The sequence below is a fragment of the Xiphophorus hellerii genome, chromosome 4 (genome assembly GCF_003331165.1).
Source record: "Xiphophorus hellerii strain 12219 chromosome 4, Xiphophorus_hellerii-4.1, whole genome shotgun sequence".
NCBI classification, from domain to species: domain Eukaryota; kingdom Metazoa; phylum Chordata; class Actinopteri; order Cyprinodontiformes; family Poeciliidae; genus Xiphophorus; species Xiphophorus hellerii.
The window spans coordinates 15275897-15384795 of NC_045675.1; the positions used below are offsets into that span (position 1 = coordinate 15275897).

At 38.1% G+C, this 108899-nt stretch overlaps 8 protein-coding genes across 15 annotated transcripts; all 8 read right to left on the bottom strand.

Moving 5' to 3' along the window:
* Positions 1 to 3973: 3973 nt before the first annotated feature.
* On the bottom strand, positions 3974 to 21963 carry tcf25 (TCF25 ribosome quality control complex subunit). Its single transcript, XM_032560436.1, has 18 exons — positions 21603 to 21963; positions 20908 to 21045; positions 20736 to 20807; positions 20378 to 20499; positions 19107 to 19172; positions 18944 to 19026; positions 17610 to 17740; positions 15377 to 15476; positions 14224 to 14317; positions 13994 to 14086; positions 12739 to 12844; positions 12486 to 12645; positions 12302 to 12389; positions 11982 to 12140; positions 11670 to 11760; positions 10242 to 10321; positions 10042 to 10117; positions 3974 to 4839 (listed from the first exon to the last, which is right to left on the bottom strand). The coding sequence occupies exons 1-18, from the start codon at positions 21846 to 21848 to the stop codon at positions 4672 to 4674; spliced, it is 2073 nt and encodes a 690-aa protein (XP_032416327.1). The 5' UTR covers positions 21849 to 21963; the 3' UTR covers positions 3974 to 4671.
* A 1707-nt stretch (positions 21964 to 23670) lies between these two features.
* Positions 23671 to 26415, bottom strand: cyba (cytochrome b-245, alpha polypeptide). The gene is made up of 6 exons (XM_032560438.1): positions 26270 to 26415; positions 25964 to 26033; positions 25362 to 25436; positions 25182 to 25265; positions 24915 to 24996; positions 23671 to 24536 (listed from the first exon to the last, which is right to left on the bottom strand). Exons 1-6 carry the CDS (start codon positions 26325 to 26327, stop codon positions 24345 to 24347), a joined length of 561 nt encoding a protein of 186 aa, XP_032416329.1. The 5' UTR covers positions 26328 to 26415; the 3' UTR covers positions 23671 to 24344.
* Positions 26416 to 26585: 170 nt separating this feature from the next.
* mvda (mevalonate (diphospho) decarboxylase a) lies at positions 26586 to 31576 on the bottom strand. Its single transcript, XM_032560437.1, has 10 exons — positions 31378 to 31576; positions 31113 to 31183; positions 30326 to 30440; positions 30070 to 30219; positions 29737 to 29936; positions 29214 to 29288; positions 28916 to 29134; positions 28374 to 28489; positions 27642 to 27750; positions 26586 to 27552 (listed from the first exon to the last, which is right to left on the bottom strand). The coding sequence occupies exons 1-10, from the start codon at positions 31451 to 31453 to the stop codon at positions 27472 to 27474; spliced, it is 1212 nt and encodes a 403-aa protein (XP_032416328.1). The 5' UTR covers positions 31454 to 31576; the 3' UTR covers positions 26586 to 27471.
* A 1234-nt stretch (positions 31577 to 32810) lies between these two features.
* On the bottom strand, positions 32811 to 36516 carry pdcd5 (programmed cell death 5). Its single transcript, XM_032561109.1, has 7 exons — positions 36393 to 36516; positions 36232 to 36319; positions 34753 to 34793; positions 33970 to 34031; positions 33794 to 33885; positions 33643 to 33714; positions 32811 to 33558 (listed from the first exon to the last, which is right to left on the bottom strand). Exons 2-7 carry the CDS (start codon positions 36295 to 36297, stop codon positions 33511 to 33513), a joined length of 381 nt encoding a protein of 126 aa, XP_032417000.1. The 5' UTR covers positions 36298 to 36319; positions 36393 to 36516; the 3' UTR covers positions 32811 to 33510.
* Positions 36517 to 37621: 1105 nt separating this feature from the next.
* On the bottom strand, positions 37622 to 39365 carry LOC116718855 (5-hydroxyisourate hydrolase-like). Of its 2 annotated transcripts, none has more exons than XM_032561108.1 (4): positions 38937 to 39365; positions 38077 to 38216; positions 37868 to 38003; positions 37622 to 37756 (listed from the first exon to the last, which is right to left on the bottom strand). In XM_032561108.1, exons 2-4 carry the CDS (start codon positions 38205 to 38207, stop codon positions 37667 to 37669), a joined length of 357 nt encoding a protein of 118 aa, XP_032416999.1. In that variant the 5' UTR covers positions 38208 to 38216; positions 38937 to 39365; the 3' UTR covers positions 37622 to 37666. The 2 variants fall into 2 exon arrangements, with proteins under 2 accessions (XP_032416999.1, XP_032416998.1); XM_032561107.1 differs by lacking the exon at positions 38937 to 39365 and adding an exon at positions 38787 to 38930.
* Positions 39366 to 39993: 628 nt separating this feature from the next.
* On the bottom strand, positions 39994 to 43727 carry LOC116718853 (uncharacterized). Of its 3 annotated transcripts, none has more exons than XM_032561103.1 (5): positions 43291 to 43727; positions 43042 to 43082; positions 41791 to 42140; positions 41521 to 41690; positions 39994 to 41387 (listed from the first exon to the last, which is right to left on the bottom strand). In XM_032561103.1, the coding sequence occupies exons 1-5, from the start codon at positions 43345 to 43347 to the stop codon at positions 41295 to 41297; spliced, it is 711 nt and encodes a 236-aa protein (XP_032416994.1). In that variant the 5' UTR covers positions 43348 to 43727; the 3' UTR covers positions 39994 to 41294. The 3 variants fall into 3 exon arrangements, with proteins under 3 accessions (XP_032416994.1, XP_032416993.1, XP_032416992.1); XM_032561102.1 differs by having other exon boundaries at positions 41521 to 41687; positions 41791 to 42173; XM_032561101.1 differs by having other exon boundaries at positions 41791 to 42173.
* Positions 43728 to 43845: 118 nt separating this feature from the next.
* On the bottom strand, positions 43846 to 46610 carry LOC116718854 (5-hydroxyisourate hydrolase-like). 2 transcript variants are annotated; one of them, XM_032561104.1, is made up of 4 exons: positions 46481 to 46610; positions 45713 to 45852; positions 45406 to 45541; positions 43846 to 44837 (listed from the first exon to the last, which is right to left on the bottom strand). In XM_032561104.1, the coding sequence occupies exons 1-4, from the start codon at positions 46532 to 46534 to the stop codon at positions 44748 to 44750; spliced, it is 420 nt and encodes a 139-aa protein (XP_032416995.1). In that variant the 5' UTR covers positions 46535 to 46610; the 3' UTR covers positions 43846 to 44747. The 2 variants fall into 2 exon arrangements, with proteins under 2 accessions (XP_032416995.1, XP_032416997.1); XM_032561106.1 differs by having other exon boundaries at positions 46486 to 46544.
* A 1129-nt stretch (positions 46611 to 47739) lies between these two features.
* LOC116719030 (heterogeneous nuclear ribonucleoprotein C-like) lies at positions 47740 to 89802 on the bottom strand. Of its 4 annotated transcripts, none has more exons than XM_032561382.1 (8): positions 89687 to 89802; positions 82902 to 82977; positions 58344 to 58418; positions 57519 to 57569; positions 53009 to 53184; positions 52146 to 52259; positions 49550 to 49683; positions 47740 to 49259 (listed from the first exon to the last, which is right to left on the bottom strand). In XM_032561382.1, the coding sequence occupies exons 1-8, from the start codon at positions 89781 to 89783 to the stop codon at positions 49221 to 49223; spliced, it is 762 nt and encodes a 253-aa protein (XP_032417273.1). In that variant the 5' UTR covers positions 89784 to 89802; the 3' UTR covers positions 47740 to 49220. The 4 variants fall into 4 exon arrangements, with proteins under 4 accessions (XP_032417273.1, XP_032417275.1, XP_032417274.1 ...); XM_032561384.1 differs by lacking the exon at positions 89687 to 89802 and adding an exon at positions 88188 to 88385; XM_032561383.1 differs by lacking the exon at positions 58344 to 58418 and having other exon boundaries at positions 89687 to 89799.
* Positions 89803 to 108899: the final 19097 nt, after the last annotated feature.

A 108899-nucleotide genomic window follows, 5' to 3' on the forward strand; every position in this document is an offset into this window, starting at 1 on the left:
ATTTTATGGTACCTTGACTCTTATTTTTTTTAAAAACAATTATTGTCAGTTTCCTCTGGTTCCCTCTTATTTCTGCTGATTAGTTTGCACTGCTAAACACCAGTACCAGAAATGTTGATTTCTACTGGGATGTACTTTTAAAGAACTCTGCTACTGGAAACCTTTTCCTCCTGAGACATATTTTCCCTTATATTCACTCTAATTTGGCCAATCAGAATTTGATATTCAAGGAACTTCTTGTTTTTAAAATGGCTTAACTAATTTCTAATAAACTATAATTTTAAGTATATGTGTACTTAAAACACATAACAAGGTTTCTAAAATCATCTCAGGGGTGGAGCTAATGAGATAGAAATCTTCTATGCAGATTTCTATTAGACCTTTTTAACAAGACAGCAACCAGAATGACTTAAATTCACCTCTATAAACGTATATATGTGTTAGAGGAGTTGAGCTGTGAAAAATCCCTTTGTCTTGTTTGTGAAGCTTTGTTAGATGTTCTGTTGTTTACAGCTGCATCCCTAAAATGACATAAACAGATCTGAGGTCATTAGGTCAAATTCCTCTAGACAGTGGTTATGTAAAAGAAAAAAGGCTAAAAATAAATGTACTTACTTAAAATCAGTAGACATTTTATGGATAAATGGAATAGATTCATAAGATTTCTGTGCACTAAAGTGTATTTTAGCCAATTTAAAAGTTGTATTTTTTCAAATTACATCAATGTGAAAAGATGTTCAGTATTATTTCTTTCACGAACACAGTAATTTATGAGTATTTTTTAATAGTTTGCTAACGGCTTTTATCAATACATTCTGTTGCAACAAACGTTCATGATCTCGACAAAGCCCAAAATGAAAATGAGTTTGAAACCCCTGAATAAAAACCGTGGTGTTCTCACTACTAATACATTCATCACATACAAGCTCCTGAATTCCAAACATTTATTCCCATTTGATGGATTTTGGGATATCTGTCATGAAGTGGGGTGTAGATGGTGAGGAGAAAAGTGGTAGACCCCGGTGGAAATGAAGGCAGTGATGATTTAATGACAAAAATCTCAACAATCCAGACAGCACAGGTGAGCAGAGGCAACGACTCACATGTAACTGGACTCGACTAGAAGACAACAGACAGAACAGACAAGGACCTGACAGCGAATAAGAAACACAGGTGGGTATAAATACACAGGGGGTGATCAAGGGAACTAGACACAGCTGGGATCAGTCAAGGGGGAGACGAGACAACTGACACAGAATCCTAAATAAACACAGAAAAACTCAAATCCTTACAATAACACCTAGTAAAAATACAAAGTTCAGTTTCTCTAAAAACACTTGAGCGTCACATCATACCAATTAAAAAAGGGTTGTTGTTTTTTTTTACCCCTCCAGGGGGTCTTTTTGTGGGCTCTAGTGTCCCTTATAAGATAGTGGGCTGACAGGAAACGGGGAAGGAGAGGAAGACATGCGGCAAATGTCGTCGGGTCCGGGAGTCGAACCCGCGACGGCCGCGTCGAGGACTCAAGGCCTCCAAATGCGGGTCGCGCTAACCGCTACGCCACCACGGCACGCCCCAAAAAAAGGGGGTGTTTGATACAGAAATGCTGAGTCATGTTATTGCCAACACAATGCAGGGAAATGCTGCTAACTCAACAGTCATCCAGCAGACAGCCATCAATATTCTCCAAAGAGTTCATACCTAGAAAAGCTGGCTGTTCTCACACTGTTCTACTTACCGTATTAATGGAAAATTTAGCGGAGGGAAAAAGTGTGTACATGCCCACACATATAAAACTGCAAATATCACTAGCAATAATTATGGTGTCACTGCGCTTTACTCCCCAACATTGTCGTGAGTGTGTATTTAATCAAAACGGGAATCTCACTTTTTAACTGAGGTGAATCTCAAATTGGGACTCTCAAAAATGACATGAACTTTATTTCACCTTTCACACACTTCCAAGTGTGTGTGTAAGCCTTTAAATAGAAGAATCACATAAAAAGGTCTCCCAACCTCAGCCGTAGCTCCAGGTGGACTTCAACAATGACATCCATCCGCACCATGTGGCCTATTGAGCCACAAAGTCAAAGTAGCTGCAGTCGCAGCTCATGCTGCTGACATGCACTGCAGCAGTATGCGTGTATCCACACTCTGTTAAAATGTTAACATGTAAAATACAGGAGGAAAAAAGAAAAAAAGTACGCAGAAGCTCAAAACTAATGAGCTAGACGTGATCACGTTTCTGCACTAGGGTATTTTCTTGTGCAGGAGGTTTGACAGGAACACCATGATAAGCACAGCATGAGGCAAAGTCATGATTCAGTCAAATTAAGTTATATTTAGGCTCTCTGCTCCCTATCAGAAATGACAACATTTTCCTCCAGAGATAAACATCTGAATAAACAGCCTGACCGGACTGAAACAAATAGCGAACAAAACCAGAGATAAATAAGCATAATTTACTGTTGTGGTGCTGGGAGGAGCAGCGTTCTGCTCCCAGAGTTTAGTTGCTGCAGCGAAAGCCTTCCATGGGAAAACACTGAGCATCTCGGCAGAGAGGAGAGGAAAATATTCAGTTCAGTAATCAGTTTAACAAATACAGAAATATCTGCACTTTCACAGACTTGTGTTTAACCTAATAACAGGCTGAGGGAATAAGTCGGAAAAAATCAAATGCTTGTAAATTGACCCAGATATAAATGTTACTCTGACAAACTGACATTGTGGGTGGATTTCAAGGCAGAAGCAGAGCTTAAATACGATGTAAATAAGTGGGGAAAAAAATCAACCACAAGAAGGTTTCAGCAGAATTTCTCTTCTTTTCGGACATTTCTCCAAGTTATTTCTTAAAACTTTCGCTTTGGTGCATGATAATCTCCAGTTGAAATTTCTACTAGTTCAGCTTATGTATTGATCAGTGTCTTTTCACTGGGTGAAAACCACAGCAAGAAGCTTAAGTGCCTCCCAAATGTATTCACACCACCCCTTTTTTCACATTACCATCACAAATTTCAATGCATTTTATTGGGTTTTATGCAATAAGTAAATATGTTATAAAACAGTCAAAGACTGTAAGGCAGTTCATTTGGGATTAGCAGTCCCTCAGTCTCTCCGTCCATCTGCATGCTTCACTGTGGAGATGGTGTGCTCAGGATGAGTTTCCCACCTCACACAGCAATTTGCATGTCATGCCAGAGAGTTCAAGTTTGTGCTTATCTGACCAGAAAACAATTTTTATTTAAACATTTGCTGTAAACTGCAACCAGGACTTCCAACAACTTCTAGACTTCTACAACGAACCTGCACATAGCTGTTAAAATGCTGAGGAGTCAAAAATGTGCTTTTATTATATGCAACTGATTTTATTCATCAATTTGTGTTCATATTCACCTAAATTCAAGTGAAACAATGTTGTTTTTATTGTATTAGCTTAACATCCTAATCATAACTGACCGATCTGATTAAATAAACAAGCATTTTATTGAATAGAAAATTCCATGTTTGGAAAGTGAAGAATGTCATTTGCAACCTGATGGCAATAATAGTTGAACAGAAAAAAAAGAAGTGTTTTTTCCCATTAGTTTTATTCTGTTGTAGAGTTTTAATGCAGATTTTGAACCAAACTACTTAGAAAAACTGGTATAGGTCTGGTTTTATTAAAATGTATTTTTAAAAAACATCATTCGACAAAATTTTTGACTAAAATTATTAATAGCCTATACATGGACCCGAAGGGACAAAGATTGGAAGACCACTGTTCCCTGATAACAGGTCGTAGTTCCTTTCACCACATGCTTGATCTATATGATGGATTGAACGTCTTGATTTGAACTGAATTTGGAAAAAAGTAGATTCTGTATTTGGATGTGAATTGGGCCCAGTAGTTTTAGAAAACACTTGAGGTTCACTTATAAGTGGATTTGTTTTTAAACCAAAAAAACAATTATTCAGTAAATTCAAACAAAAACAATTCTACCAAAAATGAATTTATTGATACATTTATGTCCTCATACATATGCAGTGTCAGCTCTCCCTCACAGCACAATCTTTTATTACACTTTAATAAATTCTCTGTGCATATGTTTCTATAAATGTTTCTTCATTAAAAGTGTTTTTTTCTTATTATTAATCTGTGTATTTAATGAGAAATAAAACTGTAATGAGTGACATGTGGACTTGATCATTTAAAGAAAACAGATTAAATATTTAAAGTCTGGAAATTAATTAATGTTCCACAACCAATATAAAAATTTTCTCTGCTTCATATATTACCAATAATATTTTTTCCACTTTAAGAATGAATTGCTTTTAAATTAAATTTTGAAGCTGTTATGTATAACCGTAGTTAAACATAATTGTTCTCACAATAATAAACGGACTTCATTTTATCTGCAAACCAGAATGATCTGAGGAGGAGAAAAGATGCCTGTTATTTGTCATTGGTAGATTAGTGAAACTCAAGACATAATAATTTACTTCCAGTTTTTTTTTTCTGGGGTTTCAGGAAAGTTCCCCTCGTTCAAACAAATTTAAATTTTCTTTTCTAGACAAATTAAAAAAAAAAAACACAATTAAGATGTCCAAGTCCAAATGCTCATAGCCGTAAGAACATGTCTTCTGTTTTTATTTCAACTCTTTGCATCCAACGCTGGTTTAAGCGCTGCTCTCTCAGTCCCATTCGTCCTCGTCCCTGTAGGGGTTGTCCTCTCTGGGCGGCTCCTGGAATCGGATGTTTGCCAGCATGTCCCTCATGGCCACCATCAGACGATTCACCTCCTGGTTCAGCTCCTGGCCGACTCGCGCTACTTCCATGTCATCCTCCTGTCTCAGTCCGCCCTGAAAATGAGGGGGGGAAAAAACTTCATAATTTAACTAGGAACCAGCTCGATTATTCTCTACTGTTGGCAGCGGAAACACCTCCTGAGCTGGCACGGTAGTCCTGGTGGCGACAAGGAAATGTGACATGCTCGGTAAGTTGTGAGACGTCGAAAGGTGCTCGACGTCTCACAACGTAAAAAACATCATTCGACAAAAACATCACCAGGTTTTCTCTACTCAACAGTAGAGAATAATCGAGCTGGTTCCTAGTTAAATTATGAAGTTTTTTCTGCATCAGGTGGTTTTTGTTGCAAACAAGATGATGCATTTCCATGTAAAGAACATCCAGACTCTCTCTCTCTCTCTCTCTCTCTATATATATATATACAGTATATATCCCCCTTTACTTTATTACTTTTATCCATATTATATCTCTTCCTCTCTTTAAGTAGATAATAATATCAGGAAGGATGCAGATGGAAAAATGTAGAGGGCACGTCTGTTTACTCATGTACAGCTGACCCCAGGATGTTCATCTGTACATCCTGGGGTGTACAGATGAACACCCCAGATGAAACTATTAATCTGTATGAATAGTTTAGTAAAACTATTCATACACCTTTAACATTTTTAGCAGAAAACGAACACTGCTCATCGTCCTGAACACACCTGCTATTGTAAAACATGGCGGTGGCAACATCCTGCAGTGGCATAAGATATTTTTCTTCAAAAAGGCAAAAGTAAGGCTCTACAAAGTTGTTGACTAAGGCTGTTTAAATAAATTTGCACAACACAATTTTTTAATTTGTAAAAAATAGAAGAAAAGGCAAACAAAGTACAGCTAAAACACTGAGTTTTGTAATTGTAACATGTCAATGTTTAGTGGATACTTTTGCAAAGCAGTATATTCATGTTTATGTATGGTTGGGTTTTTTATGTTACAAAAATGCATTGGATTACAAGAACATTGACGAGAGAAAGTGAGTAATACTTATGAACCTCTGAGTACACACATGTCTCGGCTTAACCTCGTTTAAGGTCGTTCTGCTGCTCGTGAATCACAAGCAGCATCCTGTAGCAGCACTCTGCAGCCTTTAGGTCCCAACCAGTGCACATATTATAAGAACATTACTGTCCAGGGGATCCATCCATCCACTGGTAAATGCTAAATGTTCTGTCCTTGTGTAGCATTAGTCATTCAGCCATTCGGTCACACGCTGGGCCAGTCTGACAGCAGTGAGGCTGCCACTCACCGCAGACTCCTGCTGCTGCTGACTTTATTCTGCATCAAATCACTTCGTTCCACAATCTTCTATTAGCCCTTACAGTTTTCAGTGGTTATGGGTTTGTGAGATGGACCACAGGCACAATGCTAAAGGTGTGACTTCAACCCGTCTTTCCGTGTTGGGACCGTTCAGTTGGTCTCAAGGATGGATAAACACATGTAGATCAATGAACAACATGATCGGAAAGGGGCTTTTCATTTGGAGATGACCTCATCCCCGTTCTAATTTTGACAGAAGAACAAAAGGAGAAATGGCCTCATAGCAAACAAAAAGGCTCTTAATGTTCTTTAGGGATTAAGTTAGGGATCTGTTTCTGCCTCACAAGATCAAGATCCCAAGTGTTATGTATTTTTGTTAATGATAGCTGGCAGGAGCCTTTCTGGCCTGAGAACACTTTGGGATCCTTCAGGAATAAGCTGGAGACAGTCGTTGGCCAGAGAAATGTATGGATTATCCTTTTGGACTCGTCACATCTGCGACCCGACTTCATGCGAGCCAAAGAGGGGTTGATGTACGGAAAGATGGCAGGTCGGTGCATGACCTTCATGTTTCAGATCTGCCTGCAGTCAACAAAAAGCCGACGCTTCGACACAAAAACTAAAGCTCACTTTGAACAAGTCAAGCAGTTTATGCACTGCTGTTGACCCAAAACAACTTTTCACTTCTTTGAAAACCTGATTCATTCCAAAAAAAATTCTATTCAGCAGATGTAATAAAATTCACATTTAAATTAAGTTTTGTACAAAATCCGACAGTATGTATTTTGTTTTTTTGCTCTTTTTTTTTTTTAAGGAGCGTTCTCTTCCTGTTAAGAAACAAAGACTTTCAGTTCTCAAAGATGGGATGCCAAAAGCCTGAAACACTGTAAAAAAAACACAACAGATAAAAGCTTTGGACAAAATGAAATGATCAACTTTAGTTCAGTAAAACCAAATTCTTAATGTACCACAATCACAACAGCTTTAATCAATTTACTTAAAAGACAATCAAATCAAAATTCAACGAAATGAGCAACTGTAAACTTTATTACACACAATTCAAAGTTTGAACCAAACAACGTGTCTAAGAAGGTTTGACTTATTTAATCAAAAATGATTTAACACTAAGAAAGTATGTGTTACCAAAATGCCACAAACTTTCTCCTGGCACTTTTCTAAAAGCCTTAGAAGATAGTAAAATATGAAAATAAAACTGGAAGATCAACTAGGGGAAGTCACCTATTTATTTTCCACACATCAAAGATTCTATATATAAAAAAGAGGTTGAATAATAACTAAGGAACTCAGTGACATTTCCACACAGCAGTCCTTCATCATCCCAATGAATAAGTCTCATTAATAGCAACCATGCTGCAAAGACAAACAACTTTGTGAATGTTTTCATTGTTGTTCACCAACACGCTGGCAAATGGGAGACAAAATTAACTGCAAAAAGGTCATATGCCTTAATAGATGCTCTATAGTTGTTGTCCCTTTAGGCTAACCATGAGCTTTGGGAGGAAATGTTTCATCAGTCAAGGGCATGTGCTAAAATACAGTATTTCCTCCTAGCTGTTAGCAGCACAAATGTTTCCACAAGGCCTGCAGTGTGCTGCGGCCTAATAGCTGTATCTATGTAACTGCTAACCAGAAAACTAGAGATGAAGCGCCACAACAATGTTTATGAGGGCTCAGGCAACATCATAAAAATTAGTGAAACTATGAGGAAAAGAACAAAAAGTCTCAGAAAATACTTGGAGGATTCGTGCGCAAGATTCACGAGTACGATTGGCTAAGGGGTTTGCATTTAATTCAGCATTTATAAAAGACCAAATAGTGGTTTTTCAAGCACTTGAGGGTTAATGTGGAAAGACAGATTCAACCTCCATGCAAGCAGATTAAATTGATAAAGAGGTCATGACGATGATTGTCTTCAGAGAAATTACATGGGATTCAACAGCAGTAAACACATGCTGACCTAAAAACATCCTTCCATATATCATATTTAAATGGCAATCCCTTAAACACTAGAAAAACTTGAATCAGGTGATGAACAAGATCATTGGTTCAAATCAGCTCTCTGTGAATAAATTATGATTCATTCATGCATAAGGTCATATGCCTTAGTAGAAGTAGAATCATTGCTGCTTACATCTACAATGATTCTTTCTATTCTCCTAAATCAGCAGTTTGAGCTCAACCAGCACAGAAAAACTGCTACAGGAATCCATTATTTATTTATTTAGTTTGTTAAAATAATATTACTATCTTCGCTGCACACAGATGTATTTTTTTTTTTGTTATTTTTTCCCCATTAGTAGATTTGTTTGTTTATGGATGTGCTGCTAAACAACCCAAGTTGGCTTTGTCTCAAAGTCATGAACTGACAGCTGGAAATTGTTCTTTGGGATTTTCTGGTGGGAGCAAAGTTTATGGTCCAATTTTCCAGATCCTGACGTAGCAATAGCGCTACCAAATGTGTCACTTATTATGTAGTCAATGAAATGGCTCTGATGAGATGAAACACTCAGGAGTATTAAAAAAAAATCTGCATAGGAACAAAAGCTTTTTCAAATCGCTGTTTGTAAATGTTTTGATAGGTAGATTTATTGATTTTTATTCACTAAGATCTTTGTAGAGGACATTTCTATTTCATGTAAATTCAATGAACAACAAAGGGTTTATTTTAGATCCACTGTTGTCAAACTGATAGAATTACCACTGGTGGTGCATTGACTGTCAAAGCATGAAAGGTTTTCTTTGGATTCTGTTTCGTTCTTTGCTTGTTTGCAGTACAAACCTGAATAAAACAGCATGTAGTGAACAAACACATCACAAAATATGGGTCACACTAAATAAAATGTAAGCAGCAGAGGGCCAGTATTTGAAAGTAATCTCTTTGTTGGTTGTAAGCAATTATTATTATAATTATTATTATAATTATGTTGAAATAGTGCACATTTTAACATAATAAAACCTAGGAAACTGGATTAAATTGTCTTCCATGTCTCGGTCTGTTAAAGTGCTCAAGTTATGCTCACTTGAGCATAATTTTTCTACTTGAATGAATTTTACGTCAAAATTAATAGGCTTAAACTCAAAGATTTCCCTGAAATTGGTCAGGTACTCAACATGCCTGAAAAAGCAGTCAAGGTCTAAAGAAAAACTCTGAAAAATCTCCAGAAACCTAAAGAGCACACTGCAAAAAAATAGCAAAGTACGACTCGTTGGTAGTAATGTGGGATGATTAACTTTACAGAGTTGTGAATGCATTAAGAATTATTCACCGATGCATTAATCTCATAAAATCAGAGAAGCATCCATAACAAAATAGCACATGTCCAGGTCAGTCATTTACAGACACTAGTTTCATCACATAAAACCAAGATCTAAAACCAGGACAGAACTTTGCAGCGTTTAGATTTCTAGTACAGCATTTATGATTTCTTTTTTTCCCCAAACACAACATCAACTTTCTCTTATTTTTGCTGTAAGAGAAGCTTGGCTCTGTCCAAATGTGACAGGAAGTTCTGCATAAACCCTTAAGGCTACAGGAAGTAGAATATTAAGGACTGCTTTACTTCCCGCCTGTTGAAGAAGCAAGTTTATATCGACTGTAATGACCAAACTCTGGACACAGAGTAACAGAATTTAAGAGACAAATAACTTGTGTCTGTGGGGTTTACAGCTGTGATCACATGTCGTCTCCACATGCACAGCATGGGTTCTTAATTAGTGCTTTCAGCTCATATTCAGTGCCAATGTCTTTGGATGTATTAGCAGTTTCCTCTTTAGAGCGTAGAGAGAGAAATTCACAAACTACTCCTGGAACCCACCGAGTTGACATCAGGGTAATAATGTGGGTCTTTATTGTGATTTTGTTCTGCCATTTATATCCCATAATTTTAATGATTTAATCTTTCCAAGAATCCAGCAGCAGAACTTGTGTAGCTCACCTGAAGGTTGAAGTTTGGGAGCAAAGAACGGAAAAACAGCGACAGCGTGCTCTCATTGGATGCACCAGCATGCTGCCTGAATGTGAAGACACAAAAATCACTAAATCGTGACAACGCTTTAAATTTATAATGAACTAAAGTTAGATGAATGCTTGTTCTATGAAGATCAGAAATGCATGCACATGAATGCATCACATCACCTTTCTGGTCTGGTGTATGAAATCACGGAGTCCAGTGGAGGCAGAGGGTCAAAACCCATCACAGGCTGAATGGTCACCTCCTACAAGAGTCGAAAATATACCGTACATTTTTTTAATTATCACCTTCAAAGAAACTATTGGCTTTTTAAACTTTCTGCTGCATTGCTGATGGCTACAGCCTGGAAAGAACACAGAGTTCATCACAGCCAAGAAAACGTCTGGACTTTAAATAGAAGAAACACGAGTGTGTTCTCAAGGTTTGGATCATGAGTTGGTAAACTTTGTTGTGGAGTGGAGCCGGGCTTTTTTGCATGTCGGTTTGAAGAAGAAAAAAAAAAAAACAAGAGCATGAGGATATGTTGAAATTTGTAATCTGTGTGCTGGAGCTGTGGAAATGTTGCTTCCATCAGCCTATTGGTGTTACGGCAATAATAATAGATAGGAAACTATAAAGCAGGGATGAGCCGATCAAGACTTGAGACCAATCAAAACTGGTCATTACATATTATAGTTAGAATAAAGTTATTGAAATCAGTGCTCCATCTATGACTGACAGATCAGTAGTGCTAGAGAAGAGTGAACTGGGATGCTGCACTTCACCAGGTGCATAAGCCACTGAGCGCTTCGTAAGAGTGTTTATAGTCCTTGAACCTTTTCACATCTGTAGTTGTGCCATACTCTTTCCATTTCCATATGAAAGCTTAAGAAGTGCTTTGCAAGCTGCTTTATACTTCTTTACAACTGTCACTGCTGTGCTTCTTAAATCTTCATTCTGCTGTTTATTCACTCATTTTCTCCAACAGACCCATATGAAGTAGCACAACATGTGAAAATTAAGGCCGATTCCACCACAATGTTTTACTGCAGCTTTAATTCAGTGAAAGCCACAAACTGCAGGGTGATGACAGCGATCAGGAGTCTTAACATGAAAAACTTTGACATGCCTCAATCAAGAGCCAGATTTAAAACTTGGGGTCGGAGTATCGACATGCCTGCTAAAAATAGAGTAAGTTTTGCCATATTAGAAAACAGCTGTGCAGGAGATTTTAAAGATATCTGCAGAGAGAACAATAAATACGCTCAGATATGGATTTGTTTTTTTATTTAATAAACCCATCAAAACTACAAACTCCTAACATTTTCAGTTTAGTGCATCAATTCACACCATGTGTTTTAGTGCAACTTTTATGATATTAATAAATAAAAAAAGTGTTAAAGGAAATGGAAATATGCAGGATAATTCATTCCTTCATTTGTTGTATTAAAACTACTGTGACTATCAAATAAGAACATTATGTTTTATTCTCCTTTGAAATCAAATTTAATCCAATTTAAAGAAAATCTGATATTGACATCAGCACATAAAGCCTGATCCATTCAATTTTCTGAGAGGCAATGTCATTGGAAACTCAGTTGGTTACTTCTTACAAGAGGCAGAGTCGAGGTGGCTTCTTTAATCTCAGAGAGGAGAACATGGCGATGGATGTTTCTTGGTGCACTCTGGTATCTCTGCTTTCTCCTAGAACAGAGCGATAAATGACAACACTTACCAAAATTAATGAACTATTAATATAGAGTCCAAGTTCATCAGAGAATAAATACGTTGAACCCACTTAGCTCTTTAAGCAACATATGGTTGATCTAAGTATTGGCATTTTTACTTAACATGGCTCATCTTCGTTTGACGCATGCCGGCAGAAATATGGGTGAGGGCAAGCAAGCAGGAAGTGTACAGCTTACTTGTTCTCACAGTCCTCTACGAGAGGATCTTTGGCATCAACCCGGCGAAGCACCTCCTTCACTGACTCCTCTAGCCAGAGCATTACCACCGCCTCCTTCCACAGGCTGTACGTTCTCCCCACATACAGAGCCGTGAGCTCAGCCAAAGCTGGTGGCTGCCTGGAGACACATGGCGTTTGGTGGATTTGAAACAATGATCTTTATCTGCAGCATATGTTACATAAAGTTTTTTTTTCTTGGTTATACAGTGTGTACAGATCCATTTTAGCATGCAGCATTTGTGTGTTATGCGCTACATTAGGAAGAAAATGGAGACCTACCCTATCTGACTCTTTGGACCAAAGAAGCTATGGGAAGAGACTGTGCTGTCAGGCTGAACAGTGCATAGATCCAGCAAAGGCATCAGAACTGCAAAACAACACAATTACAGCCGGACATAAATTATGAAAACCTCTCTATAAGTTGTGCTCTTAAACAGAGGGTGTGTGAAGGATTTCATCTAACCTCCAGGGAACATTATGAGAGCGCTCTGCAGCATCTGGTCAGCTTGTTGCCTCTGTTTGTCACTTTCTTCAGGATCCACATCATCTCGCTGACTCAGGTGGAAATGACAGAGTGCGCAGGAGAATGCAAAGTTTGGCAGCTGAGACAGATTTCTATGCTCCTGGAAAAAAAAAAAAAAAAAAGAGTTATAAAAAACAATTTCAGTATCAGATTTCTAATGAATTAAGTGTTGCAGACAAAGGCCCAATTTTACCTCCCAGTCCTGATACAGCTGAAGGAGAGGCTTGTACTCTCTGGAACGAAGCATGAGGAAATCGATGAGCAGCAGCATGCAAAGCGGGTCGGAGTCTGGGTCTAAACTATGAGACACAAAACCACGAGTAAAGCAGTCACTTAAAGCACTTAGAAACATGTAGACATAATATAATGAGAAGTCTAATATTATTTTATAATGACTTACAGAAAACCGTGGAAAATGTTTCATTTAATGGTTTATTTATGTGTAATAAAGGATCAGAACCTATATTAATATTTTATCTACGAAAATTTTCATCAATTTTAAATCTGAGGTACAGATCAAACACAACAAACATTGTTAACATATCTGACTAAAGCACTTTCTTCCTTGATCCAGCCTGTTATTGTAGACAGACAGTAGCAATCCGCTGTGATCTTCAAAGTCTTACTTTGGATCCAGTTTTCTATCCTAACCCCGATTTAAACTTCTACACAAGTTCATCCCTGATTTGTCTGCTGTGTTACTTTGTTTTCATGATGTTGTTTGTTCGCGAATGTTGTCTGACTAATTCTGTGCTCTAATTGAGAGGCTTCTCTGGGCAATTGGATGTTTTCAGAGTGAACTGAATACAAATGTCTGACTCACTTTTCAGATTTGAAAAAGTGTTGAAAACATCCTTAACTTTTGCATCAGAATTATGCAATATTTTGTGTTGGTCTTTCAATGAAATTCCCAAAAAGGCAAAATAAAAATCACTGAAGTTTGTGGAAAACATTAAAAAGATTAAGAGGAATGAACACTGTTGCTAAGAACAGTAATGTCGGCATGCAGAGCAGCAGCTCATGGGACTTTACATAAACTACTCTTCTAAATATTGCATCCAGTGCAACTGTAACATCAAGTACTGAGATTCTGCAGCAATTTTGATCCAGTGAGTAGATCTACTTTGGATAATCACTTTTAAGAGAACTACAACATTTTCAGGAAGTGCAGCAAAACCAAAATATCAATACTTGCACACAATACACAAAAAACTAGGGCAAATGTCCATCTAAATTTCAGACAATGAGCAGCAGACCAGTTTATGAATGCAAAATTCATATTCATGGCTTCCTTATTTAAATAATACCTTGCATGTATCATAATAGTCGCAGCTTGAATTTTCTTTTTAATAAACAAAATGCTAGTCAGAAATGAATTTAAATAAACCCATAATAATTCAAAGTGAAATTCTGTTAGGTTTGACTTTCAAAAGACTTTCTTCTGTTACCAAAGGATCAGTTTGCAGTACTCCAAAGCGGTCCGTGGGCATCCTCTCTTCTCCAGGAACATCATGTGCTTATAAAGAGCCAGAAAAAATGCTCTGCAAACAAGGATTATTAAATTACTGGATTGCTGAGCCATAAAACATAATGAATTAAGTTCAAATCATTAATCTGGGGTCAAACTGACGCCTTCCAACACCAGGAGATTAAAAAAAACAACAAGGACACAGCCAACCTGTTTTCTGGTCGCAAATAGTCCAGCTGGCTGGTTCCTGATGTTAGGCTGAATAAAGGGTGAAAAGCACACTCAAAGCTGTACAAAGCCCGTTCTGCACAAAGAATAAAAAGAAAAGACATTTTTCTAAAGGACTTCATAAGATATATTGTTGCTGCCCAATGAGGAAAAGCAGGGAACAACAATGAAACAAACATGCTCTGGCAGTCATAATCTTATTTACAATCTTGCCAGTACGTCTTTACAACCTAAAATGATCAAAACTGAGAACCTCTGTCTTATGGTAAAGTTGGGCTGATGGCATGTAAATCAATTATCCAGGGTGGAAGAGTCACAAATTACATTTGTGACTCTTCCACATAGACTAAAAAATGTTAAAGTACAGAGTCTGTGATAATAAACATAGCATTGTGCTTTAAATGAAGCCTGAACCCTGATTGCCTAACAGAGGCTGGTTTGTTGAGTCACATTTTGCAAAAGCGCACAGCTCTGAAATGATTCAATTTGATAAACTCATAAACAAAAATAGGATACATCAGTTTATTTGTCATCATTTTTGGCCAAAGTCACTGACAAACATCATTGTAAATGTGAAGCAAAAAAAATGCACTGATCTCTGCAGGATTTTAAAAAGTAGCTTTTTAATTTAGTTTCGCCTTTACTTTAAGGATTCTCACAAGACCAAGAATAGTGAAATGTAATGATCTAGACACAATATTCCGCTTGTCCTCTTAGGATACGATGATGAAAACCAGACTTATAATTGACAGCATTTTGTAAAGGGAGGCTGCATCGTTTCATGCTTGTGCCAAAATCAGTTGTCTATAAAAAAAGGACAAACTTGGAACAAATCGACTTTGTTTTCTAAAATAGATCAGCCTGCGAGGCTTTATGGACGAACCGACAAATGAGTTAGAATTGCAATATGAAAAACCTCCATGTTCAAATCAACTGAGGAATGTTTTACAGGGTCATTCGTGGGTAATACTTGATACTAACCAAAGTAAATAAACTTAAATCTTCACATCAGGCTTTCAGAGTGCATGCAAAACACAAATCATTTGTTCCTAAAAAAAAAACTGACAGTGGGTGCAAAGAGTTCCTCTAAAAACTTCAGCTCATAAAACTCAATGCATTCCAGTTTTCTCCTCACCGATGAGGTCGCGGGCCATCTCTTGATCCTCCTGTATCCTGCAAACGTCAGAAAGCTGCAGCAGGGAATCGATGTGATACGGGTTTAGCTGAAGCAGAGCCTGCAGAAAATAAAGCGGAAAACAGAAATATATCGCTGGACTTTAGTAAATAAAGATAAATTAAAAATACGGAGTTTCTGCAGGCAGTCCCTTCTCTGATGTTAAACAGTCGCCATCAGAAGGAGGAAACACTAAAACGGGACCGATCCGAAGGATCCGATAATCTCCATATATAAAGGTGGAAACATCTCAATGTTTTCTATCTAAATGTTTAGTAAAGAGCCATAACCAAATTAAATACATACAATATAAACTTCAAATACAAAAATAGAACAATTTAAAACAAGCAAAAATAAATAACTACAAGAAAGTAAAAAATTAAAACAAAACTCAAACATAAAATACAGGAGGGACATTAGACATTAATTTCTTTACAGCAAAGTAAAGACAGATATTTATGATGATATTTGCTGCCTTGAGATGACCACAAACAGAGCAGCAATGGAAAACTAAAGATACTTTTTTGTATCTTTATGTAGATTTTGAACACCTTCTCCTGTCCATGAGACTCTTGATTCTTGATTTAGGATTTTTGTTCATAAAATACACAATATTTTATCGCATGTTGAAAATTTGGACCATTATTATCAAAGTTATATAAGTTGGCAGTGAGCTTTCCATGTCACTACCTTTTTTTCTAATCCTTGGTGATTGCTGCAAAGGAAACAAATAGATGCAGAACATCTTAATTTTTACATATGCAAATGTTTAAACTTTAAAAACTTTGTGCTTTTAACTTTGCTTGAAGAATTTACAAACCTTTTCTAAGAATTTTAAAAGTTCTTAGAAAACTTTTTGAGTTCTCTGGCACACATGAGGGGTTTCCAATATGCTTCCCTCAAAACCTAATTACAGTGAACCCTCGTTTTTAGCAGGGGTTACGTTCCAAAAAGAACCCATGATAGGCAAAATCCGTGAAGTAGGAACCTTTAATTTTTTTACAATTATTATACAATGAAATATTCTATAATACATTGAAACCAAAGAACAAAACCTTTTTACAGGCCCAAGCATTTGTTTAACAAATAAAAGTACTGTATAAACGTTTTTTTTGTTTGTTTGTTTTTTTACAAATAACTACTGTACTGTAAAATAATAATTGTAATTATCAATACGAACTGAAGGCTTCAAATTGCGGAGATCAGCACCGCCCCACCGCGACCCGAGTCATTGGATTAGAACGGGAGAAAATGAAAAATGATTATAAAAAAAATACAAAGTACAGTAGGACAAATAGTGACACGCGTATATTTCACTGCTCTTCTGACTGAGCCGCTGCATCCCGACTCCGCTCTGTAGCGTTTTTTTTTCTTCTAAAGCCCGCGGTGCAGGTGTGTTTTTTCGAGAGAAGAACATAGTTATCGGTAGTTGTTGTCGCTCTTTTTTCTTCTGGGCAAAAAGATTCTTGAAATTGGCAAGCTGTTTTACGTACGTGAACATATTAAACCGCAACGTTACTGACACACAGGTAGAGAAGAAGCGGAGAGACTGTTTAGCCAATCAGAATGCAAAACACAATGCACAATGCAAATCCGTGAAGCAGCGAGACCGGGAAAGGTGAACCGCGATATAGCGAGGGTTCACTGTACACTGAATCGTCCCTGAATAGTTTGATGTCTGTGTTTTAACTGCTGGAGCTGTTTAGGCAAACTATGTCCTACTGGAGCTGCTCCTCTGACTACAGCCTGGTAAAAGAAAATGTGGGTTGTTAATAAAAGTGCATTTCCACTGCAGGAACCATTTCAGAAAGTAGGAAAGTTTTTGTCCCACCTTATTCAAATCAGGAAAAAACAGACCTGTGAGGAAGGCAAGACCCTGAACTAAAGACGGAGTGGTGGGAAGGTGGTAAATATTTCTCAGTTTCTACTCGTATATAGTTCACATTTTCTGTTAACTTTAAATTACATGGAACATTCAAATACACTGATAAAATTTATCAGACCTGTATTAAGAGAACATTTGTAAAGGTTCCAAAATGTTAAAATATTAACATTATAGTTACTTGGCAAAACAAATTGCAGGAGTTTAAATTGCTGGAACAAAATATTTAGCAACGACTCCACTAGATTCACAAAGCTTCACCTTGTAGATTAAAGATAAAACAGGTTTAAGCTCCATGAGAGGAAAACTCACCACAATGTTGTTGGGATCCATGGACTCAACAGCATCTAAGAACTTGAACTGCGCTTGTTGGTAGTCCCGGTTGTGCTCAAAGGTGAAATAATGAACGCCATTCTTGGACTCCAGCAAGGTCATCGAGATTCCTGAGGAGGCAGAAATTAGGGTTACAAACTAAAAAGAATTTAAATGAGCTAATTTATGTTAAACTTGTATTAATATAACAATAAAAAAGGGGGGAAAAAATTATGAATTCATTTTGACTAAAAGGGAAAACTATCAAATAAACTGGATTTATTTAGTAAAGCAAGATTTCATGTAACACTCTTTATTCTAAGGAATAAGATTTATACAAGCAAACAAAAAAAAAAGATTATGAAACTACTTTACTTTCAATTCAATACAATAATTAAAATCTACAACAAGCCAAACTGTCAACTTTAAACCCAAAGATTATAATGCAAATTTGTGGTACCCTGCAGTTTAACATGAGTAGTAATGTGGCTATTCCAGTGATTGTAGATTTTAATCACCGCTAAATTACTATAAAATAGATAAAGTAGTATACAAGATATTGTGGGTCAGTACGCATAACAGAATAACCTATTAGGAATTGCTCAGATGACCTGTTTAAAGCATAAACAAAAACAGGAACTGTGTGAGCAAGTTACTAAACACCTAAAACACAAGGCTCTGTGTGCAGATGAGGCTTGGCTTCAAAACTTTCATAACCTAAATTGCTATTTGTGGGGGGGGGGAAATGCCATCAGGCCATGGCATGAATATCCATCAGACAGATAAGGTAATGAATCAATAAGGTTTTTCAGTTTGCGGACAATAAGCCAGTCTTTGTGATGACGTCATGGTCCCAAAAATGCTTTTAGCCAGTTTTATGTTGCCTGACTGCAAATCTGGGAAACTGAGAAAAGTTTTGCTAAGCTACTTTCAAGCTCTTGTAAACGTTGCTATTCAAGCTCTCGTAATGAGAGCCTGAATAGCAACGTTTACAACATTCTCGTAAACGTTGCCATTCAGGTTTCCTAAAGAACAGCTGGATGTTGTAAATATTATTTAAATTAAGGAGAGTTGAACAGATATACAGAACAACTGAACTATGAAATCATGTGGCTCCTTATCATCTTGTGTTTTTGCTAAAATATTCATAAAACTTAAACTTTTTATTCAAAATATAACACTTTACAACCTCACACTTTGGTATATTTAATTGGGATGTTGTGTCGCAGACTGACACCAAGTAAAGCGTTTAACTTTACAATAATGTAGAAGGTTGTGTTGGGCAATCACATAAAAATTAAATATTTTATTAATATTTAATACTAAAGACCCACCGGGTCGGCTAAAGCGAGGCCAGCTCTCCTTTGGGCTGGTAATCCAAGTGCTGCGGTGAAAGTGCCTGTTTCTTTGCCGAGGTCTGTTCAGAAAAAAAAATAACAACTTTATGAATCTTACACATCAAAATGACAAATACTTTTCATTTTTAAAACCTCTTACCTTTGATCACCCAGAACAGCCCGAGCTCCAAAGTATCTCTTCAGTTCAGTCTCTGGGTTGAGATTCCTGATGACAAACCAGAAACAGTCACTTTGTCAACATTGATGAGCTGTGAAGATTCACTTCATGTGACGTTTTTCATCATTTTCAGTTTAAAACAAAATGTTACAAAAATAGCATAGACAACGATGAGAAAATTTTGTGGCAGGCAGGATCACCACCTTCTGGCAGCTAACGTTTCCCTAAAAATTAATCACAATCTAACAACCTACAACAATATTAGGAAAACATGTGATTTGCAGTATCACTGGTAAATGTTGCAATAGCAATATGACTCTAACAATGAATGTTGATGAGTGCTACAGTCTTTCTGCTTTTGGTAATAGCAAATATTGATGCCAGATCAAGAAGATTCAAAATGTCCACCTCAACAATGATTTATGGAAGAAGTTGCTCTGGTTGCCGTCTGCTCTTTCAGCATTGGGACACCTTTACTCTAACTTCTTAATGCCTGGTCCACCTTACTACCACTTATCATCCAAACCTGTCCATGCTGCATTAAACTACTGGTCAGTACATATAATACTGGGACAGAGAGCTTGAATGCATGGCACTTAAAATTACTGGCCAACATTTATGATAGTCCAGTCAGTTCTTTTTGATAATCTTGTTGCGAACAGTAATACTGAGATAATGATCAATTTGCGATATATTGTGCAGCCCTGGTCACAATGACCTAAAGATTAAAGTTGTGACATGTAAGGATTGACCACAACCAAATTTTTTACAAACAACAATTAAATGAAAAGGAAAACATTATGTTTCATTAAATCTGAAAACATAAAACTCAATGCATTTATTTTTCATTCTAATTTAATTAAAGCATGATTTTCATCCTCTTTAGCTGCAATCTAAAAGCACCCGACAAATCCGGCAGCAACTTCATGCTTTCACGCTCTGGTTTGAATCTATAAAGCTATATTTCTCTGCTTCTCCTATCTTCAGATGATAAGAAATAGTCCAGCCTCGTCGATAATTTTACTCCATTGGAATCACTAATTTTCTTACGACCTTTATTTTAAGTCTGCGATAGAATGGCCGCAGTGCTAACTCTGCTGAATTGGCTCCTGTTGTGTAACAATTGAAACATGTAATCTTGCTAAATATATCCAATGCGTTATCATGACAGAGCACATTAAAATCAGAGTTGTGTTCATGTTTTTTGTCAGGTTTCTATGCATCTTCAGCATCAAACAGGTTGGTGTTCACACCTGTGTTCCACATGAAGCACAGATCTTCTGACTGAGCCGCCGCAGTCCTCACTTTGCAGACTCACACCGTTGGACAGCTCCAGGTTATCCAGCAGTAAGTCAATATTTTCAGTTGCGGCTCCCTAAAAGTAATAAAAATGCATGTTGAGTGAGTTGTGACGTCATATTAACTGTTATGTTGTTCCCAAGATTAGTAAAGATTCTGTAAACCGAGGCAGCACTGACTGCATAAACTCTATAACTGAATAATTAGCCGTAAAACGTTCTGCCTTATAAATTGTTCTATTATTCTATGGATGTAAATTAGGCTCAGACTGAATTATGGAATTGTGCTGTCAGAATTGGATATATTCCATACATTTAATTGTCCATCCTCTGATGTCGTTTTAGTTTTCTTCTTTTTTTTCTTCTTTTTAACTCTGTCTCCCGACTGTAAAAGAAAAAATAACACAGATGACAGATACAAAATGTATCTTTAGATAAAACAGTTCATTAGGAAGATAACTTCTTTCTAATTGTTTTAACTTTACCTTTGTGGACTCTTCCTCATGCTCTTGATCTTGATTCTCAACATCTTTGTTATTATTCTTTTTGGTTCCACTTGCTTTATTTTTCTCTGGATCTTCATCGGGTGAAACTCTATCTGACTCATTTTCTGCATCACATATCTGATAAAAAGAAGTCAAAAAGGTGTATTGGTGGGAGTAAACCATAAAGTGTCAACATATTGCATGATAAAAACTGGTCTTCACCAGATTCTAAAATTATTTCAGTAACTTCAAATGTACAAAAGCACACAACAAATCCTGAATTGACAAATGTTAAAGATAAAGCAGTCAGTCAGTGTCAGTACTCTGACAATCAGCATATGCCAATATATTCTCTATAACATTTATATTTTTGAGTAAGAGGCAACTTTACAAAGCAGAAATTTGTCCTAGATACATAATTTTTACACCAGTCAATAATGTAGGAATGAAACTAATTTACCCTCCACTCTGTTATTTTGGTTTCTCGCTAGACAAGCTTTAAATGTGTTTAACTTACCAGTACCTACTGAGTTGTTTAGTCTAACAAAACTACAGCATGTTAATATTTAACTGAGATTAACTGTTAGCATGTTTTAGCCATGTAAGCTACCAGGAGCTGATGTAAACAACTGGAGACAAAAAAGTACCGTTGCTGTACAAGAAACGCGTCACTCCATTTTTAATCGTCACCTTACCAGTTCATAAATGTTACTGAAGTTTTCCTGAGCCTTATTTTTCTTTGTCTTTCGGCTGCTGCCTTTGCTATTGGAGGGAGGAGAAACATTATCAGCGTTAGCAGCATTAGCCGTGTCCAGCTGCTCCTCCCCAACCTCAGCTTCAGCCTGCTCCTCCGGGCTGTCTCCCAAACTTAGGTCCCCGAGGTCCAAGGCCTCCTGACCCCTCTGTTTCCCTTTGAGTCTTCTCAAGGCCCGTGTAGACATTGTAGACTATGTGTGGCTTGACTAAATACAAACTGTATAGTGTTAAAATGTTGTTTTCATAGCTGTCAATACCACACCAGTCAGATGAGGGTAAAATTCACAGACTCTTTCTTCTTCTAAGTGTTTACGGACAGTTAGGGTGAGGTCTCCCTCTAGAGGTTAGAGTGAACATAGCATCACTTCTTTTTCTTCTTTTTCAAATAAGATCAATTGAAATGTACTCAAGTTAGACAAATTGCTATTATTAAATAATGCATTTATTATATTAAAACAAACTAATCAGTGGAAACAACACTTTTCTTAGCATCACCAAGGGATGGACAGTCCTTCCTGGCCATCCAGTATTATAGTGATGGCCAAGCATAGCTACTTTTTCTTCCTCATGGAGGCTTTATTATGCAAAATTAAGTTTCTAAACTGTTGCAAACTGTGGCAGTCAGAGTCTGGTTGAGTCTGAAATAGCAAAGGATTTCCGTAATTTAGCACTATACTATGTGTCTTTTTTCCATATTTACTGTCATTTAGAAAGAACAGTGTGGTGTGTGACTGGTAGGTGTCTTCAAAATGCCAGTGTGAGAATGATTCAGGCAAAAAAAGACTCTGCAGACACAACTTCAGTTGAGCAGTGAAGGATTTTATTTCAAACTGCAGCTTGTATCAGAACAACCCAATTATGAGGATATTTGGGCCAGTTATAGAGGCCTCTAGACAGCACATACACAGTACCAATGTATAGGTCTTACTTTCGACAGTTTTTTCTACACCTTACATATCAGGTCTTCTTTAGATATTGGTTTATTTTGTCTCCACATTGTGCTGGGATCCATACTTGTCATTATGGATCCCATATGGGTGTGTTTGGAGCTTAGAGGTATGCACCAAACACACCTGTAGGCCTCTTTGGTTTGTTTAGTTTTACTGTTTACTTTTAGTTTGTTTTTTAGTCATCAGCATTCTGGCTATTGGGTTAGCTCTATCTAAAACCTACAGATGATATTTCTACAGACACTAGCTGGACATTCATATTTTTTTATTGTGCTCATGCACAAAAATTAACAAATCTGGGGATATTTCTCTTTTTATTTACGTAAGCAAAAAATACTCTTTGAATTTTTAAATCATGTTCCAAAAAACAATTCATAAAATAGAAGTTAGAAGAAATAATACCTCAAATACTATGACTATTAATTTTTTTTCCGGTTGTTTTTGTATGTAGAGTAAAATGAATTATTTCATTTTTGAATACATTAAAGCAGCTATTTTTCTTGCACACACACTCTTTGAACTTGAGTCAACACTGTGGAGAAGAGTTTCAGTCTGAAACCTTTCAAGAACTCTGCAGAAATTTGACTGCAGAGTTCAATTTATCTCTTCAAACTTTGAGTATAACTAAAATCCAGTGAAAAATACGCTCCAACTTCCTGCTATTTCAAACCTAGATATTTTAAAATTCTTGAATTGGAAAAATGGCAACCAAACTGAGACATGCTTTCAGATGTAACATGAACTAGACTGTCAGCCTTACTGAAAGAAGGAACCATTTTTTTCATGGTGGAGGTTTCCAAACAGCCTGCAACCCATTAAAGATAAGCTGTGACCAGTAACAGGATAAAAATAACAAAGTAGAAAACCCTGTTTCATGAGCAATAAAATGACTCCAACATGCAAAACGTGTTTCACAAGCAAATCTATAAACACACTGCTTCCCTCTTAAAAAGAATAATGGATCATATTTAGCATGATTGTAGACAAAAAGAAAAAATACTTTGGAGGACAAAGGGAATTTCTGTAATACTGAAATCCAGTTGTTGCGAAAAGAGGAACTTGCAAATGTCATTTCTTTAATTATTTTTTAAAGGAAACAGAAAAAACAGAAGTCTACAACCAACGATTCAAAGGAAGCAAAAGATTTATTTACAAGATAATAAAACTATGACTAACACCAAAAAACAAATAATAAAAAGGACAATATCAGCTAGAAACAGCTAATGTTATCTAAAGGTATAAATAGTACCATAAAACTGTAAACAACTGTAACCCAAGGCTTTTAAACACAAACACACAGAAATTACAGTTACGATACACAATTCTTCCACAAGGCGTTTGCATGCTAATAAGAATTTACAAACTCAAACATAAAGCAGCATCAGGCTGTGACCTTGGCTTCATCGGACCGGTAAGCGCTAACATCTAGCATACAGTACTCTAAAGTGACAATAGTTGCCCTTGGTTGCAGTCTAGCAGCTACAGAATTAAATTTGCCTGCAGCATATTTTGTTCATCAAAAGTAAAAAAAAAACCTAAATTTCGTCATTTATTTTTCTCTGAACTATAGTTCCAGTAATCCGTAACGTAGGAAGGTTCTGCCCGCTCAGAGGCATCAACAAACTTCTGAAAACTTTTTTCATCTACAGTCACTGAATCCAGGGAGCTTCCACAATGACTGTCATTTTTTCACAGAGGAGGGTGAATAATAAGGGCATAGTTCTGGACCTGTTACTCATCTGCAGTAACTGGGATGGGGTTATCATAGGCAGCTGATTCAAGGTCCTTTGCTTGTTTCCTGCGCATCTCTGGAGGAGGTCTTGGTGGTGGGTTCTGTGGAGGATTCTTGATGCTCTCTGCGACTGGCTTTCGCACTTCTTTCCGTGGAAGAATGGGCTCCCAGTGCTCACCTCGAATAGCTGCCTGGAAAACAAGACAAAGTCAGTTAGAGTCTTTTGAGCATCTATCTAGCTACTAAAACTTATAAATAATAGTAAGCTGGTTATTTTCTAAACATTCTTGTTTGTAAAGCTATAAAAACTGTGCTTTTAACTGTATCAACTGTGTACACTTTATCTTTAGCTTGACCATTTTGAGCTATTGAATAGTTCAGCAACATCTTTGACCGGTCAAGTTTCAAAACTCTGAGGTCATGTCACAACTGTGGAAGGACTGAGCAACAATCTCTTCCTTATTACAATTTCCTTGTTTCTGTACGTCCTTTCTTAGAATTCACAGTTATTAACCTGCTCAAGTGGAGCCAAAATCTGATAAAAACGTTTTTTTAAAAAGTCAATTTACTGCAAGGTAGATGAGGCTGGCAATGCCGAGGCAGACACATCCAAGGACAGTTGCTAGCATAAAACCTCCGGGAACACAGATGCTGAAAAGGAAAAACAAAAGACAGAAGGCGATGGAATGTTAAGCCTTTTGTTTAGGAAGATTAAATGAAGAGGAGGAATGCTGTTTTACAACCCGAGTAGGCCAATCCCACCAATCCATATTTAAGGTCTCCAACAAACTCATCAAGAGAGATTCCAAATGTGCATAAAACCCAAATAAACTCACGCTGCATGTAAAAATGCTCTGACGTAGTAGTTCCTCGTCAGCGGTCCAAAGGCTTTTACGCACACTGTGAAACAATACTGGCCCCTAACAGACAGTAAATAAGCATCATTTTATGATCATCACATAACATGAGTGCAAGGCAGATGAAGAAAATAGAGAGAAAACTGCAGGACTGCTTACGTTCTTTCCACACTTGTTCCTTTGGCCCTCTTGCCTCTTGGATATTCAAGCAGACACACAAACACGCCAGCGGCACTGGTTTTCTGTCAAGGCTGACACTTCATTAATTCCTCACAACCAACAAAAGAAAGTGTGCCAGTATGACCAAAACAGTCAACAAGACAGTCATTTAAAAAATACTTATGGCAGGACATCAACTATACATCTAACGCACAACATTTTGCAGATATTGTGCCTAGCACAGATTTACAGACAGTACTGTCTATAAAAATTTACACTTTTTAAACATACTTGTATTTACTCCTAGTTGTTATTCCCCAAAAACTATTTTATACATGCCTTTAATATAGTATTTTAAACCTTGTCAATTTATTTTATGTGATAGATAGATAGATAGATAGATAGATAGATAGATAGATAGATAGATAGATAGATAGATAGATAGATAGATAGATAGATAGATAGATAGAGTGACTATAGTTCCACATTTCCTCCATACAAGGACTACATGAAACTCCTTAAAAAAGAAAAGAAAGCTATATTTTCCCCGTCATCTGAATTTTTTGAAGTGCGTTTTATTCCTTGTCAGGTGTAAAGGATACACTGCATAAGCAGCAAACTCCCAGCCTCTGAACTGGCCAGCCACACCTACTATTCCTCCAGCAAGAAGAACTGAAAGAAGGAAACAGGAAGGTGAGATTAAAACAAAGCACCTTCTGTGACTCCACGCCAAAAAGCCAGACTCTGTTAACGTGTATTCTAATTTATCGTGATGTTGCAGTAAATTGTTTTTGCAGAAACGCTGAGAGAGAAAAAGTTCCAACTTATACATTATGAAGTCAATTAGTTCTCTCAAACCAAAATTTTAAAATGAGCTCAATTTATTTGAATTGAGTTTTCATACTCACTGAGCCCCGAAGTTAGAGCCTGTTCATTGGCCCACATCGCCCACTCTATCTTCCCCATCGCGACCACCTGGACAGCTGCTGAACGTCTCTGAAGCGCTGCGGGAGGGAACGGAGCTCCACAAGGAAGAGACTGTATTTACGTGATTAAAAGCACGCCGATTTAAGGGCTGGTAGGCGGGGCTTGCGTTAACCTGTCCCTATTTCGCTCGTCATTTCCGAAAAGTTGCCTAGACAGCAGAGAGGAGGGGTTAACAGCTCCGAACTTACCGGACGGCAACGACAAATGACGGGAAGAATGAGGGCTGGACAAAGAAAACATTTTTTTTATGTATAACTTTTATTTACCAGTAGAATGTTTTACTGGTGTTCTCTTCAATAAGGAAGATGTTTTTCTAACTTGCAGAATCTTTATTGAAGGAAGAGAGGATTATTAGTAGCTATTGGGACAAACCAGATATGGTTCTCACTATACAAAACTAGTAATGAATATTGAAACCCTTAAATGTACGTTTCAACAATTCCATTTTATCTTTAAAAACAAAAACCTGACATGGAATAATATCCAAACTGCTATATTTGCATGAAATGTGAACAAATCTTCACCATATGGACAATAAAACATGACATTTAAAGGTATTTCAACACCCCGAAATGGAAAATCATACAGAAAGTATCAAAATCAAATTTAAACAAAAAATGCCAAAAAGTGCAGAGATAGCTCAATTTAGTTTAAATGGCATTTAAATGACATTTTTAACAAAAAAAATAAGTAAACACAGAACTTGGAAAAATTTTATTATTTGCATCAACATCGCTGAAGTTAATTAAAATAAAAATATTTATGAAAAATACATAAAATTTCAAGGAATCCAGAAGAATTAAACCTTGACTAGATTTACACTTTAAAATAAAAACAAAGTATGAACTTGGTGCCAGAGTACACATTTATTCACAATGTGACTTTGTAGCTAACAACACATTTAAAAAAAATGTAGAGAGCTACACAGGAATTTGAGAAATGAGTGTTTTCAGATTGATGAGGAACTTTTTAAAGGGACTTACTGTGTGGTAAAATCTTATAAAAAACAGATTCTTTTTTTTATACAAAATAGAAATAAAATGCTTCATCTTGTAAATTTCAGATCTCCTGAGTAAGCTTTATTGCCGCTGAGCAGAATTAGCTTCTTGGGGTAAGAGGCTTCTCAGACTGTCTTCTTTGGTAAACCTTCTGCTGAGAGGAGGTGCTCAGACGGATCGTCAACAACACGAGGGCCTGGTCCAGCCTAAAAGGTATCACACATCATTAAAAAAAAGACAAATCTTGTGTGCGCACATTTGTTGAAAATTATTTTTTAATTGTGCTTCTTCAAACCTTTGTGCTAATTATGTAGTTGATTCCCTTTGGAACGGGCTCTAGGCCAATATTCTGCTTCAGCTCCATGGGAAGAGCAGCACACTTGACGGGAAGACCTCTAATAAAACTAAAGATAAGTAGCAAACACTTAGTGACATCATCCAGGGAGCTAAAAGCAAACACACCCTACTAGGTAAACATGAGCTTCAACAGGTCATATGTAGGTGGCACCAGCTTATTTTGTCATTGTTTTTGCCTGTAGAGGACCGAGAAAGTTATCAGGCAGCTTTCCTTTTTGTGTTCTTTAATTTGAAAGAAAGAACCAGCAGAAATCTGACAAATTAAGCTATTATCTGAATGGGTGTCTATATTGAGAAACTGTTTCAGATTGATAGCTGGTAACATGGGCAACATCAGAACGTATTTATAAAGGTTGCCAAATGTGGGTCATTGTGACTTATTGTAGCTTGACTTCTGATTTGCTAAATTCATATAAACTACAGTACAGACCAAAAGTTTGGGCACACTTTCTCATTGAATTCAATGAGAAGGTGTGTCCAAACTTTTGGTCTGTACTGTATGTAAGATCATTTTTGGCACCACTGCAAAATAAATGCGAAAATGTCTTCTATGGAAAGCTTAAAGTGATTGTTCTGAAAATGTTCAAAACTAATTTAAAAAAGCTGATAAAATGACTGATAAATTAATAAATCTAAAAAGTACATTTATCTGTGTTATCTGTTAACGTACTCTTCTCCATTTCTGTCTGGGGGGAAGAAGTGCTGAACCAGCTGCACAAACTCTGGAACAAACTGCTGCAGAGTGAAGATCACAGCGTTGGGACCTGCATCAAAACTGTAGGCCACCTACAAGAGAGCAGACAGGGTGTGAAGAGCAGCTTGAGAGATGCTCTTTCCTGTTCCTCATTTCAAAAACAACCTGCAAGTTTCACATCTTCATTACACAACCGGACAAGTTCAGCTGCAACAAATTAGGCAAATTTGTGTTTAGAAAAAAATAGACGAAGATAATGAAAAGTATGCCAATGTAAAAAGGACTAGTGAGGTTAGTTTGAAAGTTTAAACTTTCACAGTTTTTAAAACTAAATATCCAGTCATATTGGTATAAGATCTTAATCCATCAAAAAATATAATTCCTTTAGCTTTCTGTTGTCAAAAGAAATAATAATAAATCATAAAGTAATAAATCAATATTTGTATTCAAACTGAATTTTAACAGGTATTTTACACAATGACTTTCTCTGCTTAGGAACAGATTTTCCAGTTGCTCACCCTGGTCTCCCCACAGTATTTGTTATACCGATGCACCAAGTGAATGATCTGCTGGGAGACACTGTTGAGGTAGAAGATAGGTGGGTGGGTGTCAAGACAGGTGGCATGAAACTGGTTGCTGTCCTTCATGGTCAGCTCTGCAAATGCAGGAAAATCCTTTTTTCGCACTGCTTCGATCATATCTACCATCCGACGTGGGACGATGGCGTCTGCTCGGTGCTACGCACAAACACACAAATCATGCTCAGTGTTTCAACCACTCCGATTAAAAACACAGTGTCGGACTCAAATAAAGTACCTGTAACAGTAAACTTGTTTGTACACTGGTTTGCATCCCAGAGGTGCTCCCTATTGGTTTCCGTTCAGAACTAGCCTGAAAAGAAAAAAGAAAGTGTGAGGTTACTCAGAGAGGAAGAAGCCATTACTCCACAAGAAACACAAAAAATCAGATTACACTTTGCAAATGTACGCAGGGACAAAGTGAAATTTTTGGGTTCATGTTTTCTGGTCTGATGAAACTAAAGTGTTTGACCAGAATAACCACACAAGCACTGAAGTAACATCTCAAGGTATCAGCCAGGAAGTTGAGGCTTGGGTACACACAGGTCACAGAAAAATTAAAGCCCGTTTCAGCAGAAATAAAGGATTATGTGTCTTTTTATACAGAATAAGTATAAAAATACCTATTTCAATATTTTTAAACTACTGTGAAAAGCTAAACTAATAACCACTTTATTTGTAGATATACAAATGGCAACAACAATTCACAAGAACATTTTTATTCCCTTTTGTGACAGCTTAATTCTCAGAGTCAGACCTACCACTAGAACAAGAATCCTGAGCTCAGGCCAGTGACTCTCTGGCTCCACCTGCTGGGCTACACTGTCTTTCCCATCCTCTTTGCTTCCCATGATCCACTGGACAAACCCGCCATACATGCTTCTGCAGGCACTGCCTGAGCCCTGACGAGCAATCCCAGACAGCTCTCCTTCCACACCGAATGCCTGAGCCAGAGTATAAACTGCAACACAAAATGCATAGAACAAAAAACACTGGTAGAAAAAAAGAAAATCTACCCAATAATAGTAACATAATAAAATAGTCACTTTTGTCAAGCACTATAACAGCGGACACAAAGAAATACACAAGCTCACCAAGACAAGCAAATCCAGCTGCGGAAGAGGCGAGTCCAGCAGCAGTGGGGAAGTTGTTAACAGAGCAAATGTGGACTTTATGAGACAATCCCACTGAATCAGTCGCACGAGCGTCTCCATCATTACGTCTCTTCCTCGCTAATCGTCTGACTAAATAGAAGAATAAAAATAAACGGATAGTAGCCTATGCTTTACTAGAATAACATTTCTGTACTCTACAGATTTCAAGAGGAAAACCTAAGCAGACATGACTTACTTTCCCTCAGACAGGACTGCAGTCTTTGATGGGTAATGTCCTCCTCTTTGCCATTGAGCCACAGTCTGTCCTCCTGAAAGGATCGGCTGATTGCAACTGTTGTTGTCGTTTTCAACTGAGCATAGGAAATAATGCAAGACAGGTTTATACCACATAGCATTTAATTACTGATGTCATAAATTATCATCATGTACTCCAATTTACACAACTCAATGTCCAAAAGAAAAGCAAGGTTAATTTTTTTTTTCTAATTTAAAAGCTTGATATGACCTTCTAAAATGTACAAAGAAAGGTTTACAGATCAAGTCTTTAAACACATTTTAACACTGAAGGGTTATGGTTCAAAAGCACGAAATACAACAGGCATCCAAACGGGAAATGGGATGGTTAGATAATCTTACATCATGATCATTTTGAATAAAGCTGGCATGGTCCGGTTGTTTTTCACGCAACGTAAAACTAAAAGAATAATACAAATGCTTTTGTAATCAGTTGTAACTACTCTTGTTTGTTCTAAAATATATTGCTTATTCTGTATTACTAATATTGCTGCTAAATTTTCATTGTATACATAATTCGTATACAAAAATCTTAATATAAAAAACACTCCTGCTGAGTTTTTTAGCAATACACAAAATTTTTACTCCATGTCTTCTTGTGTTACTAACAAGCCAATATGCTGCTTATTAATACTTACTAAAGTATGTATTAATAAGCAGTGCTAAAAATTGCAAGCAGGCCTAACTTTTGTTATTCATTAGCTGCGATCAGAAACAGTTTCCCCAACCTGGTCTTGATGCAAAGTGACGCTCATAGATGAATTGATGGGTAAAATTAAATCTTCATCCCTCTTCCCCCCTGCAATATAAAGTAGTCACTTTAGTAACAGATGAGTTAAAGACTATAAAGGATGATTTTCACTCAAATGGTCACAAATATGGAGTTTTTAAACCACCATATAAAGATAATGTAATGTAATGGATGTTTTAGCTGTTTCACGACTATTACTAAAACAATTGAGGTTAAATCAAACAAGTCCAGGCGGTACTTACAGTATTTAATGACAGCTATATTCACAGGAGCGGTGCACGTAACTATACTCGGTTTGTCCATGCTGTCTTCGGGCATAGTTCTGTCTGTGAGCCGATTTTTGGGCTACCTTCAAACTTAACCTCCTCTGTACGAAGGGTTTCGTGTGTTTAGCATGATCTATACTGCTAATCCAAGCACACCGTAGCTTTTGCCTAGCAAGCTCTTCTGATTGGCTGGTCATAAACATGTGGCTTTACCCTCCACCAATCAAATGGAACTTAATTGACGTAAAAGTCCAACTGGCCAATGAGCAGCCATCTGACCACGGTCATGCAGAAGTGGAGCAAGGACACACGCCTACTCAGAGACTGGGACATGTTTTACTGTAGCAAACTAATAAGTTTTCAAAAAGCAACATACAGGTTACAGCCTGATAAACTTAAATATCACCAAAAAGTTCATATATTTTAGTAATTCAATTCAAAAGGCCATGATCTAAAGTATTTTTATTGGCTTTATTTTTCTTTTCTAAAAACAGAATTTGAGTTTTTAAGTACATGTTATCCCTAATCGGCAAAATTAACAAACAAAATGCCTTTGTTTGCTTTTAACTACTTAAAAAAAAAAGAACTTTTTGCTATATTATTTTACATAATTTACAAATCTTTCATTTATGTTAACTTTGTATTAACTGCATCTGTGATAACTTGTAATTCAGCGTCTTGTAGCCATTTAGTAATGACTATTTTTGTTTAATATTGTACAATATTAGTGAGGAAAATAGAAATGCAACTTCTACGATAAACGTACATTAGCACGTGTCCAACGAAAGCCAGTGCTTTTCTGCTATTTCCGGCGTCCACCGGAAGTAGGACCCATAATGGTTTCATTCTGCCAGGAATAAGGTGAATAAATGTGATACAGATTACAGTACCCCGAATCCTATTTGCTGCACTCATGGGTTCACGTTTCACTGCTGAAACAGGTTCTAGAAACTTTTTTTTTTTTTTTTTTAAATGACCAGAAACACAACTGATCCCAAGAAGTATCAAAAAACAGACTGGGAGGAATCCAACTCATTGAAAGATGCAGATTTAACCACAGAAGAAGAAATGCCTCAAGCTGAAAAGGAGTCTTTTCTGTCAAAAAATTAAAAAATAACATGGCAGCAGCATTCAAATACTGTATGACACAATGACAAAGCAAAATGTCATGAAGATGTAACACTACTCTTCCGCATTAAAGGCCAGTAAAATATGGGATCAAGTCATGTGTGACCTGCGATGCCAAAACCAACTATGCTTAGAAGATGCTAATCAACCATAAGGACAGGAAGCCAGGCATCATCCAAAACAACTGCAATAAAGGAGGTGTGGACAACCTAGATGAGACAATTGCAACATAAAGGAGCAAAAGACTTCAAAATCTAATAAATTACAAGGAGATAAAGACAGACATTTGTACACGTTTTTTATTTTCAACAGTTTTTGGATACATTGGCAATCTGTTAACTCTGGCTTTGGAAATTAAACCGAAACTTGAAAATATCATGGTTCCAACTTCCTGTGCAATTAAATGAAACAGATTAATTTGCATAAATTCTTAAATGAACCATGGTTATACTTGAAGATGGAAAAAAAAAAAATTTAAAGTATAAGGCTTTTTGTATTATTATTTTTAATGAAAACTTTAGAAACACAAGTCAGCAACGAGAAAACAACGCAAGAGAAATGTTCAAACCTAACAGGACATTAGCTCTGAATAAAAAAAAAAAAAGATTTATTGCAAAACAGTTCAGATAAAATGAATGTCTTGCATCCCATGTCTGCAAAACAGAGTTTAACCATAAGGAGGGAAATAAAAAGAACAGAACTGTTGTGAGGAGGAGTCAGACAGTGTCATCAGCTATCATGGGCCTGCAAAAACCTTTGTGAACACTGTGTGCTTCCTTTAAATCCCCCTCCACGCAGGAGAATATTAACCTAACATCTTTGTTCTTCTGTTTTGTTGTCTCCGTTCCAAGGACACAGAAGGTAGTGTGGCATCCCAGGAATTTGATGAGAACACACGAGTCAGAGATCCTCGCAGAATCCCAGCAATGCATTTCACCTCCTGGAATTTTTTTTGCCTCATTCCAGCGCTTTTGTCTAAACTCAGTAATCATCCTCGTCGTCTGAGTCCATCACCCTCCGTCTGTTGAACTGCCAGTCAGGCACAAAGCGCAGTGTGAGGCGAGATGGACAGAAACTGAATTGATGGTTTTAAGACATTTCAGGGTGACTTACTGTAACTGTGGTCTTTTTCTCCGTTTGCTGACTGACTTTTTCTAGAATCTCTATTAAGCCGGACTCAGAAATCTGAAAAGAGAAAAGTTTGCTCGTAATTCTGCCATGGAGATGATAAAAAGCACACAGTGTTTTGTTCCTTCTGTCTTACCTTTCCTCCTAGCTTTCCAAATCGAGCCATCTGAATCAGATAGTTCTCGACCGCATTTGCCTTCTCTGGCTTCACCAATGCAAGATTGCTTACTGGAAACAAATATGTAATAAAAATGTGTGTAATGGCATGCAAAATATGCATTTAGTAAAATCTAAATTTGAGTGTGCCCTTACATCTTGCTCGAGCAGACTGGTCCAGGACTTGAGCCAATATCGAGTTCCTCATTTCAGTTTCTCTGTAAATAAACAAAAATAACATTTCCACATTGGTTCAGCTGAACCCAGTTAAAAACAAAAACTGAAATGAAAATTATTTTAAGCAAAAATACACCAGAACACCTGCACAGACACACAGGTGCAATGACAAATATTACATTCATGGCTGAATATTTACAGGATTTATACAACTCAAGAAACCTGACGTTTAAGCTGATGGTTGACAAAGATCTGCACCGCGCATAACCAAAGTACAATAAAGTTATTATAAACAACGATTAGCATATGCCTGTCACTTCAAATAAAACGAGTGTTGTTTATTCTGAAGTGCAATAAATAACACTCATGTTCTTGAAGTTGTTTTATTTAATTATCAGCCAGGGGAAAGAAAGGTTCAGTAAACTAAGCGGGTTGTCCAACTTTTAAAGGACAAGTAATAATGATGGTATAAAAATAAGATATTGCTTTGAGAAATATCTAACATTGCTTAAGTGCCAAGTGTTTCCTGAACCGCTCCAATCTTCTGTCTTAAAGCAATTCTAAACTGTGGACAAGTTAGAATGATCAACTGTTTTAGTTTTTAATGTATTGATCAGGAGTCCAATACAATACTTGATTGAGATCAGCTCAGAAAATCCCAAACAATAACTGTCTTGTATGAGAGGAGGGATCAGTACAACAAAAGGAAAAAAATACTAAATCACTTTAGCTCCATGATTTTAAATATCCCAGGAACCTTACCTTTGTTTAGCTTCTTCACCATGCTGATTATTTGAAGCATCCTGAAAACAGACAGCACAGCTTTACTCTATTAATTCTGCACTAAAATTACAGAACACAGCCTAAATGTTTACAGTTCTTCTTAAATACATTACTGTAGGATTTCTGCTCTTGGTTGGAATAAATTTGTGCAAATAAGATAATGAATCATCCTGCAACCCACACGTCAATGAGCCTCAGATACATTTTATTGTCAAATCAAGTTTCTTTGTACTGTACATTTCAATAATGATGGCATTTAGTCAAATAATCGAGAATAATCATTATCAAATATGCATCATTATTCAATGTTCCAGTTATTATTAATCAAAGGCCACTCTAAATAGATGAGGTTTAGCCTTGAATTGTATTGTGTTAATACAGATGCACCGATTACATTTACTGATTTCTGGTTTCCTTCAAAGAGATCCACAACTAGTTGTAACAATAGACTTAATTTAATAAACATTTATATCAGATGTAAAAACAACTCTGCAAAACTACTGTAAGTTTTTTATACATTTAAATAAAATATTATCACAGAGACATTGCCATGCTGTTAAGGCTTAAAATACATTTTTGGGTAATTGACCTATGCTAGTTGATAGAGCGCTCGCTCAGTCCACAAAAAAACAAATTTTTGCGCAATAAGTAACGTTCAGCTAATAAAATACCACTTCAGAAGGGAATTAAATACTGCAAAGAGCTCAAATTTCTAACAAGATGCAACATTTTTGAAGTAATTATTAGTTTTCTATTTAACAAATTAAACAAAACTCGAGTTTTAGATGTAGAAACTAATGTCTGCACTGGTACTTTTCAGTCAGTTTTGCTGTTACCAAATTTTCCTAAAATGTTTTTCCTAATGATCAGTTGCCTTATGTGATGTCACACGAGACGTATGTGTGAAAGTTTAATTTGGTAAAATTTTATCCTGATTAAGTAATGATTTCCAACTGGACAGCTAACCAAATAGAAAAAAAACAATCAATGCTATAATATTCTAAATATTTTGTTAATTGATTACACACACAAAAAAGACTGGCTTGTAACTCTAAACATTTATTAAAAGCTTCCGATCGAATATCAAAATACTTTACCAACTTTAACCCAACACTTAACGGCTGTATTATTAAACGACAAAAACACACTATTTTTACAAGTCGACCAGTTTTTGTAGAGTTTCAGATTGCAGGGGGTGTGCGCTGACACAACAACACAAAGCTAACGCCGACATGTTGCTATGCATCTGGTTATCCCGACCACGGGAGGAAAGTTTTACACGTTGCTCGGACTTCGCTTCGTTTCTTTGCGTGATCTGGTAATTGGGAAAACTACCCTGTAATCAGATGGTTTTCAGTGTTTAGCATAGCTACATTGTTAGCAATGAAAGGACTGAATTCAGCATCTCCTTATAAGGCGGCCTCCAACACGTTTCCAGCTCCTGTGCACAGTCCTCACCCCTTGCTTCGCCTGCAGTTCCGCCATCCTCTGCCGCCTTATCGCCTCCAATTCTTCGTCTGCCATTATTATTCACGGGAACGTTCTCCTTCAGATATAAAACAAGATAAGATACTGTACCCGAAATGCACGATTCACTCAAATCAGAGACAAGGCCCTACCTTAGCACAGCCCCAGATGGTCGAGAGCAGATCACACAGATCATGCGCTCAGGCGAAAGCAATGGAACACAGATGGGGGATCAATGAAGCTGCTGAGCCGAGTTTTCTATTTGAAACTCGCCTCAGTTAATTTTTTCATAAATAAATGTCGATGTCAATGTCGAAATAATTTATACAGCACTCTAGAAACAGGTTTAAAACTGCACCAAAGTGCAGTACAAAAATTATAATAAAATAAGTTGATGAAAAGAAAAAGAGAAATAATACAAGAAAAAAAATATATATACGAGGTATATATGAGGTAAAAATAATAAGAGTAATAATAAGTAAAAAAAAAAAAAAAAGAGAGACTTTACATGAAGGAATATAAGCTTCCAAGTGAGGACTGATCCTGTCTTGTTCAGATATCATATGTGGGTGTTCTGTGTGTGATTAATCAGTTGATGACATAGTTCATTACTGTGGCATTTACCAAATGTACATAATTTTGGTAATTCTGACTGACCTAAAACGAGAATTTTGGTTAAAGCAAATTCTAAGAATTATGTATTTAACTTTAGAAAGTGAGCAAAAACGTATCTATTTTCATTGTGTCAACTTCTGAATCAAATATGGGGGGAAAAAAAACACTTTTATTTATTATAACTATAACTGATAACATTTCCAGATCCAAATAAAAATACTATGATTTCATATTTGCAGAAAATTAAAAGGGTTAATGACAAAATTACAATACTTGCAGTGTGACTTTAAATGAGGAAAAAAAGTTTGTTTTACTTTTTAAAATGCACAACACTGAAGAAAAAAAATGACAACAAGGCATTTTCATTGTGAAAAAATCTATTAAAGTAAACATGTTGCTATATTTTACATTATATAAATGATGCATAGTTTATATGCATAATTATATACATTGTGCATAATGTATACAATGTGACACTATTGACATGTAAATTGTGATTAATTAACACTGTTAATAATCACTTAATTGCAAGATAATCATAAAATCAGTAGAATAAATACCAAAGTTTAACATTAACTCATGCTGGTGTTTGCACCAGTAAGACTGCAGTATAGCTTTGTGGTAATACATATAACCATTTATTTTAGTGGTTATTTTATATGGTTAATGGTTGTAGTGCTACTTTCTTCAAGGAAAATAAACAAATAGATATTTCGCCAGTTGTGCTGCCAAGAGGGTCATTAGTGGAGTTGCTAATGCTTTTTTTCAGTCAGATCGTGATAAGTTGATAGAAGGTTACAACAGATGCTCTCTAGCTCCCCCTGTATGTGCTGAAGGAGAAACGACTCACAAGCAGGGCCACGTGATACCTCTGGCCTGGATCAGGTATAGTGAAAACAATCTGGGTGGAAAAAGCAGAGATAAGCCACTTACGTACAGCTCTGTCAGTGAGGTTACAAATGTTCACATATTCATAGGAGTTGTGATTGAACTATGGATGGCATTTTCTCACCTCAACATAGGGATAAAAGGAGGTCTGTCCCATACTGGCCCAGTACTGACCAGTCTCAAAGTGCAATTTGTAGACAGCAGGTAGAAACTGCTGCTGTGTGATCAGTCCTGGACATCGCCCATCACTGTTAGTTGTCCTGTTGAGAAACAATAAGCCTTTAGATGTGTGAATGGATATGACTCCCAGTAGATCTATATTAATGGTGTTACCCAGAGGTTATCAGATGCCAGACATCGGCTGAAGGGTCTTGTTGGTAAAGTCTGATGGTCATGTTTGATCCTGGGACCCCCAGAGCAGTGTTCAGCACATGGGTGGTTAGAGGACTGGGTGAGCCTGACATAGTTGTGATCTACAGCAACAGAAATTAAGACTTGATGCAGATGTAATGTTAAAACAAATTCTAAGAATAATGTATCGATCTCAGTCAATTCTTTTGCAGTGCACTTGCTCAAAATAGATGAAAACTGTAATCGAATTGTCTTCCTTCACATATTAACTGGGGGAAATTAAGAGACTGGAGAAACATGTAACAGATGCAAAACCAAACTTTAACTTTTAAAGAATCTCTAGACTTAGTTTCTTTCTTTGTACTGAACATTAAATGTCGTCTGTTGGCTGCTGAAATTTGAGACACTTGATGTAAACAACAAAGACACTTCAGATTCAAAAATGATTTATTTAGAAGATCACATGATCTGCAACTTTAGTCACTTTCAACTTCAGTTACATTTTAATATTAGCCTAGGACCATAAACGAGTGGACAATTTAACTAGCACTAATTTAATATAATTATTGCATCAAAATGGTCTTTTTTACTGTATTTTTAATCTCACCCAGAGCTCATAATAATGGCGTACATAATATGTTAAACAGTAAGTATAAATTGAGATAAACTTTTATAAAAAGCTCTCTGCTTACCCGTCTTTCAGAGACAATGTGACTCTTCAGTTGCTGCAGCCTGAATTCGCTCATGTTCACTTGTAAATAATGTGATGTGGTTCTGCAGTTTTTACTGTTACGTTTCACTTGAATCTATAGTTTGATGAAAACAATCAAAATTCTACTCACAATACGCCAGTAAAATCCTGCATACAGTCCCACTCGGTCAGCACTGCTTTCAGTACACAGAACGTATCTTCTGTCAACAGTAGGCCTGTTGTGCAAGAATTTCCTTTGGCCACAGTTTTAGTTCAGCTCTTTGAACTTAGATGAGGCATGGCAGAGCACAGTCAGCTGTTGCGGGCCTGATAAATAATTTAGCAAAAACAGTTTTTTAATGAATTCTACCTATATATTAAGGAGTATTATGTAAAATCAACTTTTTTGAGCTCCTCCTTGGCGCTGCAGTCTCCAAGCCGAACTTTGTCCTACCTAGGTCTTGACATTTGTGAACGAATCTCTTCATCCTTATTTTAAAACAGTAATGTGAAGCACTGACCATGAAAACGGTCAGAAAACGGCCTTCAAGGGTGCCGGGACTCTCATTTGAGACTTTTCAAGCTTCTTTAAGCTCCATCTTCAGTTTCTCAATGACAGTATTTTAACTGATGAGAATCAAAGGGGGACATAAACCCACAGCTGGTGGAGGCCGTTACGTTGCTCCATGCAGATTTATCTAAGCTACATGGATCTATACGTCTCACTCTAAATGATTTCTCTCTTAAAGACACAGCTGCTGGAGGAATTGCTGGAGCTGTGCTTGTTGCTCTTTCCAGCCGTTTTGGTAAAAATAAATCAGATTTTGTATCTGTGTAACAAATCAGCAGGATGCTGCACGCTGATGATAAAAACAACAGAGCTGTAAAAATATACAGATTAAAATATATATCTGTTTCTAAGATGCTTGGTGCCAAGATTATGTATTATCGCACAGAGTTTTCAGACAAATTGCTTATGTGGAAAGTACTGGAGTTTGCAAACAGTTTGTGCATCAAGTGTGAATATAGATGTATCAGCCCACATCCACACAGAGTGAATGCTACTGAGTAAAGCCTCTTTACCTTTAAAATGAAAAACTTTCTAACTCCTTTCCTCTTTTGTGCCTTTGTCTTTCAAAATGACATCACCCAACAATGTGACGCACACGTTTATACTTAATATAATAACACATTTACTACAGGGACCATTAGTGTTTGCATTTTTAATCGTAAAAGTGAAAATAGAAACATATAACACATGAAGAGACAGATATTTATATATTCTTTCTTTTAAAAAGTACCACAAAAGAAGTTCTAAATTAAGATATGATTCAGAGAGCTAAATGCTTACATAGTAGTAGACAATAATGCACAATGTTACATGTTGATCTTGGCCTTTAGACATTTTAAATGTCAAATATGTGGAGGGGTCTTGAGGTGAGATTTTATTAGGATATCTGACGCAAAAAAATCTGAGAAAGATGGAACGGTAACAGCTGATTGTTCATAAAGAAACAACTGGCACTCCTTCATTCTCATTCATGTTAGGGCTTTTATGCATCAGGGCATAATAAAATAATTGGTTGTTTTGGATTCCAAAATAATTTAAAACTAGCTTCACAACTTTTCATTAAACAAAACTGAAGCCATAGCAGAGAAGCAAGTAAATCCTTCCAATGGAAGCCATAGGATTTCAGAGGGAAATAAGTAGCAGGTGGATATGATTCAAACATCATAAATACAGTATATCTATATGTATATATACATTTTTTTTATTATTCTTTGCCTATTTCCCAAATTGTACAAAAGATTTCTCAGTGGAAAACATTTAAGGCAGAAATTTTAAAAAAGGAAACATAAAAGAAATATAAAACCTTCATTTTAGACTCTGCAGACCTCAGTTAGCTTATTAATTGTTAAAGTGCATGACAGTGCAATTTTTTAAAAAGTTAAACAACTATGGATTGCCAAGAGGTTGGCCAAAAAGTGTGCCTTGAAACGAAACATCCCTAACACAACATTAGATCAACAACAGAATGACTGAAACAGGGAAAAATCAAACCATTGCAACGGCTCAAAGTCCAGACCTCAATATGACTGAAATACTGAGGGGGAACCTTAAATAAACGCTCCGGAATCAAACATCAATAATGAAGTGAAGCAAGATTGTAAAGTCAACCAACATTCCTCCACAAAATGTGAGAGACTAATAAAGTCATATGGAACAAATGACTTCAAGGTTGGTGCTGCTAACGTTGGTTATATTAAATCATAGGATGTGCTGAGTTTTTCACACAACACTTGATTTTTCTTTATCTTTGTATAAAAGATAAAACATTGCAGTATTTGCTTTTGTGCACTTCAGGTTAGATTATTTCAGAACCTGGTGAAGATCAGATAATTTTTCTATTAGGTCCTGATGCATGTAAAACACCAGACCTAAAACCAGGTAGAATCTTCATTGACCACAAGTTTGTATGCTGCTTCTGCTGTGGGTTTTACTTGAAGGTTAATGTTTCTCTTCCTCCATGTTTGGTATTTGATCCACATCTTTCATATTTTCCTCGCTTTCTTCCTCAGGGTCAGAACTGTCACTACTCATCTGTGACGGGTAGAGAGAACGGGTAGGGAGGAGGAAAACAAAGAGGATGTTCATTAGCTGCCAGTTCAGAATGACTCAGGAAATTCTCACATGCACCTTTAATGATTTTTCAAAGGAGAAAGAATGCACGTACTATGTGCTCATCATCTTCATCATCATTAAGCACCTTCCTGTCAGGGCTCTCTTCGTAGATCCAGTGGCGGGAACTGGGTGGGAAGAAGGAGGAGAGGGAATTCTCCGGACTGCTAGCTAACACGCTGAACGTTGAGCTGAGCGGACTGTCCGCTCTTGTGGGAGAGTCTGCTAAATAAGATGAAGCAGAGGCACTACTTTCAGTTTTCACACAAAAGATAAACCTCAACTCGCTCCTGAGATTTAAGCACAAAACAAAGTCGGTAAATACCTTTCTTAAACTGATAGCCAAGACGGCGTAGTGCGTTGCCAACAGTGTGCTTGGTGACTGTGGTCCCAACTGCCATCAGGTCATTAACAAGCTCCTCCCGTGTTGTTGTGGGCTGATCCACCACTTTCCTTATGATCATCCTCATCCCTTCAGGCAAGATCTTGCATGGAGCTCCAGATCGAGGACGATTGACGGTCATTTTATACTTCTTCCATTTTCTAATAATTGCACCAACAGTTGGCACCTTCACGCCAAGTTTTTTGCTGATGGTCCTGTAGCCCATTCCAGCTTTGTGCAGATCCACTATCTGGTCCCTGACGTCACATGACAGCTCTTTGGTCTTGCCTACTCTGTGGGAGAGGTTGGAATGAGAGAAACTGAGCCTGTAAGCAGATGAGTTTTATTGGATTTTAAAAACCATTTCTTTATTCCACACAGTGTCAAACTAGAGTCTATTTCAGAGAACAGTTTTGTTCCGTGATTCTCAATGAAAGTTTGAAGTCAGAAATACATTTTACACCTGGTTCTCCTCAGGATATATCCCCAGTACAAACTGTAAGGTGTAAAGTGGAATTGCAGAATAAGTGAGATGAGGTGATTGCTGCAAAAGCAGCATGACTCAGCGATGCAGGCAGAGCAAAGGAAACACAGTCTGAGCAATACTTTGCTCAGCAGAATCTGATGCAGATGTTTCTGATGCAGAGCTGTGATCTGAAAGGATCTTAAACTAAATCTTAACAATAATTAAACAAAGATATACATTATATATAAGATATAGATGATATACATATGCATAAACCTGCAGTAATATTTGATCATGTATGCAGAATATCCCATTTATTTTGAAGAAGTCTTCTCAGAATGATCGAGGCTACTACCAGAAGCTTAGGATATCCACAATAATATCAAAAAGGTATACAATTTCTAAATAAAAGTAATATTCTGTCAGTGCACCATACACCGCATGTTTCTGCCTAACACCAGTACGAATTTTACGGATTTTGGGATGTATTTATTGTATGATCACATCATAAAAATACACAATTTTCCTGAATTTACCTTAAATTTTACATTAATCTTACCAAACCACCCGTGGAAAAAATTAAACTAAGTAATGTGGACTTAATTTTTGTTATGGAAAGATTTGCTAGCGTTATAACAGCATTGCAAAGGTTAAAGAAAAAAAACAAAACTTCTGAATATTGTCTCTGTTGGCCAAAGCCAATGGACCCAAAATATATGACACCTCACCTTTGTTTGGGTTTCTCGTCTTGCTGATTATTTGTAGGGTCCTGAAAAAAAAATAAGACAAATAAGACAAAAAAGTTACCTGAAATATCCAAGTATTTGGTTCTGTTCGCTTATAGCAAACTTTCATTTGAATTACTTTTTACAGAATCTAAGATAATAATGGGCTGGATATTATTGATATCATTGTTAAGCTAAATCGTTAGTGTTGTGAATAGGTTTCAGTAAATTTTACACCCAGTTCCGCCTCACCCCGAGCTCTGCCTTCTGCTTCTTCGCTGCTCTCCGCTTCCTCAACTTGTCTGCCATTTTTGGTGACAGAAATGTAGACCCACAAATATTTACATGACAGAAGGCATCGTTAGTTCACGTTCCTCTCAAAACAGAGGCCACAACCTACCCACTGACGGGGAAGCGTAATCAAGAACAGAAACAATGATCCAGGATTCAGGGGGAAGCAATGGAACACAGAGAGAAGATCACAAACCAGGGGCTCATTTCTACTGAACAGAGAAACTATAAATAAAAAAAAAAGCATGATTATGGACTCAACAACAAAGCAAAAGCAAAGTTTGTTCTTTACCTGATCTTAAAAGGCAAATACACAATTAAAAATATGACCTGAACTAAAAACAATTTGGTTCTTGACAGGTAAAGTATCTAAGCTAGGATGTCATCACATCCAAAAAGGCAACCAGTCCACTGGAATCAAACTACAAAAGACGTCCTATACATCCTGTAAATATTCTATATAACTTAGCTTTAAAAAAAAAAAAAAAGCAAATCAAGGAAAACACATACAAATACTGACTTCAAAGATTTATTTCTGGACACTCATTTGGCCAAAATATTAATGTTCAACTCAGCAGTTGTTAATTTGGATGTGTGCTTGCACTCACTGTGATGTTGAAATATATTTATATACCTTTTCATCTTCAACTTTCTAGCAGACACCTGAAGGTTTTGGATCAAAACTGATTGGTGTTTGGAACTTTGGCTTGGTATGAAGGGTTGGTAGTCATGCTTTTCCTGTTTCCAAAACAAACACCTGCTGGACTTAAGCTAATGCATATTATTCATAGTGCGCATCCAAAGGTGTAGTCAACATCTTGTACATAATCTTTTTAAATAGTGTTGGAAGTATTTGCCCTTTCTTGACATGTTTAACTTTGCTAAAAGGCGGGACCCTCCAAACAGTGCAGTTTCAACAACTTAAATAATTTTACTGTAAAACAATTATACTTCTTTTCCTTTTTATTGTTACTCTCGTTAGCTTTACAGCTTTATGTTTTTAATATTTCTATATTTTTAAAGCTGTATTTTACTTAACTCTTTATTTACCAATTTACTTAACAATATATTGTTATTTAACTAACTAATTTATTTTAACAGCAGTGGAAATAAATGAGAATACAGCATTTGAGGTTACATCACCATTTCATCAGCTCACTTACACCACTTCATTTTAATGGGGTTCGGTTTTAAATCAATGCCAATATTATGCCAATAGAGTACAATGTAAAGCACAATACAGACAGAACCAATAATGCTCCTTAAAAAAATACTTCACTCATTATTCACAGCACACTTGAGTTATTTAGGTCCCATTTTGAAAACAGAATCAGTTATTTCAGTTACAAAATACATCTGCAGTAATCCCTGTCGTTCTGAGTCAGCCAGCGAAAAAGGCGGTTCCTTATAGTTGCTCTCTAGCTCCCCCTGTATGTGCTGTACGAGAAACGACTCACAAGCAGAGGGACGTGATATTTTTGGTCCGGGTCAGTTATAGTGAAAACAATCTGAAGAACAAAAGCAGAAAAAAAAAGAAATTAAAAGAAAGCAATAGAAAAGACAAACAATCTCACATTCTTATATTAATAATGTAACAAGGACTTGAATTAAATAGAAAGTACTTCAACTTCTTTTCTTGATTGCTCATGATTTCAGTTATAATCCAAATTGCTTCTTAAGTTGTACATTTAGATTAAAGACATATTATTACAATATTATTCTTGTCATAGTTAAACATAGTGCACTGTGTTTTGAATCAATGACTCCGAGACATTCGTCTTACACTTAATGTGGACAATTTTCCAGTTTTCAGATGTGTCGTACTTGAAAAATCTAGATGTAAAGTGTGAAACGCTACTGACACATTTAACATGTTGGTCTTGTTGGAATGGATAGAATATTTAGGGAGGAGGATTTTAGATGATTGGTGAAAACAAGACAAGAGGTGCTGTTGGTTTTTATTCACGAGCTCAAACTGCCTTTTGCTTAATAATTAAAAATCTAACCCACTGACAACAATGTAAATAATTCAGCAATGCAGCTTAGAATGAAAAGTCACGGTTGGCCTTTTCTTACCTCAACGTAGGGATAGAAGGAGGTCTGACCCATCCTGGCCCAGTACTGACCAGTCTCAAAATGCAGTTTGTACACACCAGATTTAAACTGCTGCTGTGTGACCAGTCCTGGACATCGCCCATCATCATTTGTTGTCCTGTTGAGGAAGTACACATTTTAAACTTAGAGATATTGTGAAAACGTATTTGCCGCTTTACAGGTTTCCTGAGATTTTAGACGATCCGAAACCTTTAAAAAGTAACAACTGACAAATACGCCAAAGGAGGCAAATACTTTTTCACAGTTTACCATTTTCAAAGAACATTACCCAGTGGTTATTAAGTGCCAGACATCGGCTGAAGGGTCTTGTTGATAAAGTCTGAGGGTCACGTTTGACCCTGGGACTCCCAGTGCAGTGTTCAGCACATGGGTGGTTAGAGGACTGGGTGAGCCTGACATAGTTGTGATCTACAGCAACAGAAAACAAGACGTGTTTTGCTACTTTAATCTGGAACAACCACATTATGAATTTGTTAAACGACGTCAAATATAAAAACCTTAAATTTGAGACAAGTATGTATTTTTAGGTGTACACATTTTCAGTGTTCACAAAAATCCACTTTGACTCCCATACTTCAATAAGAGACAGAGGAAAGTACTGAATGGAAGGAATTCCATTCAGTACTTTCATATTACCAATAGTGCTGGCTCTGTTCTGATTCTAATTTGGTTTGTATGCAATTCAATTTGGAAAAAAAATGGAAAGAAAATATTAATTTGCTAAATTTGGGTGCTCTGATTTAAGCTGTGAATAAATCAGGAAATCCAGTTATTTCATCAGTAGCTGAAGGGGAAGCTCATTTACACATTAAATTTTATATCAAAATATTACAAAAAGAGGTATTTACACCATGGTGCCACTAAGAACAACTGTCATAAAGATTTATGGTTCCAAAATTGAAATAGTCTATAAATGAACTTTTAAAAATATGTTTAAAAATACAATTTATACACAACATCAAGTGAATCAAGAATAATATGTCAGTCTTGTTTACAGAAAAATAAGATATAAACTCGTTAAAAGCTTTCTGCTCACCGTACTCTTAGACAGAATGTGCCTCCTCGGTTGCTGCAGCCTGAATGCTCTCATGTTCACTTATAAATAACATCGGATGTGGGTCAGCAGCTTTGCTGAGAAATTTAATTTGATTTCATGGTTAAATGAACAAAATCATATTTTTACTCACACTAAGCCTGAGAAATCTTGCACACTGTCCTACTCAGCACAGGAACTTATCTTTTTGTCAACAGTAGGCCCGTTGTGCAAACGTTTCCTTCGGAAACACTTTTAGTTCAGCTTTCTGAACTTATATAAGGCACGAAAGATCGGAGTTTACTGGTGGGGGAGTTAAGAATCCGTGAAAAATAATGCAACAGAGCAATTCTTTATTATTAATGTATAATAAAGAATTATATCAATATTATATACAGGCAATTGCCTCCGTGTGAAAGGTTAATTTTCTTCCCATGGTCCAAAAACATGCAAACATGTGACTGTGAGTTGACCTTCGTGGTTAGATGGCTGATGATCTGTCTATGCAAGGGAAGAAAACCTCGCTGAAAAAGGTGCGTTACTGAAGAAAGTGGTTTTTGGACAAACTCAACAAGCATCTTAAAGCTCCTAGTTCATTTTCTCTGTGTGTATATGTTAACTGTTGGAAAAGAAAGACTATAATAAACCCACAGCTGGTGGAGGCCATTTCATTGCTTCATGCAGACTTATTATGTTAGCTATATGGATCTGTCCGTCTCCCTCTCATTGATTTCTCTCAGGCGTACTCGGCTTACACAGAGGCAGCTGCTGGGGGAACCGCTGCAGTTGTGCTTGATGGCTTTTTTCAGGATTTTAAGTAAATCTGATTTTATGTCTGTGCAGCAAATCAGCAGGATGCTGTGAGCTGCTGATAAAAAGGATGGAGCTGTAATGCATACAGATTTTTAAAAAAATGTATCTGAGTTCTTTATCTGTTTCTGCGGTGCTCGGTGCCAGGATGATGTATTATCACACAGACATTTAGAGTCATCGTTCAGAGAAATGGCTCAGAGAGGAAAAAAAGCTGCAGTTTGCAAACAGTTTGTGGAGTACGTGTGAGATTACAGATAAATCAGGACTGGCAACGTGTGAATGTTACTGAGAACCGTCTCTTTAGAGATGTGCTCTTTAATAAACACATCTGAGGACAGAGTGAAAAGAAAGATTTGAGGTCATTGGGTAACAATTTGATCTGGACTCAGCTTTTCTCCTTTTTCTTTATGGTGTCCAAATTTAAGAAAAATCACTCTTGAACCTCGACATCACTTCTTCAACCCTTGTCTTTTATTCTTCTTCCATTTCTGCAATGGTCTTTCAAGATAAAAACATACCACAATGTGCTGCATACATACTCAATATGAAAATACTTTCACTACAGTGACAACAAGTATTTTATCTTGATAGTGCAAACCAAAACATGTAACAACATAGGAATTGGATAATTATTTATAACATCATTATTTTCCTTAAAAAAGTACCACACAAGAATTCCTAACTTAATATTTAGTTCCAAGAGCTAAGCAATTACAGTAAGGTATACAATAATACACAATATTACACACTGATTGGGGCCTTTACACATTTCAAAGTGCCAAATATGTAGCAGAGGAGACCTGTAATATTTCACCAGCACACCTGTTGCAGAGAAAGTACAGTTCCTTACAAAAGTATTCATAACCTTTGACCTTTTCCACATTTTGTCATGTTTCAACAGCCAACTTCACTGAATTTTATTGAGAGTTCATGTGAAAAACACAATGTAGAAAGTTATGAAATGTAAAGAAAATGAGATGCATGTTTTCAAAAGATTTTCAACAGTAAAAATCGGAAGAGTGGAAAAAAAGCCCCCTTCACTCTGCTACTCTTAAATAAATTCCTGTTGTCTTCAGAAGTTGAAACCAAAAATGAGCTTTTGGTCTACATGCACGACACTAACACTGCACATCAACATGGATACACCTTCCCCAGGGTAAAACATGGTGGGGGCAGCATCATGCTTTGGGTTTCCTTTGCTTCAGTCAGATTTGGCAGAGAAATTGATAGAGCTATAAAAAAGAAATGCTTATAGGGGTAGACAGGCCTTCCAGCAGATAAGTGACCCTAAACATACAGCCAGAGTTACAGTGGAATGGCTGATATCAAAGCCCATTAACGTGTTGTATTGTATGAAGTTGTTCTCCATCCAGTCTGATTTTATTTTTTCCTTTAGATTTGCAGTTGTTTCACTTTTGAAAAAAGTCTGCAATGTATCTATGCAGTGATTAATGCTGGTAATTGTTGTGTTATGTAAAGAAAAGACAAACGTAAGTAAAATACATAGGGAGGCTTGTGATCAGAACTGATTCATTTTCCATCAGTGTGATTCATGGGGAGTATTGCTGTTCTTATTGATCCATGCCCTCAGCGGAACCGATTCATTTTAAGTAGTGAGGCTTTAATCTTTACTCAGCTTCCAGCTTTAATTTACATTTACATTATACAGTATATAGAATCAGTGCATCATTCTGTTTCTTTCAAGGTAATCTGAAATAATCTTAAATCTATTCATGTTTTGTTGTCACGTCCTTGTTTCTAGGTCAAATAAATCCAAGCAGCTGTGGTAATAATGAATATGTTGTCTGATCTGATATGTCCAGGCCGCGTCGAGCCTCTGTTGGTGGGTGTTAACTTGAAGGTTTAGGTTTCTCTTCGTCCATGTTTGGCACCTAATCCACGTCTTCTACGTTTTCTTTTTGTTTGTCCCTCATATTTCCTCCTCAGGGTCGGAGCTGTGGCTGCTCATCTGTGACAGACAAGCAGGCAAAACGACAGACGTGGAGACGGGGAGGTGAGAGGGACAGACAAAGAGGAGGTTCATTAGCTGCCAGCTCAGAATGACTCAGGAATTTTTTTTTTTCTTCTGTGGAAATAACTTGATTTCACAGACTTGGTTCATGTGGAACTTAGGAGACAGAAACTGGAATGTCTCACTCCAAATGGCTACTTTAGGAAAAAAATGAGCCACTTGTTCCTTAGTGGGGCAATGTTTGGGGGGGTTTCAAAGAATACAAGCAACACATGATTGTCACACACCTTCATGTCGGGACTCTCCCTGTGGATCCGATGGCGGGAACTGGGTGGGGAGAGGGAGGACAGGGAATGCTCCGGACTGCTGGCCGTCACCACATAGGACAAGCTGAGCGGACTGTCCTCTCTCAGCGGAGACTCTGGAAAACAGGATGAGGGAGATTATACCTCTTGGAGATGAGGAGCTAAAATGAAGGATTTTCGGTGAAACAGTGTGTAGAAAACGAGCTGTGACCGGCTGGCTTTTGTAGCGGATGACAGGCAGACCATCAGAGTGGAAGTGACGGGATGAAGGACAGATGTGAAGTGAGTGGGAGGGAGGTGAGAGGCGGATAGGATGCATGGTGACGGACAGACGAGTCAAATGATGGGGGGATAAATTAATATAATGATGAAAGCTATCAATCCATCAAGGTCACTCAGCTGCATCTCACACAAGACGTGGATTGCTCCACAGGGACTCTGTGTGTCATTTATGTTTCTGTAGATTATCAGTTTGTTTAAAGCTACAGTTTAAAGTCAGTTTGCAAATAGGATCACAGGATTTTGGCCCTTTCATTTGCATATTAAGCGCCTTGCAAAAATATTTATTTTGACTTGAACCTATTAACTTCTTTTCATGTTAAACCAAAAATGTCACTTTATTTTATTGAGAATAAATGTGACACACCAACACAAAGAAGTGTATAGCTGTGAGACAAAAAGAAATTTACAAATGTTTTTCCCCAATTTTTTTTGTCAACTAAAAATCTGGAAAAGTGAGGCATGCTAATGCAACCCATTCTCACTCCCAACTCGTCATATATTGACGCATGGGACGGTCCGTCCTCGTCACATGTTGACACGCAGGGTACCCCTTTCGCGTCAATATGTGACACGAGGTGTTTTACACTATGCCTTACCGTAATTTTTGCCCTAAACCTAACCAAATCGTTGGGTTTTGAAGGTTCGGCAGCGGTTACAAGAACCCTTCGCGTGAAAAATCCACGTAAAACATGTGACCTGCCCAAATCGTCAACATGTGACGCCGATGGACCCTGCCCAAGTCATCAACTTGTGACGCGAAGGGGGTACCCTTCGCGTCAATATGTGACGCATGGTCAGAAATTGTCCTAACTCATCAATATATGACGAGTCGGGAGTGAGAATGTGTTGGCTAATGTATTCAGCTACACTTTATCCTGCCATCTTCACTGCATGGCACCATGACTTTTGGGATTTGTCTCGTCCACTTTTTCATGTCAAGAAACTGAAATGTCTTCTTTGCATAAATCAATCTCATTCATATTGGGTGGAGAGTTGCGTCCTGACATATATTGTCAATTAGATGTACAAACTTTACTAGACAATTCCACCACAAGAACTTGCTTTAATCCACCCCATTCAAACCAGTCGTGGTTGCTCAGTACCATTGTCCTGCTGTGAGGTGAACCTCCACTCCAACCTCAAGGGTTAAGCAGCTTTTAAAAAGTTTTCTTCCAGAATTAGCCTGCACAGTATTTAACACCATTCATCCTTTAAAATATGATCAGTTTTGCTGTCATCACTCAACAAAACCACACCCACAGCCTGATGCTCCTGTAGCACATTTTAAGAGTGGGATATATCATTTTTTATATAAACATCATGTAAAGTAAATTTGTATGACTACAGCATCTTTTCCCATGTTTGTTGTTTTATTTTTCTTCTAATAGAGGCATCTTTCTCTTCACTCTTCCAGTAATCCAACATTTGTTACGTGCACAGGTAATAGATGTTCTCTAAAAAAATAAAATCTCTACCCCTGATGTGGACCTCTGCAGCTCCTCCAGGTCGGCTTTTGGCTACTTCTCAGATTAGTGCTAGCCTTTCGTCAGTTTACAGGGAACAGTCTTGTCTTTGGTATATATGCAGTTTTCTCTCCATTTGAGAAGCATCAATTAAAGGGTGGCTATAAAATGTTCAAAGCCTGAATGTTGTTTTATAACTTAACTCTGCTCTAAACTTGGTTCCTTGGCCTTCATGGTGCTTTGTTCCTTAATATGCCTAAAAATTAACATTTAATTCCACACATTTGTTGAGCTAACATACCTGGTGACTTCTAAAGGTAATTATTTGAACTACATTAGTCACATATCAAATTTAAAAATGTTTCTGAATATTTTTGCAAGGCAGTCAGTGTTGCGTTTGCAAGCTGGTGTAACTAATGATAAACATCCACATGATGGCAGCAAAATCCACGCAGTACTTTAGGTAGTGCTCACATACTGTAGTTTCCTTATCTTACTCCATATATTGCTTAAACTATAGCTGTGTTAATCCACTGTGGCTAGTATTCAATTTGAAGCATATCATTACTGGACGATGGAAATAACGGACTGATTAGTTGAAAGAGTTGTGGCTTCATTCATGCATCATATTCCCATCCTCCTCTGCCCCTGCAGCACCAATTCTGAGTCATTATGGTCTGGACTGGTGCCTGCCAGGACTAAACCAGAATGAATCTGAAAGTAGGCGCATCACACTGAGTCTGTTTTAAAGCGATTTTGATGCACCAATAGATTATCTATCGTTTGATCTCAAATCCGTGTGCCTCCGGCGTCGTTCTGAATGAGTGTCTCACCTTTGTGGTCGTTCTTCTGTGTGTCCATCCTGTCAAGGCTGTCAAGAAGCCCATCGATCTGTGTCTTTATCAGAGTCAGCTCTTTTTTAATCACCTGCAGCTCTTCCATCCCCACTGAAGGAAAGAGGGAGAGGGAGGTAAGCGACAATAAGAATTACAGAACCTGAAGTGCCTTTCAGCAGAGGTTCAGGTCTAGCTAGTATTTTAAAAAATTGCTGCAGCTTGGTTCAGCAATGATAATGTATTTTAGGAGGAACAGTGCAGGTATTTGATTAATACTTTACATCAGTATGTTTATGTTTCAGGGTATGTTTTCTCATATGGCCTATATGATATTTTAGTTTGCTCAAGTATTTTCAGGCCTCAATCACAAACTTGAGTTGAATGTTTTTTGGGTTTTTTTTTTACCATATTCCCTCATTCCATCCTCCTTCATCACTAATCCCTTCATCCTTCACAGCGCTTCACTTATTCCACATTTTGTTATATTACAGCTTTATTACAATTTGTATTAGTCATCTCTGCAACCAACTTCCTTAAAGTCTGAACAAACGGTTGGCTGCTTTAAATCAGAACTAACATTTACTGAAGCTACTCCAAAGATTTAAATACTTTTTTAAACAATTAGCTGTTTTCATATTTTATTTCATATTTGCATTTTGTTGCTTTTGTTTATTTTTATATGATGTTTGCACACAGTTTTGTCATGTTTTCTTCACCTTTGGTCCTTAATTTATAAGAGTTGGAACCTAAAGCTAGCTTCTCTACCAAATGCTTCTGTTATAGCTACAAGGTAGTATTTTTTTCCACACCGTTTTTGAAAAGCTTAAGTGAATCTGCCTGAGCCCATTCATATTACTCACACTTGGCTGTGTTTGAACTTGTGGAATGGGCTCTTGAGCTCTTAGAGTGGGTTCTGTCTCGACTGCGTCTGTGCCCAGTGGAGTAGGAGTAGGAGGAGGAGCGGGATCTCTTGGCCACACTTGGTCCTGAAGGGACAGGAGAGAGGGAGGCTGGCACACGCTGATAGTCACACGCCCTGCAAATTAAGCAGACAAGACAGTTTTCAAAGTAACTTATATTTAATTGTGACTGTATGCAACCAGTTTTGTCTGTGTAGCAAGTAAAGCTTTGTTACGGTCTAGTCCAAGTGAGACGGAAGCAACACATTTAGCCACAAACAAGAAAAAAAATCTAACAGATTCTGAACTAAAATATTTCTGAGATCAGGAGAAAAGACCATGAGTCTTATTTCACTTTTCTCAAATTTTAAAATGATTTATTTTTAGAAAACTTTACTAAGCATATGTATTTTATAAGAAGCAGTTAATTATTCTTTAATCAATAAGAACAAGTTTCTTCTGACTGTAAGAGATCCTAATGTTTTGGCACAACTCACCCAAAGTCCCGACTTGATTCTGAGTCTGACAGAGAAAATGTGTCGAGAGCTAAAGATTAGGGTGATGGCAAGGAGGCCTTCCAACCTCAAAGACTTGAATTTCATCACTACATAAGCAATAAGCTAGTCAGTACATATTAATAGGGTTTAATCCTGTTATGCCATAAAAGATTTTCTATTAATTACTGAGAATGATATGGTTTTTGACATGTCACTCTTTAACAAAATGTAAAAAAAAACAAAAACAAATGAATAATTTTTGTTATTTTTTTCAAAACCTGCAACTCTTTTTGAAGTATTTTACTGTTTTTTAGAGATGCTTGTCTCATTGCCTATCAAAAAAAACAAAACAAACTTGGTTGCAGAAAAAATATTTTACATTTAAATTTACCACAGGATGGGCAGCTTTGAGCCCAACTCTATGTGTAATAAAGCTCAATATTTCTGATTTGTTCAAATCATTAATGGCCTAAACACTTTCAATTATTTCGTCAATATTCAAAACAAAGTCAAATGCGGTAACATTTGTTCTACTGTACTCAGCCAAAAGCAGCAGACTGTAGACATTGAAATAAATGAAATAAACTAGGTAAAATGAGGAGGCAGCTATTAAAACAAATACGCATCTTTGCACTGTTCCTTTGTTTTTTTTAATTTTGTCTCCAGAGCAAGAGAGTGAAAGTGTTTCCTCTGGCGCCGGCCTCCTCTCTGCGGACCGCTCCATGTCTCTATCTGTCACTGAATGTAATTGGTTCTGTCAGGGCCAATCAATAGCGCCCCGCCAGGCTGGTAGTGCTGCAGACAGCGGGTGTATCACAGTCAACCTCTATAGTGGTTACAGAAATGACACTTTGTGCATAACTGTTTCTGTAGAGAGAGAAATACGGTGGCGATTTAAAGTAATAAACAAATAAAAAGAAAATCCTCAGCACTCACTGACCCACTGAGTAGGTGAAACACAAGCCACAAGATCAAAGTTCACCATTTAGAGCTCTGTCTGCACTCAGAGTATTGCATCAGTAAGGACAGTCAGTAAAAAGCAGCTTAAAGTAATTATTAATATTTTATTGCAGTAACATACGTCTCACACTGAAAAATGTTGTAAAAACCAGCAGAAAATTACACAACAGCAGCATTTTTTTATAATTTATACTTCTTAAAGTTGATCAGAATGCCTAGAGACTTTTAATTATTAATCCACATCTTTCGGGGGGTTTTTTCCTGGGTAGAAATATGTATTATATGATATAGTGATAATTTTCTATGAGCCACTAGCCTGGATGAGTCTGGACATTTACTCATCTCTTGATGTGACAAAATTGGAGCCCAGACGCAATTCAGACTTTAAATATATTGGGCAGTAAAGATGCGAAATCAGTTTATCTTGAAATATCTAAAAATCAGAAGTGAAAATACTTTTTCCACAGCGCTTTGTAAATTAAATCTGGGTATTAATCAGAAGCAGCGAGCATCCAAGAAGAGAACTGAAATCATGATGGTGAAGTACTGTAGATCCGCTGATTGAGTTGTCATTGAGTCGCAGAGCTGTGAACTCATTTCTATGTTTTGTTTTCTGAGAAGCTGTGAATCCTGGCAATGAGACCAATGGACATACTGCGTCGTTCTGCACCTCCAGAACAGAGCGTCGTCACGTGGATGAAGTGCATCAGGACATCCTAACTGAGTGAGTTTACGTGATTTGAGCACCAGGGAGTCTCGTTCTCAGGGAGCATCGGGAGAGACGGCAACCAAAGACTTATTGGAGTTTAAAGGCTTTTCGAGCGGTTTGCAGGGGGCAGATACACAACGTGATGTTACACCGGCTTTGAAGTGTCATCCCAGAGAAAGGAAGCTCAGACAATGAGAGAAAGCAGACGGGTGAGGATTACAGAAAAGTGTGTGGGCGTATGTGTGTGAGAGAGTGTTTGTCTCTGTGGATTAGACCGTGCATGTAAAGCAGCTTTGTCAGCTAGAGCTGTTATCAGTGTGCTGAAAGACACTTTACTTTTGTGTTTGAACAACAGGACAGTCCACCAAAAGACTAATTTCTCTCATCCTCACAAAGTGACGCTGTCAACAACAAACACTGAAACACAAATGCACGCATCATGCATACGCACACGCACGCATAGACTTCGCAGATTTAAACCGAGAGGGATATGCATATAAAAATAAGTATTTCATTTTTTGCCATACACATTCACACACACGCAGCTGTCTGTAGTGTTAGCCAGTAGCACGGAAAATAATCAGGCACTGTGTTAGACACAAATTGAAAATCAGTGGCGAGTGTTCCCCCTAAACAGAAAGAAAATGCAAAAGAAGAAAACAACAGAGAAAAAAAGACAGTGGAGCAAAATTGACATTAATTTAAGCAGCTGATGAACAAACTTAGAAAAAAAGAACTGATAGAAGGAGATGCACATTAACCATGTGTGTTTGTGTATAAGTGTCCTTATGTATTGTGACCGTTTCCTGTTATTCAGATGTGCTGAGTGCAGCAGTTAAGAGTTTGAGCCTGAGGGATGGAGGGGGCTCCCAGAGCAATTTTAGTAGATGACTGATTACACGGAGCCACTCACCACCTTGTCCACCCGACTGCTGAGCTTACAGTGCAAACATTTTAACTGCTCAGCCAAGAGTTTATGATACTTACTCAACAATAATGCTTACACAGTTTTACAGAGACATGTTGTCAACTTCTCCAGGCAGCGAGACAGAATGAAAATCAAAAGGAAAAAGCTTCAAGTTTTCCACTTCCGTTTGAATTGTGAGACAGTTATTTTTTGTTTTTAAGCATATGCACTGACTGATGGCACTTTTTAAATTTTGTTGTTCTTGTGACAATGACAATAAAGATTTATCTTATCTTATCTATCTTATCTTCTCTGATGTTCAAATCTGAACTATGAATTGGTTGGAATATCATCACTTGTGGATTTATATTTTTCTTCCTTGTTTATTCATTAACAAGATATGATAAACTATTATTACACCATTTAAATGTGTTGGATGTAATAATGCCCTTGAAAATTCTTGACTGATTATAGAAAATGTGAATGTTAAACTACAAATGAACCATAATTGAACTAGAACACTAATTAAAGATCAAGTTTAATCATATTTGATAATACTGATTTGTGAAAATTCCTGTATTTTTACAAAATTTTCTGTTTGACATTGTAAGGCATCACTTTAAAACACATTGATCTAAGAGTAGAGCCTTGTGGGATCCCTAAGGCAGGGCAACCTGTTCCTCGTTAAACTTTAATATGTAAGACATGACAAAGATTGGGTATCTGATTTAAATCTGGACTTTGAAAGGGTCCTTCTGACAGGAATATGTTTATCTTAACAGTTATTAAACTTTTAGGTCTAATTTCATATTGTTTTTAGCCAAGAAATTGTCCCTCCTCAATATAAGCAGGTCTTCTGATGGTTACTACTTGTAAATGGGCATGTTTAAGTGGAATAAATGTTTCTTCATCCACCCATTGGCTTACACCTTACTAATACCAAAATCTAAAACCAGATGCTGAATAGGGTTTGCTGTAAAGAACAACACACATTCCTGCAGTAAAGCATGAAAACATCTGAACAAAGCAGTTCTTAAAAATCTTCAAAACATTTTACTATCATGGAGCCACCTTTTTGTTTTGTTAGGCCAGTGTAGCTGCGTCTTTTCCCTTTCAATCAAATGTCTTTTATTAAATCACACGGTGTTTTTATCCAATCCACAACCAGGAATTGTGCGGACAGCGGGTTTGCAGCGGTCTCTATAAAGGGAACTGCATCTTTTTCAGGTTTGCAAATGTTTAATGCTTGATTGTGACTACTAAAAGCCAATACTAAACCGAGACAGAAAGATGGACAGGCTGAACGTAGACAGAAATCAAGACCGTAAAATCTCGTTGCTTTCTGTGACACACAGACATGCAGTGAGGTGTGTGAGAGACCCGACTTTCTGACAGTACCTGTCGTAGTAGTCCTCGTGGTAGCTGTCGTAGTCCAGATCAAACTCTGACCTGCAGAACAGCGAGAGATAAAGTCAGATCAGATGATTGGATAAAATGCTTACAAAACTTTGATGAGGCACTTTTGTTGCTGCTGTCATTGATTTCAGTTAAAGGCTGTAATTTGTTGAGGGGTTAGTGGGTAAATGTGAGAGTAAACACAGTTTTTGTTTTTTGCTGCAGCCTCTTCATCTGGAAAAAAAACACTGCGCTCATGGTCTCCAGCCAGCTGAAAGAAAACACTGGGTTTTCTTTTTCTGCTGCGGCATCCAGGTGGAAAATCCATAAAAATTGGATCGCGCTGCAACCGTATCACCCACTGAACACATCGATGTTTGAGCTTGCTGTGGTGAGCCACGAACCATGAGAGACGGGAGGAATGAAAGGCAAATGAATGATGTGACAGTTAACTTATAAACGTTGGTATAGTTGATGCATACCTGTAAAAAAAAAAGGACTCGAGGAAGAGAGAAGTCACACTAAGCTCCAGCGAGAGCACATTCTGGTGTGTCAGACCTCATCGTTCCTCCCAAATCCCTGCAATGAGTCTCTATTAATCCCTGCATGTGGCTCACCATCCCTCAGTCTGCTTCTCTGTCTCACTGACTCTGTCCTCATCATTATGTCCTTCTTTTTTTAAACTGACTTCAGTCTCTGAATTAAACTACAAAACTGTCCTTAAATACATGTTTAATAAATGTTTGCATACAAAGTGACTGAAAGCAAAGACAGAAGCTGATGCGGTGAAGATACCGTAAAGGACAGGCCACTGTGAGATTTCTCTACTGGTTTGTCATGAATCCATAGTCATCTGAACATCCATAAGATCTAGGAAACATGTCCAGCCATGGTTGTGCTGCACTGGAAGAAAAATCAAATAACTGACTCAAAAGATGTTTTTTTTTTTTATATATATATTTTTTTTCTCCGAAGAGTTTTTGCGGCGCTAGTGGCTCGTATTTTTTCCACAGTAGGCAGACAGGAAGGAGGGTGAGGAGAGGGGGGAAGACATGCGGCAAAGGTCGTCGGGACCGGGAGTCGAACCCGCGACGTCCGCGTCGAGGACTAAGGCCTCCAAGCGTGGGGCGTGCTAACCCCCTGCGCCACCACAGCACGCCCCCAAAAGATGTTTTTTAATGAGAATATATGACGAATAAAATGTCAAACGAAACAGCAAAAATGGAAAATGTTTCATCCATCCACGGACACTTTCGAAATCAGGATAAACACAAAGGAGCAGACAAAAGTCTGACATTTTATGCATTATTTGATTTTGTACAGATTATTACGGACAGTGTTATGGAACCCAGTAGCTTAAAAAACAGCAGTTTTATGGCTACTCACCAATATCAACCTATTCAAGTAGCTTGTTATATAATTTGTCTATCCATTGTCTACACTGGATTATCCTTTGTTGACAAATATAAGAAAATATTGATGAAAATGAAAATATTAGCATATTTTAACTGATGTTGTACTTACATTCACCTCATATTTTTGTTTGTTAGAACATGAAGAGCAATAAACTAAATTTAATGCTGAAGAATGCGCTGCATGTTATTTTTGTATATTTAAATATAAATTATAAAGATCCATTTTATATTGCTCATTTTATATTAGCAGAAATTGATTTTTGAAAACTTCCCTCATATCTTTCCTACTGAATAAACAATCTGTTTATCAATTTTAGGTAATGACTCATTGTTCTCAGCCTCTGTCATATTATTAGAGGAAGCTAAAGTGAGCACTTCACATTATTAAAGTCACAAAAGTGTTCAAAAGAAATGAGAAAACAGCAAAGGGAAAACTCTCGCAACCTATTTGTGTAATTGTGTGAATCTGAACTCTAGACTCGTTTTGGATCAGATCGTAATCACATTTTCTCAAACTCTGCTCTCACTGTCTGCACTGTCTCATGCCAACTAGTTTGCTGAGCTCATGGGACAGAAAACCTCCAAATAATTTATAGCAAGAGCTCATTTACTACAAATATACTGTGCAATTTCAGTCCAATTTCAAGGAGGCCTTTTTGTTGTCCCACTTCATACAGAAATGATCCTTGCGTTGTTGTAGCTCTTTCCGTCAAGCTACATGAAACATCTTTGTCTTCCATTTGAGGATTCAATATTATGAAGGCATTTCTGGCCTTTTACATCTTGTTCCTGTAAAAAAAAAATCCATGTGGAAGAGGAACCGAGCACAGAAACAAGCTGCAAATCCTCAGCTTCTCAACTAGGCTGACCTTTGTTTTTCTGAGTGGATTCATCTTGAAGAGAAACAGAAAATAACAGTCATTGAACGAAATCCTCACTGAAGGGGAACCGAACTGCTGCTTGGTTTCTGTTCAGTGCTTTTCTTTGTGGATTTCTATCTTGGGATCGAGTGTTTGCTGGACGAACTGCCATTCGGTAAATAATCTTTTTGGAAAAACAATAACATCAAATAGTAATAATAATTCATTTGTTATGTTCTACTTGCAACAGTCTGGCAGAACTACAAATTATTACTAACAGAACTCAAAAGTGCAGAAGAAATTGCACAAAATACCTTTTTAGATTAATTCAGTGGTCGTTTCATGTGGGATTAAGCAGGTCCTGTGACCTGATCCTCTCACAGCAGCATAGATTAGGTTTACTATTGTAATAAATCAATTTATTGCTTATCCCTTTGTAGCAGGCACTCTTGAAAATGCATCTAACCAGGATGCCAATGTTACATGTCTACTAAATGTGTGAAAACAGTATAACAACACAATCTTCAATGCAAGCGATGTGAAAAAAAAGACTGAAAGTCAAATATTTTGAGAATAAATGAGATGTTTAAAATAACCAATTTTATTTATAAAGAACTTTAAAAGAACCACAGCAGAAAGAAAGGGCTGCACATAACTGTGCACCATAAACATACGAAACTAAAACATATAAACATGACGTAAGGTGATAAAACATTAAACACAAATAAAACAGATTTTCGCTGATGTTAAAGGAATAAAAATGGGTTTCAAGACCAGTTTCAAAAGTAGGCCATGAATAAAGCTCACTAATGTGGAGGGGTAATTTATTCCACTGCTGAGGAGTTGCACTGGTGAAGGCCCTTTCCCTCTAAACTTCCTCCTAAACCTTGTACCTGCAGGAGGTGAATGCATTGCAAGAGCATTCAGGCCTTTAAAAACGAAACAAAAAAAGTAAAATAAGCTCTAAAATTAACAGGCAAACTGTGGTAATGTGTTCAGTTTTAAAAGTACTAATTAAAAGTGTTTTGAACCGGCTGCAGACGAGGAGGACTGACTCACCCCAACATAAAGTCTATAGCAGTGATGAAATAAAATCCCTGTTTCAAAGAGTTGCCAGAAAAGTTTATTTTTTCCAATTCAATTCAAAAATACATTATTTATCCAAAGGGGAAATGAAATGTTACAATCTAAGTGTAACACATATTAATCTAAGGTTCTTCAAAGAGTAATTGCAGAGGGTTGTGGTTGTGGGAAGGAAGGATGTTATGTAGCAGTCTGCATTACAGCAAATTTGAAGAAGAAGCCTCTGACTGAAGACACTTTGCTTTTTTATGACAGTCTCGTAAAGAGGATGCTCAGGGTTATCCATAATTTTCTTGATTTTATTTTTACCATCTTCCAGAGATTCCACAGTAGCAGTAGTAGTAGAACAGAACCATTTGATAAAATTGTAAAAGCAGGACTTTAAAACTGGCCTAAGTTTAAAATCATACAAATTGTCAACATTTGGTTTGATAGTCCAAACGTGGACTCACTGGGACCACTTGGTCCAAACACCATTACCTCTGTTTTCATTTCATAAAAACTTAAGAACTTCAGGGCCAGTTAAGCTTAAATATCGTAATGCTTTTGCAATGACAGCACCACCCTTACATAACAGGTAATTGTTTGGTCAGCGGACAGACCAATATTTAGTGTGATAAATTTAACTGTGCATAATATCATAAACAAATATTTAATTCTTCATTGTTTGTAATGATGGCCAGGTATTGTCGCTGAGTTGGAGTAATGACACGTTGTCAGAGTTTTCACTTGATTTAGTGGATATAAATCTTCCACAGGTAAGGACCGCCCCTTTAAACAACAATTACATGCAAAGAAAGCAGCCAAGCGCCTCGGCCAGCAGAGAGAGAGAACAGCAGCAGATGGACAGCAGGGTCACTAAAGGCTAATTAATTTCTTTTCATAATTTCTCAAGTGCCAAAGCAATCCATTAGACGTGCTTGGCAATAAATCATCTTGGCCGCAGCGTGCCTCTGTGTGTGTTTTGTGCACACCAGTAAAACGGCAAGTAGCTTTTGTGAACAGGACATCTCAGAGATTCCTTCCTTCCAGCAAGCAGAACTCAACTAAGGCAAGAAAACATCAGTATTTTACAGATTCAATGGGGGAAAAAATCCCTGGAAGGTGTTTGGGATGAAGTATTGACATGTTTAAATGGTTTAAAATTTGACAGATGCAATAAAAATGTAGGTGACAGAAAATCAATGACTGGCATTTTTCTTTTTTTTCTCTCATTGATTTTTTGGACACTGCGACATCTTTGGTGACAAATAATCATTCATTCTTTTATGTTAAGGCTTTGTCCGATTAGAAGATTGGTTGTACTATTTTTGATGGTTATATTTAGAATCGAAGGGATATTTAAAAGTCATAATATTCTTACAAAGAAAATAATTTCAATAATAGGAGATTAGATCTTCAAACTGTGTGTTTGTTTTAAAGACTCAAGCCACAAAGTCAAACTCAAGACTCTCAGGCACAGAGTGGCAATCTCAAAAATTAAACCCAAAATGGACTTACTATGCGCCAATCATCTTTTGAGATAACACTTGTAAGTCTAATACTCAGAAATATTGCAGATTCATTACTGCATGTTATAAATAAATCTTACATTGACTAATTAGTTTTAATAATTGTCAATATTGAATAACAGGAAATGTGTTACATTTTGCCGTTTTCACTATGCTTTGTGCTTGGTAGGTCTAATTGCATAACTCCTTGAGAAATACATTTCTCTTGCACCGTTTATAAGATTTCAGCACTTGTACCTGATGACAATGTGTAACATTACACATATTTATACAGTATATCTTACCTATCTTTTGCAATCTAAATATGCTCTACAGCTTTGAAAACTATACTGACTGAAATCTCTCCTAACCTGCTGGAATTGGTAGACAAAGTTAGAAAAAACGTTTCTAAACTGATTTAGTATGAGTGTAACAGCAGGAGAAGAACAATTTGGTTTTATTTTTTAAAGAAATTATTCACTTTTCTGTTCGTTAGCATATAATTAAGTGCCTAAAGTCACTTAATTATAGAAAAAAGTTGATTATCTTTTTATTTCGTCAAGTTTGAAAATATCTCACTCTGTCAGAGATTCATATTTTCCAGAGAATAATGTCCAACTCTCAACTTCAGATGAGAAGCAACAAAACATCTTTATCCCTATGCTCCTCCAGCTTACACTTCAAACCACTATGTTTTTGCTCAAACTATGTGGTGCAGTCAGTAAATCAACATTGACCTTGGATTAGAAATAACATACCAGAAACACTTTCTTACTCAAATCAATTCTAATTGAGATTAATGCTGCACTCACAGAGAACAAGACTCTAATGCAAAGTTTAGTTTAAAATCATAATCTCTCTGCCTCTTCTGTCTGAACTGCTGGACTGAAAGGCATATTTGCATTCTTCCTTTATGTAATAAGTCACACAGTAGCTTTGGGAATGTTTAATATTTGCCAAACATAATAACCCAACAGGATCAAGTTACAGTGTGAGTGATGAAAATGTGTAGAAAAGTAAACTAATAGAGTGATTTTGGTTTCAAGTGAGGAATGGAGTGAATAACTGAAAGAACACAAAATTATTGCGATTATTATTCTTCAGGTTTTCTCTTGGTGAATTCCTGTTGAAACCTAAGCTGTGACTTTTTGAGCCTAACATTATTTATGATCTTATACAGATTTTGGTGGCTATGTTACCTCCTCACCTTAATGTTTAACAAAGCTGATTGGTGCTGATCCGTTGATTTGGAGAGTTTTTGGCGGGGGTTTTGAGAATTTTTGTCCTTCATTCAAATGATCCTCGCCTCTCTGGAAGCCTCCTCTCAGACCAGACACCTGATGAGCCATTAAGGAGGTTTTGGTGTAAGAAGCTAATAGGTGCAGCTGCAAAGTAGCAACGAGTTTTGTCACAATAATGATGGTCTTTATATGAACAATTATTCAGGAGAGCAAGATAACATTAATTCCTTTGAAAATGAGCCTATTCATTTAAGAAGGTAGCTCTAATAGCTGAGCTAAGGATTCATTTGGGATAAATAATGGAATCCAGGCAGGCAGGCAAACAGTTTCTGCAGATAGATGGTCAAAATTAAGCAGTGGGTATCACTCCACATTCTACCTTTGTGACAACAAAAGGTTTGTGTGTTTTGTTTCTCATCAACAATCCTGACATCAATCCCCAGTATCTGATAAGGTCCAGTGGACATGAGTTAAAAATGTGTCTCCCATAATGCATCACTACTTGTTTCCTGCTTTCCGAGGCTGTGGTGGATGCTGAATCTAGTTACCACAGCTCCTAAAGCACAGTGGTTTACATAATGTGGATGAGCAAAATCTCAGTTATATAAAAATGTATGGAAGGCATAATGCAGCACAACAATCAAGAAAGAACACAACCCACACCTACACAGAGAAACTGAAAACAGCATGAGCGGAGAGGAAAATGAGATTATGTCTGAAAAACTATGCAAAGCCATTTTCCCCCCTTGGCTTTAAAAGAAATTAGAAGAAAATTGGGAGTGTTGGTGGACTGACAATTAGTGGAGAGACGTAAAGAGAAAGAAGAGAGACTGTTGGATTTTGACCATGATCAAAATGAGAGCAGAGAGGCTTTGATGAGGGAGGAGAGGAAGATAAAGAGAGAGCTGGTAGCTTGTTTGCCCTCTCAGACACTCTCTAAGGACAGACTCTGAGCTAATCTCTGTCCGCTTCTGCTTTCATTTAATCACTGCCACTATTTGTCTCTCTGCTCCGCTCACACTCACAGTACATTTCTCTTAACTGCTCTTGTTTCTTGTAAAAATATATCAGTCTCCTTGCACAGGAAACTGCCCTTTAAACACACTTATATGCAATGAAACATGGATTACAGCCATTTGTGCAGCTTTAATATTTAATTTATCTTGATTGTTCAGCAATACTGAATCTCTGAAAATGCATGCAGCATATTAAATACTTTTTATAGATTTTTTTGTACCTTTTAATAAAAATCTGTACTGCTTGTTCTGTTAGAAGTTATAATGACAAGAGAAAATAACTTGCTATATCTTCCACATGGATCCATTTTGCAGTGTTTGGTGCTTGTTGTGACCTTGTTTGCTGTACATTTGCAGCACAATATAATTTCCATAGCTATTCAAGGGATAATTTATTATTATTCAAGATAGATGTAACCAATGTCTTAGCAACTGGTGGACTTTAAGTGTATGATATATATGTTTGGCTTTTTATACATTTCTTCTTCTGACAGTTTTGGTCCTCTATAGAGATCAAAGTGTTGTCAAGTATTTGAATTGTCCAATCAAGGACAAAACCTAAATCCAACTTAGAATAAGTCTTGAAAGTTGCTATTCACAGACTGTTGGCTGATCAGTGAAGACGTGTCCTCTGGAGTCATAAATCAATACTTTGTCTGACACTCCAATGGACATGTCTGGGTTTGGCGGTTGCCAGGACAACAGCTCCTCGCTGAGTTCATTGTGCTAAGTGTAACATTTGGTGGAAGGAGGATTATGGTGTGGCACTGTTTTTAAGACTTTGGGTTCAGCCCCAGGATTTTTTCCCACTCAAATGAAGTCCTAATGAATCAGCACTAGCAATGCTCCTAACTTTGTATGAACAGTTTGTTGAATGTCCCTTCCTGTTTCAACATGACTGTACAACAGTTCATAAGCATAGTTCATCAAAACATGGAAGAGTATCTGCTGAGGAAGTAGTTTACTGGCTTATACAGTCTGGATCTCAACCAGAGAGAACAACTTTGGGAAGAATTTACGTAGAAACTACAAGTCACATTTTCTCATCCAACAACAGCGTCTGACCTCACAAATGCTCTTCTGGGAGAATAGTCAAAAACTCACAAACGGGTCCAAACAGGTGCAAGGAGTGGTTCAACATCACATTTGACCTTATGGGTTAGCAATGGGATGTCACTCAAGTTCAAGTGTGTGAAGCAAATATTTTGGCAATATGATTTCAACCAAAACATTTGGAATAAGCTGAAAAAGCATTGGACTGCAGCTGAACAGAATCTACAGTTGCAAAAGATTTGTTTGCCATAAGAATGGATTTGTTCACTTTTCTACATAGATGAATAGGTAAATTGTTATACAAAAACAAATTGCTAAACCTATGATATTGTATTATATAGCCATATGTACCATTTATTCTACCAAAACTATCTTACTTATAGTACTACAATAAATATATGCAATAACACAGAAGTACCTGCAGAAATATACAAGGTTTGAGCCAAACAACTTTGATATTTCCAGGGAAACAACTTAAACATGCGGTGATTACACACTTTGCTGCTTCAATCAATGACACATATTGTGGTAGCTAATCAATAGTCTGGTTCTACGTATCTATTACTGCTTGGTCCACTGGCCTGCAGAGTAATGGCAAGCCAAGGAGCTCATAATTTAATTCCCAACAGGCATCAAGGTTAAATTACAACCTTGGAAAAATTTATTCACTCTGAGAAATGGCAGCAGGTTGGTAAAGGCGGTGTGTCAGACTGCACTCAGTCGTCCTCTCTTTACTAAACAGCTGACAGTCCTTCGGGTCTGATTGCAGAGTCACAATCAGAAAGAGGCACATTAGATTAGTTCATTGATAGAGAGGAGCTGCGAAGTGCTGCAGCAGCAGGAAGGCACTGAGCAGACCCCAGAAGGATGGCAAAGGCGGCGCATAAAAGACAGAACATTGCCGACAACAGAGAGGATGTAGGTTTTTTTTCCCTGACATCTCCCATCACATCCATGCAGATGACATCCAGCTGTATGCATCTTTTAAACCGCACCAGCTGGATAGGCTTTCCACCCTCGTCCGATGTTTATCTCGGATCAGCGACTCGCTCTCCAGCAATTTTCTGGTTTTAAGTTTCAACAAGGCACAGACCTTGGTCACCCACTTACTATAATCAATCAGATTGTTACTTCTTTTAGCCGGTAATCAAGTCATAAGTCATTTTATATGGATAAAACATGTAGGAGTTACAGTTACACTTTCCATCTACGTAATTTCTTCCTCTCTACTAGATTCAAATCAGACGATAGCAGCAAGCGGCTCTTTGTTTATGGTGTTAAAACCGTCTCCTCTTAGAATAGCCTAATTTTCCTGCTTTCAGTCTTGAATGAGCAGAATAATAGATTCTTCTGCATGACTTAGGACCATCTGCACAAAACTCAATATGTAACGAAATGAGCGAGCGGTGCATCTTTTTACTATTTCTCCACTTTGAAAACAGCTCTTTAATTAAAGCCTGTCTGTGTGCATGTTGTATTTCTGTTTGAGACGGCCATCATGCACCAACGAAGAAACTGTGAATTTACTGGTTCATCAAAAGCAGTGGATATGAAGAGAAGTAATTGAAATTTCACAGATCACGATTTCTGGTGCCATTTAACAGCTTTACACCATGAGATGATAAGTTACAGTCAGCGTGGCTCAGTCTGCACCCTTGGAGAGTGCGAGGCGCCCAGACGTTCTCTAACAGGGTCCCCGTCACAACACAGCTAAGCTGCCAAGTTAAAAGGTTACTGGAGGCAGCCGGGAATAAATAATCCTTCCAGTCTTTAAAGTTCTTGCAAGTCCCTGTGTCATTGTCATGTCCTGGACTACTCTATTGTCCTGAAATTAGTGAAGTATTAAAAGCTAAAAGTAATTTTGGCTCAGCTGCGTGAAGGGCAAAGCAGCACAGTTATACTGATTCAGTCATTTTCTTTCACCTTAACGTAAAGTAAAATAGAAAAGGAGGAATAGCCAAGAACAAAATGTGATTTTGTCTTGAATAAAATTAGGTAATTAGAAGAGAAGGTGAGTGTTTAGGGACATCCAGTACAAACAACATGCTGCCATTCAGAGCTGTTCTCAGGAGAACCATTCTTGGTATTCAGCTTTGATCGACAGGACTGACATTTGTTGAGTCAACTTCCGACTGGAGTCTGCAGTCCTCACTGGACAAAACTTTAACCTCAGCTAACATCTAGCCCTGCTCTGTCAATATGGTCTGTGTATCTTAGTCATTCCTGTTAAGACGGAGAGATCAACAGAGTCAAATATCTGTCAAAGGAAGGCAAGAGTCCAAGTCTAAGACTTCTGAAAAATAAACAATCCAGTTAAAATACGCTATATGCATAATGGAGTGATGCAAGACTAATGAAGCATAACAAAATGAAGAAGCAGCATAAAATTGTTCAGGGCATACACTTTACCTTTTATAGATAATTACTGGGACTCCATTTTAATAAAATTGCTGTTTTGAGTTTTGGTCTGAAGTAAAAAAAACACAGAGATGTAAAAAGTTAGAGATCTTTTTTTTTCTTTTAGGAAATTGAGATCATTCAACGCTGCAGTTTTTCATCCGTTGCTTTAGTATAAACTGCTGCAAATTTACAGGATTATAAATCAATGGGTAGTTCCAAATGATGACACAATTGATCACACACACCTTTTAAAATTGATTTACTGCTTGTATTTCCCAAGTTTTTTTTATTTTTTCAAGTGATCCATAGCCCAACACTTTTGTTCTTTTATACATCAACAATATTCTATAGATTTTGTTTTAGAGGGTTCATTATTTCATGCCTTAACAGCATATTGGTATTGCAGTACAATCTCAGTTCAATCCAAATTTAAACTGAGATTTTTATGCACGCTGTACACTCCTCTTGGCTTTTTCTGCCATGTTGTCCTCAAGCAGAGTGAAGGGGAACTTGTAGGGTAAGTGGTAGAAAGTAGATAATATGAGTCATTTTGAACAGTAAGAGACGATTTTATGTGTCTTTAGAACATTTTCTGGTAGAAACATTGAACTATTTTTAATGGTCTCCTGGCTGGAGTCTGAACCAAAATTACAGTATATGTTAATGTTAAAAGACAAACATTAACTGCCCACAAAAAAATTACTGATTTAAAATCAGACTACAGAACATATGTTTCTCCAATCCTTGCTAAAGAAGATGAGCAATGATGCTAAAAATAATTCATGCAGTAAGTTCATAAGGGAGGAAGACAGCAAGACAGCAAGCTCCCTGTTTTGAACTGCCTGGTTCACATTGACAATACATCTCACCAGTGAAGTCTACAGAAAACCCAAACATTTGACCCAGTACTTTTTTCTTAAATGTTACCACCCACTGGAACATAAACTGTCCATCATTACAGCTCTACAGAAATGAGCCGAACATGTCCGCACAAGGAACATAATCACATCAAGAAAGCCCTTCAAACCCGTGAATATCCTGTAATAAGCCATCCAGGATTTCAAGAAAATGCTAAAGATAAAAGATACTGAAAGATAAAAGAACACCGTCATTACGTATTTTGTTAGAGTACCCGAGAATCTAAAAACGATACTTACCAAACATAATATTGCTGTGAATCTGAAACCTAACAGACCTCTGAGACAGAAACTGGTTCATACCAAGGATAAAACACCCAAACTCAAGCTCAGCAGTGTTTATGCAGTTACATTGGAGAAACCAAACAGCAGCTACACAAATGAATGGTCCAATGCAGGAGAGCAAATTCATCGGATCAGGAATCAGCTGTTCATTTACATATCCAACATTCATTTCAGGACAGCAGCATGCACATTTTGGACAGGGAAGATAGGTGATTAAGTGAGGTAATCACCTATCATAAAAGTCGATAAAATATTGAATCATTTTGAATAGTAATCGCCTAAGTTAAAGACAAAAACCGAAACGGAAGAAGAGGCCTCAGATTTCATTTCAGCTGCTACTCTGCAGCTCTGACTCGTCTTCATAGGAGATTTTTTTGCTATTTTTGCTATTTACAACTTGGGACATGTGACCATCATCTAAAAAAAGCCAGGGTTTCATCTAATAACACCACTTTTTTTCTTTTATCTTTGTAATACGCCTTCAGAACTGTAGTTTAACAATCCACTTGTGTTTAATAGTATTGTTGCACTGGTGTAGACTATATTAATAGGTAAATAATTTGCGTTTTGGATAAAGTTTTTCCATTTTTCTCTCTGATTTGGGTGCAGTTACTATGTTGCTTAGAACCTGGTCTCAGTACAATATTAACCCTGTCAGAAATACAGCAACCCCAGAGCCACAGACATAATTGTTAATCCAAAATACTGATGCCTTTTTTTCTGCTTCCAACATATGAACTGGAAGTACTAATCACTTGTTTTACAATCCCCACACCTTGACAGGCACATTTTTTTAAAGTGAGGTAATCACCATTATTAAACTCAGCTATCACTGTTTTCATTTTTGTTTTGACAAATGCATCAGCAGTTATTCTGCTGTAATAGCATTGTTAACTAGAAGGAATGATGGAGCCCCCTTGCACCCAGTGACTCAATTTTCTTATACTCAGATGCTCATTTTAACTCCCCCTTCCTCCCCTTGCTAACCCCCATTACCTCTATGTGCTGACAGACAACTTTTGCAGTCCAAGCCACAGAAAAGTCTCTACTGCTGCCTCCCAAATGCTGACATACTCAAACACACCGCTCCCGTCCCCTTCCTCTGCCCTCCCTGAGTCGCTCACTGCTTTTTATTGCCTCTCCCTGGCCCCTGTTCTATCTTTGTGTCGCTCAGCAGCTTGCTGTGCCGTTAAAATGACCTCTGCTAGTTTGTCGTGTGTTTCGGTCCCTGGTTGCGCTCTGTAAAGTCACTTTCAGCATCATTCTGGTGACCTGGGCAGTCATCGAAAGAGAGAGACAGCACTGCAGGGTTCACATTCCCTCAGGAGCAAAATGAACGCACTTAGCATGAGACAGTAATGAAAGCAGTTTTTTTTTCCATTTTAGCAATTACGCACATAGAAATCTGTGAAATGCACATTTTCCTATGTGCAGAAATGTGGCTTTTTGAATTTTTATTTTGTGTCGTAAGATGGTAAAGTGGAATGGCTCAGGGTTAAAGCAGGCTACCCATGTATCATATTTCTCCTTTCTCTACGGCCGTCACAAGTTCGAATCCTGGCCTGTTAACTTCAGCTGCATCTCTTCCCCCTCTCTTACAACCCACTTTCCTGCCAATTTACTGTGAAAAAAAGACAAGTAGAAAAATCCTTTAGGATAAAAAACATTTTTTAAAGGCCATTTTACTTTCCAGAGCCTGCTCAGTATGAAGGATTGCTTCAAAATCAAAGAATAGATGCCATCAGGTGGGTTTCCTTAGACTTTATTTTTCTTCTACCAGTTGCATCAAACTTGACTGCACTGTTTTTAAGCTACGATTGAATTAGAATGTATTTAATAGAATTTCAATCCGACTGTAAGATCAGTTTGAATGTTCCTGTATATTAATTGGATTTGTTTGTTTTTTGAAAGTCCCTAAGAAAACCGCTATAAAATATTGCCAACCAGATTTGTTGCCTGGGAGCAAAATGGTTTAAAAAAGAAGAAAAGGTTTGAACATTTTTTGCACCGTGTTGTAAACTACAGTACCTTGACTCAATTTTTCTAAGTTTGAGACTCCACTGAAAGTCACTTTGGGACTGCTGTTTATAAGTGTTGTTATTTTTACTGAGCCTGAAGTGGCAAGTTGCTCCCCTAAGCTGACTGAGTGTCTAAATGCAGGCTGGTATTGATCGTCCTTCCTCGGGCCTTTCACACAGCCTCACTGAGGACACATTAAATGCGTTATAAGTCATTAAGAGCTCCGGGCCTTGAATTTCACCCGTCTGGCTTAAAAATATATCGACATATTATGCTCGGACAAAGTTTGTATTTTTCCAGGTGCCCTGTAGGTGTGTAAGAGCACCGGCATCTCTGCGCACCTCGCCCTCTCCTTACTGTGCTGAACACTGGGGAGCATGTGTCAGCGCACGGCTGGGTTGGGAACACGCAGAGACATTGAGTCTGTGTGTGTGTATAGGGAACAGGATCGTCCTCTTTCTGCCCCGGGGGGCTCAGAGCCCATTTCCTGTTGTGCAGTGTGATAAGTTTCCCTGTCAGATCCTCACAGCACCACTATATTTCTGATAAGCTCCACTGCTAGTTTTCCCGACCTCTGGCACAGAGATCAATTTGAGATTGATTCCGAATGCCCTGCTGGGCCGAGCTGGAAGATCAATTTGAGATGGATTGTTCACGCCAGGGGGGCAATGACACGCAGTGCAGTGCTCACTAGCTTTCTCTCCCTCGCTTTCTTCACCCCTCACGCTCCGTGGCTGCTGTTATTTCTATTCCATCTGCATTTTTCTCTCCTCTTTGCTGCTCTTTCGTTCAATTGTTTCACACTTGTCCTTCGATGGTCCTTTGCGTTGCACCCTGCTTGTCACTCACCTTTCCACATTAATCCTCATTTATGCCTTCTGTACTGTTTTCCACCTGCTTCCCTCACTTTTGTCCTGGCAGCTGAAGGTAAGGAGTAAGGATGGTGATGACTTCATTAGCAGACGGACAAACCTGCACAGATAAGTCTGCACATGGCTGGGTGATGCTTTGAGCTACAGCAGTGGTTGGGATGGAGGATGTTGGAAAACTTTTAATACCCTGAGAGTTTTTTTCACTATGTCACATAAACTTCAGTGCAACCTACAATATTTAAAACTAACCTAGTAAAAAAAAAGAAAAGTCAACCTGTGTATAATTTAATCTCAGTATAAGTCTAACATTTCTGTGAAGATTTAATTTGTTTGTCAGAGAACAAACAGCAGCACCAAAATGACCAAAGAACACATCCAGGCAGGCTCCAGGAAAAGTAGTGGAACAGTTCAAAGAAGGCTTGGATTAAAAAGCTTTAAACATCACATGGGGCATTGTCCAATCCATCATCTGGAAACTAAAGGATTATCCCACAACTGAAAACCTGCCAAAAAACGGCTGTCCACATAAACTGACGGGCCTGGAAAGAAGACCTTTATTCAGGGAAGGAGCCAAGAGGCCCATGGTATCTCTGGAGGAGCTGAAAAAGCCCCACTGGAAGGGAGAATTAACGGAGCATTTTGTTCTCCATAAGCCTGGCCTATATGGAGGGTAAAAAGGAGAAAGCAATTATAAAAAGAAAGGCATAAGAAGTCATGTTCCTATAAATAAGGTCACCTAAACATGTGCTCTGGAGGAATGAGATAAAAATTCAACACTGTGTGTCATCTTGAGCATATCATCCTCACAGTGCACCATGGTGATGGCAGCGTCATGCTGTGGGGATGCATTCTTCCACAAAGATAAGGAAGACGGTCAGAGCTGGTCGGGAACAGACAGAGCTAAACACACTGCAGTCCTGGGAGAAAACCTTCAGAGTTTCCAAAAAAAAATATGTGACTGTAGTGGTTCACCTTCCACGATGACATGAACATACACATGCAACCAGAACAACAGAATTTAAATCAAAGCATATTCATGCAGTGAAATAGCAATTAAAGTCCAGATCTGGAGTATCTGTGGTAAAATCTGAAAACTGTGGTTCCAGGTTTATCCATCCTGACTGAACTCTAAAGTGTGGTTCTACAAAGTATTCACTCAGTGGGCTGAATGTAAATGTAAGCCAAATTCTTACATTTTTATGTATAAAATCTTTTTCTTTTAAAACGTGCGGCCTTTTACTTTCATTTCACAATAATGTGCTACATTTTGTTAATATGTCTTATATAAAATACATGGGAGTTTGTCATCGTAGCATAATAAAATATCTCATAATTTTTATTTTTTGCTCTGCAATTTATCTCCCCGTAACATCCTGTCTGCAGCCAGGATGTTCTGCCCACCGTCTCCTCCTCTCTCTTGTTTCCCACCGTCTCAGAGGCTTTGTCGATGGCCCTGAAACTATCTGATGCACTTTCCTTCCTCCTCTGCGGGGATTGACCTTTTCCCCAGCAGTACATCCACCTCAGTCTGCACTGACCTTTACCTACAGTACGGCTCCAGTCACCTCTTAGGAATGGACTGCAAACAGCACATTGTCTGTGTATCCATGCAGAGAGAAAGCTGTCAGGGGACAGAGAGGGAGGCTGGACAGCAAAGTGAAAATGGCAGTTAGGCTGTAAAATTGATGTTAAAGTGGAAAGGGGAGGGAACAGCAGACTTTGGTGCATAGTTAGTGGGCTGTTTTTGGCCACAGCTTAAGTGAAAACTGCCACCACGGTGGCACGCTTGCCAGTGACGGTCTGTCACCCAGTCTGCCAGTTAGTCATGCAGCTATGCACACATCATAAGAGTGACATGAGAGCAGAAGCTTAAGAGATGAAAATCCTGGACTCTTGATTGATTTGGCATTATCCAGGATGGATAGATGGTTTGGAGAGGCTATCTAAATCAAATCAATCAAATCCTTTTTACTATAAGAGGCAAGAGGTCTTGTGCCACTTTTGCAAAATTTTCCACCACAAACCTCCCATATGAATAATACATTCATATGTTTCTGCCGTCATTTTGTCAGATTAATTGTTTGATTACTGCATTTGAGTGCTTCCTTTTGCTTTCCTAGATTGCACAAGTTTGTAACTGAAAGTGCAGATAGGTACAACCCAGCACTATCTCATTATAGATTATCAGACAGAGAGAATATCTGAGTAGCCAACTAAAAGATCAGTCAACACTCAGCTGCAGGAGTAATAAAACAGACCAGATTACCACGAATCAAAGTTGTAGTGTCACCTTCCTCCACCGATCTGCCAAACAGTGTGTTTTGTGTAAAGTCTAGCATGGAAAATGAAGGGTAAATCATTCATTTTCTCCAAGAGCTAATCAGTGTGACTGTAGCTGTTAAATATGAAAGACACAGACGGCATCTGTCTAAGGATTGTACTTGAGAACAAGGACAAGGAGAACAAACTTTCAAAGGAAGCGTCATAAAGCCGGAATATATATAATGTCATTGTTACAGTGGATCTACTGTCCAAACAGTAAAGCATGTTTGACAAATATGATTTTAAACTACATCTTTGCTCATAAAAAATGAAATGTGTCCTAATGAGAGAAAACACATTGCAACAGTCCTCCAGGCATTACTAGGATGAATAAGATAAAGCAATGGTAATAAAAGCAATAGGCTGTCTGCTGACACCTTAAAGATATTTAAACAGAACATCAGGAGAACACAACTCTTGTAACAATAGTTGAGAAATTTCTTGAACAATCCTGTGTCCCATTATGACAGGAAGTGGGTTTGCCGCTGATGGTGGAATATAAAATTGGCACTTAAGTCAAAACTTGAGTATTTGTTGATGATACCCATGTCGTTTAGAGATTTTAGGAGCTGATAGAACTTCTCACTGAATTAGTCTCTCGTTTTGAAACCCAAAATAAGAGGCTTTATGTCTAAATGTTGCTGCAGGGAAGAAATGTTAAAATCAAGACATTAACATTTAAAGTAAATGCTTACAATAGTTGGAGAAGAGATTAAGGTACCATCTCATCTGTTGTTTTGCAGCTGTTTTGACACCCAGTCGAGGTGACTGGAGCAATCTGCATCTGCTTTTACATGAGATTGCAAAATGGGTTTTTTTACAGCTGTTTTGCTTTTTGTTTTTCTCTGCACAAAACTGACCACCAGCTTTCAACGGGAGGTATTTTTTATGCATTCTCTGAATGAAGCAAACAACTCTAGTCTTTGAGAAAATATTTTTTACCAACATTGGGGTAGGGTTTATTACTACAAAACTAACGGTCACAATGTTATAATGGCAACATGATACAATTCAGAATCATTTGGCTTTTAAGTGAAAGTGCACTTACTGTTAGTGTGTAGTGCTGTTATATCGTTTTACATTTGAGCTGCAATGTTGGCCTGTTTGTGTCAAATCTGAGTGGAGTTATTGTCAGCCACAACATTTCTATTCATTCTGAAAGCACTAATATATCCGTCTCTTAGATAAAGAACTCTCTGTATAACTGATTTTTTTTTCTTTTAGCCACTGTGCAAGCATAAGAAAACATGAAAGCTATTCTCAAAGTGAAATTAAATGGGATGATGTCAATCACCGTAAAGTCATAAAGCTGTGTGATGTTTTGCCTTTTGTTTTTCATTTGTACAAAACACACCTAAGCTATTTGTGAAAGACATTTTGTCAATCATAACAGGATACCAACTTTTGCGTTCTGCAAGGGAAAAAAGGTCATGAAGTTTATTATGTCTCCATTCAGGGAGGCAACAGAATCCCAAATAAATCCATCTCCTTGACATTCCTGTTCATAAATTATGAACAACTTGATCAATGTTACCACTGAAAGAATTCACACTATTGGTAACACATTTTTTTTCTTTCAACTTCTACCAGTTGTCTGCTTTTTCTAATTTCAAGAATTTAATAAATTTTTATCTGACTCCTACTTTATTATAATTACAAAACTGATAATGTCATTAATGGTCATTTTTGATTGGTTCAGATTTATTTCAAACATGATGAAACAGATTCACTATATCAAGTCACGCCTTCATAATTTACATTTCCTTTCTCCATATTTGATAAGCAGTAGATAGAAATGCAAACTTATATAATCCTGTCCAGTTACAATGTCAGTCAGCTGCTACTGAAATGTTAACAAAATTTACAATTTTAAAATAATATCTAAATCTTTCAACAACAACAAAAACATAACACATGATTAAACATGTTGATGTGCTAATAAAATGTTGCATGATAAACCTCTGAACTGAAATGAAAGTAGATGGGATTTTGTTTGACTAGCAGGAGTCAGAAATTCAAAGACTGAGTAGAAGGAGTTTGATCATAAAAGCCAATGAACTTCAGCTTTGCCCCTTGGTTTCCCACAGCATGTGGCGCATTTACAGATGTCAGCCAACGGCGCTGCAGGCTAGATACACATATACAATCTGTCACACCAAGTGTCAAATATTGCACAGAAAAAGAGATAAATAAACAACAACTTTGTATGATAAGTTTCTCATTGCATCTTTCTGGTATAAAATGTTTGTTTTTCATAGTGAAGAACATGGATTAAATTTAGAAACATTGCCTGTTCTTACTTTATACAGAAGAATAAAGTAAGAACAGGATGATATTTTAACCTGATCAGGACAAAACCTCTTACAGACAAGTAGGACAAGGTTGAAGCTTTAATGGGAGCAATGTTAACAGCAATGGAGGTTTTATTCATCTTATATTATCGGTTATTTGACCCTGGCTCATAATTTTCAGGATGAAAAAAAATTGTAAAGGCTTGGTTGTGAGAAATGTCAGTAGATTAGCCTGTTCTTAGATGTATTCCTGTGAATAATAACAAAACTTGAAATAAACACAAAATTCAATTGGACCACTGTTCTCTCATCATCTTTCTTAGATGTATAAGAAAAACCATCAGGTTGCTGCATTTATTCCATCCTATTTCCAGCACTTTGATGACTGTCCCTTCTCATAATTAATGATAATGACTGATTATGGCAAATTAAGAGGTGGAAATGCACATACACTTTGCTTGATAGTCACACAGCGTCATCCCTGTGTGACTCCTTCCTTTCCCTTTGCACAGAGGTAAAATGAAGCAGATAATGCAATTAGTGATGAGGAAACTTTGTCATACACTGATTAAAGCAATGACCAAACAAAAATGAAGTCGCCTATGTTATTTCTTCAACCAAAATGCTTGCTTTATTCTGAGAAGATACGTTTAAGGTAAAAATACCGGGCTAAAAATGATGATCCTGTTTGGTAAGAAAGGAAAATTTAAGGAAGAGCAACATCTATACCTACACAATGGCCTTTTCAGACTCTGAAGAACCTCTTCCTCAGGATTACATATGAACTGGTAAAAGCATTATAAAATGCTTCTATATAAAAGTTTAAATATCAGTGGGTAGTGTTAATACTTTAGTTCTCACTAGAGCACAAGTTTGTTGCATTAAGTTGTAATAAAAGATGCCCCAACTACATTTAAATCATTTGTCTGGCAGCATTTTGGGTTTCCAGTAGGAACTATAAATGGCAACAGTGCAACAAGCAAGACACAAACAATGTTAGTTGTTCAGTCGCTGAAAGAGGAAGAAAACGTCGCTATAACAACCAGTGCATGGACGTCTAGGGCTACATTGAGCTACTGAACAATAACAATAAACTTTATCAAAAGCCACTGGGAAATGCACTTATTGTACTGCAGACCAGTTGAAGCACTGTCCGAAGGTCTGAAAAGATCAAAATAAATCAGAAAAGGCATATAAGTTTGTTGAGTTAATACAAAATAAATGCCTTTAAGAAATTTGAGTTGTCTTATGAGTAACATCAAAACCTCATCTCGTCCCGGTATCGCGTCTCATCTTGCTATTGTTACACTCCTACCAAGTAATAGTTGCTTGGTAATAAAGGTATTTTTGATAGCTTGGGCTGCACAGTGGCACAGTTGGTAGCACTATTGCCTTGCAGCAAGAAGGTCCTGGGTTTGATTCCCGGTCCGGGGTCTTTCTGCATGGAGTTTGAATGTTCTCTTGGTCCATGCGTGGGTTCTCTCCGGGAACTCTGGCTTCCTCCCACAGTCCAAAAACATGACTGCTAGGTTAATCGGTTTCTCTAAATTCTCCTTATGTGTGTGGTGCATGGTTGTTTTCCTGTCTGTCTCTGTGTTGCCCTGCGATGGACTGACGACCCGTCCAGGGTGCACCCCGCCTCTCGCCCGTTGACAGCTGGAGATAGGCACCAGCACCCCTCCTTACCCCAATGGGATAAGAGTGTAAGAAAATGGACGGATGATTGTTAGCTTTAATGTCAGATACTTATCGCTTTAAAGCATTTCTTGGGTTGAAAGTCTTACCCTGAATGCCATGTCAAATCTGTAACCCAGCCCTGTAGGGCCAAATAAACCCAGGCCAGGATTTTCTTTTACCCTCTACATTATGTAAAGAAGTAAAGAGTAAAAGAAAAACAAATCCCTGAGTCCCAGTTTATGGGTTAGCGATTAGCGTAAACATCCTTTAAGACCCTTTGTGTGGCACCTGAGCCTCTTTATGAAGGCCACACAGAGTAGTGGGCTCTTATAGTTGTTCACCGGAGCATAAAGAGGCCGCAAAGCAGTAGCATCTGTGTCTGGGTGGGGAAATGCTTGCCACTCTCTCAACACAGCTGGGGTTTACTGAATTAAAGGACACCTGTGTCTGTCGGAAAGTAATAATAAATGATAACACCCATGTGTTGTCATGGACGCGCTACAGGAAACAGCCTGAGGGGAGACATGTGAGGGTAAAAAAGATGAAGGCAACGGAAAGAAGGCATGTACCTTTCCTTCATGGAAGGCTGCCACCATCAAATGTGACATAATTTGTTCATACATAATATGAAAAGACTTTACTGGGTTGGCCATCTGAGTTTGAAAATGTAATCATGAAAAGACTAATCAAACTCTCCAGTAATTAAATCAGTTCAGAAATGTTGTAAACCTGCATGGAGTCAGCGAGCAGATAACGGGACTTTAGTGTCTTACAGAGGAGGTTGAGTTTTTTTTTTGTTTCCTGAATTATCTGGGCCACAGGCAGAAGTGTTTGTTGGCCGACTCTGTGAGAATGGAGAGAGGCGGGAGCAGACGGGGTTCTACGCTGCCAGCCTCACGGCGAGGGGGGGGGGTTGGAGTCTGGACAGAGACATTTTTGGTAGCTGTCTCCACATGATTTACATTTGTGACTGTGGCTGTGTTGTAGTTTCTGGCTCTGGAAAATTTATTATGTACACTAAATTGGAATAAGACACATTTGACTTATCTATTTTTTGGGAATTGAAATCGCATTTTGAGTTTGGTGGTGGAGACTGACTTCTTTTGTACAATAAAGTCATATTTATGCTGTTTTCCATCCACATGTGACTAGAGGCAATATGACAGGATATTGGATTTGCAATTTTTGTGTGTGTTTGCCAAATACAGATGAGACAGCCATAAACCTTTGCAAAGACTATAAAGGGATAAAGAGGAGCAGGACTCAATGATTTGCATCAGCTTCACATATTTCAATAAAAAATGTACAATGCAATTCAGTAGAAACTGAGCAAATATGAAAGTCTCTTCAGACTGTTTCAAAAACAAGCAGAAAAAAGCTTCTTTATAGCTCTAAATCAAACCCCAAAAACCATTAAATAAGAGCAATCTATCCTGCGCTGCATTCCATGGTGTTCACAAATAATGTTAAAATGTGGTGCTGAAAGCAAAAAAAGCAATGTTAAGAGGAAGTGACTCAAGGATTCCTTCACAAAGTTGACAAACAACATTTTGAAGGAATGAGGCATAGAGCGAAATTTTCACAAAATTCCAGTCGAACAGTTCACAAATCTGAGGTGAAAACAATTTCTTTTTCATTCAAGTTTTCCTTCGGATACTTTCACAGAGGACTATTGATAGCAATGGCGTAAATATGATACTGAGATGTGTGTAAGCATTTACTACGTTAAATGTTAACATCGCACTCGTAGTGTGAAGGTGTGAATGTGAAAAGCCTCACAGACCTGCTGGTGCGGTTTTAGACTGTTTATTTTCCATTTGTTATCGGACTTGACAGGCTCCTTTTATCATCCCCATAAAACATCACATGGGCGATATCAAGCTGTATCAGTGGTGAGACCTCAGGTGTTTTTCTTTGTGAGCATGCATGTGTGTGGTTCTGTATGACTAACCTCATTAATGCAATGATGCATGCTGCTAAAAAACAACATGGGGGACAGTGCGAATAATGTTTGAGGTTAAGGTCAGAGAGAGACGAGGAGAAAGAGAGAGCTGGATTAAAGATATTCTGCACACGGAGAGGGGCAACCTGGGGACACAATATATTATATATATTGTGAATCCTAACACAGCAAAGTAATATGTCCAGTGTCAGTGTGTTATGTCAGGGAGATAAACCTGGTGGATAACCTAGAATGTAACTGGCTTGACTAGAAAGAGATAGATCATTTATATAATATTTATTGTGGATTTAAGATATGTGTCATCTTTTTACTGGCTTCCCTTCCAATTCCATAGCAATTTTATTATTTTATCGATTTTAAAACAAGTACCTAAAGAATCTGGCCTGGGCTAAATTTGTCATATCTTGTCACCATCCACACACAGGTCACAGCATTCTGAATAGGCCACTGCTTTGGCTTCAATGTTGCTACATTCAGCTGGAAGCAGAATGTTGATCAGGCTTTTGCCTCATCAGTTTACCTTAAAAGCAGCCAAGTGGCAAATTAAAAGCAGCTAAGCAGCTATTAATTAAATCATAATTAATTTCACTCAATTATGAGCTACTTGAGGTTTGCTCCGTATGCCAGCTGTTCTTTTCAGATGAGAGCAACATTGGACTTTTTCACCTTCATTCATAATGTCTTGTGTGGCAGAGAGCTAACCTCACACATCTCCCTGAACAAGCCATTCCCACTGCAAAACATGATGGTGGCATCATCATTGCGTGGGGATCCTTTTCTTCAGCAGGGACACAAAAGCTGATCAGAGTTGATGTGAAGATGGATGAAAATAAATACGGGTCAGTCCAGGTAGAAACATTGCTAGAGACTGTAGAAGACTTGAAAATTCCTCTTCACAGACTGTAAGCGATTAATATAACTGTACTTTAACTATTTTGCAAGGATGAGTGGACATTAGGGTCGGGCGATATGGATTTTAAGTTTTACCACAATATTTTGTAATACTGATACTGATAAAAGTGGCGACAACTTTAGGTATGACTGTGACTGCCTCACACAGCAATCCCATCTCCACAAACACAATTATTGCTCTTGAACAAAAGTATTGACATGCTTCTTTAGAACACCAGTGACATAACAAAGTGTGATTTGTATCACTTGCACATAGTCACTGCAGTTAATCATTTTTTCAAATTTATTGATATTTATTGATGTTCTCAATTACAAAAGAAAATGGTAAAGCTAACAATCCCAACACTGAGGACAGTTTTGTTTTTTTAAAAAAACATTAATTGGAAGTTATCATGACAACAATAAATCTAAATTCTTATGATAAAAAATTGATCACAATAACTGATACATGATATGGCAACTGCCCATCCTACATGGACTTTAGGTGTTAATTTTCTCATGTTTATGCCGATGTGTAACATTTATCACAAAATTTCCAAAAAAAACCATACATGCCAAGATAGGAAGCAGTGCAGCAGCAGCTAAAGAAAAAAAACAGTACTGTTGTTTCTCCCCAGACAGCTGTAGCTTGTTCTTTCATTGACTTCCTTTACCTTTTTCTGGAAGTAATTAACCTTTTTAGCACACAGTCAAAGTTCAATGACTTCAGGATCAGGGCATATCTAGCCAGACAAACAAACAAAACAGAACAAAAGAAAACACTCAGTTGTTGTTTAGGCTTCTTGAGCAAAAATCTACAGGTACATACTTCAAACTGGGTCTTTAATAATCTCGCATTGGGAAGCATTTTCAAAAATTTGGAAGGCAGTGTTTACATGTGGATGAGAGTTGACTGAAGAATGGTTTAAAAAAACAAAAAAAAAAAAAGCAGTCAATGTGGCTTATTTAGGGGCTTTTAAGAACTCAAAGAATATGATAAATAAAAAACAGCATATGGACTTCCAGAAAACACACCAGACAAAAAACACAAATGAGGCCAGTAGCAGAACATGAGTCAATAAATGAAAATCTACTCCAGCTTGAGACTGATGCTGCAGACACTGAAACCAGCAGTATCTTCATGTTTTGTTCTTGTTAGAATGTATAAACAAACTCAACAAGCCAATGCAAAGTCATCTCTCTCCTATGCCCTACCCTCTCCTTCGAAGCACAGAGCCTGTCTAGCTCCACAGTACTGCATTGACCTGCCGGCAATAGACAGCAATCAGCTCCAATCACACGTGTGCTCTACATCAACAAATAAATTAAAACACTGACTGATGGAAACCGCACCTCTGGCAGAAATCAATAGCCGCTTAAACACACAGCAGGTATGAAGCTAATAATGAATAATGCTGCATTTATTGGAAAGCTGAGATGCAGCAGAGTTGCAGATAAAGGGCTGCAGCAAATAACACAACACATCATTATCTTTGAGAGTGTGAGGGAATTAGAGTGTCTGTAGGGGTGTGTGTGGGGGTATGGGGTGTGTGTGTGTGTGAGTGTGTATGACTAGGTGGTTCATACTCACCCATAAGTGGTGTTGCTGGCCCTCTTACTAGCTGCCCTGGAGCGACTCGACTTCAACTCTCCACTCATGCTCATGTCTGCATGAAAGAGCAACCAATTAACTTTGTGCTGATGGAGTCAAGAGCAACAAAGCTAATAAACAAAGTGGACAAAACAAACAACAGGAGGAATGCTCAGATTAACTAGAACGAATCCATTCTGCACCAAGTTGGTTTTATCTGCGCAGGAAATGACTTGTTTCATTGTACCTGTAGTCTCAATTCGACATTGACTGGTTTCTGTCTTTCTTTCCTTTTTTATTTCTTATTTTTAATTTTTTGTAAGGACCCATTTTAGTCCCAAAGTTCCTAGGTGGAAGTTTTTTCTGGGGTGGATTATGGCTACAGAAATACAGTCGTGTCATAATTCAGTAAAGGTTACTGTTAACAGGCTTAAAAAACTACAAAGCAAAATGATATTCTGTAAAATAAGCACTTGAGAACTACAACTAAAGTGGCTCCCTCTAATCATGTCTAATTATATTAGTTTTAAATTAAAAAAATGTTATCAACTTAAAATTCATAATCAACATGTTATAAAATAGAAGAAGCAATAATTAAAGTGTTGTAAATTTTAGTTTAAAGTTGTGTAATTGATACTATTATAGTTTTACTTAGTCTCAAATTCTCCTGCTGTTCCATTTTTGTCTATAGTTTGCAAGGTGACTTCAAACATCAGCCACCTTATGGCTTTGTTTCCGCCATCCTGTCTGCATACATATCTTTACACATGTTCTCACCAGATAATTAATCATAAATCACCTTGATTACAGTGTCTGCCAACAGTTCAGTGTTTGCACTGTGGTTTTGGGTGTTGATTTGCCCAAAGAGAGGCATAAAAAGGCAGAAAGGCAAAGGGGGAAAAAATGAAGGAGTCCGGCTTGACACGGACAGATGGGTGTTGAATGGAGTGTGACTGGGCCAGCTGCACATACACTCACACAGTATGACTGTCAAATGGCTGGGAGCTACAATTAATTAAGTACGGGTCTGAATGTGTGGAAGGAAAATTAGACATGTGTACGCGCCTTTGCCTCCCACAGCAGAGATATTTTTCCGACAGTTTGTGGCCCAACAGCGCCCTGTTGGAGAGCTTTTCTGCAGCCGGCAGTTTCTCTGCTGGTGGGCAGCTTGCCCCCACTGCAGACAGCTAAACTATGTCTCAACTAGGACCAGGCACTCAAACACATCCTACTGGTTAATTAAAAATACAGTTCAAATAACACATATTTGAAATTTGGCCAAATACGCAAGTACTGTACAAAAATCCAAAATATCTGAGCAATCAAAACAAACATAAACATGCATATTTTAACTCTGTGTATTTCATCCTGCACAGGAAAATCACAAATCAAGCATGGAAAACAAAACTTTCTGATGTTTTATGATGCATTTACTAAGAAACGCGAAGACAGTGTGATTGACTGCATGATGAAGCCATTAAACAGGACAAGATACCAGGATGCTGCTGAGCACAGTTGTCTCTCTCAACGGGAGCAAAACCTCAGGTGGTAATCAGCGTGCCTATTCGTAAACAGAATCCTACACGCCATAATTAGCATCAACAGAGCAGACTTCACATATAAGACACACACAGACCGACAGACACACATACAAGTTGTTTTTCCCCAGATTTATGTTGGTGACACATGGATAAATAAGCTAAATGCTCTTAGCCTCTTTTATTGCAACTCAAATACAGAGACAGCACAAAAGATATAATGCTGTCAATGGATGCTATGTGCGCTGCCTCGTTTTTATTAATGAAGTTACAGTCGTCACTAAATTCTCACTATTTCTAGTGTGTGTTGATTTAGAGAAGAACTAAAAGGATGATAGCGGAGATCGATGGTTGTTTTTATAGAAAACATACCAAGTACATATTGACAAAGTGGAGAGGAAAAGAGAAAAAAATGCTAATTTTTTGGGCCCTTTAATTCTGAGGGTAACAGAGTATACAAAGAAACAGAAAACATATAAATCATGAAATGTATTGATCGCATAGTTTATGCTTGGAAGATCAATAAAATTGCTTTCTATAATAAAAATGGCACAACCTTAGAACTCCATCAAAACCTTATAATCTTACAAATGAATTTGATGGTTGAATTTAATGTTCCAAAAGAAAATCTTCCTTTTGATGACATTGATAATTATACATGGTCCTGATCAAAAGTGTTCGTACTCTAAGCTTTTTCACCTTGTGCTTCAGTACAACCATGGACTTCAGCATATTTTTTATGATACACAAACCAAAGTAGTGGATTATTATTTAGTGGAAGGGAAAAATATTGAAACTATTTGACAAATAAAAATCAGAAAAAGTGCACCGTGCATACGTTTTCAGCCTCTTACCTCTGATACCCTGAAATAAAGATGAGTTCAACCATTTGCCTTCAAAAGTCCAAATGGTAAATGGCCTGTACTTACATAGTGTTTTATCAAGTCAGAGGACTCCAAAGCTCTTCACACTTAAATCAGTCATTCATGCACACACTGATGGTGGTGAGCAATATTTCAGCCTCAGCTGCTTATTGCTCAACATAAATGTGTTTTTGTTTATCAAAAACACATTTATGTTCTGGAATGGTCTAGTCAAAGTTTGGATGAGAATCCTATCATTCCTTCCTCATTACAATTACTACTTTGAATATCCTAATGTCAGTATACTAGTATGTGGCTTTAAAGTGTCAAAATGTAAAAACTTCAGGAAGTAGTGATCACTATTGCAGGTCATAAGAACTGCAATAGTTCTTATGACCTGCAATAGTGGTCATTATGTCTATTTTAAAAACAGACATAAAACTGACATAACTATAATCTGATCTTTAAGTTTAGTTGATAAAACTGGATTAAATGACACACAGAGGTCACATTCAATCAGCCATAATGAATTATAAATCCTCTGCTACAGTTTACAGCCTGTCACTTTGCTTTATAACAGGCCTGGAGCCAGACTGATCCCTCATGCAGGCACAAAGTCAAAGCTGACCTAATCTTACTGGAAACAAAATCATAAAATAACAACAAAATAAACATTTTCTTATTCAAAATTTCGGCAGTTTCTCCAAAAGACAGTCACCAAGCAGCTACCCTGAGAGATGGACCTTAAATTCTCTGCTACTCTCAGAAATTATTATTAAAGCAAGCCATTAATGTATGTAGAAATCTGAAGCTGAAGCTGGACACTTTTTGGAGGAGGGATAATGTTCCAATCAGATAAAAAAAAAAGTGCTAGGGCAGCTTCTCTCACCCATTCCTGTTCTTGACATTTTTATGCAGCGCCTAAAATCCCATTTTAAATTATTTATCAATTTAATTTAGTTCAACTTTGATGTCAATTCAGCAGATATTTCACATGTTTGAGAATATGACAGCTACTCAGATAATTGAAAATAAAATATCTTTAAAAATGCAGTACTTCTGTTTAATTAACATCTCTTCAAAAACCCACATCTAAATCAATTAATTTACTTGGTAAAGTAATCATCAAGTGGGTTTAGTTAATGCCCATTGAGATCATTTTAACTTTTTGTCTGCCTGTTCTCTAGAACTGCTGAATCGTGCTTAGGATTGAGGCGAGGATGAAGACACCCCCAGCAGAATCTGAACAAGAAGCGGTGCACCCCTATGGACAGGTCACCAGTCTATTACTGGGCCAACAAACACAAGACAAACCCACACACTACCACCTCAGGATGACTTGGAGCTGCCAATTAGTCTCACATTGTTGGTTCTGGACAGCAGAAATATGCCTGATACCAGGTGAGAACCCCAGAGTCCATAGGACTCACCATCAGAACCACCTTAGAATCACTTTTTGTCATTTTGGTGTTTTTTCATGTTCTTCTGCATTTTTTAATAGACTTATTAGATCTGATTCCAAGTATTGCTCATTTTATTTATCTGAACAACATGTATTTACAAATAGAGCAGTGCAAAGGGTTTTCTGATGATATGTTTATATGATTGTGCAGAACAGAACCCTTATTTTCTTTTCTGCATGTATTTTACCCCCCCACCCCCCTTGTTAATTTGATCAGTTCATCAACATATTGTGTTAATTATTTTGTTGTTGTTGTTGTAATAATACGGTGTGCTTTTTTGAGATTATACAAGCAAGACTTATAGTTTGTTTATTGTTTGCAACTGCTGCAAAGTCGATCTATTATTTTTTTAGTCTGGTTGTCTACATTTAAACATTGTTTCATAGCATTCACGCTTCTTGCTGACTTGATCTACTCCATACCTTCTTGCAATGCTACGGACCTGATCAGGCTTTGCGTCAAGAGCCAGCTATAAAGAATTAAATTTTCATACTCGTGGCTTTGCAGTGCAACTACAGGCAGTAATGTCAATATATGATATTCATCTGAGACAAAAGAAAGATAGAGAAAAGATAATGAAGGCTTATGTGTTATGTGAAGAAAAAAGCTGTCAGATTCAGAGAAATGGAAGCAAAAACATTCATATTGTGCAGGATATCCAGAGGTGTCCAATGTTGAGCTATGCCACCAATGCTCATCTCAAAAAATAACTCTGAAACAGCCAAATATGAATCTCTGTTTCACTGTTAAGTCTGCTAGACTGCACTGAACTTGCCTCAACCCTCTAAAAAAAACCCCAAAAAACAGCTTTTGGGAGAAGACTGTGGTGTCTGCATCCGCTTCAAAGTACAGAGTAGAGCTGCTGCTCCTGCATGCCGGGGAAAGTAATCTTATTAAGGGTTGATTTTAAGGATGACATTCACTTTACAGCAGTACAACAACAGACAAAAATGCAGGTTTGTTCCTTCACTAAAGAGTGGGAGCATGACAAAATTAGGCTGACAGAGGTTTTGATCCCACAAGCCTTCACAGTCTGAGACCAGGTTCTGACCTTGGCAGTGTTACAAATAGTTACACTTCAACTACTTCTCACCTCTGATGTAGAGGAAGTAAAGGAACATAAAACAACACTGTCTCAGTGCAAAATAAGTTAAGCAGAGCTTTATATTTTACCAGCAGATTTCTCCAAAATTAATCTGTCTGTGCGTGTTCTGAACATGCAATGAGAATAATAAAAATAAAAAGAATAATCATAAAGGAAAAATATTTTAGGAAGAAATGCAGGGGTAACAAAAACTACAAGCTGAATGGACTACCGCGCTGAGGGAGATGTAGAGAAAATCTCAAAAAGCACACCGCACCATGCAAACATTCACTAACACATGCATGCACAGAGATAAAGAGGTCTGACTGAATACTCACATCTTGGACTGAACAGGGTCATATCAGGGAGGCAAAGCAATGAAAAGCACAGTAGAGGAACAAGCCAAGGGATTTCTTTGCTTCTATCTCGAAACTCTTCTTATGTTTTCGCTCTTGGGGTGAGTGCGTGTGTGTCTGTGCGTGTGTTTGTGATCAAGATGCTGTTTGGCTGGCTGCTGTGGTACTACCGAGTCAGTGACAAACCAGACAGAGAAGCTCCAGTGGGTTGTACCAAATGTCATCATGTGGCAGGGGTGGACAGTGGTGCACTGGGTTGTTCCATAAAAGAAACAGGGAAGAGGTTTGGATGAGCGTGCAGCTGGTTCCCTCTCCGCAACGAGACCATCGCATGTTCTGTTTTTAGTAATTCAAGTCTGGCGAAGAGGAAGCTGCAGCCGCAGGGGTGACTGTGTGTGTGCCTTAATGGAGCGTCTGGTTAACACTCTAAAAAAGCATCTCACATTCTTATTCGTTTGTAAATTAGGAGTTAACTAAGCACATCTTTATAAATTTAGCAGAAAAAGTGGTTTATTTCTAGCATCATAATGTCAGATAATTAATCAAAACAGACACTAATCAGTTATTACTGTTTTCAAAATAATTATACAGGATTCCCTTTTTTTACATGCATCACATTGTCTATGCTCATTTTAGTTGTGCTGTTCTAGTCCTACTCTTTAGGATGTTTAATCTTTCTTTCTCCTGAGGAAGGGCTTTCATGTAGGTTTAATTAGCTTTTTTTAAACAGTCAACCCAGGGCAATGGCTGGCTGCAAGCCAAAACTTAATCTTAGTCAACTCCAAAAAAAAACCCATTATTACCTCTTTTCACACCACACTTAACCCAGAAACAATTACATTATTAAACTGTTAACCCCTCAGTAACCGACTTCCAGAGAAGTGAGACGCAGCTGAATTTTATGGACATCAACAGACAGTGAGGAAAATGTTAGAAAATAAGAGTGATCTGGTTATATGGTTAAATAAAGAGCTGCATGCAGCCCACAATGTTCAGCTTCTTCCATGTTTGTTGTGTTAGGGTAAACCATATAGAAATAATTTTGTTTTTATTCTTTATTTCTTATTCTCTAATAGAGTTTTAGTTTACATTTACAGTATTTTTGGCAATATTTAGTTTGTCAGTTACATTTTAAAAAACAAATGTAATGATTTCTGATTCTGGATCCAATTTTTTGCAAGAAGGAAAGCTTGGAAAGACCTAGAAAGATAGTTGTATCTTTTGAAGATGACATTTGCATTTTAAATATTTTGGCAGAGTTACAACTTAATGCAAACAAAATGCGTCACTTTAACCAGGTGACTCTGTTTAGGCCTGTGTGTTAATATGAAAATGTGTAATTTGAAATGAATGAAAGCTATCTGGAAACACTGTCTAGGCTTAATATTGATTAGCTCCGTGTTTGGCTAGTTAGCCTTGCTGCTACGCTACACTCTTCTAAACTAAGGCAACAGGTAATTTCCTCAGATTAGTATTAGTACCTCTACTCCTGTCACGTTTTTCTTCGCCTTCTTTTCTCTTTTCTTTCCTTTTTTCTTCTTTGGGCACCAGACCAGACAGTTTGTGGCGTTTCGTCATGATGCTTTCTGACGTCACTTCCGTTACAAAACTCACCCACCACAGCGCGTGCGGAGAGGTGCGTTGCAGGAACAAACCAACTAGTAGAGAAGGAGGGGGGACCTAAGCAGAGTGTTATTATTTGTAGATATAGTATTTAATATTTTTTGCTATGCAGCTAAATTAGTTCTGATTATTATTATTACTAAACTGTATTATTACGTGTTAGCTTAAAAAAATAGTAAAAGGATTGTTTTTTCTTGTCTGTTTTTATGGCGTCCCCCAAACTCCTGGCGATTTTAGCATTTGCCTATATTGTCAAGCCAAGGCCAGGCCCTGCGTGTCCACTTTGGATCGTCAAACTGCAGCTTGTGGTTTTCATTTCGCATGGACCTTACCAGAGGGGCCGCTTTTCATTGGCTGATGCCCATTCTACGTGGTCACGTGCGTGGCCGTCTCACAAACACACGCAAATTTCAGATCTACCATAACTGACTGACACCTGCTGGCCTCAGGTTTGCAACCAGCTTGTGACTGAGAAACCAGTAACCTCCTCCCAGATGATGACATGAACTTGTTAGTTCCTCTGGCCATTGTAGTAGCTGATATATTGTGAAAATCCGGTAGAAATGATGCACTAATCGAGTCATGTTTACATAGAAACAACGCGCTGTGAGGCTTTGTGAGACTTGCGGTCATGTGGGTCGGTTGTGGGCGGAGCTTGGTAAGGTCCATAGCTTTCTTGTTTCAAGTCTTCCATTAAGGCCAGATTTGAAGAGACATATTTATAGTTGTTCTATCAACAGATACTCCTACTTGAGCCCCGGATTTCAGTTGTTCCTCAAGATAAATGGTCACATGATAGCTGGTACGTTTTAGCCGTTTTAGGTACGTTTTAGTACGTTCTTCCCAGTTTCAGGTGAAAAATAAACAACTTCACCTGTTTATTGGTAAATTTGATCCCAAGCTTATGATAAAATTATCCCAAAGCTTATCCCCAAGCTTTGGGATAATTTTATAACATGTCTATCCCTGCTTTAACCTTCTTCACAACTTTTTTTGATGTGCCTGCTGTGGTTCCTGTTTGTTCTCTAATGTTCTCTTACAAACCTTAGATGCCTTTAGAACAGCTGAATTTACGAGGAGATTTTATGACACGTAGGTGGGCTTTATTTATCAACCAGGTAACGTCCGCAGGTAGTTTGTTACACTGGGTTTCATTTAGGCATATCAGACTAAAGGGAGTAAATCTGCATTCAGGATTCAGGAAAATTCTAACCAAGCTGGCAGCAATATAGTAAATCAAATTCACATCTAAATTATTATCTAACTAACCAACATTTTGATGTGTAATGATGGCACTTGGAAAAATTTAATGTTTCAATTGTTGATTTTAGTTTTTATGATGTAAAGCACTTTCAACTGCCTTGTTGCTGAAATGTGCTATACAAATAAAATGTCATTGATTGATAGAACAATAAATAAGAAATAAGTAAAAAATAAGACAGAGCATCTGATGCAAGCCTATTTAAACCCAGTATATTTACAGACACAATGAAAGATTTGAGTGAGAAGTATTAATCAAAACAGACACTAATCGGTTATTATGAAAGATTTGGAAAAATTATTTGTTTTTGACAGGGGCATTAGAAAGCTGAACAAAATAAAATGGACAGTTTTTGGCTGACAGTGCAATTCTTCCTAACCTGTCTTTAAAAATTCACGCCACACTTTTCAGATTTTTATTAGTAAAGTTGAAAGTATTGTTCCACTTCATAATAATTTGCTTCTTTGTGTTTGTACATACTCCAATATATTTTCCTAGGCTGTTTTGAATGATCACATTGACAGATTTGTAGCAGTCGTCATAGAGGGGGAGGATTATCTGTTTCTTTCATCTTTATCAGCACCTAATTTGTGAGGTTTAATGAACGCTCATGTTGCATTCATTATACCTCAGAAGAAAACAACAAAATGTTTGCTTATTTCTTTTTGTTTTGTGTAGATGGTACCTTGGTGGAGCATTGGATGAAACAGGAACGTTGTATTGAGTTTCTTTCTCAGTCCCAGTTTTCTAATCCATCAATGTCAATCCCAAAGCTTTCTGAACAGCATTTAATGAAAGATTTAATTCATAGTTTCACTTATTGATTCTGAGTGACAACATTCAGCATCTCTATGAGGAAGTAAATAAATCTCACAGCAGGTTTAAAGGTATTTTCAAATTCAATTCAAATTCAAAAAAACTTTATTGACCCCAAAGAGAAATTAAATAACCATAATGAAACTTAGATCTATACATTAACCAAGACTATTATGCATTTCACTTTATGTAAGATGTGGTTGCTCATTTAATCAACCTAGATGCAAACTGAGATCTATAGCAACTGTTTGTACCTTCATGAGCGTACCTTTGTTTCTTTGTATAAGATCAATATCACAGTAAAGCCTCGATATTTTTGGTCTTTTCCATTTCTGAGGGAAATAAGTGACTCTTTAGCTTCAAAGTGCACAACTATACTTACCAAGTTGGTGTGTATTTGTATCTCTTCCTGATTTTTTCTGCTGAGAAGGTGGGTTATTTTAGACTCTTCCTCTTTGTAAGTTACAGAGCTGCCCGCTGAGGTGTAAAATGATGCTATTAGAGCAGTGAGAGGGAGCCAAAACAGTAAAGGTTTGAACACGTACAACTGAATAATGAGCTGAGACTCTCCACAGCGGTCTATAAAGTTAAGGAGGAACTACAGCTCTAGGTTTAGTTTCTCCACTGAGTCTCTGCTGAAGGCTCCCATCTTTTTGTCTTTCCACAGTGTGCAGATGAGATTAGGTGTTAGGGCAGGTTTATGCCTAATTGCAAGTTCAATCTTCTCAACCACTTAACTACTGAAGTGTCTCTGAGCAAGACACAGAACCCTGAGAGGCTCCATCACTATCGGTTTGTGGAGGGAATAGACCATAACTCAATGCACTAAATATGAAGTTGCCAGGATGTGTAATAGTATAATAAACTGCATGATAAAATGTTAATTACAGTTCTTGAGTAATAGTAACAACTATAGAGAAAATATCAATTGCAGGCTCTTTAAGAGTCGCCGTGGATCTCTCTGAAAGATGTTTATAGAGTTATAAAATACATACAAAACAATTCTTGTTCTCATAATTCATATGAAGCTACAAGCTACAATAGACGTTCTCTCTTTTTGGGTGTTAACATCAAGGCAGGCAGGGAAGACCTATAACGAATAAAAATCAGTGTTTGGTGAGGTATCACCATATTCTGACATGATAATCTTCTTTTTAAATGCACCGCTGCACTCTCCACCCCTCATCCCCCACCATGGAGCACAGCAGACAGCTCATACATTATCAGTGAGTGCCTTTTCTCTTTCGTTCACCTTCTTTCTCTGTGTCACACCCACCGACGTCCCCCTCTGCCATCCCTCCTGCACTTTTTTAAACTTGAGTTTCTCCGAGTGAAAACCTCATTATATTCTTCTGCCGGACCTGCAAACTCAATCGGACAGAAGGTTAGAGAGCCCCTGCTCTCGAGTCGCAGTAATAGGGTTTTGTTTGTATACATGTATGAAAAGTTGCAAAAGAACCAAAGAGAGCACTATGAATGTGACAGTGTCCACAATGAGCTCATTTATTTGTTTATTCAATTAACTGACAGTAGCACCGGACTTGTTTTTGGATATTTTGATTGAAAAAAGCTTTTTGCTCTCTTTCTCATTTCAGCTGGCCAACTGGATTTTACGATTTAGTTCAAATGACCTTTTAGTGTATTGGCTCTATAAAACTATTTATAGTGGTTTCTTTAAAATGATTCATGTTTCATCTTATTTTATAAAATGTTGTTGAACCATTTTTGTTTAAAGTAATGTCAACATTACTGTGACTGAGGTCACTGTTGATACTTACAGAAAGATTTAATGCTTTATGCATAAGTGGGAGTAATCTCATGATCTCTCCATTTTCAGGTTAACAGGGAACCTCTAATATTAACATCACACAAATTACTTTGTACGTTTAAGACTTGAAGTGATCCAAAATCCAAATTAGACCTCAAAGACAAGCAGAAATTGGCAGCCAGTAAATTCTAATCAGTGCATCTCTAGATTATTTCTAATCATGAACCCAGAGTCCATCTTGGTTCTGTGGTACTTAAACGTGCCAGTATCTTCTAGTTTGAGCCCAGCTTTGGATGTGTCTGTTTTTCTATGCAGAGTCTTTTAGACACAGTCCACACACATGTGTGTGATGTGTTAACCAAACAAAACTGGCTCAATGAAAAGCACAGCAGGTTCTTTTTTAGAGGGCAATCCAATTTTTGTTGGATATTCTCTAAAGAGTAATTAGGCAGAGGATTCAATTATTGTCTGAGAAACTGAGAATCTGAATCTTTGTTAACTTTTTTTATTGCCTGCTCTTTCATTACATCTTGCGTGGAAACAGACAGAGCATCGAGTGAGGGTGAACTGAGTTGCATTCTCAAACAGCCCCATTCATCATCCTCCACAGCCCTATCTTCTCGCGTCAGGGCTAGCCTTTTGGCTGCCCATCAGTGACTGAAAAAAAATCCATCTTAAATATGCAAACATGTATACTTGAGCTTGAAAGGGTGATAGAAATAAGAACAGACAGAGACATGTAAAAACACCGAAGACAAAAATGCCACAGGGAGAGTATAAAAGCCAGTGAAAATAACACAGCAGATAACAAGTTTTAATATTGTTTAAGTATCAGGAAGGATACTGTTCCTCCATATTGATCCTGCTATGCACCAAAATAAAGTGGCTTTTTTGCACCATTTTCATAAGAAATTGATTGATCAAAAGATCAATTTAATTTCATATATCACTTCATAAACATAAAGGTGGATGCGTAATAGTGTACCCGCCTGTGTTGAAAAGTCATCCCATCTTAAAAACAATGATGCTACAATTTATTTATTTAAAGTAGGGTATTATTTATTTTTCAGGCACATTGTGCCATTGGTGCTGCAATAAAAAGAAAGGTCACAAACACAAATTTATGAGAATTCTGGGTTAAGATAAGTAAAGAAAATAGCTTTTCTCTCATTTGGATGGATCGATATCTTCCTTTAGATGTGCTGTTTGATTTTAGAAGATAAAACCTGAGATTAGCATACATCTGTTTCGGTGTATGCAATGTACGCATCGCCTCTCTTCTCACAACAAGCCACAAAGAAACATCCACCATTGAGGTGCTCAGCTGTGGGGTTGTGTGCTTCCCCACACCCAGTTGATTACTCTCTCCTCAGGCAACTCTGGACTGGGACAAAGTTTAGCCCCTCTTAAGTACTTAAAATGACATCATGCTGCAACAGGTCAATAATCACTGTCTGCCATTCACTGAGATTGTCAACTGACCCGTCCCCTGAAGCCAATTTGCCGTAATGGACCTGACAATGTGCCAAAGTCCCCAGAATAACAGGGAAGTCCAAACTCGTCCAACACATTAAGTTGGCAGTTCTTCAGGGCAAAACTAATGCAGCATCCCCTACTGGCTCTTTATTGCTTATTGTTTATAACCATTTTGTGTGGATAAAAGTTAAGTTTTATAACTTAGCATAAATTTGAATACATGTATAAGATCCATACTATACATTATTTCACTTGAATGGTACACTTGTAGATAATCAAGTCAAGGGGAAGTATTCAGTATTACGAATATAATCTCAATCCCCTGATCTTGTTTTAATTTAATCAAGTTACATAGTATCAACCAATGTCTTATTATTGGTTCGAAAGGTGAATAAAACTACAATATAAACTGACTGTAAAAGATGATTAGACTGCGTCAGGTCACTAAACTGAATCACACCGAATCACTCTTGAGGGACTGAAATGATATGATATTAAATTTTGGAGTTTAGACTGACTTGTGTCTCTGCATCTGATTTTACTTGCTGGTCTCGTCCTATGATTGTCTTCACTGTTTCCATCAGTGTCTCGTCTGTGTCTCTGAGTATTTATGATCCTGTCTTCCCTTCTGCCTTTGTTAGCTTGGCTCTTCATCTTGCTTCAATTGGCTCACCAGCTCTTCCACCCTTTTAACCTTGTCTTTTCCTTGAATTATCACTGGATTTCAGTTACCTGCCTCTGTTTCCCAAAGATTGTTTGAACATATTATTGTCTAAGTTATTTAATTCCTTCTCCAGCACCACAGACTTGTAACTTGATATAATTAGGTCCTTTGTTTTTTGCTCCTTATCAGTAATTATTCTTCTAGCACAAGTTGTAGAGAGATGCATAATCTGAATCTTATGTTTCCTTTTATGCACAGAATGCAATGCACTGGAAAGCAAGAGTTTATTCCCCAGAGATCTTTTCACAACTCACTGCTGCCAAATCTTGCATTCTGATATCCAGCCTTTGCAAGTGAGAAACCATAACATACCAGTGAAACTTGTGAAACACTTGGGGAACATAAACATAGCATAAATGAACATATGCTCACACAACAGGTCTTGATGCTCAATTCCAATATTACAACATATGTATCAAGTCAATGACATGAAAGTTTGATTGAAGGCGACATGACCGTTCCGACTGCAGACGATTTGAATTCTATTAAATCAGTATTCAATTTAGTACAACATATGGGACTCGCAAAAATCTTAGTTTTTGGAGTGGAGAAGACTAGAATTGGGCTGTTCAGATTGCCATGAAAAACTTGGATGTCACTCACTTAAGGGCAAAAAATCTGATCTTTGTCACATTTGCCTGCTGTGTGAACTTAGACAAGACAGCTTGCCTATTACGTGTAAACTGCTTAATCTATTTCACATATTTGTAAGTTAGTAACCTGGTATCCAGTGGTACTAGATGTTTGGCTTCACCTTATGAGAGCCTCTGCAAAGGTTTCAGACTACGCTGTGTGTTGGCTGACGCTTAATGCTCTACTGTCCTGCTGTGAATAAAATAAATCCCACGTTCCATTTACATCTGGTGTTTTCCAGACTGATTGAGATGCAAGTAGACAAGCCTAATAAAGACCCGTCACACTACATCTGGTTTTTGTCCATTAAAACATATAATGTCATAGGCAGGACAACAAACAGAACTTTACCACATTTCTCTTAAATCTCAGATACATTCACAGTGACTTGAAATGCATGTTATTCAGACATCAACGTCTGAGTTGCACTTTTGTGGACTTATTCTAGTAAGAAAGGTAAAGCTGTTTACAGAATGAATTTATGTAATTGCGTACAAGTACTTTCTCTGCTGGTGGCAAGTCACGCCAGGTCAGTGAGTGATCCTTCAATTTGTTTGGGGATGCACTGCATTTAGACAGCCAAGCTAATACAGAGACAAGTGCCTCAGCCATCTTCAATTGCTTTAAGTGCAGTCACATGCTTCCTGCTCTCTGCATGCAACCCGTCTGATCATCTTGGTGATGAATGGGTCACTGGTAATGTTTGACACTACATGTTTTTGTAATTAGGCCTCCCTAACAACATTTTGCAAGCTATGATCCTTCTGTTGATTAAATTAAGGTCAGGGAAAACAGTAATTATCGGTATGTCAAAGTTTTATTTGTGCTTAAATGCACTACAAATGGTGAGTGTGAATCTCTGATACTATTGTTTTAGTGCTTGTAGTGGTTATTATAACAATTGGCAATCACAGTCCTAAGCTTAGGAGGCATTAAAATACCATCTCATTAGATTTAATAGAGCCTAGTAGTTTAGTTGAAGTCACAGTTAGGTATAACAGTCATTACAGATAAGTTGCAGTTTAGGATTTTTGAGGCTAACCTGCATGAATGTCTTTAAAAGATAAGAATGTCTGCGCAACCATGTGTTGGTGTTTTGTTTACATTATGAATATAATATGCAGATACTAAGGGCAGAAATAGCATTCACTTATCTGCCGGTTTGAAAAATAGTTTTCGTTTTCGACTTTGCATTTGCAACATAATTACATATTAAAAGCAGCAAACAGCGAAGCTGCCAGAGTTCAAACTAAAGGACTCAAATGGAGGGCACAAGAGAAAGGCCTGGTGTTTGAAGAACAAAAGATGAGATTTCTTCTTGCAAGCTGATTCTAAATCACAAAAGTTAAAGCTTGCAAGCAAACACTGGGATCAACCTTGGGAGACACTGAGGTGAACAACAATCTAAAAGTAAACATTATGAAAATTCCAAGGGGAACATAAAGTACACAAAAACAATTATTTGAAAAGGCTTGTGCCATATTTGCTGTTCCAGGTGGAATGTTAAGGAACAAAGCAAAATCAATGTGGTCCTTTTATTTCTGATAAAGAGTTGGCAGTTCAGAGTGCTGTGGCTTGCAGAATCAAAAATAGAGAAACAAAGAGAAATGCAGCATATGCAACGTTTCTTTGTGTGATTGCGTTTTTTCATAAGAATCAAAGTCTCACTTGTTCTGTGTTTTTCTACAAGGTGCAAATCAGGCTATTTTGTTGACATTCAGTCCACTGATATCACAAAAAAGGAATGCAGAGAGAATCATAATTATGTGAATGTTTCACATTTGTATTGCCACACAAACGGCTCTTTTCTGCACTGAAATATCTTTTTAATTCAATGTTATCAATGTTGATGGCTTGTAATATGTCATGTGCTGCTTGGTAATCAATTACGATGATGAGTAGACCTTTAAGAGATGTACAGCTACTTACACCTTTCCAAACTATTATTATACATACTGATTAGCTCTCTGTTTGTTTATCTGTGAAGAAATCATCATAATGTATTCCACTAACTCAATGGCAGGTCCTTGTTAGCCAATATTTATGAAAAAGCTTTTGTTTTTTTTTACATTGCCTAGATTATACTATATGCTGGTTATAAAGTCATAACTTTTTACTTTGTAAAATGCATTTTTTATGTTTTGGAGAATAACGTTTTGTTTTGTAGAAGTATGTTAATAATGTCTGTACATTTTAATGTCTGCATCACACTGTTCTTATGATATAATAAATTGTACTTAATATAAACTGGGTTTTATTAAAGTGTCTTTCTGTGACTTTGTTGTAAACCTGTTATATTAGCTAGGCTGAACTCATCTAGATTTATAATCTGATGCATTTAGACCTATAAAGATATAAATGTGTTACTCAAATATCATGTGTCAGATGATGTAACTTGTCAAGAATCAAAAAAAGTTTGTGTCAGGTTTAGTTTAGAGCAACTGCAATGACACAAGCGCTACTTTTTATGAATAATTATTGTCCCTCATTGATATGAGCTGCTTGTATTAAACCTAACAACCTCCATTTCTGAATATTTCCTCTTTGCCTTCAAATTATCATCATCTAACCGATTTTCCACTGATGATGAGCTGCAGCTCCGGCAGATTATCCTTTCTCAAAGCACGGCTCCTTTTCATCCTCTTCAGCACCTCTCATCCACCGAGCCATTCAACAAATGATACACCCCTCCTCACCCAGTTAGGGTGCGCCACTCTTTGAAGTTAATGAGTCAATACAATCAGTCCTTTCGCTTTTAATTAGAAAACAGTCAGAATGATTACATTTTTAATTGAAGCTGTCATTTTTAATTAAGATATGACATCCTTGAGAAGCCTCTCTCCATTCTCAACCCTCCATACATTTGTTTATCAAGAGTCTTTTTATAATGTTCCACCCATTTTGCCTCCTGGTCTTTCTACTCTTTTTTTTCCCACTCTCTTGCTGTCTGGGATCCAACTCGCTGCTGGCAAAAATATTTATGTTGTAAGGAACATCTTTTGCTTTCATAGTGGGGTATATTTTCAGTCTTATCTTATTCTGATCAGTTTATTCTCTAGTTCCCCAGCGCGGCTGTTCCCACTCTTTTTCCCATTACCATCCCATTGTAGCCCGGGGCTTAATTCCTAACAGATTTGGTTTGTTTGACTGCCTGTTGAAGCAACATTAATGTAATTTTCTACAAAGCTATCGCTTAAACAGGAGAAACAGAGATTTTGCAGACAGTCTAGAAAAGTAATTAGTAAAAATGTTTAGTTTTTGATGCAATTCTTACAATTGTTCTTATGTATTATTTTCTGCAGAGAGTAGTCTGCAGACTGGATACTTCACAAAGCCAACACAGAAATAGAATAATTGGAGGCATGTCTTTCTGTTCAGTAGGCATTGCTTTCTCTACTAAAACTGCCTAGCCATTAAGAAAACACAAAGGTTAAAGTAAATCACTTTTTTCTCGCTTGCTTCAGAAATGCCACATACATTTAATTCACTCAACCATGATCTCTTCACTCTGCTCAGCCAGTTGTGATTTATGACCTCATAAAAACATATTTACAGCTTTAGGAATGGAAAACAGCCAATCATGTTTTCTTTTTTTTAATGTAAAACAGAAAAAGTTATCCCTGACTGCAAAAAAGGATACACTCATAATGTGAATGTGTGTGCTGGGACTGTGAACGGACTGGATGCAATAGGTTGTGTAAAACACTGCAGAAAAACTCACCCCTGCAACCCAGTGGCTTTTACAGCCAAACCCCAAATTTTTTTTAGGCAATTTTATTGCGTTCAGATAATCCCGACTCAAATGACAAAATGTATTTATTTATTGTTAAATGTAACAAACATTTAGCGTCAACATTTTATCTCTTATCCAAAATGTGTCTCTAGCTTGAAGATAGGTCAGGGGTTTCAGGCTTGTAAATTACTGTCAATATAATTACACTTTTAGGACATTTAAGTTCCCCGATAGGGTTCTTAAAGTCACATGAGTCTTTGACTCACTCGGTTATTTGACATTAATTGCTCTGCTACTGACATTAACAGCCTGTTAGTGTGATTGTTTTCCTGCAATTTAAAAACTTGACTCTACCAACTCAAATTCATAATTAAACAAGCCTTTTGAATGCAAAGCAAGACAAGGAGACAATTTGCCTTCTGTTTATGCACTAAGCGTTGCCATGTCTGATATTATTAAGAAGCAACACCAGCAATTTAAATATGGGTTATCCATCCCAGTCTTTGTCTCTCATACATGAAAACATCACGCTTGTCCCAAATTTAATTTTACTAAATTCAAAACAAGATGGGTCCCAAAGAACACTTGCTCAGTTTTACAGACCTAAAATAAGCATGAATTCCAATTAAAATGGATTTTGTTATATTTTGGATTGTCTGACATAGGATTTTTGTTGTTGCTGTAGAAAACTACTTCCATCAAAACCAAAGGTTTTAACATGAAGAAAACCCACCTTCTGAATAGACCTGAAATGAAAACTTTTGGCTGGGCTGGATGTCCAGTCAGGTACTGGATTGAGCTGTTGGGTCCATGTGAGCTATAATGGTGTTTCGCCTGCCTGAACCAGTTCCAATAGCCATTCTTTCCATTCCATTAATTTTCACACAAAGGGAGTTAACTATAAATCTGTTGCCATTATTCTTCTTCCACTACCCTGTAACAATTTAATAAACTGGAAAAAAAGTTTCTGATTTTTCAGTATTTGAACTGCCAGTCACTGATTAGAGCCAATCACTGCAAAATTTGTGAATCACAATCACTGGCTGACTGACTGACTAATTCCTATGGAGGCATATTTGTTTCTTGATTAACGCAATCAAAGAAAAGAGCTATCCTAAAAAAAGTTTTAAAAAGAAACCTATACAAAATTGATCTGATGCTGAATAGTTTTAGCTTTTTAGTGAACAAAATAAAATGTTAAAACTGTTCAAATAAAATTCTTGCAAAAGGGGCTATTCCTAATTCATTTATTTATAACCAATTAAAGCTACAAAACAATGGCTATTGGTAATATAAAGAGAAGACAAACGGTGGTAGCATCAACCATCTTCTACAATGTGGTTTGTTGACGCAGCAGCTTATCTTCAGCTGAGAGGAAGCAGTTAGATAAGATCAATGCAGGTGGGAGACAGAGGAACTCTGGCATCACTTGTCATACAACATCAGTGTTGGACGATGTCTTCCAACCCATACATGAAGCTGTTGCAAAACCAGAGTTCCTTCAGTGACAGACAGAGAATGACAACATCCTAAATACAAAGATACTAAAGAGCATCATTGCAGATCCTTCACAGCAAAAACACAAAATTGTACAAAAAGTATTTTTTTTAATGCAAATATGTTAGTACACGTGAAATAAGACAAAACTAACTTTTCAACAGATATGGGAGCTTGTTTGAAGTAAATAATTCCTTATTATTGATTTTAAAAAGTGCTAGTTTCACTGGCAGATTATTTCACTTATAACTTGGGAAAATGTGCTGTTAAGAGTGAAAGAGTGGGGGAATTTTTTTTATTATCAATATCAAGAAATTATTTACCTAAAACAAGCTCATAATTTTTCTTAAAAAGTTACCTGTAAGTCAGTTTTACCTTTTTTTTTAAATATAGGCTACTGATAAATTTTCACTCGATAGACCAATAAGATGTTGTCTTTGCAGTGTTCCTCCCGGCAGCAATCAGACTTTATAACCATTGCTGCTCCAAACAAGTTCAATAAGTGTTTTTTACATCCTTGCTGTTACTTGCAGAATTTTTCTTCTTGTTTCAGTTTTATTTTTTTATTGTGTCCTGTCCAGCAGTGTAGCAGTCAGTATTGTCTGAATGCCAAAGAAAAGCTGAACAGATTTACTTTCACAAGTGGAGCATTACGCTTTCACTGTATCACCATCCAGCAGCCACAGCGATGACTCCACTAGGTTGGGCTCCTTTTGACATGCAATTTTTAATAACTGCAGTATAATTTTCTTATGTTGTAAATTTGCTGTTTTAGTACAGCAAATTTCATATATTCTTTAACTTTCTGTATTTTAACTTATCTTTGTTATGCTGGCTGCTGGTATACCTGAATTTCCCCACTCTGAGACATTAACTGATATTGCTGTTTTATTTCTATTTTATTGTATTCTAAATTAAATCTGACAAATGCTGACGTCTTTTCTAGATTTATATATCACAATTATTTGACTGCAGGAGTGATGTTTCAGAAATATCATTGCTACTTAAATGATTGACATGCCTATTTATTCTCAATGAACAACAGTTCGAACTGCATAGTCTGAAAAGTCCAACTCAGCTTGCTGTCAATGTTAGCTTGGACAAAAGTTTATAGTAAGTCAGAGTTCAGAAGGTCGTTCTGAGATTGGCAGTCAGTAATGGTCTCTAATGGGTCTGGGGTTTTGGATGTCGGGTGGTTCCACACATCACTCGGTGAGGTGTAGCAAAGTGTGAAATGCAAACAACCCCACCCCCAGCCTGTCTCATGACTGGAGCTGCTTTCGCTTTTTCAAGGATTTAACCATTTCATTGAAGAAAAGAGCAATTTGCATTTAAAGTTTAGACCCATTACCAAGCAGCATTGAAATTTACTGCTTATTATGACTTTCTGGATCTCAAAATTGATTTAACCCTGAGAAAATTAGTAAAATTAGTATATAGTTGTCTCATCTTAGGAGACGCTGACTTGTTGAAGGCAATTACAAAGAGCATTAAAACATTGCTTAGAAAAAACAATGAGTGGAACTTAGTTTGTTTTCTGACTGAATCTAAAAAAGCTTTTGAAAGGTCAAATCTGTTTGCGCTGCAGTAGCTGGGGCACATCAGAAAACAGCGTCACTAAGGGGAACTGGAAAAATGTCCCCTTCTGTGATATGCGAGTGTGTTGGTTTACAAAAACATCCATCCATCCATCCATCCATCTTCTTCCGCTTATCCGAGGTCGGGTCGCGGGGGTAGCAGCTTCAGAAGGGAGGCCCAGACTTCCCTCTCCCCAGCCACTTCTTCTAGCTCCTCCGGGGGAATCCCGAGGCGTTCCCAGGCCAGCCGAGAGACATAGTCCCTCCAGCGTGTCCTGGGTCTTCCCCGGGGCCTCCTCCCGGTGGGACGTGCCCGGAACACCTCACCAGGGAGGCGTCTAGGAGGCATCCTGACCAGATGCCCGAGCCACCTCAACTGGCTCCTCTCGATGTGAAGGAGCAGCGGCTCTACTCTGAGTCCCTCCCGGATGACTGAGCTTCTCACCCTATCTCTAAGGGAGAGCCCAGCCACCCTACGGAGAAAACCCATTTCGGCCGCTTGTATCCGCGATCTCGTTCTTTCGGTCATGACCCAAAGCTCATGACCATAGATGAGGGTGGGAACGTAGATCGACCGGTAAATCGAGAGCTTCGCTTTTTGGCTCAGCTCTCTCTTCACCACGACGGACCGGTACAGCGCCCGCTTGACAGCAGACGCTGCGCCAATCCGCCTGTCGATCTCCCGCTCCCTTCTTCCCCCATTCGTGAACAAGATCCCGAGATACTTAAACTCCTCCACTTGGGGCAGGACACCCCCCCTGACCCGGAGAAGGCACTCTACCCTTTTCCGGCTCAAGACCATGGCCTCGGATTTGGAGGCACTGATCCTCATCCCGGCCGCGTCACACTCGGCTGCGAACCGCTCCAGCGAGAGCTGCAGATCACGATCTGATGAAGCCAAAAGGACCACATCGTCTGCAAAAAGCAGAGATGAGATCCTAAGGCCACCAAATCGGATCCCCTCAACACCTTGGCTGCGCCTAGAAATTCTGTCCATGAAAGTGATGAACAGAATCGGTGACAAAGGGCAGCCCTGGCGGAGTCCAACTCTCACCGGAAACGAGCCCGACTTACTGCCGGCAATGCGGACCAGACTCTGACACCGGTCATACAGGGACCTGACAGCCCGTATCAAAGGGCCCGGTACCCCATACTCCCGGAGAACCCCCCACAGGGCTCCCCGAGGGACACGGTCGAACGCCTTCTCCAGGTCCACAAAACACATGTAGACTGGTTGGGCGAACTCCCATGCACCCTCCAGGACCCTGCCGAGGGTGTAGAGCTGGTCCAGCGTTCCACGACCAGGACGAAAACCACACTGCTCTTCCTGAATCCGAGGTTCGACTATCCGACGGACCCTCCTCTCCAGGACCCCTGAATAGACCTTGCCAGGGAGGCTTAAGAGTGTGACCCCTCTATAATTGGAGCACACCCTCCGGTCCCCCTTTTTGAACAGGGGGACCACCACCCCAGTCTGCCAATCCAGGGGAACTGCCCCCGATGTCCATGCGACATTGCAGAGTCGCGTCAACCAACACAACCCTACAACATCCAGAGCCTTAAGAAACTCCGGGCGGATCTCATCCACCCCCGGGGCCCTGCCACCGAGGAGCTTTTTAACCACCTCGGCGACCTCGTCCCCAGAGATTGGAGAGCCCAACCCAGAGTCCCCAGGCTCCGCTTCCTCAGTGGAAGGCATGTTGGTGGGATTGAGGAGGTCTTCGAAGTACTCTGCCCACCGGCCCACAACGTCCCGAGTAGAGGTCAGCAGCACACCATCCCCACTATAAACAGTGTTGGTGCTGCACCGCTTCCCCCCCCTGAGACGCCGGATGGTGGACCAGAATCGCCTCGAAGCCGTACGGAAGTCTTTCTCCATGGCCTCTCCAAACTCCTCCCACGCCCGGGTTTTTGCCTCAGCAACCGCCCGAGCCGCATGCCGCTTCGCCCGCCGGTACCCATCAGCTGCTTCCGGAGTCCCACAGGCCAAAAAGGCCCGATAGGACTCCTTCTTCAGCCTGACGGCATCCCTCACCGAAGGTGTCCACCAGCGGGTTCGAGGGTTGCCGCCGCGACAGGCACCGACAACCTTGCGGCCACAGCTCCGATCGGCCGCCTCGACAATGGAGGCACGGAACACGGTCCACTCAGACTCCATGTCCCCCACCTCCCCCGGGACGTGTTCGAAGTTTTGCCGGAGATGGGAGTTAAAGCTCCGTCTCACAGGGGATTCCGCCAGACGTTCCCAGCAGACCCTCACAACACGTTTGGGCCTGCCAGGTCTGACCGGCTTTCGCCCCCACCACCGGAGCCAACTCACCACCAGGTAGTGGTCAGTGGACAGCTCCGCACCTCTCTTCACCCGAGTGTCCAAGACATACGGCCGCAGATCCGATGAAACGATGACAAAGTCGATCATCGAACTGCGGCCTAGGGTGTCCTGGTGCCAAGTGCACATATGGACACCCTTATGCTTGAACATGGTGTTCGTTATGGACAATCCATGGCGAGCACAGAAGTCCAGCAACAGAACACCGCTCGAGTTCAGGTCGGGCGGGCCGTTCCTCCCAACCACGCCCCTCCAGGTCTCACTGTCATTGCCCACGTGAGCGTTGAAGTCCCCCAGCAGAACAAGGGAGTCCCCAGGAGGAGCACTCTCCAGTACCCCCTCTAAGGACTCCAAAAAGGGTGGGTAATCTGAACTGTCGTTCGGCCCGTAAGCACAAACGACAGTCAGAACCCGTCCCCCCACCCGTAGGCGGAGGGATGCTACCCTCTCGTTCACCGGGGTAAACCCCAACGTACAGGCGCCGAGATGGGGAGCAACAAGTATGCCCACTCCTGCCCGACGCCTCTCACCTTGGGCAACTCCAGAGTGGAAGTATGTCCAGCCCCTCTCAAGGAGACTGGTTCCAGAACCAGAGCCGTGCGTCGAGGTGAGACCGACTATTTCTAGCCGGAACCTCTCGACCTCACGCACTAGCTCCGGCTCCTTCCCCACCAGAGAGGTGACATTCCACGTCCCAAGAGCCAGTTTCTGCAACCGAGGATCGGACCGCCAGGGTCCCCTCCCTCTGCTGCCACCCATCCCACACTGCACCCGACCCCTTTGGCCCCTCCCACGGGTGGTGGGCCCATGGGAGGGGGGGCCCATGTTTCCTCTTCGGGCTGAGCCCGGCCGGGCTCCATGGGTAAAAGCCCGGCCACCAGACGCTCGCCATCGTGCCCCCCCTCCAGGCCTGGCTCCAGAGTGGGGCCCCGGTGACCCGCGTCCGGGCGAGGGAACACCAAGTCCAAAGTTTTCCTTCATCATTGGGGTCTTTGGGCTGCTCTTTGTCTGGTCCCTCACCTAGGACCTGTCTGCCTTGGGTGACCCTACCAGGGGCATGAAGCCCCAGACAGCATAGCTCCTAGGATCATTGGGACACTCAAACCCCTCCACCACGATAAGGTGGCAGCCCATGGAGGAGGTTTACAAAAACAATAAGGTAAAAAACCCAGAGAATTTTTCTTCCATCAGTACTGACTGACAGTCATCTTATGTGAGTCAAATTTACATCTAAATCGAAAGCACTCAGAAACCACATAATATTAACATCTCACACAGATTTCTTTTTTACACAAGAAAGGTACTATTCTTTATATACACGATTATTTTTTGATGTGTGTACAATTCACATTCCATTAAAACCACAGGATTTACAAGGACATACAGTAAGTGCAGGGCGTAGTTTTTTTTTCTGCAGTGTAAAAGCTTGGTTGTGTAAATACAGTAATTATCAGTCATTATATCTGCACCCTGAGCCTCCATGCCTCAAAAATGCATGACTTTCTCTGCACCTCTCTGCCTCCTTCCTCTCTCCTTTTCCTCTGCTGAACCTTGAGGAGTGGCTGGCTGTGGCTCTTTGCAGTCCATTTCCTGGTGAGGAGGCTCTCAAGTGCAGCCCTAGCCATTATTTGCCTGCACAATGCTGTATTCTCATTAACTCTTATCAAAGTTCATCTTGCATCCAAATGCTGTGGGAAGCTCAACACTGACTGCTCTGAAAATAGAAAATAAGAGAGAGAGAGAGAGGAAGAGAGGAGAGAGAGCGAGAGTGTGAGGGGGAATGGTGTAGATAAAAGAAGGGCAAATAATTGTTTAGCAGTGATTGAGGATGAGCATAATCATTGCAGTCCTTTGACTACATTGAGATTAAACAGCTTTGATGCATATTTCTCATGTTTTCTGTAAACAAGTGGATGCTTTTGTCCTTCTGATTTTTTTTTCTAAATCTGAAAAGCATTTAGAGAAAACTTAATTAAAAGCAAAAACATTTTTGATAGAATTCAGAATCTTTATTAAATCTTACTCTCATAATAGAAAGCCCTTGTGTTATTTGCTTTCAGTACAGCAGTGGAAAAGAAATGCAAAAGCTGGGACAGAAAGCGAATAAATAGGAAATGTGAACACTCTGTTCCACTTCTGGTAAACAGTCGCTGAATAAAGACATGAGATGAGTGCTGAGTGCGGTCCCTCCTTGATTTGTAAAGATGATTAGAAACCCACACGGTAATTCTGTCTGTATTATTTCCCCCTCCTTATGAAAATAAACGGTTACTCCTCCGCTTGTATCATCAGATCCCCACAGTACAGCTGGAGTTCCTCATTCAGATGTAAAGAGCGATAATTGGAGGCTGATTGCAGATATATGAGGGCTTTCATCTAAACTCCGGTTTTATAATATCACATGTGAATTGGAGATTTCTGAGGCGGGACTTGAGATCTACCGCTCTATTTTCCCATTTGTGGAAAGGACACTAAAAATGCGAAAAAGAAACATGCTTATTTTATCTCAAATAACATCATATTAAAGTTAACATCTTAATAATAACGTACATTGAGATTTAATTATTTTTGATCAAAACCCTGATTTAATCTCAGGTGTAAACTCATGTTCACAGAACTGAATTTATATTTACATGATCAAATTAGCTGCGTTTGTGGAAAATATATATCGTAATATTACAAAAATCATGGGAATAGTGCAATATTAGATCAAAGTGTAGCAGTTTCGCAGCAAATATTAAGAAAAACCTACAAAGAAAAAAATATGTTTATGTTTGGTCATGTTCAGACCTGGTAGTTCACAATTTTCATGTTTAAAATCCAGCAATATTTTGAAGAGGGCAAAAAACACTTGACTGTAAAAACTCAGGAACGTATGCACATGTGATGCATATTTCCCTATTTTTCCCTTTTTGGTTTTACTTTTCACTGACCTTTTTATCTTTATTGCTTAAAGATATTCAAATTTCTCAGTAATTAACAGTTTTATGTTAAATATTCACGTAGAGACACACACCATCTTGTAGCTACACATATACTGAGGCCTGATATTGAAACTGGGGCATATTTAAGACTTTTTCACGCCAATAGGATTATTACATTTAAGGCTCAGTATGACCGTCCAAGACCTCACATAAACCCTGCTCGAGGTAAACATGTCGTTAAAGAGCACTGTTGCCCTTTGTAGAGATTTGTTTTGGCAGTAACACGTTTTAAAGCAAATTAATTTGGTCAAATGTCTTTATTTAAACTTGTGG

What these genes read in the sequence shown, in the direction of transcription:
- tcf25 (XM_032560436.1), bottom strand. Translation starts at nt 21,848, where the DNA reads ATGTCTACACGGGCCTTGAGAAGACTCAAAGGGAAACAGAGGGGTCAG. An exon ending in GCCTCGCTTTAGCCGACCCG is followed by an intron (nt 17,741 to 18,943) that starts GTGGGTCTTTAG and finishes CTGCCTCCTCAG; the next exon opens with GAATCTCGATGACCTTGCTG. An exon ending in TCATACACCAGACCAGAAAG is followed by an intron (nt 10,118 to 10,241) that starts GTGATGTGATGC and finishes CTTCACATTCAG; the next exon opens with GCAGCATGCTGGTGCATCCA.
- cyba (XM_032560438.1), bottom strand. Translation starts at nt 26,327, where the DNA reads ATGGGGAAGATAGAGTGGGCGATGTGGGCCAATGAACAGGCTCTAACT. An exon ending in GGCTCTAACTTCGGGGCTCA is followed by an intron (nt 26,034 to 26,269) that starts GTGAGTATGAAA and finishes TCCTTCTTTCAG; the next exon opens with TTCTTCTTGCTGGAGGAATA. An exon ending in CCAGCCTCATCTACCTTGCA is followed by an intron (nt 24,537 to 24,914) that starts GTAAATTGACTT and finishes CTTGTTTTCCAG; the next exon opens with GCAGCTATTCGAGGTGAGCA.
- mvda (XM_032560437.1), bottom strand. Translation starts at nt 31,453, where the DNA reads ATGCCCGAAGACAGCATGGACAAACCGAGTATAGTTACGTGCACCGCT. An exon ending in TATAGCTGTCATTAAATACT is followed by an intron (nt 31,184 to 31,377) that starts GTAAGTACCGCC and finishes TTTATATTGCAG; the next exon opens with GGGGGAAGAGGGATGAAGAT. An exon ending in ACTACATAATTAGCACAAAG is followed by an intron (nt 27,553 to 27,641) that starts GTTTGAAGAAGC and finishes GATACCTTTTAG; the next exon opens with GCTGGACCAGGCCCTCGTGT.
- pdcd5 (XM_032561109.1), bottom strand. Translation starts at nt 36,297, where the DNA reads ATGGCAGACGAAGAATTGGAGGCGATAAGGCGGCAGAGGATGGCGGAA. An exon ending in GGTGAAGAAGCTAAACAAAG is followed by an intron (nt 34,032 to 34,752) that starts GTAAGGTTCCTG and finishes GTTTATTTACAG; the next exon opens with AGAAACTGAAATGAGGAACT. An exon ending in TTGGAAAGCTAGGAGGAAAG is followed by an intron (nt 33,715 to 33,793) that starts GTAAGACAGAAG and finishes TTCTCTTTTCAG; the next exon opens with ATTTCTGAGTCCGGCTTAAT.
- LOC116718855 (XM_032561107.1), bottom strand. Translation starts at nt 38,840, where the DNA reads ATGAGCGAATTCAGGCTGCAGCAACTGAAGAGTCACATTGTCTCTGAA. An exon ending in ACATTGTCTCTGAAAGACGG is followed by an intron (nt 38,217 to 38,786) that starts GTAAGCAGAGAG and finishes CTGTTGCTGTAG; the next exon opens with ATCACAACTATGTCAGGCTC. An exon ending in CCTTTTATCCCTATGTTGAG is followed by an intron (nt 37,757 to 37,867) that starts GTGAGAAAATGC and finishes TTTTCCACCCAG; the next exon opens with ATTGTTTTCACTATACCTGA.
- LOC116718853 (XM_032561101.1), bottom strand. Translation starts at nt 43,347, where the DNA reads ATGGCAGACAAGTTGAGGAAGCGGAGAGCAGCGAAGAAGCAGAAGGCA. An exon ending in AGCAGAAGGCAGAGCTCGGG is followed by an intron (nt 43,083 to 43,290) that starts GTGAGGCGGAAC and finishes TTTTTTTTTCAG; the next exon opens with GACCCTACAAATAATCAGCA. An exon ending in TGGCTATCAGTTTAAGAAAG is followed by an intron (nt 41,691 to 41,790) that starts GTATTTACCGAC and finishes CATCTTATTTAG; the next exon opens with CAGACTCTCCCACAAGAGCG.
- LOC116718854 (XM_032561104.1), bottom strand. Translation starts at nt 46,534, where the DNA reads ATGAGAGCATTCAGGCTGCAGCAACCGAGGAGGCACATTCTGTCTAAG. An exon ending in TGGCACTTAATAACCACTGG is followed by an intron (nt 45,542 to 45,712) that starts GTAATGTTCTTT and finishes CTTCCTCAACAG; the next exon opens with GACAACAAATGATGATGGGC. An exon ending in CCTTCTATCCCTACGTTGAG is followed by an intron (nt 44,838 to 45,405) that starts GTAAGAAAAGGC and finishes TTTGTTCTTCAG; the next exon opens with ATTGTTTTCACTATAACTGA.
- LOC116719030 (XM_032561382.1), bottom strand. Translation starts at nt 89,783, where the DNA reads ATGACGAAACGCCACAAACTGTCTGGTCTGGTGCCCAAAGAAGAAAAA. An exon ending in GCCAGCAACACCACTTATGG is followed by an intron (nt 58,419 to 82,901) that starts GTGAGTATGAAC and finishes TTTTTCTTCCAG; the next exon opens with TGCAGCACAACCATGGCTGG. An exon ending in ACAGAAGAACGACCACAAAG is followed by an intron (nt 49,684 to 52,145) that starts GTGAGACACTCA and finishes CCTGTTTTCCAG; the next exon opens with AGTCTCCGCTGAGAGAGGAC.